Source organism: Bidens hawaiensis, unplaced genomic scaffold, assembly GCF_021521415.1.
Source record: "Bidens hawaiensis isolate Kalapana, Puna unplaced genomic scaffold, B.hawaiensis_p1.1 tig00003004_1, whole genome shotgun sequence".
NCBI lineage: Eukaryota > Viridiplantae > Streptophyta > Magnoliopsida > Asterales > Asteraceae > Bidens > Bidens hawaiensis.
Genome location: NW_027491161.1, coordinates 24,560 through 168,738, shown reverse-complemented (window position 1 = coordinate 168,738; position 144,179 = coordinate 24,560). Strand labels below are relative to the sequence as shown.

General features: G+C 37.0%; 4 protein-coding genes and 2 pseudogenes across 4 annotated transcripts; 3 read left to right on the top strand and 3 right to left on the bottom strand.

Moving 5' to 3' along the window:
- Nucleotides 1–28,900: 28,900 nt before the first annotated feature.
- Nucleotides 28,901–45,657, top strand: LOC143621951 (alpha-amylase-like; annotated as a pseudogene).
- A 4,841-nt stretch (nt 45,658–50,498) lies between these two features.
- On the bottom strand, nt 50,499–53,362 carry LOC143621950 (uncharacterized protein At2g39920-like; annotated as a pseudogene).
- A 1,274-nt stretch (nt 53,363–54,636) lies between these two features.
- Nucleotides 54,637–56,812, top strand: LOC143621949 (alpha-amylase-like). Its single transcript, XM_077093219.1, has 3 exons — nt 54,637–54,859; nt 55,655–56,463; nt 56,538–56,812. Exons 1-3 carry the CDS (start codon nt 54,637–54,639, stop codon nt 56,796–56,798), a joined length of 1,293 nt encoding a protein of 430 aa, XP_076949334.1. The 3' UTR covers nt 56,799–56,812.
- A 65-nt stretch (nt 56,813–56,877) lies between these two features.
- LOC143621948 (uncharacterized) lies at nt 56,878–64,620 on the bottom strand. Its single transcript, XM_077093218.1, has 11 exons — nt 64,584–64,620; nt 64,079–64,135; nt 63,943–63,999; nt 63,812–63,883; nt 63,695–63,733; nt 63,591–63,629; nt 63,358–63,512; nt 59,726–59,835; nt 59,587–59,612; nt 58,631–59,508; nt 56,878–58,539 (listed from the first exon to the last, which is right to left on the bottom strand). Exons 1-11 carry the CDS (start codon nt 64,618–64,620, stop codon nt 56,878–56,880), a joined length of 3,132 nt encoding a protein of 1,043 aa, XP_076949333.1.
- Nucleotides 64,621–78,679: 14,059 nt separating this feature from the next.
- Nucleotides 78,680–83,629, top strand: LOC143622033 (pre-mRNA-splicing factor SLU7-like). Its single transcript, XM_077093284.1, has 10 exons — nt 78,680–78,719; nt 79,524–79,687; nt 79,771–79,883; nt 79,969–80,367; nt 80,448–80,583; nt 80,685–80,984; nt 82,118–82,334; nt 82,960–83,063; nt 83,333–83,401; nt 83,489–83,629. The coding sequence occupies exons 1-10, from the start codon at nt 78,704–78,706 to the stop codon at nt 83,564–83,566; spliced, it is 1,596 nt and encodes a 531-aa protein (XP_076949399.1). The 5' UTR covers nt 78,680–78,703; the 3' UTR covers nt 83,567–83,629.
- A 32,570-nt stretch (nt 83,630–116,199) lies between these two features.
- LOC143622004 (UDP-glucuronate:xylan alpha-glucuronosyltransferase 2-like) lies at nt 116,200–118,950 on the bottom strand. Its single transcript, XM_077093263.1, has 3 exons — nt 118,716–118,950; nt 117,782–118,439; nt 116,200–117,147 (listed from the first exon to the last, which is right to left on the bottom strand). The coding sequence occupies exons 1-3, from the start codon at nt 118,881–118,883 to the stop codon at nt 116,204–116,206; spliced, it is 1,770 nt and encodes a 589-aa protein (XP_076949378.1). The 5' UTR covers nt 118,884–118,950; the 3' UTR covers nt 116,200–116,203.
- Nucleotides 118,951–144,179: the final 25,229 nt, after the last annotated feature.

Here is a 144,179-nt window from a genome sequence, read left to right as displayed (position 1 = left end):
CCAAAGGATTTGGATATTGGTTTTAAATTGTGTTTGTATCATAGTATAAAACATAGTAAATTTATCAAAAACCTCAGATTTATGCTTTAAAAAATAAATCCACGTTATACGAGTGCAATCGTTAACAAAGAGTACGAAAAAAATGAAATATTTGTCCTCCAACAACTTTTGCTGGTCCCCATACATCCGAATGGATGAGGGAAAAAGGAGATTTAACTTTCTTGTTATTAGGTTTAAAGGTATGTGTATGGATTTTGGCCAATACACACATTTCACAACTTATTGTTTCATTTAAAGGAAATAATTTTGGAAATAAAAGGTGCAAATAACCGATAGATGGGGGTCCTAATCTCCTATGCCATAACCAAGCCTCTCTATTGATAGTTCCATGAGCCAACATGACAGTACCATGTTGAGTCACTTCATCCACATAGTACAATCCGTGGCGTTCAGTGCCACGTCCTATAATTGTTCCCGTCCTGATATCTTGTAATATACAAAATGTCGGGTGCATTAAAACTGTGCAGTTTAATTCTTTTGTCACATGACTGGATAGATAAAAGTTTATAAAGACGGGACATAAAGACAGTTTGAATGTTTTAAGGTGGGAGATATTTCAATAGTTCCTTCTGCCTTTACAGGAACCATTCCACCATTAGCGGTTTTTATATAGTTAATTTTTAGGTTTAGAATTTGAAATTATGTCGGACAATTCAAAAGTCATGGTGTAGGTAGCACTGCAGTAAAAAATCTGATTTATTTAATTTTTCACATGTTTCGGCCATATTAACTTCTCCCACAATTTTGTTTAGGTTAGTTTTTAAAAAATCAGAATCTCGGGGTCCTTTATATTTAACCACCCTAAACCCCTAGCCTGTATCGAAATTACTATGTTCTCTTGAGTGCATTTCAAAATTTAAAGATTTTTCAAGGGGTTTATTTAATAGTTCTAAAACTAAAGGATTAATAAAATTAGGGTTGCAAATAAGTCCATTACCCCTGTATCCTGCCTGATGTTCAGTGAGTTCTCCTTCTCCTACTGATGTTATGCCGTCAAATCCGTCGCGGCCTCCTTTGATATTGCTCTAGTCACCAGCAGCCTCTGAGATGGGTCTCTTTGTGTTATCATTCACTGCTTTAAGATTCTTCACCTTAGAATCGGCTACCTTCTTTGTTTTTGCATTTTCAGATTCTTCCTCTTTAGGTTTAAAATTGATGGGTGTCTTTTTCATAGCAACAAGCTCGTCACCATCTTCTTCTTTCTTTGATTTTGGTGCTGGTTTATTGAGCTTTGCATCCATTAAAGAAAGCGATTTGGTCAAGGAAGTATGGGTGCCATTGGGTTTCTGGTTCTTGTTTTGAATGAGTGAACTGAGGGCTTTTTCGGCATTTTTATCGTCTCCTACTATCGTCAACCCATTTGGAGCTGAAGAGTTATAAGTGAGGTTTTGTTTTTGGGTTCCATTTTGGCTGTGTGGCTTGTTTTTAAGCAGGTTGGTGATTTGTAAAGCTAACTCATGATATTCCTTTTTATTTCTCATCAAACGAATGACATCTTATTATGGAAATCCTAGCTATTTTTAGCATGATATTGGGGAATCTCATTGCTATTACTCAAACCAACATGAAACGTATGCTCGCATATTCGTCCACAGGGCAAATCGGATATGTAATTATTGGAATAATTGTTGGAAACTCAAATGATGGATATGCAAGCATGATAACTTATATGTTGTTCTATATCTCCATGAATCTAGGAACTTTTGTGTAATGCTCGTTAATTTCGGTTCCAAGAGTTAAAGCTTGTAAAGTATGTATTATTCTCGGGATTTAACCGACGTTTCTCGGGAGTCTTTACGTCATCTTGGTACGTTAAATTATCCAACCTTTCCTTCCAAGTTACCATATCCCTTAAACTTTGAGGGCTAATGTGTAACATTTGTTTTATATCATAAAATAATGAAAAACCCTAACCCTAAACACCCTATGCGCAGCCGATTGGACTCAAGCCCCCCCTACTCAAAAATCTTCTGTCCAGCTAGGTTTCAACCGTGAAAACTTCAATTCAAGGTCGGTTTTATGATTCCCCATGTCTTTTACACCTTAATTGACCTTTATATTGCGCGTATTGTTCGTTAAACGACTTGTTTTAGGTTAACCGGGTGGTTGTCCAATTGAGCGTTTCCGTGTTTTGAGTGAGGTTTTTGCACCAAAATCCTCCTAGGTATGTGTGGTACATCATACTTAAAAACCATATTCAATGAAGGTGTTTAGGTCAGTCAATCGATTTTAGTTCGAAAACTAGGGTTTATCGGGTGTAGAATCGTCAATTGTTGAGTTTGATGCGTTAATCGATTGAATGACTAACGGAATCAGTTTGCTTAGACCTAGGGGGTTTAAGGGCTGTGGAAAAATTATTTTTTGGTATTCGGGGCTGATTAGGTTGGTGATTAGTTAATCGAGTCGGTTGTGCGCAAATTGTCGTTTAAACATTAAAGCGAGTGTTGTAAAAAGGAACCGTCGACCCTATCAACTCGGGTGACATAATTATGATGTATGAAAAGATTAAGATGGGAATTTGGTCCATTTGGGGCTGATTTGTTTGACAATTGGTTTTAAGATTTATTACGCGCGTATTCGACTCGATTTACATACCGACGGGTGAGTTGTGCATCATGGTTAGCCCCGACCATGATCGTATGGTGGATTTGGTTAATTGAAAGGTTTTAGGGGCTGAGGTAACGTAAAAGAGTATGGGTTGGGCCTCGGGCCAAGTTGTTGGGCCTGAGCGGCCCGTTAGGCAAGTGTGTTCTTAAGGTCTAGTTTAGTAACGCGTTGTCTACAATTTACAAGCCCTTACTTGTGAGTGTGCACTTAGAGATTTCCTAGCTTGTTGCTGGTGTTTGGTTGATCTTAGGTCAGTTCATGATGCCCCCTTTTAACTCCTTTTAAATTTTGGGCTAGCATGCACACCTAAGTGTTTTTCTTACTTGATGAAATGTTTTAAACGATTTTATATAGGCTTGCTAGTATATGTAGGCCTTGGGATGTTTAAAATATATATATATATATATACACACACACATATATACATTATTGTTTGGCCTATATTTGGCGGAGTTGTAGTCGTTTCGACTACGGATGTTGCGTATGCCTACTTTGTGTTTGCATGCGTTGATGTTACGTGTTTGCGTATGCCTACTTTGCGTATGCCTACTTTGTGTTTGCATGCGTTGTTTGGCCTACCTTGATGTTATACGTGGATGTTATATATATATTGTTATATATATAGGGATGTATTTGAGAGGATGTTTATATATATATTCTGTAGATATATAAGTATGAGAATGTTTAGTCTTCGGAATGATGACTTAATGGATGCACTCTTTTTATATTTAAACTTTTGGTATGACTATCATAATTGTTATTACTGATATTATTTACTTAAAACTTGAACTCAATCAGCTCAAGCTGACTTTGTGTGCATGTTGGTGTGAGTTTCAGGTTATGAAGAGGATGCCTTATCGCTTGGACGTGCACGAAGCTACTTGGACGGTGAATGGCATACGTGGATGGAAGAATGTATTTTGAACAATTTTATTTTAAATAGTTTTATGAATTAGATTTAAAATTGGTTTTGGGCAAAATTCCCGGGCTTTAGGGAACTTACTTTACTATTTATGTTTTTCGCTGAATTTACACTCTGAGATGTTTGTTTTAATGGAAGAAACCGTTTTCAAGTTTAAATATTTTCTTAAGTACTTTGTGTGAATACCAACTGTAGGGTTCCCGGGGATCGGGGCCTTACATTTTGCTTGCATTGTCTTATTTGGTCTACGTACCGGAACTGATAACATTCGAGATTATGCAGGATTATATACGAAAGATCCTTTTTTGGCTCTCTCTTTAGCCCTATGTCTCTTATCCCTAGGAGGTCTTCCTCCACTAGCAGGTTTTTTGGAAAACTCTATTTGTTCTGGTGTGGATGGCAGGTAGGCCTATATTTCTTGGTTTTATTAGGACTCCTTACAAGCGTTGTTTCTATCTGCTATTATCTAAAAATAATCAAGTTATTAATGACTGGACGAAACCAAGAAATAACCCATCACGTGCCCCTAGTGCTGTTATTATTTCCAGCCATGGTGTTAGTTCACGTGTTAAAGCGGGTCTGAAGCGATGGCGTGAAAGTTTTTGAATAACCAAAAAAACAGATTTGAGACTGGTAACCAAAAATTATTATTGATTGTATTTGTGTGTGTGTTACAAAAGAGAAAGGGGAAATTAAATAAATAGAAGAACACTAGCTAAATAACGGAAATACAATAAAAAAGGATTATGAGTTCCTTGATTCTTGGCTGCAACTGTTTTTGCTTGGCTGACAATGATTGGAATATCTCCTAAGTAAGGAAAAGTGATATTTATGTATTTTAAATAATCTTTTGTTTTTCTAACAAATTCTTTTATTCTTAAGCTAGTGTTTTCGATAAGAAATCAACCTCTAATCACAACACCTGTAGCATGCATATAAAACAAAAGTCAACTACAAGTAGTTTGTGAGAATCATCACAGTTTGTTAACACATAAAAGGCATACAATTATGAACCGTGTAATCAACGCAGTAAAGTCCTTTCCAATTGGTAACAACCAACGTACTCGGGATATCGCACAATGCACACAAGGTTCTTTCTAGTTGAGGTCGATCAATGTACTCGGATAGCACAACGCACATAAGGTCCTGTCCAGTTGGGGACAACCAACGTACTCGGATAGCACAACACACATAAGCAAGTAAACACAAGTCCATAATGAGAATTGTAGTTTGAATAAGTAAAGTAAGTAATCGTTTGTATAGGATATGCATACTACCCCCAAAATGTAAAAAACTTTAAAAAGGGGGTGTGAAAAACTCACCTCAAAATCGAAGACAAACTTGTAATAAAAGCCGAAAGTACAATAACGAAACCAAAGCAACCGAAAGTGCGTTAAAGAATCTGAAACGATTGAACTTCTCGAACTATAATTAAAACAAAAACGAAGCTTAACTAACGGGATTGAAAAAGTTAAAGAGTAATTTAAATAAGGGGTTTTGTATTATTTTAATATATTCTTATTAGCATTCTATGGTGTTTTATATTAAAATATTATATTTAGACTTTAACAGAATTCTAACGTTCTGAATGTTATTTTAATTAATAATTTGACACTATTATACGAATTATAATATTTGCGAAAAAAGGATTTTAAGTAAATTTAACGAATTAAAGTTTAAGCATTTTATGAATTAAAAGCTTAACCAATTAATTTAAAGTAACGAAATTATAAACTAATCCTAACGGTCTATATTATTTAATATTATAACTTCAACACTAATATGCGAGTTACGATATTACAATGTATGGATTTTAAATAGGAGTTTTATCTCGAACAATTATAACTAAGTTATTGAATATAAGTTTACGAATTAAAAACTAATTAATGAATTATATTAATGGATTAATGTAGGTTCACAGCCGGATCTACACGGAATATCTCGTTCTACGTAGGTGCGGAATCCCTACGTAAGACGTTACGAGCGTAGAAGACGATACGAGCTAACACGATTAAACACACGTTACAATAAACAAAGACACGTTGTATTGCAACTGGAAACACGTGATTCTCTGATCACCGATTACACACAAACTCGTAAACTGGAAAACTCTAACTCAAAATTTTTTGTTTCAGCCGTAACCTAACTGATTATATACACGACAACTTCGCCTGGCATGTTCAGGCGAAGTTGTCACTAACTTCGCTTGTCTAACAAGTTCGCCTATATCAGCGAACTTGTTAGCTAACTTCGCTTAATACAAAATACAAATTCAACTAACTCGATTACAGACACTAGACACTGAACTACTGACATCATGCACCAACAGACTCCCCCTTGGCAGTAGCTTCATATCTCTATCTTCAAGCACGTGTCTTGTAATCTTCAACAATCTTGTATCTTTCATCTTCAAGCATAAACTCCTTCTCGTACACAAACCGAAACAACTCTTTAATATTTCTTCGCTTCGTCCTTCCAAGCAGGAATATAAAATATCTTCTTCTCATTCAGCACCTGCAGATCAGCTTGAGACAAGTTCACTAGATGCATCGGATCATACACTCTCAGCAGCTCTTGTTCATCTTCGTCCTCCATTACTGCTTCAGCTGTTTCACAATCTACATACCACCACTTCAGATCTTTGAGCACATCTTTGGGCATTAGTTTCATCGGCACTTCTTTAAGACACCGGATCGGCTTATACTTCATAATCATCCAAGGCTTGCCATCTGCTCTCAATCCTCTATCTTTGTCTTCAATAAGTTTTCCCTTTTGTGGTTTCAACAGCTCGAACTTCTTTTCCTTTATACTTTCCTTCCAAACAATCTTCCCAATGACTCTAGCCATATTATCATCACTCCTGTTTATCAATCCCAATCTGGCTAAGTCTTTCACTTCACATTCTGGCAGTGTATTCAACGATCTCAACATCCTTTTGAAGTACTGAACACCATCATATCTCTTAATCACAAAGAGCCTCAACTGCTCATCATATATCCAGCATATAATCCCTTTTCTCGATTCAGCATAACCTCTAATGTTGTAACTCTTCTTAAACATAGTAGGGACCGCCGGTTTCTTCGTTTTTACAAACCACTGAGCATAGCCTTCTTTCCATTTTGGCTGCTCTTCCCATTCCTTCTCATCACTTCCCATATCTGTACTCATATCTGCCTTATCCACTTCCGGAATTTCATGCTCAATATTCTCTTCTACAATCTCTCCCTCTTCAATCTCATTATCAATAACAATCTCTGCACCAATCTTCTCTATCTCTTCAACTGGTAATACATCATCATCACCTACAAACTCATCATCCATCTCCTCAACGTCCACGACCACCACCTCATCACCTGTACCGCCCGCTGCACTTGTTGACTCCCCCTGAGATGTGGAAGTCCCAAGAGCTTGTTCAGTTCTTGGCAACTCTCCACCTGCACCTTTCGATGCATTGGGATCATCGTCTCGATCATTTCGCTTCTTCGTCCTCAGCTCATCGCCTTTACAGCTCATCTCCCCCTGATTTGCCAAGAACTGCTTCAAAGCATCAATGATTTTGCCATGTTCTATGAGCAGGGACGACTGTATCTGATTCTCTGCAACAAGGCGTTGAATAGCATGGGTCTGGATAAGATTCACCCTTGATTGTTCTGCCACGACCCGTTCAAGTGCTGCTATTCGTTCTGAGTCTGATAAGGTTGCATCGAAATCAAACCTCAGATGTGATATATCTTGAGTGTACTGAGGAGGGATTTCCAATGTAACCGGGACCTCAGAAGTAGGCATAAACGTAACCGCAGGTGGTATCATCACTGACAACCCTGCAGTCGCTACAACCGTCGACTCAATAAATCTTGCCACGACCTCCGTTGGAGTAAGAGTTGGAGGCGGGAACGATACAATCTCCGGAGCCGATAGTTGGAATGAAATAGGTGGGAGGCCAAATGAAGATGAGGTAGCCACCACGGGAACATCCGTGGCGCTTGGCCTTGTCACTGGCAATGATGAATGAACAATAGTCATACCGGACAGTGCGGGTGGAGTGAAACGAACCACCCTTGAGCTCTCACCAGCTCCCGAACCTGCACCTGTCCGTTCCCTTCTTGATCTGCGAACCAACTGATGTACTTCTTCCTCATAATCTGACTCGCTGTCATCATCGGTTCTCTTTCTTTTCCCATGAATTCTTTCTTGGGTTACCAAAATTCGTCTCGCTTCATCCACATCATCATCAGAATCAGAATCAGCCACCGTAGTAGCTGTCCTAGTAACATTCACACTCGAAACCCGGGCTACCGAGACCTGTACATTTTCTTCAGGATCAACCCGGTCCATATCAAAGAATCCTTGACCACCGAACAGTGCATCAAGGTCTACATTCTCCTCCGGTGACACAACAGGAGCAGCAGGTATAGCTTGAGGTGCTCCAGCCTGTTGTGGTTGAGGATCCCGAAACTCGTCCCCACGAGCAGGAACATACTCTGGGTTTATCAAGTACCCAAATAGTGGAGTATGTCGAGGACGGAGCTCAGGTTTGCTCCTCGCACTGGATGATCTGCATTGAGCGAAGATCCTTTTACTTACACTTTCCACGTATCGAATCGGGCGACGCTGAGGTAACGTGGGAGCAACATGATTCAAGATCATTTGTAGAAATCTTGGATACATGAGAAATCTCTCACGCGCCACCGCTCTTCTCTGACGGTCAATCTCGTAAAAAACCATCTGACTAAAGCTGTAACGCTTATTGTAAGTCAGAGCAGTCATCGCCGACTGCATGGTCGCGCACATACCATCAGTACCAGCCTTTCTCCCCGACATGCATACGATCATTACATGCATGAGAAAGCGCCACTGGTCTAGCAAGAACCCTTTGCGCCTCTGAGTATCCCCCAAGGGACCAGAGTATCCCATTCTCAGAAACGCTCCATCTCGGAATGGAGCCACAAAATCAGTAGGATCGTCTCTTGTCTCCTCTCCAAACTGTAAAGCCGCCCGGATCTGTTCAGATGAGAACTGAACTATCTGATTATTGACCGTTGCACGCATGACCGGGGGCTCGACTCGACAGTCATATTCCACCGTCTGCCAGAAATCTTCAATGTTTGGCAAAGATATCGGCAGTGTTGTGGTAATCGCGTGGAATATACGCGAGCGTAAGAGAAACATGATGATTTCGCGGAAATCATCAACACCGCTCGCATCCGGGTCCAACGTGATGTACATGTTGTGCCCCGGGAAAAACTGTCGTTGGTTGTCTCCACCGTCATCACCACCTGCACCACCTGCTCCAGCTACAGCAGCCATTTCTGCAACAAACAGGCTAAGTTAGATAAACGTCAAGGCAAATCACAAGTTCGCCTGTTACCATGAGCGAATTTATGATTTATTTTGTATAAGCGAAGTTAGAGGTGGGGCGAAGTTGGGAACAAGTTCGCTTCAACTTGAACTTCGTCTAATAAATGTCTAATAAAAGAGCCAGGCGAAGTTGAAGATAACTTCGCCTAACCACAACATCGCCTCATATACTGTTGAATAATTAATTATCAGGCGAAGTTTAGAATAACTTCGCCTAACCTGTAAGTTCGCCTGAATATGAATCGGCAACAGTTAGGTTTTCGAATCGACGTGTAGTTGGTGAATTTTGAGATTGAGGATCTCGTAAAACAAGCTTTTAAGACGATCTAGACGTTCAAGTTGATTACGACCACGTGAAATTAAGTTTGAAAATCGGGTATTTGAAGTTTCGAAAGACGAGGTCGAGAATCGGGTCAATACGACCTTTGATTTACACCCATGACAAAGATTATATGATATATCAACCCTACACACCTTTAATCGAATTAGAACTGAGAAAGATTAATCACAGATGAACGATATGTAACTTCGCTTAGGGTTTCAGTGAGTAAGTTCGCTGGTTTAAGAAAATAATAAGCCGTTTGACCTTAAAATTCCTTTATATAGGGTCAGAGTTATACAGGCGAAGTTATGGATAACTTCGCCTATGGCAGGCGAAGTTATGCACAAGTTCGCCGATATTAAACTTTACAAAACAAACCCCTATAATTTGAACAATTTGCAATTAAGTTTTAAAAACATCCTTTAAAGAATTAAATGATACGATCAAGACCAAGTAACCAGGTATAAAATAATACAACTACATAAGTAGAAAAAATTTTAAAATAAAGTACACGGGATCAAATTTCAGTCTCGACAGGGACTACCATGTTTTAGAAAAAATCCGAACAGGAATCATACTAATTACGTGACTGTCACACGGATCCATGTTCAGCTGTATTATGACATAAAGAAACAGGTTGTAAGCAGGTAAATAACTTAAAATGGTTTTCATCGTTTCTGTGATACGAGTTAGGTTCAATTAAGCTCAAAACTTAAATGGGCAACAACTCAGAGATTATGATGCCTCCTATCTATTCTCAAAGCGTATTTGGCTTTCCCCAAGTCACCCCGAGTTGACCTCGACCCATAGTGTCTGATTAAATAGTAAGCACTCTTCGATCTTTAGACTCTTCTTCCCGTCCTCTTTCGTACATCTTGATTGAGAAGTATTAACATTATGAACTCTAGATTGTTTCAATAACACACAATTTTATTTATTTATTTATTTTTTATTTTTTTAAGTATGTACACAACTTCAGAGTAGTAAACAACTGCAAGTCCCGAATCTGGATCACTGCAGTTTCTCGACACGCTATCTTCACTGGAATCAGAACACTCACGGGCTCGTGTATGACTGGGTAATCACTTTTCTGCCTATCATTCGGAAAGATATATATGGAGACATGCACAACTCTTAAGGAGTTTCCATGTAAATTGAGTAGATTTAGTTAGTATCACTTCTACTTTTACGCACCATAAAAAGCTACCATGACATACAATGACTGTTCTAAAGTCTTTTAGGCCTAATAACTTCACTAGTTAAGCACACAGAATCAGTATATCTATCACTTTCCAAAGTTAGATCAATTTTCTGTTAAACATAGTAACAGAATTTCTTACGAAGTAGTAGACTTGAAAAATAATTTCATCTCCCAAAAAAAAATTTTAACTTCTATCGCCCCGATCAAGTTGAAGTTTTCAGGTAAACGGCTATCCTGAAGATCCAATGGATCAGCTGGACCGACCACATACAAGTATGTGTCCTTCTAACTAAGTATGATCGACTAATTTTCAGCGAAAGAATAAAAACACATCATAAACCGCCCCGGTCACTTTCAGTCATCTGGTTAATGGCTATTCTCATATTCTACAAGTAGAAATGAGGACCAAACATATCCGAAGATATGTCCTTCAAACTGAGGCAACCGACATAATTCTAAGCGATAGTGACGTTTTTTTTTTTTAAACAAAAACAAAAAGCACGGTTACTCGGGATTGATCATCCCATTCAGCTCAACAAGGTTTTGAAATCGAGTTTTGTCAAACGCTTTAGTGAACAAGTCAGCGAAATTATCTAACGTATCAACCTTTTCGAGCACAATCAGTTTCTTCTCAGCACAATCCCGTATAAAATGATGACGGATGTCAATATGTTTAGTTTTACTGTGCTTTACGGGATTGTTAGTTACTGAGATAGCAGCAGTGTTATCAATGCAAATAGGAGTATGAGTGAAATTCAGACCATAATCGCGCAACTGTTGTTGAATCCAAAGAACCTGGGAGCAGCAGTTGGATGCTACCATGTATTCTGCTTCACAGGTTGAAATGGCGACTGAGGTCTGCTTCTTGCATTGCCATGACACTAATCTGCCTCCTAGAAACTGACATCCACCTGTTGTTGACTTCCGATTCTGATTGCACCCTCCATAATCAGAATCTGTGTAGGCGACCAACTCCAAGTCTCCTCCTTTCGTGTACCACAACCCCAGCTTAGGTTTGCCTTTGAGATAGCGCAATATCCTCTTCGCACCCTTCAAGTGAGATTCCTTTGGGTTTGCCTGAAAGCGAGCACAAAGACAAACTGCAAACATAATATCAGGCCTAGAAGCAGTTAAGTACATTAAAGAACCTATTATTGCCTGATACTGGGTTGGGTCCACGTCTGCATCGTTGTCTGAATCAGCACCCAATTTATGATTGACGCAGACTGGAGTATCAACTGGAGTGCTGTCCTCCATCTTGAGAACATCATGGACATACTTAGTCTGATGAATGAACATCCCATCTTTCTTCTGATCAACCTGCAGTCCTAAAAAGAAAGTTAGTTCACCCATAGCACTCATTTCAAACCTCTTTTTCATGACGGCCTACAATTCCTGACACATGGCGACTTTTGATGCAGCAAAGATGATGTCGTCCACGTAGACTTGCACTAGAAGAAAGTCGCTTCCTTTTCTCTTAAAGAACAATGTGCTATCAATCTTACCCCTTTCAAACTCATTCTCAAGCAAGTAATCTGATAGAGTTGAGTACCAGGCACGAGGTGCCTGATGTAGTCCATACAGCGCTTTACTTAGCTTGTACACGTGATCGGGAAAGTCTGGGTCAGGAAAACCCAGAGGTTGCTCAACGTACACAACCTCATCGACTTTACCGTTAAGGAACGCACTCTTCACATCTAACTGAAATACCTTCATCTCCTTGTGTGCAACAATGCCAAAAACAATCGAATGGCTTCCAATCTCGCCACAGGAGCAAACACCTCATTGTAATCAATCCCCTCTTGCTGATTAAAACCTTTTACAACCAGCCTCGCCTTGTTCATGATAATAATCCCTTTCTCATCTCTCTTGCATTTGAAAACCCATTTTGTGCCAATCGCATGCACATCCTTCGGTTTTGCAACCAAATTCCATACCTCCATTTTGTTGAACTGGGCTAACTCTTCTTGCATGGCTTCGACCCACGAGCTGTCCTTGAGAGCCATTTGATAGTTCTTTGGTTCAATCTGGCTGATGAAGCAGGTGTATAAGCATTCGTTGATTATGCCCGTTTCTTTAATGCTTGTGTAAACACAGGTGTGCTCATTCAAGCTTTGTCTTGTTTGTACACCGTCGGACAGATCACCTATCACGTTCTCCAAAGGGTGATTTTTGTGAACTCTCGTAGTCGGAACCGAACTGAGTTGCAGATTGTCTTCCAGGTTCGAAGATATCTCATCAATGGGTGATTGTTGTTGAGAGTGAAACGGATTGAAGAATTCCTCTTCTGTAGAGGCAGCAGGGGTATCGACAGCATTTGACGAGGAAGGCTGACATTCATCATACTGTGGTCGTTGCACCAAAGTGTCTTCCTCATCGTAAATCATCTTCGTAGCAATTCTCTCATCAACTTCTGCACAATCCAAGTAAGGCATGTTAAAAGATTTAAAAAGTTTATCATAGTCGAAAACCCCAGCGGGTCCCGTGCTTGGTTTTGGTGATTTGTAACTTGTGATATCAGTGTTACACACCACCTCAACCTTGCTGGTCGATGTATTAAAGACTCGTCTGTTGGGAGTCCCAACAACATATCCGACTAAAATACCTTCGTCGGCTATTTCACCAAATTTAGAATTTGTCTTTAATATCGAACACGGGGACCCGAATGGTTCGAGACCACTCAAGTTGGGCTTTCTCCCATGCATAAGTTCATAACATGTTTTATTCAATCTTTTAACAGTTAACACTCTATTAAGGATATAACAGGCTGTTGCAACAGCTTCAGCCCAAAACACCACAGGAAGTTTCGAATCAGCCAGCATGGTTCTGGCTCCTTCAATTAACGTTCTGTTCTTCCTCTCAGCCACTCCATTTTGTTGCGGAGTATACGGAGCGCTGTACTGGTGTTCTATCCCTTTCTGTAAGCAGAAGATCTCCATCTCATAGTTTTTGAACTCTGTCCCATTGTCACTCCTGATGTATTAAACCCTTTTCCCCATGATATTCTCAACCTTGGTAATCAAATTTTTTACCATCTGAACCGTTTCATCCTTTGACTTCAGGAAATATACCCAAGAATATCGAGAGAAATCATCAGTGATCACCAAGCAGTATGATGTTCCACCTAGGCTTTTTACATTCACGGGACCAAAGAGATCCATGTGAAGTAGGTCTAGGGTACTGACTATTGAATTAACCTTCTTGGTGTGATGGGATTTCTTGTGTTGCTTTCCCTTTTTGCATGATAAGCATTGGTCTTTAAAGTAGAAATTCTTCAAGGGAACACCCAGCACCAACCCATTCTTGACAATGTAGTTCATTTTCCGAAGATGAATATGCCCCATTCTTCGATGCCATAGCTCGGACTCCGATTCAGTTGCTTTTGACAGAAGACACGATTCTTCTGTGGCCATCTCAGTCCACCTCATATCCATAATATACGTATTCTTTTCTCTTGGAGCCTTCATTACAATCCAATCCTCTGGTATCTTGAAACCAGGATACAGCACGATCGCCTCATTCTTGGTAAAGTACACGGTGTATTCTTTGTCACAGATCTGCGATACACTCAGCAGATTATGCTTCAGTTCTTCAACAAAATTCACTTTCTCTAAAGTCATTTTTCCATTAGTCACCGTCCCAATTCCTGTAATCCTTCCACCGCTCTCTCCAGCAAAACTCACTCTTCCTCCCAGAACAGGTTTCCAGTCGTGTAACAAATTCTTGTTACCCGTCAAGTGCCGGGAACAGCCGCTATCCACAACCCATAGATTGTTTGCAGCCCTGTTCAACTGTTCCTGCACGATTAAAGCAGAGGATTAAAATCTGGGGACCCAAGACCTATTGGTCTTGGGTCGATACATCCCGTACTTTGGCTGTCCAAAGTTAGTATTAGTATGATATCTGTAAGTCCTGAAAGGATACCTTCTTGTAGATTGACTATGAGGCCATCCAAATCTTCGTGAATTAAATGAATTATTACATATGGTTTGGTTGTTAGCAGTGAAAAACTGAGATCGATTTCTTTGAAAACCTGGATTAGTCCAATTTCTGAACTTTGGTGAGTTTTCATTTTTACCATTATATTGATTACTGTTAGTTCTTTTCTCAGATTTTGAAGGCCTCACACCTCTGAATCTCTGCTTCAGAGGGCAATCAGCAATTAGGTGTCCTAATTGATTGCATCTGAAACAACTTCTGTGTTCAACTTTCTTCTCAATAGTTGTTTTAGATGTTGAGGCTGCATTACTGCCCGTTTGTCTCACATATGGTGGAACATACGGGTTTAGTGGAGAATTCTTGTCAGTTGTTTTATTTTTCTCTCCACTTTTTGGTAACACTGCCTCTTCTTTTGTCTCACTCGACTCGGATGTCTTGTCCGAATTTGATGAGACAGGACTAGGAACAGAAATCTTCACATTAGAAACAGGCTTACTCGTTTCGCCTTTACTAACTTCTGGATCTTTAATAGTTACCTTAACCGGAACTGTCTGACCAAAATCAACATCAACAGATTTCTGATTACTAGGATCATAAGTATAGTTATGATTGTAAGGTGGTGGAACTTCATGATATCCAATTCCTCCCCTTTTAACTGGGGAACCTTGATCACTAACAAGGTGATCAAGTATAGCGGAGGAATTTCTAAATTGCTCAAGTTTCCTGTTTAGTTCCACCACTTTCACCTGGTGATCAGCTATATGTTTATCCCTTTTAGCTATTAGTTTGGTTTTCTCTTCTAACACTTCATAGCTAAGATCAATTACTTGTATTTTCTCAGCTAGACTGGCTTTAAGACTTCTAATATCTTTCTCACTAGCTTTTATTTTTACCTTATAACTGTTTTCTCTAGCTTTAGTGAAATGATGATCTTCTTTTAATGTTTTAAATTGAGCATCCAAACTAACAAACTGATCAGTTATAGTTGTCAATTGTTCAGACAGATTTTCACATTTAGTACAAGGGAGTTTAGTACTTACCTCGGAGAGCTGGTCTGTCACTTCTGCCATGTAAGCTTCATTTTCTCCAGTCACTTTCTCACTTCCTGCAGTTTCGATGTTCGCCAAATTTGCCTGTTCGAACACTTCCTCAACATGCAGGTTCCAGTTGTACTCCCCGTTCTGTCTGGATATCATGGTTCTATTATCATTACCACCCCCACTCTGTTGTGTAGACCTGTTTTGACTGCGTTCTACACGTTCATTTGTGCACTCCTTCGCAAAATGGCCATTCTGTTGACAGTTGTAACACCTAACCTTCGACTTATCAAACCCTGGTCTTTCACCAACAAACTTCCTACCAGTCTTCTTCATAAACCGTTTAACCCTTCTCACAATCATCGCCATCTGCCACTGCAGATCCATCTCTTCCAGATCATCAGCATCGATCTGATCATAGTCTTCGTCCAAAGTTGCTGGATCAACAATCTTACCCTGAATGTAATTTTCATACGAGGCAATGAAAGATGCATAGAGAGCAAACTGCTGTTCAGCAGATTTAACACTCATGGGCATCTTCGAGTAGTTGTTGTTCGAAACACTTGGGGAAAAACTACCCTTGGTTGCTTGAGGTTTAGAAGCATTAGTTCCACCAGCTACAAAACACACATCACCATTCATGTTGAGAGATACATGACCTTCATGTGTTGAGTTAGCGCCCGACTCTCCCTTTGAGTAGTAAGCAGATGATTCAGACTTCGAACTTGAACTTGAGTTAACTTTTGCACCATACATTCCCGGATCTTGAACCTGATCAGTAGGTGTCTCTTTTCGAACCATGTTAAGTTCAAAAGTTCGTAGCTTGTTAACTGCTGTTTCCAAGTCATAGTCGGCAAACTCTTTGTCTTCTCTCATCAACACAGTGTACATCTCCCATTTCGGTGGGAGAGCATCAAGAAGCTTTTCAACGATCTCATCTTCTTTGTAAGCAATGGAATAATTGCTAAGTTCAGTCATCAGGTGATAATATCTAGTGATGATATCATCAAGTGATTCATTCTTCAAATACTTGAAGACCGAGAATTGGGTTTTAAGTAGTTTAATCTTTGATGAACGAATCCCCACATTACCCTCAAATCGGTTTTCAAGCGCTTCCCATAGCTCTCTGGCAGTTTTATACTTCCTGAAGGTGTGAAGAATCTCTTGTGGAAGAGCCATTGTAATCGCAGCATGAGCTTTGCTTTCAACCTCATACATTTTCTTTTCTTCTTCTTCCATCTTATTGTATTTCTTTATCTGTTCACGACCCTCATACAAAGCAGTTGGTGGAATGTAACCGTCTTGAATGCACACCCACATCTTAGCATCTTGGTATTTGACATATTGCTCAAACCGATCCATCAAAGCCACGAAATCGGTTCCTTTCAGCATCTTCGGTGCCTTAGTAGCTGAACCCGCTTCCACTTCCATCTTCACCAGTTCCGTAATGTTTATTGAAGTCATCTTTCACGAAACACAAAGAAACCCGAAAAACAAAAATTTTATTCTTAACAGTACTGTAGGCGAAGTTGTGGATAACTTCGCTTAAGTCTTAACTTCGCTGGAATTCTTAACTTCGCTTCCTTTTTAAATTCGCCTGATTTGGCGAAGTTGTAGATAACTTCGCTTGAGTTAAGCGAACTTGGGAGGTAGGCGAAGTTGTGGATAACTTCGCTTAACCTTATATCTTCGCCGAAACCCTACTAACAGTGACGGCAACTTCGCCTGATGAACACGATGATTTTGCAGGTTTGATTTCTGGATTTCGCGAGGTATGTGAAGGTGTAATGGGTTGTTTTTTATGGTGGGAGGTGAGTAGGACACAAAAACTCGGTAAACTTGTCCCGCGAATAGTCGAATAGAACGATTTCTACACCCGCGTGATAATCCCGAGCCACACAATCACGAGCAAATGCTCTGATACCAATTGTAGGTTCCCAGCCGGATCTACACGGAATATCTCGTTCTACGTAGGTGCGGAATCCCTACGTAAGACGTTACGAGCGTAGAAGACGATACGAGCTAACACGATTAAACACACGTTACAATAAACAAAGACACGTTGTATTGCAACTGGAAACACGTGATTCTCTGATCACCGATTACACACAAACTCGTAAACTGGAAAACTCTAACTCAAAATTTTTTGTTTCAGCCGTAACCTAGCTGATTATATACACGACAACTTCGCCTGGCATGTTCAGGCGAAGTTGTCACTAACTTCGCTTGTCTAACAAGTTTGCCTATATCAGCGAACTTGTTAGCTAACTTCGCTTAATACAAAATACAAATTCAACTAACTCGATTACAGACACTAGACACTGAACTACTGACATCATGCACCAACAATTAACGGTTACGAATGTTTGGTTTTTAGATGGGAAAAGATAATATATGATTTATATTTAATTTATAAAAACTTTATTTAGTTTAAAATATTTTTATTTAATTTATTATGATTTTTAAATAATTTATTATATATTAATTTGGTAAAAAAAACAATAAAATAAAAGATAAAAACTAAACAAAGAATTAGTAAAAATTTATAATCTGACCCTTGTTCGAACCAGGTCTCTCAACCCATACGCATACAACTTAACCAACTGAGCTAGCCTAGCAATTTGATTTAAAACAGAAACAAAAAAATATATATATAAATTTACAAGTCCTATATCATCTTCTTCCTAACCAAAACCCTAGGTTTCAATTGATTCAATCTGTTCCATGTTTGGTTAAATAAGTTTAGAGGTTTTACTTGTCGGCCAGAAACTCTAACAATGCATATAAAAGTTACCTTGTAATGTATCGTTTTAACGGTGAACGGAGTTTGGTTGGAAACAAACTTTGACGATTTAAATCGAGATATAGAGAGTGTATTAAGATGATTTAAAGGTGTGAGCAAGTTTAGTTGAATGCTTGAGTCCTACTTATAGGTCTAATTGCAGTGTTTGATGTTTAAATTTAGTCATTGCGTTTTACATTTTTTCTGGTAGGTTTCACGGCCGTTTTAGGATTTAATTACACTAAATTAGATCGGTATTATGCATTATTTTCGTTTATTAGAGATCGTTGGCTTGGTCTAAACGCGTTACGAAACATTAATTGTGTTAATTTGCATTTTTAATGGGTTAATGGGCTGCCGGAGTGTCATGGTGTCGCGGGCGGCGAGGTTCGGAGTGTCACGGTGTCGCGGGCGGCGACCTCGCCGGGAGAACGTACGAGAATAGGGGGATTGGGCTGGGTGAAATTTATTATATTAAAATTTAAATAATGTTACACTTAAGTCCCTCAAGATTCAAGATAAATTAAGAACATAAATTAAATTATAATTAAATATTGAACCTTGTACTTTAAAATGTATTTAAAAGTGAAATAAAAGTTATAAAACTTTGTATATTATATTATACTCGGATAATTTGTAACTCGCTTAACTTTAATAAACTTTAAACCTTAAAACGTTAAATCCCGGAGTTTTTAATAATCGATTAAAATGAGTAAGAAAACAAACGAACCACAACTTAAATCCTTGTGAATATAATGTTAACGATGCATAATGAACAAGAATCCGCGTAAACGATAAATCGGGTCGAGTTAACGAATTCAATAAATATCGACGAATATAAAATATATTAAACGAAACTTGAGATGTGTATAATATATATATATATATATATATATATATATATATATATCTTGAGGGAAATGCGAGAAATAGATCTTGACCATTCAATAAATTAATCAATGGTTTATAATACAAGTGACAAACTTGTAATAAATATGAAAGATAAATTCAAAGAATTTTAATAAAAAGGGTAATATGGTCATCAATGTTTAGGCATTTAATATGAAACGTTTATTTATTAATAACCCTATCATATTTTACTTCAAATCTCATCTAAATATTTCCTTAACTAGAAACTTCCAGTCATTAATTTTTGACTTCCATTTTCTTCATCATTTAAGAACTATTGATTTTTTCATATATTGGTTTAATACATACACATGGTACTTTAAAACATAAACCTAAGTCTTGAGTGATTACATAACATTAGTTTTGCCCACACAACACTAAATATGTCTACACTACATTTGTTATAACAACACATCATTTGAAAGTATGTCTACACTACATTAGTTTTGCCTATACTACATTAGCCATGTCTACACTATATTAGTTATGACTACATAACATTTGAAAGTGTTCCTACACTACATTAGTTATGACTACACAACATTTGAAAGTGTACCTACACTACATTAGCTTTGGCTATACAACATTTGAAAGTGTGCCTACACTACACTACATTAGTTATGACTACACAACATTTGAAAATATGCCTACACTACATTAGTTATAACTACACAACATTTAAAAGTATGTCTACACTACACAAAATTAGTTTTGCATACACTACATTAGATATGTCTGCACGTCATTAATTATGGCTACACAATGTTTTAAAGTGTACTTACACCACGTTACATAGCTATATTTGAATTACATAAAATAAGCTTGCACTATATTAATTGATTAAAATCAATGAAAAAGAACACTTTACATTTGAGATCAAATGATGATGATGATAATAATAAACCATGTTTTTTAATAAAATGATTTTAGATTAAACAGATTCTAATGGTCCAAATTTTAGATGAAATAAAAAATAATAATAGTTTTAACTTACCATTTGCTAGTAACTTATAATTAATCATTAAACCATTAATGAGCATGGGTTACAAAACAAAACAAAACATTTTATATTTCACTAATATACCTTTGCATATAAATAATCATAATATAAAAAAGAAATCATGTGATTGGTCAGAATCTCTTCTCGCACTTCTCACATTAAAAATACTTCTGAAATGAACCTAATCCTATATATATATATATGTATATATAGGTCAAGTATAAATTGAAAACCTACTTCATTTATGAAAACCCTTGAAAACTCTACTTGTGGTCCACAATCTTCCACATCCCCCATATTCTTCTTCTTCATTTTTCATCTAGAAGGGCATTTTTGTCATTGAATTAATTTGTATGTATATAATATAATTCGTTGATGGCTATTAATATACCTGAATAATTTTAAACATTAATTTTTAAATTTATAAATATATAAAAACAATATGTAAATATTTAAATATGTAAATTTGTAAAAAGAAAAAGAAACATGTAACTTTGTAAATTTTCATATACAAAATAAACATGTAAATCTATAAATAAAAATATGTATATATATAAAAATAATATGTGAATCTATAAAAAATATGTAAAAATATAAAAACTAATATGTAAATATGTAAATACAAAAATATAAATTTATAAAAACAACATGTAAAAATATAAATGTAAATATGTAAAAACAATATAATCTATAAATTTGTAAAAAAAATATGTAAATATGTAAATGTGTAAAAATAATATGTGAATAGAATTATCTAAATATATATGCAAATATGTAAATGTGTAAAAAAATATGTGAAAAAAAGAAAAATACGTAAATATGTAATTCCAAAACCGATTACATTAAAAGGCAAAAGCAAATTAGATTCAAATAAAAAAATTAGGGATTCAATCCCAAATTAGAATAAAACAGACAACTAGATTTATTGTTCACTTTTTGGTGTCTGTATGTACTAGGCAAGAGAAAAACAAAACAATGAAAATACCTACTTTGCCCTTAATTGTACTTCAACATAATATAATAACATTTAAAACGACTCTCCTCGACATCTTTTGAATTGGGTGAATCTATGCCATTCAATTAAACAATCAAGGGCTCACAAAGGGTTTTCAAGATTTTCTAAACTAAGAGCATTCTTAATCTGTTCCCTAAAATTATGTGAGGTGGATTTGTAAATTATATCGTATGGTTATTAGTGGTTATGAGTAGAAGAAAGAGAAAATTTATATGAGAAAGTTAAATTTGGGGTTTCACTGAAGATTCTGGATAATTTTTTAATATTTTCATAAAGTAGTTGTGAGTGAAAGAGAGAGAAAATATGATGATAAAGGTATAAAAGGTATTATTTAATTAAACAAGCTAGAGAAAATACAGTGTTTTTTAGTATGATTATATGATATATATAGATATAGGATAGGGAACGGGCTGGGAATGCTCTAAAGAGGGTTTTTAAAATAACCTAACCCTATATATATATATATATATATATATATATATATATATATATATAGGGGAAGTATAAAATGAAAACCCAGTTGAGTTGTGAAAACCCTATGTAACATTGTTTTTTTTACACACGTAATATATGTTGTAACATTTAATACAAAACATCGAAAACTAAAAAATATGTTTCGCTATTTTTTAACATTTGTTTACAAATTTTTATATATGTTTTCAAGAGAGAGAAAAAGTTATATTTATATTTACATTTTTTTATTAACTTTAATTGTGAACCACAAGTTTCAAACTTTAATTAAAAACACGTGGTTAAGATTGGGTTTTTAGAGTTTTTCACAACTCAAGTAGGTTTTTATTTTAACCTTACCCTATATATATATATATATATAGGGGTGGGATCAAGTGGGAAAACTCCTAAAAAATTATTTTTAACTTTTTTTTAAAGTTTCTTTCAGCTATTTATATATATCAAATACGATTACTTTGAGATCTTTTATGATTGCAGGTGTGTTGGTGCTTAATGGAGCTTAATGGAAACTATTGGGATGATACTTGAAAGTTAGAACGACGATGAATAAGGCCGATAGTCAAGATATGGAGAAAAAATGAAGAAGACCATACAGGCCGCAAATTATGCTGTCAGGGCCGCAATTTGTGGTCATGTCTGGTAAGAGAGGCCGCATGCAGGGGCGCAGATCAGGGAATTTTGGTAAAGGAGGCCGCAAGTTGCGGTCCTCTGAGCACAAATTGCGGCCTAGCTCGTAAAAGACGCGGATTTTAGGTTTTTGCCTCCATATATAAATATAACCTTAGGGTTACGAAAAGGGGACCTCTCCTAGCCGTTTTTGGGTATTAGGAAGCCATTTTCCACCATCCTAACACCTACCAATCACCACAATCATCCATGCTTTCATCCTTCCACACCATAATCAAGCTATTCAAGATGAAGATGCAAGGCTAAAGCTTTTGTGACCATCTCCGGGAGTAGGGTTGTGTTTGTAAGCAAGACCTTTTGTATTTTGAATCTTTGCATTGGAACTATAGTTGATTAATCATGCGTTTGTTTGTGCATTCAACAGTTTTTCGTAATTGAATGTGTTGATATTTTATCAGTTAATTGATTTGTGGTCATCAACTTTTAGGATTAGTTTCTTAGAGTCATTGACCCGTTTATCTCTAGCCATTAAATCACTTACATTTATCAAATCCTAAAACTGGTAATCAATTAGGTTATTATTCAACCAAACCAATTGTTCAGATCAAGTTCTGTCAATCAGTAAGGTCAAATATCTAGTCTTTTGATTATAGGTGTAAGCAAACGAGTTTTCCAAATAAGTTTAATCAATTGGTCTAGTTTCTTCACAACCTGAAACCTGGAGTTTGGTTACTTTTCTTTTAATTGTTTTACAACTAAATTAATATTTAATATGCTTGACATCGTCTGTCCGCCTAGCATAATTATTTATTAAACATTAAGCTCAATAAGCGCTTTCCACTGATTCCCTGTGGATTCGACACCTTACTTGCCCTTTCTAGTAAAGGTATTTTACAAATGTTTCTGATTGACCTTTCGACATCGATCAAAATGTCGCCGTTGCCGGGGAATCAATGCGCAAAGTGCTAGTTTAGTGTTTTGTTTTGTTTTTTGTTTTTTTTTTCTTTTATTTGTTTGATTTTACGCTTGGTATCTCTGTGTTTCATGTGTGTAGGTAACTCAGGATGACGTGGAGTTGGGTCTATGACCCACATGAAAAATATAAGGTAGTGGAGAAAACTTCTGAATCAAAAATCCCGAACTCATAGGAGAAAACTTCTTGCTCCACGACTGGATTTCGTTTTGAAGATCATTTTGGTCACACAAAAAACCGAACTGAATCAAATTCAGGGGCTTCATGTTGTTCAAAACCAAAAACCGAATTCAATTAGTTTTTAGTTTTGACCTTATAAATATATTCACTTTTATTTTATTTGTATTTGTATTTTTTTTAGAACGGCGACTTTCATATATTTAGGCTATTGTATTCTCCAAATTTTTGGAGAGCCTTGATGCCCCCACTCTGGCCAGACTATGTTGTCTTAATCGGGCCCACGCTGGCTTCAGAGTTTGGCTTTGTATCTATATATCTATTAAAAAAATATGTTTTGCCCCTTTTTTATTGGTCAATTTGATTAATTTCCATAAATACAAAGCATTCTTAGAATTTCTTGATAATTTAATAATTCAAAATTAAATTTAAAAATCACTAATATCATTTTGAAACTTAATTTGCATTTATGTATATTAACCATATGTTGCTTTGTAATTTTGAATTCATTTTGAAACCTAATTTGCATTTATGTCTATTAACCATATATTACTTTGTAATTTTGAATAAATGAAAAGAAAGTACAACATGGATTTCTATCTATTTAACTTTAATTTTTAAATGTCCTTCAATCAACAGAAAATTTTCAAATGGATTAATCCCAACAAATAGGTTATATATTTCTTTTTATGTGTATTTAATTTCATTAACTTAACTTATATAAATTATTTGCTGTCTTTTTCTTTTACCAGGTTCAAGGCATCTATATCTATATATCTATTAAAACAACATGTTTTGCTCATTTTCTATTGGTTCATTTGATTAATTTCCATAAACACAAAGCATTCTTAGAATTTCTTGATAATATAATAATTCAAAAATAAATTTGAAAATCACCAATGTCATTTTGAAACTTAATTTGCATTTATGTCTATTAACCATATGCTACTTTGTAATTTTGAATTCATTTTGAAACCTAATTTGCATTTATGTCTATTAACCATATATTACTTTCTAATTTTGAATAAATGAAAAGAAAGGACAACATGGATTTCTATCTATTTAACTTTAATTTTTAAATGTCCTTCAATCAACAGAAAATTTTCAAACGGATTAATCCCAAAAAGTAGGTTATATATTTCTTTTATGTGTGTCTAATTTCATTAACTTAACTATTAGAAATTATTTGTTGTCTTTTTCTTTTACCAGGTTCAAGACATTAAATAAAGCTACACGTCTTCTTTCCTCTCATACACAATATACACCATTGCAAACTTCTTTTATTTTATTTTGGCTTTGTTTTCATTTATATTTCTATCATGACTATTTGCTAAAAGTTCAACTTTGTATACATATATTTCTAAAAGAATAAAGATGTCTTACAACTATAATTAGTTAATATTCTTCAATCTAGATGGAATTTTATAGATAAACTTTATGTAAAATTCAACACTTTATTACATAGTATATTAATTTTTTAATTAGTGATATATGGTTAAATGTTTTCTAATATTCCAACAATCAAGCAACATCAGAGAAGATGAAAACAGAGTCAAAAATTAAAAATTTTGGTTTATTATTTTAAAAATTAAGGAACTAGACAAGGAGGTTGGATTATATACATCATGTATATTTATTTTGATCTTTTTTCTTTTTAAAATTATTCAACCACATTATAACTTACTATTTTCTTTTCTTATTTTTATAGTAAACTTTGCATTATAACACTAAATATTAGTTTCAAACTTTTCTTGAAACTTGATTTGTGAGTAGCGGCAATGTATATTGAATACCATTTAAAAGTTCTTTATAAGTATTCTACTATGTAATGTAATCTTTTATAAGTCTATATCTTTCAATTTTATATTTCTGTTTGAATGACTTGCATTTATAAATCATGTTTCCATCCCAACAAACAAATAAAAAATATATTGTCGTTTGAAATTATATATGTTTAATTGACGATTTTTATATTTCCACCCGTGTAATACACGGGTCAATCTACCTATACTATTAAATCAATAAGATTTTTGTACACTTGTCTTCTTTTCATTGGCCAACTCCTATAGTTTCCATATATACTATGCATTCTAAGAGCATTCTCATCCAACCCCTCATTTAATGTGAGGGGTGTTTTTATAATTTAGAGAGTGATTAAGAGTGTTATGAGTGAAAAGTTTTTATATTTTAGAAAAAGTAGTGATTTTCCTGTATATTTGAAAAGCTACTGTTCACCCCATATAATTTTTCAATATATTTTAAGAGTAGTTGTGAGTGAAGGAAAGAGAAAATGTAATGATAAAAGGTATAAAATGTATTATTAATTGATATGGATAGAGAAAATAAAGTGAGTTTTAGTGTAATTTTTGGTTTAGGGATAGGGGGTGGGATGAGAATGCTCTAAGGTTTTCTTGTAATTTAAATAATTCAAAATTAAAATGTTTTTAATGTTTTGGATGGACCCGTTTGTTTTTTATTTTAACCCTATACCCTATTCATGATAAATAACAACTAACCCACATTCTTTCACCGTCATCGCAGCCTCCATTTCTCTTTCAATCAAGCGTTTTCTTAATCCAATCGATCAATGACCATTAACAAATTTCAAATGCAGTCTCTAGCAAGAGTTGGAATATATTTGAGATGTCCAGTTTTTACTCATGTCTACTATATATATAGCTTTATCAAGAATGAATAGTAAATGTGATATTAAAATGCTTATTTTAGATAAGCAAGTAAAGTTACAAACAAAACAAAAAATATGATTTTACTAAAAAATATTTAATAGTTTACGAATTTGCAATTTTTAAAGTTTTAGATTATGTTTCCAAACAATGTACTATGACTTTTTTTTTCTGTAACTTTATATTTTTAAGTACTTTGGTTACATACAAGTTTGAATTGCAAGTATATTAAACAATCCTCTCAATAAACATATAACTAAAACTTTTGTCATCTTAAATAATATGTGTTTAGTTGTCGATTTCTATATTTTCACTCGTGTCATACATGGGTTAATAACCTAGTTATTTAATAAAAAAAATTATCTTTATTTTGTAACTGAATATGGGTATTAGGCAATATTAGTAATAGGATTGTGCTAAATGAGAAAAGTTAAATAATTATTGCTTGCCCTTGGGCTTATTTGGGTTTACAGTTTGAACCTAAATCAGAGTTCGTGAAACCTCAAACTGGATTTTTAAGTTGGGTTTTAATCATTTGCAATTCGATGTAGTTTTCGGTTTAATCAGGTTAAAATCTCTATCTATGTAATTGCCTACATAAAATCCTATGTGACATAATGTGGTTGCTCCTCACTTCCTCTCGGGCTATCAGATTGCTTCATTCATGAATGGTGGTTTCTTATGCGTTTGACCCGAATTCACGGGTATGGGTCTTACCAAACCCGGATAATTCTTAAACAGGTAATAACATCTAATTTATTTATAAAACCTTTCATCATCAAACAATAATTTTCGTGGGTCATGGACCTCGCCAAACCCGGACGACCTCTAAACGGGTTATAAGATATCATTTATTTGTGAAACCCTTTTAACATCAAACTTTAATATAATTTCTCTCATCTGCATATTCCTTGTCGCCGGTTTATCCTCTCAATCACCGGTTTACTTATGATTACTACCCATCATCATCAACCTCCCCTCTCATGTATCACCCACCATCGTAACCTACATTAACCGCCCCTTTTTCATAAAACAAATACTTATGTTCATGTTTGTTCATTTTTAAAAAAATCAGCATATTCGTATTCATTGTTGGTTCGCTAAAAATCTAAGAAACCTACACATCTCAATTGAAATATCCCTAACGTTAAATAAATATAATTAACGTAACAAACTACCATATGCGTATTAAATTAAAACAAAGCTACACTAAAAAATAAAACAAATCATTACAAAATATACAAATAGGAAAACGATTAAAAACAAAAACTTAAATAAAACCCCCGTAACACGGGTCCCAAAACCTAGTTAAGTAATGAAAAACTATGAAGAGAATGAGAGTCGGCTTTGATAACTGATATCTTTTATTAAAGACGAAATAGTCACTTTTAATAAAGTAACACTAAAATTAGTCGATACCTATCCTAAGAACGAAAAGTGTGATAGTTTGGTGAAAAATGTGGACGGCATGCACGTGACTATTCTATATTTTTTTAGTTATTGAAAGATGGACTAAAATCACTGATCAAATATTTCAAGAACAAGAGAATTAAAGAACAAGGGAACCAATTTTAACAAACTAGCTAACACCTTATTATACATCGCATTTGCCATATTTAAGTTCTGAAACTATCATTTCCAGCAAAGACTACTATTTGGAGAGTAGTATTGAGAATACATATTAGAAGGTTCGTACATCTGAAAACGATGGAATGCATATACTAAATATCTCAGTGGGATTACTGCTTGACTACTTTCTAAAATCATTCCCACCAACGCCGCCTAAAAAGTCCTAAGCGAGAATGTTATCTGGAATCGTATCACCGCCGTTACGGCAGATAATCTGACGAAAATATTTATGCCCACCCTCATCGACGCAGGAGAAAATTTTGTCTGAAATCTTATCTTCCCCTTTAACGACACAGGATCTCTCGAAATCAGGGGCGGATCCAGCATACAAACGGGTGGTTCCCCGGAACCACCCGAGTTTCGAAATAATAGTGCACGGATATATAGAAGACGCGTAGGAACCACCTTATAAATTAAGAGGGAACCACCTAAAAAAAATTCCTGGATCCGCCACTGCTCGAAATATCCATCTTTAATTATTTCAGGACAATTCTGTCAATGAAAGTCTAATCTTTTTATTTTTTGTATTATTTTTTTTATTTAGACTGTTTATCGTAATTTGTCGGGAATCGAAGAGTTTTTTTGTTCTTATTGATTTTATATGTACTTTTTTTTTCGTCTTGTACTAAAAGAGTCTAAAGCTCTATGAGCATTTCCAATGGGATCTTCATATTTATGTGAGTGTATTCTTCATTTTTTAGAGTATGGTTGTGAGCAGAGCATAAAAAAAATTTACTGTTTATGGTTAAATTTGGAGAAACACTGTTTACGCTTTGAAATTTTTTAATATTTTTTTAAAGTGGTTGTAAATGGAGTGAAGAGAAAAGGTAATGATAAAGGTATAAAAAATATTATTTAATTAAAAATAAGAGAGAAAATATAGTGGCTTTTAGTATAATTTTAGAGACGGAGATAAAGAATCCATTAAAAATGCCCTAAATGGATTAACAAATACAAATTAACGTAGTCAGGAAGCTAGAGGAGTGTGTCTTACATAAAAGAAATCATGATGGGGAAAATTAATGATGCATCAACTAAAGATGGCTAAAAGGGCCCACAAATTAAAATTAATTAATTGACGTTGTCTACTGTCAAAAATCTACCTAGACTTCCCAACTTGGAGTGTTGTTTACATAATGTAGTTACAAATTGAATATTCGAATCAATCACCAAACCAACAACAAAACATGAGTCGAAGTGATTTTGTCCTTGGTGCGATCTTTATCGCATGTTTTCTTGTAGCCTTGGCTGCAGCAGCTCCTACATTCTTATTTCAGGGTTTTAACTGGGAATCATGGAAAAAGGAAGGCGGATTGTACAACTCCCTCGTTGGTTCCATTGATGACCTTGTGTTGATGCATATTTTGTCCGTCTCGATCTTTATCAGGACTTTAATGTAATAGGTTAAAAGTATAGGGGTTATAATGTAAATATGGTAAAAATGCCATTCGCTCAATTGTGAGTTACATTCGTTACCCCGTAACGAATGTAACACATTCGTCTAAATGTAAGCTCATTCGTTAACCTTGAGGGCCATTCTCTATCATTTAAAGTATTAACAATTAAGCGTGTTTATTCGTTAAGTTGTTATAACGAATGACTTATTCGTTAAGCTTATCTTAACGAATAAGGGTCAACGTCTATATAAACCCCTGTAATGTATTTCATTATAACGGTTTTGATTTATCCTTGAATCCTCTCGTTACTCTGTCTAACTGCCATCTCAACACACACACTACACCTACTAACGTATATCTAGCCAAATTGTATAACGAATCAACATGAACATCGATGTAATCACAAGATCTAGATCCTTATATGCTCTCTCAAGTGGTATCAGAGCCTGATATCTGATCTTCGATGATTCTCGTGTTGTTAATCGTATAATTCATCTCATGGTGAATTGATAGGATTTGAAGCTTAATTGAGTTGAATTGAAACAGAGGATCGTATTTCATTGAAATTGGAACTGTAATTAACGTAATTAGGAGTATTGATCAGTTAATTGGATAATCATGAAGGTTAGAGTTCGTTTGAATGAGGTTAGAGTTTAAGTTGATAACGAATTAAGCTCCGATTGAGTTGTGGTTTGGATGTTACAAACTAGTTAAGAACGAGGTGGTTAATTGATCGTATTAGTTGTTGTTTGCGAATCCGGACAAGTGAGATCAGGTTCGGAATTCATCTGCGAGTTGATTGATAACTATTTCATGGATTTCGGACTAGTTTAGACTGTGATCTGAGAGTTTGAAAAGTTTGAATATATGAGTTCTTATTCGCTATTGATGAAGACTGATTCGTTAAATCTTAACTACTCATTCGTTAAGACTTAACCGCTCATTCGCTAATACTCAACGACTCATTCGTTAATCCCTCACTTTCGTTAAAAACCACATTCGCTACTCAAACTTCTTTCGCTTAAACCTTATTCGCTAAAAGCTCATTCGTTCACCCATTCGCTATTCATTCTCTATTCGTGATACTCATTCGTTATATTGCTCATTCGGTTCATTCATCTTAATGAATATCATTCATTCGTTAAGCAATTCACATTCGTTACTGTTTTCCCATTTGTGTGAACAGTAACCTGAAGGTTTTAAGTATTGACAATTTTAGTCCTTGAAGTTTCAACAAGTGTGATCATGGCTTCTCAAAACGCCTCGTTCTATGCTTTAGCGTCTCAAAATGCCCTAATGCAGCAAATGCTTACCATGGACAATGAAATTGGGAGCCACAACAAGTGTCCAAAACTGTTGAAATTATCCGACTTTGCTCGGTGGGAACCGAGATTTCGTGCTCACTTGGGATCCGTTCATCCGAGTAGTGTTCGTTATCTAGATGTTGTGTATGCTGCACCGTTGGTTGGAAGTGATAATCTCGGCTGGACTCCTAAGGAATTCAAGAATTATGAAACTCAAGAATTAAAAGACTTTGAAAGTGAGACTAAGGCTTATTCAACTCTCACTATGGCTTTACCTGAACAAATCTTTCATCAATACAGCACCATAAAAATTTGTGCATCCTTATTCGATACCTTGAAAAGAAGAAGCCTAGGGAATACATTAGAAAGCAAGAAAACGCTTGTAAAGTTTCAATTCATAAACTTTATTTTGATGAAGAATGAAATGGTTAAAGAGATGATAAATTGTTTTAATCATCTAGTGGTTGAAATGGTCAGTGTTAATCTGGAACCAACTGAGACTGACAAGATAGATACATTGAAAAATGCATTGCCTTCGTCATATTCGACTTTTCTCTTTGTGTTGAAAGAAAATGGTTTCTTTCGTAATACTGAACTTACTGCAGTCCAGTTTATCAACAAAATTGAGGAAAGGGAATTTGAATTAAAGTGTCAAACATCATTGAAGGACAATCAGAATCAGAATCCTTCAATTTATGGTGGAGCAATGCCGGCAAACTCTTCAAGTCAAAGTTCAGTCCCAATTACTGCTTTCTTCACTCAAACTGAAGAGGAGAATTCTAATGTAAACAATTCAGCTAATGTATGCTTTATGGCATCAGGGTCGAAATCCAAGTCTACCACCAATGCTTCAAGTACATTACCTAAAGTAAACCTTCAAGAAGCTGAACATTAGTTTGCTTTTCTATGTGCTTTCATGACATCATAGGAACAATTGGTGGGTAGCAAAATTGCCACTAATGATCTAACCGATGAAGATTATGATCGAATTGATCCTGATGATCTTGATTTGATGGATCTAAAATGGAATATGGCTATGGTTGTGCGAAAGGTCAAGAAGTTCATGCAAAGAACAGGGAAAGATCTTCCAACGTTGAATAAACGAGTTGGTTTTGATAAGTTGAAAGTTAAATGCTACAATTGCGGGGACTTTGGTCATTTTGCCAAAGAATGTGACAAGGCAAGAAAAGAATATTCCGGTCCACGCAATGCTGAGAGATCACAAGGAAAGAATTCATCGGGTAATGATCAAGGCAAAAGGAGTTCCTCTGAAAGAGATAAGAACAAGTTAAACAACAATCAAGCTCTTGTTGCTAATGAAGGGGTTGATTGGTCGCAGAGGTTATTGGGGAATCAGGCCAATCTTGCGGTATTTCAATCAGTTGAACAATTTGAAGATGCAAGTAGTGATAAAGTATCTGAAGAGAGTGACACATCAAACTCTGAAACTGATTCATATCAGAGTTCATCTGATAACTCAACTGTGCAAGCCAAATATGACAATTCAAATTCTGATCACATTGAATCTTATGCTTGCATGGCTAAGTTTGACGAGGTATGTCCTGAACCTCAACTTAACATAACTGAACTTTTAAATGTTGTGTTAAAATGTTCTAAATGTGCTAAAATCATATCTAAACTAGAAATCGCTTTAACTCAGAACAGTTCTCTCACAAAAGAGCTTTTTATGATCAATGAATGCTACAAACAGAAATCAAAATTACTAGAACAATCAACTTTAAAAATCCAAAAACTGTCTGAAAGCAATCATGATCTAAAGCTGAGATTCAATGTAAGATTATAGTGGTTGAACAACATTTTCAGAAGATTCTCAGACTCGAACCTGCATTTCTAAACTAGAAAATGAAATTTTGGAATTGAAAAATAAACTTGGAAAATTTCGAGATTCCTCGTTTTTACTAAATGAAATAATTGAAGTAAACACTTCCCACAAGAAAAATGGGAAAGCAGGTTTAGGGTTTGTTGAGATTCATTCTCCTTTTAAAGAAGATTACTGTAGCATTCCAGACATTAAACAATGTCCTAAAGTGATTACAGTTAAACCTGAAAGTGTTGATCAAACCCAATCAAATCAAGAACCGATTCACATTAAAGGTAATTCCGTTTTTACCAAAAGTGAATTAGATGGTTCTGTTGAGGAGTTAGTCGAACAAAATGAGATTGTCAAAAATAAGAATATTCCTGCTGACAATCACATTTTATGTGAACCCGAAGAATTTGAACAGGCAGTCTATGGTTCATAATCTTTGGGTGAAACTTCGAAAACTCCTAAGATACTACCTAATGTTTCTCAATCAGACAAACCTTCGGTGTCTGATGAGGAATTGATGAGATTCATAAATCCTCAACCAAAATCTTCAAGCGGGAAGATATTTAAATTAAAAGGTCTTTCAAAGGTGTTTTCGGATAAGGAAGTTCCTTTGAATTTTATTAATCCAGAACTAATTGAAAGTGTCTTTCAAGATGACATTTCAGAAGTCACTAAAGTTGAACAACAATTTTCCAAATCCAAAATTAAAAATGTTCAAGAAAAGTCAACGAAAACCACATTTATACCCATAAAATTTATCAAATCGTCTGGAATGGAGAATTCATCTAATTCTACCAATCTTGAATTTTTCCAAAATAAAAAGGGACTTAAATTTGTTGGTACAAAGAAAGTGACTTTTGAAGCATCAAAAAACTGAGATTCAACCCCTGAAGGAAAATCAACCTAGTGGTTCACTACATAAGTCTTTAGATTCACGCTTATGTTTTAAATGTGGTGAACCTGGACATGTTTCTAAAAATTGTAAAACAAAGGTTGATGAGATCAAACTGTCATCAAAGTGTAAGTCTGACTTGAAAGAAAAACCAAAAGAAAACCAAGTTGATGAAAGTTTAATAATGTATTCTGATGTTAATCCAAGAAAAGTTGTTACGATTGAGTCTTTTAATGTAAAAAACAAATGTGTTGAACGTGCTCAACCAATTTGTTTAGACACTGATTCGGGAATTATTCTTGACGGGTACCTAAAGAAGGAAAACAAGAAACCAGTCACATATTCTCAAATCCCGATTAAAAGTGTTAAGTTAATTTTTTCTCCGAAAGTATCAAAGAGAGAGCCCAAGACTGAGGCTTGGGCTGCCTTTTTGAACTAATCATTTACTTGTTTGTGCAGAGTTCATCCAGGTCCATGTCTACTCATAAATGGATTTTGGACAGTGGATGTTCTGGGCATATTACTGGTAACCTCGATCTTCTGAATAATGTTAAGGATATTCAAGGAGGTTATATTGCGTTTGCTGTTAACAATGGGGGAATGATTACGAAAGAAGGAGAAGTTTCAAACGGGAAAGTAACGTTTGAAAAAGTAAATTATTGTGAAAAGGTGGATCACAATTTACTGGGTGTTTCTCAGATATGTGATAAAAAGTTTACCACTGTCTTCACAGACAAGGAATGTGTTATCCTTCAACCGGGATACACTATTCCTGAAGATATGGTTGTCATGCGATCACCACGATCGAATGATATTTATGTACTGGATATGAGTTACGATGTCAATGTTTCACCCTCAACTACATGCTTTATGTCTAAAGCTACCGAAAAGGACTCTATCCTTTGGCATCGACGCATGGGACACATTCACATACGCAAGATGAATTTTCTTATTTCAAATGAGTTGGTGGATGGTGTATCCCTTAAAAATTTCAAGATCAATGATCATTGCGTTGCGTGCAAGAAGGGGAAACAAAAGAAGAAATCACATCCAAGAAAGTCACCCAACACGATTGTTACTCCATTAGAAAAACTTCATATGGATCTCTTTGGTCCAGTGAATCGTGCTAGTATTGCTGGAGATTTGTACTGCTTGCTAGTGACTGATGATTTATCACGTTACTCATGGGTGCTATTTCTGGGATCGAAAGATCAGGCAACTATCTTAATTCAGAATCTGATTACTAAGATCGAATCACTTTAAAAATCAAAAGTGAAACGAATTCGTAGTGACAATGGAACTGAATTTAAGAATAATGTATTGGATTTCTTCTGTATACAGAAAGGTATTCAGCGAGAATTCAGTGCACCTTATGTTCCTCAACAAAATGGTGTGTCTGAAAGAAAGAATCGTACGTTGATTGAAGCGGCAAGAACAATGCTCGCTGGTTCAAAGCTACCCGTTCAATTCTGGAACGAATTGGTAAATACATCATGTTATACTCTGAATCGCGTACTAACAGTAAAGAAGTTCAAGAAGACTAGTTACGAGCTTCTGAACAATCGTAAACCGAACTTAAAGTATTCGGAACCATTCGGGTGTCCGTGTACTGTGTTAAAAAGAGATGCTGGAAAGTTTGATGAAAAAGCGTTTGAAGGTTACTTTTTGGGATACAATTCTCCTAAGAAACGAATCTTCAATATCTCTTCGGGGTGTGTGGAAGAATGGTATCACGTTGATTGCCAAAGTTATACTACTCCGCCAACTGGTACAGGTCCCGACTGGATGTTCGATTATGACGGCTTATTTAATTCGTTTACGTTAGTGGTTGAAGAAGTACATGAAGATCTTATTAGATCTTATCTGGAAGAACAATGTCTTCCGATGTCAAGGTCTTCTTCGGTTGATGTGAATGACTCTCCTAATGTATCAGAAACGTCGAATGAAGTTTCTGAATCTTCTGATGGTGCTGATTTCGTGGATTCATCGTCAGTACCCTTGGATGAAGCTCCAAAAACAAACGAGCCAATTCAAATTGTTAATGAATCACCGACTGTCTTTTTAGACACAGTAGAGGAAAATATCACCAATTTGGGTGATAACATATCTGTCCCTGTCAATCCTTCCTTAAGGATTCATTCGAGTCATCCACAGGAACAGATAATTGGTGATGTGAACGATGGGGTTCGAACAAGACACCAATAGATAATGTATGTGATGATCAAGTTGATTGTAACGTATCTCCTACCGAGGATTTAATAGTTTATGCTTATGCGGATTTGCACTCTTCTAGTATCCTTAGTATTGCACAATACACCTACTTCCTATCACAGATAGAACCAACAAGTGTCGCAATGGCACTCAAGGAACCGTCTTGGGTTGAAGCTATGCAGGAGGAGCTGCAACAGTTCATACAACTGGGTGTATGGGACTTAATTGATAAACCCGATCGCGTGAAAAAGGCAATTCCAACTAAATGGGTCTTTAAGTGCAAAAAGGACGACCGCGGGGTAATCGTGAGAAACAAGGCACGATTGGTCGTACTTGGTTATAATCAACAAGAAGGCATAGATTACACCAAAGTATATGCTCCGGTTGCACGAATGGAGGCTATACTTATCTTTCTTGCCTATGCAGCCTATAAAAATTTTAAGGTTTATCAAATGGACGTGAAATCGGCGTTCTTGAACGGAGCTATTCATGAGGAAGTGTATGTGAAGCAGCCTCCAGGTTTCGAGGATCCAGACTTTCCAGAGCGTGTTTACCGATTAAACAAAGCTCTTTATGGTTTACACCAGGCCCCGAGAGTCTGGTACAACACGTTGGCTGACCATCTGCTAGAGAGTGGATTCACGAGAGGGACTGTGGATTGTACATTATTTTATAGGAACGTGGGTGATGATTTGCTCCTCGTCCAAATCTATGTGTACGACATAATTTTTGGTTCGACGAACGACAGCTTGTGTAAAGATTTTGAAAAGACGATGCAAATCAAATTCGAGATAAGCTCGATGGGAGAGATGAACTTTTTCTTAGGATTGCAAGTTCACCAGTCTGTTCCGGGATCTTTATCCATCAGACAAAATATGTGAACGATGTCTTGAGCCGATTCAAGATATTTGACGGCAAAATTCCTTCGACACCTCTTCCAGTAGGTCACAATCTATCACCGGATGGATTGGAGGATACCGTAGATCCAACCCTGTATCGTGCTATGATCGGATCTCTCATGTATTTGACTGCATCGCGACCTGATATTATGTTTGCTGTTTGTTTGTGTGCTAGGTACCAATCGAGTCCCCGAGTGACTCACCTGGAGGCAGTAATGCGAATCATACATTATCTGATGGGACATCTAGACATCGGGTTACGGTACCCCAAGGACGATAAGTTCGATCTCACCGCTTTCACTGATTCGGACTACGGAGGATGCAAAATCAATTTCAAGTCTACAACAGCAGGATGTCAATTTTTAGGAAACCGGCTTGTTTCCTGGAAGTGTAAGAAGCAGACGACGGTCTCAACTTCTACAGCCGAAGCGGAGTATGTGGCGGCCTCGAGTTGCTGCTCACAGGTTCTCTGGATCCAGCAACACTTGCGGGATTACGGTTTGATGTTTCTTACTACTCCCATTTATATTGATAATTCTGCTGCAATTTCAATCACCAAAAATCCGGTTCACCATTCAAAAACCAAACACATTGAAATCCGTTATCACTTCGTACGTGATTGTTTTGAAAAGAAACTAATATCAATTGATAAAATTCACACGGATTTTCAAAAGGCTGATCTTTATACCAAAGCATTTGACAAAACACGTTTTCAATATCTACTGGGTATAAATGGTTTAAAAACTTTAAAAGATATTCAAAAGCTTGGTTAAATCATTTTATTTCTTGTTTTGTTTCGATTTTTGTCGTTTTTAGGGGGAGAAAATATAAAAACCAAAAATATTGTGTTTTCAGTTTGTACAGAGAAATTAAAAACTCCAAAAACATTCAAATATTGAAAAATTTTAAAAATAATGAAAAATGCTCCTCAAAATGAGTTTTGAAGCAAAAAGGGAAAATGATAGTACATTGACGAGATTAATCTAGTACATGAATAAAATAGATTAAAAATTACCGTAAGGCCAGCAATATGATATGCTAAGATAGGCTTGACAGACTATATAGGAACTGATAAGATATAAAGATAATGAATGCCGAACCTAGTGGAATTACATCTTGAAAGATTAATACTATATCTGATTTAAAGAAAAATCAAAAATCAAAATGATTACTCTGTGTGCATGCTTTCATTTTTGAAGAAAATTCTGCTTTGTTTTTATTTTATTTTGCAAAGAAATTCAACTTTATTTTTTCTTTATTTTTATTCAAATATTGGATCCTCTCTTGCGCGATAAGATTATCCGACCTGAGGGTTAATATTTGAGTATTCTGCTTTATTTTCTTGGTGTTTCGTATAAAATCTTGGACTTTCTCCGCGCGATAATACGGGATTATCCGAATTGAGAGTTAAGATTTTATGCAACTTCAACTTATTTTTATGTTTTTATTTTGTTGAAATGGAACCTTATCTGCGTGTAGTAATACCGATCTTAAGGGAAAATTTTGACGTTCTGCTTTATTTTCCTTTTATTATTTTTGCATGAGTCACAGTTAATCAAAATTTGGAAAATCAAAGAAAAACGTACATATGATATTCATTGTATAAGAGATAGAAATGTTATATCTGATTAATGGGGTCCACATATGGTTTTGTGCCTAATTGAACCAAATTAAAGCATATCGTAAAGTTTCCGGCAAGTCTGTGAAAAGTTTAAGAGGACAATTATATCTGCAATCATCGTTGGGTTACGTGTATAATAATCATCGAAATTGAAGTGTTACTTAGTGACATTTTTGTCAATATGATTCCCTGCTCAACTCACAAAAATATGTACTGCTTTATTAGTATAGTTTTATATTCTTATTTGTCATTTGTTTCGATTTACCAAGCGAGCGAATAATTCAAAAGAAAAAGATTGATCCCCATTATTTTAAGTTAATCGTGCTTAACGTAACTTACAACTGGTATCGGTTGTGATTTTAACGTAAAAATTCGTTTAAGTTTAATATTACCGATCCGTGAATGATCGGGTATCTTTAATGTATGCAATTAAACCCTAAATTGGATTTAATTGAATATTTAAATCATTGATTAAAACCCTAATTGGTTTTAATAATTATTTAATTGCTTAATGAGAATTTATTTCTCATTCGTTAAGGATGTTTTGGTGATTCGTTAAGTGTTAACGAATGTAAAGCCTTTCGTTATTAAAACATAACGAATGAGTTTCTCATTCGTTATCCAGACATTCGCTTCCGTTGTGCATAACGAATGGATGACATTCGTCTAAACATTTAACGAATGGAATGTTTTAATATATCATTCGTTAAGAGTTAACGAATGACTTCTTTTGTTCGTTAAAAGGATAACGAGTAAGAGGAATTAATGTAAAATTCGTTAAAGTCTTAACGAATTAGAATCCTATTCGTTTAAAATCTTTAACGAATCAGGTTCGTAATTTAACGTATAAGGTCGTTCGTTAGTTCAAATTTTAAACGAATGTCCTTGGAAAGTGTGAAATTATTGGGGTTTATAATCCCAAGGTTAAACGAATGGCTGTTCAGTCACCATTTCCTATTTCATTGTCTCTCTAACAGAGCTCTTGCAAAATTTTATAAAAATCCTATACCTGATCATAATCGCAATTGATTAACCAATTTGTATTCTACAGGTAGGAGCTATTACAATGATATAATTTGATTGGAGGTTCATTGGATGTCTACGGGATAACTGATAAAAGTTTTATTGCATATTCACCAAACTAATTAACATCTTACAAACCTAATAGTTGAATCAATGTTAGGATAGATGAGCAGTGTTGGGTGTATTAAAACGATTTTCGATCATCTTTGTTATGGTTAATTAGTGAACAATTTAGAAGATCAAACGGTTTTCCAATGTTCATCGTCGTCTTTGACTGAGATTAGTCAAAATTAAGTGTAAACTTGACTATTGTTAGTCAAAGTGATTAATGAATTCAAATTCGTTATTGTTTTAACGAATGATGGTCTGATTCGTTAATTCTGGTAACGAATGACTATTTGATTCGTTAGAAGTAACGAATAAGGTATTCTTCTGATAGCGAATAGGATAACGAATCAGAAGTGATTCGTTAATATAATAATATCAGATTCGTTGTCTTTAACGTATGAGTGTGATTCGTTATGTGTAACGAATGAAAGATAGATCATGTTTAACGAATGTCTTATTCGTTTAAATCATCTTAACGAATAAGATAGATATTTGTTAATCAATATTATATTTTTGGATATTATACTAATGATTGTTTGATTAAACAGATATGGCTGACGAGAATATTCAAAATCCTGTTCCCGAGCCACAACCCGCAGATAATCCAGTACCTGAACAAGCTCCGGTGATGCTTTCGTGGAACAAAAGTCACAACATCTGTGCTTATCTTGAGCCGAATTTTGAAGATTCTTCGTTATTCGGGGGTATGATTAGCTTTCTGATACGCTCAAGAATTTACAAGGCTATTACGACTCGTACGGTGGTTTATCAGAACGATAATCAGAGAATTCTGGAATACTGCGAGATTCAATGAGAAAGAAAATCAAATTGAGGCAGTGATTCAGAATAAACGAGTAGTGATTGATGTTGGGGTAATCCGAGATTCGTTGGGATTTCGTGATACGATCGATGACAGGTGCGAGTTTGATAGGGAGTTGATACGTGGTTTATTTGGACGTGTAAAGTATAATGGGGATTTGGGAAGATCTATGTATAATAAAGCAAACTTGTGTGAACAATACAAGTATTTGCTTCATCTATTGATTCACTGTCTCGGTGGACGCAAGGGTGGATTTGACGAGTGCCGAGTAATGCTTCAGTCCGCTTTTGTTACCCTTGTTTTGAATAAACCATTCAACTTCTCAGAATTGGTTTATTATCATCTGAAAGAGAACATTTCGAGCCATCATAAATTTCTAATGTATCCTCGTTTTCTACAAATGATGATCAATGATTTGGTGCTGGATTTGGAGAAAGATCAAGCTGATGTTATGAAGCTTGAACACATGAACGAAGAAACTATGAGACGGTTGAGATCTTATAGAGGGCAGAGTCTGGAAGATCGACCAAAGTTTAAACGATTGATTGGTCATTTAGCAAATATTGATTATGTTGCACCGCCTAATGATCGTTGGATTCATGATGATTCGGACTCTGAACGTGAAGGTGGTGATGGTGGAAATGATGATGATGGTGGTGATGGTGGTCCAGGACCACAGGCTACTTTAAGTTATGATCAGAAACGTAAACATAAAGGAAAATAACCGATGGTAGAGAAGAGTGATAAGGTAAAGAAGCAACGGGTTCGACGTGGATAAGGAATTGAGATTCCTAGTCAACCGTTTGTTAGTTCTACTCCTCTGGTATCTATTTCAGATCCTATTCCTACTTCTCCTGCACCTCAACAGATTCCAAGGTCACCGACACCGATTCATATGCCAGTGTCTCCGGTACCTCCGTCTATGACCTTGATGACAACTACACGAATAGATCCTATGTTTGGTGATATTCCTCAGACGGTTTTAGCACGTATGCCTACACCGCAGCCTACTACTCTTACTTCTCCTGCTACTCCTACACAGTTGCCGAGACCTGAGCATTCGTTTATGACATTTACTCGTCCTCAGGGTCCGTTGCAACCAGTTCATCTAAATTTCCTTGGCTTGAATCTTCAGACTCAATGGTTTCATATGATGAATCTGTTGCACCTTCAACAGACTCAAATGCAAGCTGATAGAGCGGCCCATGAGTTAGCACAACGAAATTTGTTGCGTCATATTCAATTCACTCAACGTGAAAACAGGGAACGTCGAGCCCTTATTGCTGCTCAGGGGGAGAGATTGGAAAAACAGGATGAGATCATTCTTCAGTTGACATGTAAAGAAGATGAGTTAAAGAAGTTAAATAATAATGAAGATGATCAAGATGGTACAGGTGGTGGGGTAGATCAGCAACCAGGCGGAAGTTCCACACCGTCGGCAGGAAATAAGACTGATGCGAGTGTTGGTGGTGGATCTGGAGATAGTCAGTTGCAGATTGTGCCATACAAGGATTACACGAGAGCTAAACCGATTGATGTCATTCCAGCAAACATGATTTTATTTGTGGGAATGGATGGAGTTGTGTATAGTATGGTGAATGTGGATGAGATCGAAGAAGGTGAATTTGTTGATCATTCGTTAACAAAAGAACAAATTGCCTTGCTTTTGGATCTAAATGAAGAAGAGATAGATGTGTTGGGAAAGAGTGTGGATATGGATATTGAAATAGAGGAAAGTACTAATACAGGCATTGCACGCGGGAATGTGCCTGATTTTGAGGAGGTAGAGGTTGAAGACGTAACTGCTGAGGAGTATCCTGAGTTCTACACCGACAACAACAACGACTCAGGTATTCCGTTTTTCACTACTCGGCATTTTGATGCAGCAGAACGTCGTTTGCAAGAAGAGAAAGATAAATTTAAAGCTGCTGGAACAAGTCACGTCTCTGCTACTGAGAAAAAGCGTAAACGTGCTTTGGAGGGTATGTTTGAACATAATTTTGCAAAGATGAACAAGATGATCGAGACTTTTCGTTATCATGAACGAGAAGAAGTCAAAGTGGAAAAAGCTCGAGCATCAGCATACCAAATGAAGAAGTACAAGTCAGCTAAAGATGTAAGAGGTGATTTGGTGGCATGGCAGTATGATTCAGATCTTAAGGTATATATCGGGAAATGGGAACACGGTATTTATTACTTCAAGCGCCTACACGATATCTTATCTATGCCCAGATGGGATGTGAGAACACTAGCAAACAGACCGTTCGTGAATCGTGGGAACGATCAGTGGGCTGGTTGGTTCTATATGCAGTTATTACATGAAACCCGTTTCGGTTTCAAGTTCTTCAAGCCACAGGTGCCAACTCATAAGTATATAGATGATTGATACTCGCACAGGCTGGAGAAAGACGATATTACAAGTAAAACCGCCAAAGACGATGAAGAGTGTTCCAATGAAGATCTTTCCTCAGATTCGGTTCACCTCGTTTAATTATTGGTACTACGACAATCATACAGGTGAAGCGGTTATTGTATTCGGTCATGGTTCAAACACGAAGACGATATGTGTTATTGATCCGATGTGGCTGGTTAACTTATCTGAGTCTGACAATGATGCGTTATTTATAAGTCAGATCAGGTTTGCTAACGTACGCGACTACGAACTTGCTATGCAGTTTCAGAAGGTTGTTAGAATCTGTTACGCATACAAGATTCACAGTTTTGTTGACTGGAAGACCAAGATGTTCCAAAGATGAAAGATAAAGAGCTCGAGACGAGGGGGAGTTTGTTGATGCATATTTTTTCCGTCTCGATCTTTATCAGGACTTTAATGTAATAGGTTAAAAGTATAGGGGTTATAATGTAAATATGGTAAAAATGCCATTCGCTCAATTGTAAGTTACATTCGTTACCCCGTAACGAATGTAACACATTCGTCTAAATGTAAGCTCATTCGTTAACCTTGTTTAACGAATGAGATAACGAATGAGGGCCATTCGCTATCATTTAAAGTATTAACGAATAAGCGTGTTTATTCGTTAAGTTGTTATAACGAATGACTTATTCGTTAAGCTTATCTTAACGAATAAGGGTCAACGTCTATATAAACCCCTGTAATGTATTTCATTATAACAGTTCTGATTTATCCTTGAATCCTCTCGTTACTTTGTCCAACTGCCATCTCAACACACACATTACACCTACTAACGTATATCTAGCCAAATTGTATAACGAATCAACATGAACATCAATGTAATCACAAGATCTAGATCCTTATATGCTCTCTCACCTTGCGGCTGCCGGAGTTACTCATGTTTGGCTCCCACCTCCCTCCCAATCTGCTGAACCTAAAGGTCTCTCTTCCTTAAACATGTCATTGCATATTATGGATTTTTTCCCCCTCAATAAAAAGAAAATAAGAGGGCAAATGATTTCTATTAGAGCTAATCTTTATTTTTTTTGTTTCTAGATAATCAGCCATTTCGAATACCGAATTCTAAAAATTGTACAGATGTTAGCTATTGTCTGGTAACATGGAAGTTTCGAATGTGTTCTGCCATCAAAGGATGAGACTAAATTGAAATTTCTAGGATTCGGCATTTGAAATGACATATCCTCTATTACATCAAATCAAAGATGTACTTGTCTAAGTGAACTATGCATAATTTGCCATTTCACATCATAGAAAAAAAAATTCAAACTAGTTATGTCCATGTCAAAGAAAATAGCCGACAACATCTTCAAGATTCGTCATTTCAAATAGCGGATCGTCCAAAAACCAAACTAAAAACTTCTCTCTCTTAGAGCATCTCCACCAGGATAAAATCGTGTTGACGTGGACCGGAGCAAACGGACGAGCGGCAGTTTTTACCGGTGGAGGAAAACGGAGGGATGGGTGTTTGTTTGAGAATAAAAACGTTTGTGATGGAGTTTGAAATGGGCCCACCATCAAATAAAATACAATAAATTGATGACATGGAGGGCGGGCGGTGTCGGCGGCAATCACCACCCCGGCGTTGTTGGGGTCGCCCAGCCGGCGGCAATCAAAACCTCGCTCCACAGAGGAAGACGGAGGCGGTGGGGAAGATGGAGGCGGAGGGTAGGTGGGTTTTTGTGGAAGACGGAGGAGCGGCGGTTTTTCGGAGGAAAACGGAGGAAGACGAGGCGGTGGGGAACGGAGGCAGACGAGTCGGTGGGGATACTTTGGGGGAACCGTTGATTTTTCTTGGCTGCAAAAAAAAAAACAATTAACTCATTTCATAACAATTGTTAAATGATATGTTTATATTTTAGTATGTTTATATTTTACTATAACAATTGTTAAATATATAAATTTTTTAAACATTAATTTTATTATTTTTTTCTGGTAATATTAAATATTTTTGAAGTAATTTTAAATAATAATATTATAAAATTAATGTATTGTAAAAGTAATTTATTAAATATTAAATAATAGTAAAAGTATGTAATGATGTGGAAGATTATATGGAGGTTTTTATTGGTTTATGGGTAGAGTAAAAAGTAAGGGTTTTTTTAAAAAAATGATTAGAGTATGATGTGACGATGATGTGGAGGTTTGAATTGGTTTATGAGTGTGGATGCTTTTAGAGACCATTGCTCTATTCTTTTCTTCCTATCTTTGAAAAAGGTTCGTATATTTTATCTAAGTTAGTTGAACGACGACTTATGTATTATTAGTTAAATTCTGTTGCAGGATACATGCCAGGAAGGCTATATGATTTGAATGCATCCAACTATGGAACCGAAGAAGAACTGAAGTCGTTGATCAAATCCTTCAAGAACAAGGGAATCAAGGCGGTCGCCAACATTGTTATAAACCATCGGACAGCTGAAAAACTAGACGAAAGAAATATATTGTGTATATTTGAAGGCGGGACGCCAGACGACCGCCTTGATTGGGGGCCATCTCTTATCTGCAAAGACGACATTGAATACTCTGATGGAAACGGAAATCTGGACACAGGAGGAAACTTCTAAAAAGCGCCTGATATTGATCACCTTAACCCTAGAGTCCAAAAGGAGTTATCCGATTGGATGAATTGACTAAAAACCGATATAGGTTTTGATGGATGGCGGTTTGATTACGTAAGAGGGTATTCTCCGAGTATCACCAAGGTGTATATGACGGATACGTCTCTAGAGTTTGCGGTTGGAGAGTATTGGCCAGAGGGGCAACCAGTATACAACCAAGATAGCCATCGAAATGGAATCATGAAGTGGGTGCAAGAAAGTGGCGGCGGTTCACTTACAGCTTTTGATTTTACTACAAAATATATACTTCAAGAAGCTGTGAAGGGTGAGTTATGGAGGTTGAATGACCAGAACGGTAAGCCGTCCGGGCTCATTGGTGCTATGCCTGAAAATGCGGTAACATTTATTGATAATCATGACACAGGTTCGACTCAAAAGATTTCGCCATTTCCTTTTGATAAAGTAATGCAAGGATATGCATATATTCTCACCCATCCAGGAATCCCATCATTGGTAGGATTGTAGCACACTTACTATATATATAATTGAAAATTTTAACGTTAATTGTTTGTTTTTCCTATGTTTTGAAGTTCTACAAACCACTTTTTTGAATGGGGCCTAAAGGACGAGCTCACAAAGTTATCAGCTGTGAGAGCAAGAAACGGGATCACCGCAATGAGCCAAATGAAGATACTTGCATATGAACCCGAGCTCTATGTCGCATCTATTGATGACAAAATCATCGTTAAAATCGGACCAAAGATGGATCTTGGAAGCCTTATTCCGGATAACTTTCAGGTTGCTACTTCAGGGGAGCAGTATGCAGTATGGGATCAGAAACCTTAAATAAAATCTAACAAAATGTGTTACATCCACAATAAAGAATCATACCACTTATGTTAATGTATTACATGTTATAAATACAAACAGTAATCGGTAATGAACAAGTGAGTGTATGTGTGTTTATGGTTTACACGAAAAGAGAATGTCGAATAAAGTTGGTACAAATTACATTGAAAATTACGGTTTATATACAATAGATATAAAGCCATCTTATAACCGTTATTAACGGTGGTGAAGATAACGATTAAGGTTAGGTCGGTATACTCTAACCCCAACATAAATTAAGATTAGATGGTATTTTAAAGATGGATTAAACCACTCCCCACTTGTGTTGTATTTATTAAAAAGGGGCCAAGGATTATGATTTTCACGGGTTAAAAGGTAAAGAATATATTAAATTAACAATTAATATGGGTGAAATGGAGTTAAAAGGATTAAACATTTCCTTTGAGGAAAAGAGAGAAAAATGAGTGATGTGATGTTTATGTGGAATTAAAACGGGTTATAGCATATCCTATGGCCTTAACGACTGACATAATTGTACCAACCATCTAACAACCACCACCTAATTATTACCCTAATAATAAAGTAACTAATAAAGGTTTGAAGATCCTTTTGGTCGAAACCGAATTTAAGGGTTTAGGTAGTTTATAACCAAATTATATACCGAATTTAATTCATTTTCAATTTTGACCGAATATACATAATAACTTTTTTTATTTTTATTTTTGTTATAACTTATTATTTGTAATTGGGTTGAGTTACATAAGATCAGCCAATATTTGTAATATGATTGTGCTAAATGACAAACCTTTAATAATTATTATTTGGGTATTTTGGTTCGAACCAAACTCAGATTTTGTAAAACCTTAAACAGGATTTGTAATTTTGTTCGGTTTTAATCATTTTCAATTCGATTTGGTTGTTGGTTTAATAGGCTTCAATATCAAGTAATGAACACCCTCGGATTGGATAATTAATATCTTTTATAAAGATGAAATTCTCATTTTTAATAAACTAACACTAAATTTAAATGATACCAATCCCAAAAACGTAAAAATGTGATAGTTTAGGGAAAACTGCGGACATAGGTGTTGAAAGCAATGTTTTCAGGCCCGACCAGGACATCGATCCGGACGGATTACCGGGTTAAATATCGGACCGACCCGGAAGAACGAACCGGTGTTTGACCCGGATCATGTCATAAATTATATATATATATATATATATATATATATATATATATATATATATATATATATATATATATAATAAATTAAAACATATAAACCAAACTAATGCAGTTAAAGGATTTAAAAAAAACTAATACAATTAGTATTAATTATAATAAATAAATAATAAATTAAAAATAGTCAAATAGGACGTCAGGTTTGAAACGTGGCCCATGATATTAAAACTTTAATTTATTTAAACTATAAATAAAAAAATAAAAGATTGAGATACCGAAGGATAAACCTAACAATGTAATCTCATTTTAACCTAAATCTAAAAAAGGCCATTATCATCTTCCTCTCATGAGTCCCACCATAACTTCATTTAATCTCACAGATTAGGTAGGCTCTATGACTGAATCATCTCACCATCTTTATCTCCATCTTCTTCACACCCTATGCCTTTTTCTCACAATCCAGCTTGTTTTTAGAGTCGCCGGATGAAAAGAGCCTGAATTGCGGTCGGAATATGTTAGATTTTGCAATGTTAGGTTAAAATCTTGGATATAATTACATTTACCGGTTCACCCGACGGTTCACCGGGTCCAGGCAGACTGCAAACCGCAAGAATCGGCCGGTTGTTGGAAAACGGGCTAAATACCATGAACCGGCCCGGTGTTTGTAGCAGGTTCCGGTCAGACCGCCGGTTCGGGTTTCAAAACACTAGTTGAAAGTCAAAACCAGAGATCGGATAATTAACTATTATATATTTTGTTAATTAGTGTAATTTTGTGTAAGTATTTGAACATAATTGTCGTATTTACAAACCTTGGGTTTTTTGAGTTAGTTTTTCTTCTATTATTGTCTAACAAAGAATTATATGGTTACAAACAGCGGTTATTTGTAATCAAGTAATTTAAAATCAATAATACAATCGATGTTTAAACTTGAAATATGATTGTCTTCTATATTTTTTAGTTATTGAAATGGAACAACGGCATATGTGTTACTACTGTTGCAGAATATCCGCTTGGAAGGTCATATTATATGAATGCATCCAATTATGGAAACGAAGAATTAAACCACAATTGAGTCTTTTTCAATTTCTCTAGAAACCACTGTCACCTCCAATGGCTTCGTCTAATCTAAAATCAGATGGGATCGACTTGCTAAGAGTTCAGATCGAGCCAAGCTTAAATTAGACGAAGCTTGAGCGCGTGCCTCCATTGGTGTCCATTTAATATACAAGCTCAAACCCAAGTTTCGATTATCATGCATGCTAATTATGATGGTTTTGTATAATTCAAATTTAATGCGTTAAATGTAAATTTGCATGATAATAATTATTATATATATAAAAAATTACACAGAAATAACTAGGTTTATATATATATATATATATATATATATATATATATATATATATATATGGATACTAGATTTTATCCCCCGTATTACGGAGGTTGTTTTACATTATTCGTTTTTAATATATATATATATATATATATATATATATATATATATATATTTGGATTTTAATTTTATTTATTGTAAGAAAGTTAATAATTAATATACTTGAGGTTTGATGATAAAATGGTTTCACAAATAAATGATATGTTATATAATCCGGTTTAAAAGCTATCTGGGTTTGGTGATATCCATTTCCCGTTTATTTTCTTTATTATAAAATTGTTTCTTAATTATAAATAATATCTTTTTTTTAAATAAAATAGGATTTAATTTTTAGTATATCCTATTTTATAGGATTTTTATATCAAATATTTGATGAGATTAATTTTTATTTAATGAGATGTTATAACCCGTTTAAGAGCTATCTGAGTTTGGTGAGACCTTTACCTGTGGATTCGGCTCAAATGCGTGAGAAGCCTTCATTTACAAATAAAACAACCTGATGGTTTGAGAGAATGGTTGTTTTACATTTTTTGTTTTTTAATATTTATTTTTTTGATTTTAATTTTCTTTATTGTAAGAAAGTTAATAATATACTTAGGGTTTGATGATGAAAGGGTTTCATAAATAAATGATATGTTATAACCCATTTAAAATCTATTTGGATTTGGTGACCCATGACCCGCTTTCATCATGGGTTTGGTGATATCCATTTCCCGTTTATTTTCTTTATTATAAAATTGTTTCTTAATTATAAATAATATCTTTTTTTAAATAAAATAGGATTTAATTTTTAGTATATCCTACTTTATAGGATTTTTATATCAAATATTTGATGAGATTAATTTTTATTTAATTAGATGTTAAAACCCGTTTAAGAGCTATCTGAGTTTGGTGAGACCTTTACCTGTGGATTCGGCTCAAATGCGTGAGAAGCCTTCATTTACAAATAAAACAACCTGATGGTTTGAGAGAATGGTTGTTTTACATTTTTTGTTTTTTAATATTTATTTTTTTGATTTTAATTTTCTTTATTGTAAGAAAGTTAATAATATACTTAGGGTTTGATGATGAAAGGGTTTCATAAATAAATGATATGTTATAACCCATTTAAAATCTATTTGGATTTGGTGACCCATGACCCGCTTATGTTTTTTACTGTAAAATTGTTTATTAATTATAAATGATATATTTTTCTTTTTAAATTGGATATTAAATTTTAGTATATCTTTATTTTATAGGATTTTCATATCAAATAATTGGTTAGATTAAATTTTAATTTAATGAGATGTTATAACCCGTTTAAGAGCTATCTGGTTTTGGTAAGACCCATACCCATGAATTTGGGTTAAATCAATGAGAGACCTCTATTTAAAAATCAAGCAATCTGGTGGCTTCCATAAAAGGGGGAGCGAACACATCGCGACACGTAGTATTTTAGGTGTTTCATTTATATTATATATATATACTAGTAAGAGTGCCCGCGCGTTGCGGCGGGGACACAATTGTGCTTCAGTTAGTAGCGGCTCGTTTTGTTATCGACATTTAAACCCGTTTTGATCCGATGCTTATAGATGTGCAGTTTAGTCAAATATAGTGTGGTCATTGCATCTATTTTTAGGTTCATATCTTGGCCTTTTTTTTAAGTTATAACATTAAAGGTAAAAAAAAAAAGAGTAAATTGTACTCTTCTTTAGAGTTATCTTAAAGCGGACCCACCTATGCCAGCCCAAAATCTGATAACTTTGTAGCATAATCGTCGCCCAACAAAATAATTGGTGGTTTCAAATCTTGATATATAATCAAGTTGCTTCATTTTGTAATGTAAATACTCCAACCCTCTTTGCTATTTCCAATCGGGCCGTTTGCTATTGACCTGGTAACCTGGCCAAAGACCGAATCCAAACCAAAACAACCGAATAAACCGAAATGAGACTAAAAAAGAAAACCGAAGCGAAACCAAAAACCGAATAATTTGAAACTAAACCGAAACAAAACTAAACACAACCAAAAAAACTAAAATGAAACCAACAATGGTAAAAAAAACTTACCAATACGAAACCAAAAACCAAAAAACTTGAATCGAAGAAACAAAAGACGGAAAAATCGAAACCGAAATGATACCAAAAACAATAAAAGAAAGCTAAAGCCAAACCAATACAAAGCTGGTGAAAGTAAACCGAACTAATTCAAAACAGAACAAAAGATAAACACGAAAAATTTGTGAAGTATTTATCTTCATACCTGGCAGGGGATGTTATATTAATTATTTGAACAAACATGTAGGAAGTCATCTATGTCTGTTAACACCACATCATGATCATCATCATTTGGTGTAACTCCAATGAAATAATTATTATCAGTTAATGTCCAATGACACTGAATTATTCAATCCTTTAATGGCTTTCTTCTATGTTGTTAACTGCAGCATTCTTGCAAAACTGAGGCATAGTATAGCCTTCAAAGTTAATAATCTTCAAGTTTAAAGCAGCAGCCACCGTACAAAAATCATGATGATGATTATGAATATGATTATGATAATGATGATGATCAGAATTAATAGATTCAACGACTCAAGTTTCTCGACTTTGACATGACTGTAACATTATTGTCAATGTTGTAAGTGAAGTCATTCCTGCATATCCAGACTATCCCGAACACAGTTGCAGTGCACGATGACATATAGATCACGGATTTCATTCTAAATTGACTTCCCATATCTACACTAAAACACAAATAACACCATTTAATCAATTAGTAATAGAATCTAATCATTTTTGCCATAAATAACTTACCAGATCGTCTTCGCTTAGAGACCATGTACAAAATATTCATGCTCCATCCGGTGGCCATATATGCAGTGGCGGAGCCAGAAATTTTTTCTTATGGGTTCGGAAATTTTTTGGCGCTTGATTTTTTTCCATCATTAAAGTTTTCGGACCTGAATGGGTCGGGTCGATCATTGGGTCTCATAAATAAAATACAATATCACTATCATAACAAAAATATATCTTTAACAATCAATAAAATACAAAGTCATATTAAATTAAAAGATATTAAATATCATAATTGTTCTCTACGCGCTTATATGTTTTAAAAACGATATCTTCAATCATGACTTTAAAAAAGAACTCATTTTTAATATAACAAATACAAGCATCATTCATATAATTGTCACCCAAATAATTACGCAGATTCGTCTTCACATACTTCATTGAAAAAAAACATTTTAGAAATGATAGACCAATGGATATTGGTTGTTGGCGATCGTTGAAACCTTGAGGCGAACCGGCAAAGGTGATGAGGCAATGAACGTTTGGTCGACAGAAAGAAGCTGATTGGTTGCTGAAGCAATGACCGATGTTTTTGTTTGTTTGTTTATTTATTATTTAGGTAATATGTTTAAAAATGCTAATTGGATTAGGCTTATTGACCCATTTTATGAGTAATTTTGGGTTTTTAATAATCTATATATGGATTATTATTAGCCCATGTATGATGTTTGTTAATAAAATTTATAGTTTTTCTAAAAGCTCTTTGTATTTTATAAAAAGAATATTTATTACTAAAAGAATATAACTAAATTTTTCACAAACAATTGGTTCGACTATATTCTTTTAGAATGGTACTGGGTTCGTTCGCCGAAAAAGAATGGGTTCGCTTGTTAATTCGACACTATAGGTTATATATAAAACCGAAAAAAGGCCGAACCCGGTGGAAAGAATGTGGCTCCGCCACTGCATATATGGAAATCTTGAAAGGAAAGTAGTTCTAAATATTATGTTAGCATACCAGATGTTCAAATTAGTCTCATATATAGGAGCGTGCATGAAACCGAAAAAAAAAAACTTAACAAACCAAAACAGCCGAACCAAAACAAAAACCTACGGTTTTGTTTTATGTTACTGTAAAAACCGAGCAAGGCCACTACCACTTCCAAATCTTCCTCCTGACTGCTCCTTTTCTTGCTGTTGTGGAACTCGAACCGAAGAAACAAAAGACGGAAAAATTGAAACCGAAATGATACCAAAAATAAAAAATAAAAAAACACTAAAACCAAACCAAAACAAAAAACTAATAAAACTTAACCAAACCAATTGGGTAATCTTTTTTCCGTCCATCCAAATCTCCCAACCCAGTCGCCAAGTATCGAGTACCTAAATGTTAACATAAGAAAATACCATTAACAACTAAGTTGCTGAATATAAAAACTACAAGTAAAAACAGTTAAGTTTACCGGGCTATCGTCATGTGTGTTGACATCTATACCTGTGTCACAACACAAATTATTGTGAATATTAATTGTTTATTGGATTACATCGAAACAGAAGACAAGCGGGCAACACAAATTATCAATTGTTAAACTGGAAATCATTAAACCATAGAAATTCGCCTTCATACCCGGAAGTTGCCATAAATAACTTACCAGATCCGTCTACACTTGGAGACCATGTACAGAATATTCATGCTCCATCCGGTGGCCATATATGGACCCCTCAAAGAAAAGTAGTTCTAAATATTCTGTTAGCATACGAGATTTACAAATTAGTCTCATATATAGGAGCGTGCAAGAAACCGGAAAAAAAAAAGAATAACAAACCAAACAGTTGAACCAAAATAAAAACCTACGGTTTTGTTTTATGTTATTGTAAAAACCGAGCAAACCCACCACCACTTCCAAATCTTCCTCCTGACTGCTCTTTTTCGTGCAGTTGAGGAACTCGAACCGAAGAAACAAAAGACGGAAAAATCGAAGCCGAAATGACACCAAAAACAATAAAAAAAACTAAAACCAAACCAAAACCAAAAACTAATAAAACTATAAACCGAACCAATTGGGCAATCATCGTTCTGTCCCTCCAAATATCCCAAGCCAATCCCCAAGTACCGAGTACCTAAACCGCTAAACGTCAAAAAAAATCCATAAAATTCGGGAAAAACTAACTCATTTACCAGATAAGTTATCAGTTTCCTCAACCAATTGTTCAATATATAACAGGATCTTGAACATGTAATTATAATTAACAATGATATGATATGATGCCATCAATTGATATAAAGTATAAAAAAATACAAAAGCATAATCTTACATCCTTCAACTCAGCATGATTTTCTTCCTCTGTCATGGTTATCAACAAGAATATCCTGACAACAAATTATGTGTTAAATATAATCACTAATATAGAAATGAGATATTATTATTATGATCTTATCGTGCCCTATACTTAAATCAAAGAAATCAATTCCCATAATCAATTTAAATCATACGCAAAATGGAAACAATTTCAATAACTTCAACAAATAACTAACGATGAATTTGATTCAAATACAATCAATATCATAATAACCCTATAGAAATAAAAAACCGAGAACATATTAGAGATACCTGTAGAAACAACACATTGGATCAATTGAAACCCTAGAGAGACAGAGAGCACGAAGGAAGGGAGACGGTGAAGGTGTTGTATGGTGAGAGGCGGCGCAAACATAGTGGAGGCGTTGAAGTAAATATCAATTGAAAGTTTATAATCGTTTTATAGTAAATTATATAAAACTTCGATTATTTATATATTTAAAAAAAAAAATTCATGATGGAACGATTGGAATTAATAAATAATAAAAGCATTGACTTGAAAAACTCTAACATGCTAAGCTTGCATTTATTTTACAAGTAGAGCTCGAAACTAGTCAAGCTTGAATTCATACTCTTCTACGTTTAACTAGTCAAACTTGAGTTTGAAATGTCTTAAGTTAAACCTAAGTAAAACCAGACAAGCGTAGGGTGGTTTAATCTCAGCTTGACTTCTTTGCACCTCGAGCTATTACTTAAAATGAAAAATTACACCTCTGTCTTTCAATTGTTCAGTCTGGATCTTGAGATTTTCATATCGGTTTTGACAAATAAGTAGCACCATACCCCCCCCCTCACCCCACCCCCAAGCGTCCATAGTACCCAGGGCGGGTTCCCAACACTATGAGGCGCCTTGAGGATGGGAAGTGCCCCACTACAGCAGGTCTTGTAAAAGAGTGTAAAGCTCTAAAAGGGGTCCACAAATAATAGCAAATGAATAATTATTTTAAGGGGTCAACAAATAGCGTTGTCAACAAGCCAGATGACCGTGTCTTGCACGACATAAATCATGTAATGGGAATCCTAGAAAGAAAGAAAAAAAAAGAACTTAATGATGGACCAACCCAAGATGGTGGTGTAAACACAATCAATAATTCTACATAGGACAATTTAAAAGGCCCCACAAATACATATTGACGCTCTCTATTTTCAACAAATTATATTACGTACGAGCTAAGACATGGGAACTTGCCGTGTTCAACTCTCATTCTAGCTTTATATTTATTGAATAGTTGGATGTATCATCAAATCATGTTTTAGCAGCAAAACATGAGTCGAAGTGATTTTGTCCATGGTGCGATCTTTATCGCATGTTTTCTTGTAACCTTGGCCGCAGCAGCTCCTACACTGTTGTTTCAGGGATTTAATTGGGAATCATGGAAAAAGGAAGGCGGATTGTACAACTCCCTGGTTGGTTCCATTGATGACCTTGCGGCTGCCGGAGTTACTCATGTTTGGCTCCCACCTCCCTCCCAATCTGCTGCACCCGAAGGTCTCTCTCTTCCTTACACGAATCACATTTATATTGAGTAAATTACACAAATCATCTTAATTTATGTTATCTCGAAATTTCACCTTTCGTGTTTAATTTCGAGAAACTATACACATTTGCATGCCCATTTTAAAAAAAAATTGGAAGGGCATTTTAATCAAAATTTATAAAATTAAGAAATTTAGAAGAATTCAACATAAGAACTCTAATCCAGAAAGTTTTATGAAATATATAGAATTTATTACGTCGGCATTTCACCTTTTGTTTTCTACTAAACTTAACACATTAATTACTGCCAAAGTTAACGCTGGCCAATCATGCCTCAAACTCCGCTTAACGCCAACCAGTTTGCAAAAGTGTTGCCACGATGTATGTTAAAGCGAGTGCCCAATGGGGTGAAACAACAAGCGGCCTTATTATCATATTGCCCACTCGACAATCACGCTTTTAGTCCCCACAAAGACCATGACAGGATATCACCACTCTCGGTTTGGTCAAGGGTAAAATTGCCATTTTGAATAAACTAACGTTAAAAAAGGTTAAGGGTAACATTGCCATTTTCAATAAACTAACGTTAAGAAAGAAATTCGGTGAGATGGTGGAGTGAAGACTATAAAACTATAAACATAAATGTAGATGTCACGTACTTCCCAAAGGTTAGGAATGTGAAATTTTGGCATAGTATATAGCAACAAGATCCTTGTAATTTACTATTCTACAATTATTTTTATTTATTGAACTGAAACAACAACATACAACATACAACATATTACATATGTGTTACTACTATTGCAGGATATATGCCAGGCAGACTATATGATCTGAATGCATCCAGCTACGGAAATGAAGACCAACTAAAATCACTAATCAAATCATTCAACAACAAAGGAATCAAAGCGATCGCGGACATAGTTATAAACCACCGGACAGCCGAAAGGCAAGACGCAAGAGGAAAATGGGCTATATTCGAAGGCGGGACCCCAGACGACCGCCTCGACTGGGAGCCATCTTTTATCTGCAAAGACGACACCGAGTACTCCGATGGAAATGGGAATCTGGACACCGGAGAGCCATTTCCACCGGCCCCGGATATCGACCACCTTAACCCAAGAGTCCAACGCGAGTTATCCGATTGGATGGATTGGTTGAAAACCGATATAGGTTTCAATGGGTGGCGGTTTGATTACGCAAGAGGCTACTCTTCGAGTATTAGTAAAGTGTATATGACGAGCACGTCTCCTGAGTTTGCGGTCGGGGAGTATTGGAACTCGGTGGCTATGGGACCCGACGGTAAGCTGGCATACAACCAAGATGCGCATCGAAACGAAATCATGAAGTGGGTGCAAGAAAGTGGTAGTGGCTTGTTAACTGCTTTTGATTTTACCACAAAGTTTATACTTCAAGCAGCTGTGGAGGGTGAGTTGTGGAGGTTGGTTGACCCGAACGGTAAGCCGCCTGGGCTGATTGGGGTCTTGCCTGAAAATGCGGTGACGTTTATTGATAATCATGACACGGGGTCAACCCAAAGGATTTCGCCATTTCCTTCTGATAAAGTTATGCCAGGATATGCATATATTCTCACCCATCCAGGCACCCCTTCACTGGTAAGATTTGTAGCGCATTTACCGTATAGTTGAACATTCTAATGTTAACTGTTTGTTTTGCCTATGTTTTGTAGTTCTATGACCACTTCTTTGATTGGGGACTGAAAGACGAGCTCACGAAGTTATCTGCGGTGAGATCAAGAAACGGGATCACTGCAATGAGCCAAGTGAAGATACTCGCGTATGAAGCCGAGCTCTATGTTGCAAGTATTGATGAGAAAATCATGGTCAAAATGGGGCCAAAGATGGATCTTGGAAACCTTATTCCTGATAACTTTCAACTTGCTACTTCAGGAGAACAATATGCAGTATGGGAAAAAAGAAACCTTAAATAAAATGTAATATGTAACTATTATGACAATAAAATCTAACAAAATATGTTACATCCACAACAAAGAATCACGTTCAGACCACTTATGTTGAGGTACTGTTCTTGCTTGAATGCCCTTTCTTCCTGGTGAAAAACATAAAAAACCTTGGGAAAAACGAGCGACGCTTTTTCTTTCGCTTTACTTCACGAGACGATCCAATCCCGCTACTATTCGCTTTCATGTTTTCGGATTTCCATGTTTTAAGCTCCTTCTCGAACTCCGTCTTTCCTTCGTTGGCCATTTTGGCTCGTTGCATAGCGGTCGAGAGTTGTTCTTTTTTTGAAGCAATGCCCGAGTTCACTTGTTCAAGCTTATTTTGAGCTTTTAACTCGTCTTCTTTTGCTGTATCGACTTGTGAAATGGCTTCTGACACACGTGTGTTAGCTTCATCTTCGGCTTCCTTAACCTTTCGACTTAGATCATAATATTCCTCGACGGAAAGAGTAACCCCGGACTCAGGTTCACTGTTGTTGTTTCTAGCCTCCTCGCTCTCGTGAAGTGCACTAATTGTGCCGAATGCCAATCTTTCTGATGCACGGACCGCCTCAATCTCCTTCAAAGCAGCATTTAGTTTACTAATCATATTGTTTTCACTTTCTTTTGCTTGATCTGCAGCTTCTTTCGCTTTTTGCATCTCTTCTTGTGCTTTTTCAACACACGATTTGGCTTGATCCGCTTCTTCAGCCGCCTGCTCAAGTTGGCCCGGAAGCTGCAAAGCCTTTTCCCGCGCTTCCTTTTCTTTCATTTGAATGTTTTGAACTTCCGACATTGTTCGTTTTATATCAGCTTCAAGTGACTCAACCGAACTGTGCGCAAGTCCTTTCTTTTTCCTAGCCGCAATAAGCGTTTCCTTGTCATTTTCTAGCTCTGTGTTCAACGTATTTGTGTTTTGTTTTAATCGGTTAACATCTTCGGTTACTTTTTCAATATTATTCTTCAACTCTTCGAGGTTGATTTTCGCTGAGTCGACCTCTGATTGCATATCTTTATGGTTTTCCTCCATGTAAGTTGCTAACTCGACTTTTAATCTTTGAAGAAAAACCGCAGCAGTATCAATTTTAGACTTTAGATCTCCGATTTCATCGATCTGTTCGTTGACTTTCTCTAGTTCTTCTTCCGACCGCTTAAATTCTTCTTCCTGGTTCAAAACTTCTTGTTCTTGATCCATAGCTATACCGGCTCGGTTTTCTTCCGCCTCCAAGTGAGCAGCTTGAGCCGACTCAACCGCCTCTTTTATCGTCATCAATTTAATTGTCAACTGTTCGACATTTTTCTCAATTTCTTTTGCATTAAACTCGGCCTCCCCCGCATTCTTTATTGCCAAATCGCGCTCAGACAGAAGTACAATGTAATCTTCCCGAAAGTTTTCAAGGTCAGTTTTGACCGTTTTGAGCTCAGAAACTGCGGCTTGGTGTCGAGCCTGTGCAACTTCTAATTGCGTCTTTGCAGCAATGCTAGATTCGTCTTCAATCCCTTGCTCTAATTCTTCAACTCTAAGTTTTGCAAGCGCAGCGTCTTGTTTTGCTTGTTGTTCTTCGGTTTCTGCTCTTTCTAGATTCAGTTTCAGTTCTTCTAAAAGCCTCTTTGCGTTGTCTAGCTCTTTTAACGCCTGTTGTTTCGATTCCTCTGCTTCCTCGGATTGTTCCGTCAAAATTGGCATCTGTTCTTTGGCTTTTTTGAGTTCTTGTAATACATACTTTCGCCTCTGCAAATATGTGTATGCAAAATTTGTATTAGTTGGAATACATTAGTTAAGGTTTATTATAATAAGATGAATGAGTAAACTCAAATCATACCTCGGCGACCTGGATTTTATGGGCTTTCCAATCAACGATTCCACCGAACATGGACACAGCTGCTTTTACAGATTCGAAAGGCGCTGTGGTATCAATTTCTGCATTGAAACTTTTGGATTTCTCAATCGGTTGTTCAGAATTAACCAACTTCTTCTCTTCATAATTTTCAATTTCATCATTTGCAAGTCCAGAAGGACGTTCTTGACCTTCGGGACCATCTTCATGAACATGATCTTGACCTGTTTGACCATCTCCGTGTGCATCGTCTTGATGTGTAGGACTGCTTTCCTTAACATGATCTTGATCTGTAGGACCATCTTCGTGGACATTATCTTGACGTGTATGGCCATTTTCTTGAGCATGGTCATGACCCGTAGAACCATCTTTATAAACATTGTCTTGGCCCGGAAGACCACTTTCCTTAACATGATTTTGACTCGTGGAACCATCTTCGCGAGCATGGTCTTGACCAACGGGACCATCTTCATGAGCATTGTCTTGTTGGGCATGGTCATGGCCAATGGCTCTATCTTCATGATCATGATCTTGACCCATTAGACCATCTTCTTGAACATGATCTTGGCCCATAGAATCAAATTTTACATCAAATGATTTGTTATTCGATTGTTTTTCTTCTGTTTGCTGGATAGCAGGTTCCGGGGAAGGCTTTACCCAATCATCTATTGAAGAATCTGGTGGTTTTGTATCGGTTAATGTTTGTTGTTCAATTGCAGACCCCTCTGATGCATTTTGTCCGGGTGAAGAACCATGAAACTCGCCTTTACCATTATCCGCTTCGGTTTGAGATTCTACCTCTCCATTCTTGACCGGATTATTAGCCGATCTTCCACCAGCTTCATCCATTCCAGAATGGTTATCTACATTATCAACTTTAGGTGATTAGCAACTTTCTAATTAAAATTAGGAACAAATCAATCCATACAAATAACAAATACATCCAATCTGGGCCGGTGATTCAAAACTGTAAATTGTTTTAATTTACAAATGATCATGCAATGTATTTAATTTAATAATAAATATGTGAACATTTTATAAAATAGGAAATACAAAATGATTGAAGGATTGAACGCGTACTGGGAGATCCTCGGAATCAAATCCAGAGGATTATGATTAGCCCACAAAAACTTATAGCTTTGATGAAGAGCACAAATCAAAATGAAGATCTGAAAAGCCAAAGGGAAATCCTAAAACTAAAAAAAGAAAGAAAAATAAAATAAAATAGTAACAGAAAGAATACCAATTTCACCACAATTTTGATATGAAAAGCGCGCTGTTTTTAGGATTTTGTTTGGGGTTTGTGTATTTTAGCTTAAATTATTATTTGGCTTCTAATTTTAGTTAAAAGGAGCTTTTTGATTTTTCTTTCTCCTCTCATAATATTTTGGGCTTAACTGTAGAATTTTATGAGCCAGTGCGCCCCAAACACGTTGGGTATATATATGAGGCAGAACATTCTTTACGAACCAAGAATATATCGCCTAGGATGTTATATATGGTAAACCAAGAAAATTATACAAGAAACGGGTCAAACGGGTGGAATAAGAACCAAGGGTTTCATATCCTGTAATAAGTACTAGAATGGGATAAAGCAAATCCCAACACTTTAGTAGACATAATTGGAGTATGTTTATGTTAAAGTAGTAAACTTTTACATATGGTTATATGTTATGCAGCTGTGTACAAGTTACACGCTAATGACAAATTAGACTTTACGGTGTCAAGTGTCAACAAAGAAGTAGCAAAGATCAAGAGGTGGAGACACATGCAAATCTAAGTGAGTGCTAGACGTAATTTCCGTTGGGCTGACTCATTGGGCCTATGATGAGTTGGTTTCTTGTTTATCAAGTTGAGCGCATGACTTGGTTTACATGGAATAAATTACTTGGTGAACAAGTCAAGCAAATGACTTGGACAATAATGAATTTATTTATTAATTATTATTTAGATATGTTTTTACTAATTAGCATTTGAGTATGATTATGGTTTTTGTATTCTAGTCTAGTTGGATTTTCAAATCTAAATTAGTATATATACCCGAGCTTGTGGGTTATATCATGAAGAATTAGAGATTGTGTATTGTAATTTTCGAGCTAATGAGAATTACAAAGATCGAGCTTATGATCTAAATATCGTTTTCATGTTTATCGATCCTAGTTATCAAACTTCAATTGGTATCAGAGCTCGGTGTAAAGAAACACGAGTTCATTGTTTTCTCTCAAGATCAACGGCAAGTTAAGTTCCGGCGGCGGCGAGTTTACGATACTGCAGCAGTTCAGTCTTACATCTACCGGTGGCGGAAGGTTAGTAAGGTTCCTACAACTGTAATCAGCGGAAGCAAACTGGTTATATAAGAAGTTTAAATTACGTTGACTACGTGATTTGGTACGTAGTTCTCAAAAGAAATGCAATACTTTTTATGTGAATACTTTTTTGAAGGTGATATGTGATATGACTAAATTCTCATTTTTGATGTCAAAAGGGCATCACCAAATTGAGGGGAAATGATCTTTTCAAAGGTTTAATTAATCAATTTATAGGTCTGAAATATGCGTAGTGTTGGGAGTAATCGTCAATCTCGCGTAGTTGTAATTTCAAGGGCTTGAAATTAAAGGCGTAAGTTATCTTGTACGTAATGTATGATAAGACATTATTGTATTGAATATTTTTCCAATACGTTTAAGATATGTAATTGTAGAAGTGATGTTTCTATTATGTTACTTAATACATTAATGTGATGATGATAGGCTTATAACTTAGAATGTGGGTGTACAGTGTACAATGTACACAGATAATTATGTGCTATGAACATGTTCATACTTGGTTTCAAGAACACCACTAGATACGTAAATATATGATTGCTTGACTGAGACTATGAGTCTTTACTATATGTGAGCCACTATATAGACTAATAGACATACTAAGATTAGAATCTATAAATAAATGAAGTTTGGTTATCAACGTATTTTGTTTTGAAACTGAATAAATAGGAATCAAACTTAAACGAGCAAGATAATATCACTCGTATATTATTGAACTGAACTATCAGCCTCTCTATCCCCATGGGGTAGAGGTAAGGCTGTCTACATCTTACCCTCCTCAGACCCTACCATAGCTTTGCTATTGGTGGGATATACTGAGTACGATGATGATGATGATGTATATTATTGAATTGAACTATCAGAGATTAAAAGAATGAAATCACAATGAATTGAAAGAAATTGAATCTAACCCTCAAACGAGTGTTCTTCTCCCTTTTGTACAAGTTAACGGCTACTAACAGATATAAAATCTAATTTAAATTTTGTACATTTTTTTATATTCTACCAATTAGAATCCATGTGTGGGATGAAAAAATATCAATACATAAAATTATTAAATTTTTATGTAAATCTTAAATATGAAAATGTTGTTTTGTAATATCATTGTTACGTGTGGAATCGAACCGAATACATATATAGTCACATTACGACTTTATTCTTTATGCTTTCTTTTCAGTCGCTACAATGTATGCAGGTGCTATATCTAGGGGCGGACCCATATAGTGTGGATTGGGGTCCCGGCTCTCGGGACACCAATATTTTTTAAAAATTTCTTAGGAGCGGTATATTAAATTTTATGAGAATCCTATAAAAATTAATACTTGAAACCCATACTATTAATACTGGTGTGGTTAGGTGAAAAGCCACTTGTTTTATCTTTGAAATGTCACGAGTTCAAGCGTTAAAGACTCATTTTTTGTTTTCTTGGTGTGAATCATTTGATTATTAATGATGCCGTGTTAATTTTTTAGTGTTAATCAATCATTTTGATTGTTAATGTTGCAATAATAACTTTGGAAACATCCAAACACCTCTAAAATACTAGTGTAACATCCAACTTTTAAAACAATAATAAATAAAAGAATTTTATTTACTTAATTAAGTATTATTATTTAACAATGTTAAGCAGGTAAAGGATATAATACACTAATTTGTTATCGTACATTACGTACGCGATGATATTGAACGTAGATAGTAACTTTTTACAATCTGATATCGTAACTTAACAAAAGGGCATGATTGTCTTTTTACATCATTTAAAAATTCAACAAATTCAACGCCAACGCCGCTACTAATTTTAGAAACGGTTTCTATTATACTCTGTTTCCAAAAACCGTTTTGCGTTATTAATTGAGATTACGATTTTGGCGATTTTGATGATTTGCTGGTTTTTGTTTCTTTTTCTATCGGACGCTATGTATTCCGAACATCAAAGTAAGTATATTTAGATTTTGATTAGAGCTTATTAGCTTAATTGATAGTCGATTTTTTGTTATGGTAATTTTAATCTGTTTTCTTATATAGTATGAATTGGAATTGAACGAATTAATTACGAATTACTTATGAATTGGTTTGTATAGAGTGTACTGGAAGTTATGTTAAAAATGTATTAGAACGTATTACTTCCGAATTACTTATGAATTGGTTTATGTGTACTGATTAGGAAAACGTAAAACAATTGAACGAGTTACTTAACACCGTATTAAAACGTATTAAAATCGTAATATAAGAACGTATTAACGGAACGTGTTAATAGAACGTATTGACTAGAAGTGTTAATTTTTAATAGGTATGTTTAGGATCGTATATATATAGTAATAGGAACGTATTAAAAGAACGTATTAACTTTAAATAGCTTTTAACTTCTTTTTGTTTAAGTGTATTTACTATCTCATCATCATCTGTTTCACCATTATCTCTGTCACCTTCGAATGAGACCCCTGGATTTTGAAATGCACCTTTGGCATTGTCATCTCCTTCGGTTGAGACCTCTTTGTTACCAACATTTGTTTCACCAACTAGATTATCCTTAACAGTGTTTTCTGGAAAACGTATTAGGAAAATGTATAAGTATAGGCATTTTCAAAAACGTATTAATAAAACGTATAATCATTTCATACCTCCTTGAGACACTTGGTTTTCAACTGCATCCTCCCTTTCTGTAAAACGTATTAGGAAAAAGTATAAGTATAGGCATTTCCAAAAACGTATAAGCATTTCATACCTCCTTGAAACACTTGGTTGTAAACTGCATCCTCCTTTTCTGTAAAACGTATTAGGAAAACGTATAAGAATAGGCATTTCCAAAAACGTATTAATAAAACGTATAAGCATTTCATACCTCCTTGAAACACTTGGTTGTCAACTGCATCCTCCTTTTCTGTAAAACGTATTACAAAAAACGTATTAGCATCTGTCTCAACAAAAACGGATTAACAAAACGTATTAAAAAAACGTTTAAGGATATCATACCTGGTTCTGCGTTACAAACATTTTCCCCAACTCCTTGATTGTCAACATTCTCCCTTTCTGTAAAACGTATTAGAAAAAACGTATTAGCATGTGTCTTAAAAAAAACACTTTCACAAAACGTATTAGCATATAACACCTGGCTCTACGTTACAAACATTTTCCACTACTCCTTGATTGTCAACATCCTCCCTTTCTATAAAACGTATTAGGAAAAACGTATTACAATGTGTCTTAACAAAAAAGTCTTAGCAAAACGTATAAACAAAACGTATTAGGATATAGACAAACTACTTAAACAAAACGTATTAGCATATAACACCTGGCTCTGAGTTACAAACATTTTCCCCTACTCCTTGATTGTCAACATCCTCCCTTTCTACAAAACGTATTAGAAAAAACGTATTACCATGTGCCCTAACAAAAACGGATTAACAAAACATATTAGCATATCATACCTGGTTCTATGTTACTCACATGTGTGTCGCCTCCTTAATTGTCTGCAGCAGCCTTTACTATGTCACACACATCTTTTCCAACTCCTTGATTCTCAACAACATAATTTTCTTGAAAACATATTAAGTAAACGTATAAAAATTTGTATTTAGACAAACTAAACAGGAAAACGTATTAGCATATTATACCTTTCTCAGCATATGTACGAATATCTTCTTCGTTCATTGACAGATCAACTGCTGCAACTATATAACAAAAGTGTTAGTCTATTGGATTTAATTCGTGTTACGAAAACGTATTACGTTACCTAATTCGTTTAGACCTCCTTCTGTTTGACTTTGACTTTCATATGATTTTTTCGTGAACTTGGCTTCCCAAGCACAACACTTATCAAATAGCCATACATTTTATCCATATTTTGTCTTCCCTTTCATCACAAACTCGTTTATTTCAGAGACGATTTTATCAAATTCTTCTAACTTCTTGTCCATTTCTTCATTCCATTTCTACAATAAAAATTAATGTAACGAATTATAATTTTTGAGTCAATATATAAAAAATTTTTATGGTTAGAAGTTTTACCTTCTCCTCATCGGTAAACGGTTTTCTAGGAAAATATGCTGACAAACCATACAACTGTACAGGGGTAGTATAGTAGTCTATTATTTCTTGCGTTGATGTCCCTATAGGCATCTGGAAATCCAATGGTGAATTGTTGTCATAAGAATTATAATCTTCAAAACTGTTATCATTCTGTTCATCAATTGTCAACTCTAATATATCTCTTTTGTTCTGTTTCTCCAAAGCATTAGCTGCTTGTTTCTTCTCTTTCTCCAACTCATCAGCTACTTGTTTCTTTTGTTTCTCCAAATCATCATCTGCTTGATTCTTCCTTTTCTCCAACTCATCAGCTGCCTGTTTCTTCTGGTTATTCAATTCACTAGCTACATGTTTATTCTTTTTCTCCAACACATCACCTGCATGTTTTTTCTTTTTCTTCGACTCATCAGCTGATTGTTTCTTTATTTTCTCCAAGACATCACCTGCTTGTTTCTTCTCTTTCTCAACCTCATCAGTTGCTTGTATTTGCTGTTTCTCAACTTCATTAGCTGCTTGTTTCACCTTTTTTTTTCAATATTTTATGCTTTGTCTTTTCTTTTCCCGCTCTTTCATTGTTAGTTGCTTCAGCATTTTCACCTGTTTTTTCAGTATCAATAACATACCGTTATTATAGAATAAATATTTTGTTAAGCATATTATAGTACTTACTAGATTCTTCTTCGTCATCCTCGTTATCAATTAACGGACCGTTATTGTACAAGTGGCTATCCATGGTAAAAAGAGTTTTTGTTGTTATGTAGCTAATTGTTGGTGTTTATTGGGTCCCCAAACGCCCCATGACGTCTCTGATACTCGTGTGTGTATAGTACTGCAAGCAAGGTTACAGGGCCATTGAATTGTTCTTGTTTTCCATTTTCTTTTATACCTCTCCACTCCATTTTTTATTTCTTCAAATTATGAATCATGTACGCGCACCAATTCAAATTTGATATGTTTGAAAAGTCATCAATTAAGGACGTAAACATTAGATTGACTGTTGTTGATTTTGTTATTAGTCCAATGCATGTGTTGAATAACACAAGAAAATTCAACTTAAACTCTTCACATTTCCTATTATGCGTTTTCATTCTGTCCCACACATTTGGAATGGTTATCCTTGAATGGTCAAATTGCTTTCTGAAGTTATCTGTAGACATGCTCGACCCTACTCTTGGTCTGTTCTTTTCTAAAACTGCTTCCCCACCAACTGGTATCCCGAAAACCTCATGAACTAATTGGGGTGTTATCTTAATAGTATGGTTACCTATGTTTAACTCGTCATTCTCATAATTATAGTTCATAACCAACCAATATCCTAGACGAGTGGGAATGGTGGTAATGTTCATTGTTAACAATGATCCAAATCCCATTTCTTCAACCCATTTCTTTTCTTGTTCATTCATTACTTTTATTGCTTCGAAAAGATTTCCCAGCGAACACCTCATCCAAATTTTTGTATCTCTGTATTCTTGAAATGGTTTTCTAGTATATGATTTAATAGAGGTTGATTTTTTACCTTTCTTTGCTGGTGCTTCAAAGTCTGAAACTGTTTTTTACAAATCAACTTGAAATCTCATTTTTTATTTTCACTTTGATGTTTTCGTATCTTCATTGGTGTTTCAAAGTCTGAATCTGAGTCCCTTTCTTCACCTTCATTTCTTTTACATTTATTTGTTGTTGTTGCAACTTTTTTTCAGATTGCTTTCATTTTGCATCCATTTTTTGTTTATTAGCAACTAGTCAAACATATTACAACAACGTATAAGCATTAAACTAACATAAACAACTATATAAGCTAATATGTTCTGTAAAACGTTTGGGATCATCTAATACTCGTTGCTTATACGTTTTGTTAAAACGTTTTCCTAATACGTTTCTGTTTGAATAGCAACTAGTCAAACATATTACAACAACGTATAAGCAGTAAACTAACATAAGCAACTACATAAGCTAATATGTTATGTAAAACGTTTGGGATCATCTAATACTCGTTGCTTATACGTTTTGTTAAAACGTTTTCGTAATACTTTTCTGTTTGAAACCCACACAAAAGTTGGTTTTCACATCATCTCAGTTAAACTAATATGCTCACCTACACACAGCGATAATCAAATCGGTGTATGCAACTAAAGAATTTCATATTACGTTCCTTTAAACATAAACCTCTACACACAGAAACGTATTGGAATTACCTGATTTTGCAGTTTTTTGTGGTCGGTCGTTGTTAATTTTTGACCTACGTTCCTTGTTCATCTTAATAATCCAACGTTTAACGTAGGGTTTGCTTTCGACTGTCCATTGTCCTCCATTTGTATGTAATAGGGTTTTTGCTCGCCGTTCGAAACGGGAGTTTAGGTTTTTATTGCCGGATTTGGGGGAATTTTCAGAACAGAGATTTGGGGAATTGAAGACTAGATTTACGGGGAGTATAATTGGACGTTCTGGATGGAATTACCCTTTTGATAACCGGCATATAGTATCGTATTATTGTCTATAATAATTTAGTCGTGTTTAATTGTACGTTCAGGATTATCACGTACCAATGTATGATAGCCTATTAGCGTACGTTAAGCGCCCCCATGTTAAGCAATAATAAGTGGAGTTGTGGGCTTGAAAATAAAGATGGATTAGGAGATGGTTATGGGCCTAAAGTCCATAGACTTGCACTATATAAGCACCATAAACCACCCTAAAAACCCTAAACCGCTCATTTGTATCTTTGCCTCCACACACGTGCAAACACTCCCTCTTTGAAGATTCAAAATCCAAGATATTTCATTAACACCTTGTGCAAGATACAACAATCAAGAAGCCATTAATTTTGTACAAGAAATCCATCAAAGGAACAAGGTCTAACCTTGGTTCTTACATTCGATTCAAGATCCAAGTTAGAAAAGGTAAGATCTCACTTAAAGGTTGTGTTTAACATTAGATATAAGTTGTTTAGAATAGTAGATCAGGCCAAAGGGGTTCATAAATTATGATCCGTTGCCTCAGATCAACCAAAGGATCTAGAGCTCGCATTAGTCGGCTTAGAAAACGGTTAAAAAGGTGGTTCAAACGAACCCGGGTTGGTCTAAAATTTGGTAGAACCTTAGATCGGGTTACAATGATGGATTCAGTTCCAAACGTGGCTCTAGATCTAAGCTAGAAATAGAAATTTTGAAAATGAGATGAGATTCGTTTGAAAATGGGACGACACTTGTTTGAAAATAAGATGAGACTCGTTTGAAAATTAATTCATTTGGAAATTAGATTCATTTTATATCATGCGATGCAATTCGTTCCTAGCCATGCGATGTGATTCATTCATGACCATGCAATGCGATTCTTCCATGATCATGCGATGTGATTCGTTCCTGGTCATGCGATGCGATTCTTTCATGACCATGGAATGCGATTCGTGGGCCTGTGAATGCGACCTGATTCTAAACAGTAAATGTCACACCCCAACCTAACAGCGGAATATGCCGGGGTGTGACAATATTTGTATCATAACTCAAAGACACTAAAATAAATATAAAGCGTCAATATCTAATTTATTTATTACAATCATCGTACACAAGAGTTTCACAAATCAAAATCATCCCAAAACTATTACATTAACTAATACATGTAAATTGTTCTTTATTTTATTAAACCTAATGTATAACTAATGTCTTGCATCTTCAATCATCCCATGTAGCTAGCTACCTACGGTATGTGTAAAAATAGATATATTTTTATCAACAATAATGGTGAGCAAGTAATCACAAGTATGAGTTATATATAATGATAAAAATGATAATTCCTTGCGATAATATGCATACATCAACTAACAAAACATAAAAATAAATGTGTATTTTCAACATGCCACTATATTCGGACATGTTTACTCGTACGACGTATGATCATACTATGAGGATGAGGATGAGGATGAGATACCAACCAACCATAAAAATTGTAAACGTATAGTCATATAACATTTAGCAACTAATCAAGCAATATCACAATATGCAAATAATGGAATTGTGGTTGCGTATACACTTGAATAATAAATAAATAATAAAGTTTTGTACGCATAAAGTCCCCAAAACAAAAAAGAAACGGGGGAGTGTGATTGCTCACCTTTAAGTGGTAGGCGACTTAAATAAGATGAGGATGCGAAAATAAGCGAGCTGAGCCAACTCAGAAACTAAACCTAAAACTTTTACATATGATAATATAATTAAAAATGAGCATTTAGCAACTGGAATCACGTGAAAACTTCATACGGTTCTCAAGTTATGATAAAAAAGAGATTTAAGCGAGCTGAGACGGGTCAGAATCCGGACAGTGAATTCAGGTTCGGGTTCTAGTCCGTCAAATGTAAAATATGAAAACAAAGTTAAAACTCTTCTGGAGCGAAAGCTAATTTTAATCAGAAAGCGGTGGAATAAAAAATTCTTAATTTTAGTTACTTTATTAACTCTAATGGGTCAAAACCAAATTGAGTTATTAAATTGCCTCAAAATAGATCAAGGGTTTTTTCTTAAAATATTAAAATAAACATCTTTTATGTTTAACACTTACCCGAAAAGTGCATAGAATGGTTAGAACCGGAGAAGTCAAACTTTGAGAACTTGTGAAAAGTCAAACCGTCTAGAACTTGAGCAATTGAGCACCAAAAACATGAATTGGAGGTAAAATGAGTTGGGGTAATCATTTAGCAGAAGCCAATGGTCGTTTATATAGGTTTGACTAAGCTTGAAGGTGAAGAATCGTCATAAATGTGTATTAACTGCATAATAACTAAAATGGTCAAAGAAATCAATTTTTAACAAAATTAAATCATTTCTTGTTCCTTACTCCAAGGAATCAAGGGGATATGCTTTGGCATGATACCAAGGCATATTCAAATCGTGCTAGGAAGAAGAACCCGAAATCGGGTTGCCAAAATCAACGAAACCGACACGAAATGAACCAAAAATACGTTTGCTGATCCGACGCCCAGTCGCGTAATGCGACCAGATTGAGGAATCCCCGTTGCGTAGCGCAAGAGAATTCAAAACTTTGATTTCTTTTCATAAAAAGCTCCTGGACTTTATTTAATTGCAATTATGGCATAAAATACAAGAAATTGAGTTTGTAAAATATTTCAAAAATATAGATAAACTTAATTTGATAAAATTTAACGCAAACGAACATAAATGAAAATCTGAAAGTTTAAACGGGTTGGATTTTCGGGTTTGGAAAATAGCAAATGTTGCAGTAAACCCGTTAGCTAAGTTAAACTAGTTCACAAACTAGGGTAGTATTTTTTAAATAGAAGTGTGACATTCGTGACAAAACCAGGTACACTGAGGTGTTTACATATTGAATAAACAATTAACCGTTTAATGCGTAACAAACAAACGAATAACCAAACGAGACTGGTTATGAGCCGGATAGCTCGGGGAGCCATCTATAAGTGATATGCGTATATTAGAAGCTAACACATTGTTATTATGGCCATAATGCATAGCAAGCTGGTTAAACGAAATGATTCTCGTTTAACAATACGCTATCTCTTTAAACGTGAAAGCTAGTTCCAAAACAAGCATTTTATCATCTGTCAAGCCGAAAAAGACTTACAAAACGCTTATCCGAGATGTTTTTAGCGACTCGAGAAAATATTTGGATTTTTACAACCAAATGTTATGTTTTTCTTAATTTACAAAAATTTGGCCGAAAAACACTTGTTTTCGAGCTGTTTAGGTTCCCCGGACGGATCACACGAGATATCCCGATATACACAGGTGCGGAATCCCTGTGTAGATCGTTACGGACGTAGAACACAAGCTTACGAACACACGAACACGATACGAACAAAACCACGTTATATTAATAACTCGAACCGTGTTACTTACAGACTCTCGACCTCACGTCTATAGACTTACTGAATTACACGTAAATAACCAACTCGATCAACACTAAACAGTAGACCCGAAGCCTATATAAATACACGACAACTTCGCCTCAGGCGAAGTTGTCTATAACTTCGCTCGTTCAACAAGTTCGCCTAAGCGAACTTGTCTATAACTTCGCTCGTTCAACAAGTTCGCCTAAGCGAACTTGTCAACAACTTCGCTTCTAAACAAACAAATACATAAACAATATTACGGACTCGATTACAGACTTTAGACATATGAACTACTGACATCTATGCACCAACATGTTTGTCGCACCCAATCTAGTTTTCTTGCTAAATACCAAACCAAAAAGAACTTTGGACTCGGGATTTCATGTTGGCACGCAAAACAAGGCGAAATAGACCAAAGTGGGGCCCAAGGGGACCCCTACTACTTGCGACCGCCATATAGAGGGGCCCCCCTGTGATGTCTTGTTTTACAAGCCTCTTTAACATTATATTTTCACACTTAATCTTATTAGACGTCTGCTCCATCTTCCAAATTCTTTCTTCTACCAAAATGCTAAGGTGAATGTCTCATTTTTGATGATTTTAAGATTGTTTTAATACATAAGATTATGATCTGATTAGTAAAAACCACGATTAATCATGTAAAACCTTTAAAATGATCCCAAAAACATAAATTGATGTTGAACATGGTTAGAAATCAGAATCAAATACTTTTTTGGCCAGAAACACAGATTATGAAATTTAAATCGTGTTTTTACTGTTCAAAAACTTGGTTTGAAACCCTAATCGAAATCCTTTGTTTCTAGATTGGATGATTGATGTTACATGCTTGTTTTTGTGATATATGACCTCTAGATACACTAGCTAGAAGGCCAAGAACCCGGAAAAGCTAGAAAATGGTCTAAACAATCGAAAACCAGAAAGGTATCACCCGAAACACTCGATTAGGGGCTGTTTAAAATTAGATTGTGACGTACTTGTTGTTAGCCTATGAAATTTTCAGGGATATCAAGGACCATATGAATGAGTCCCTGTCCAAATTTGAAAATTTTTCGATAATCCGAGAATATTTGGCTATTTTATTACCGTTTGTTAGGGTTTATTTGGGAAAAATAGTTAAGCTGCTTGACAAATTATGAAATTTTAGAAGAACTCAGGTAATGCATCAGAAGATCAAATGTAAAATTTGGGGTCAATTGGAGAACCCTAGCTATGATTTCTAGATTCGGGTTTTAACGATCGTTTATGGCTCAAAAAGGTATTTGAGTTCTAAAAATCTTACAGGGGATTTTGGAAGTCATCTGGATCACTTAGAAAATTTATTGGATTTTTTGGAAATCGTTTTGTATAAACGAACGATTTACCTGTTAATAATAACATATAAAATGAATTTTTATAAATTAATGAATAAGTAAATATTTTCAAAAATATTTTTATAAAAATCTACATATATTAATTAACGAGTGTATAAATTTTCATAATTTAACGATAAACAGATAGTTAGTTGTGCTAATTTGAAAGTTAAACAAATACAATTCTAATAAAAACTGGTAGATTTGTTGTTAACGAACCCACTGGAATATCAGAACATCAAGCGTGGCCAAAAATCATATTTTTAGGTTAATTTAGTAAAACCGAACATTTTCTGAGAAATTCGGATGAATTGTGCGTGTTTTTCTCCAAACCAAACTGTATAAAACGGAAATGAGCCCTATAGCGAATCCAGACATCTAAACTCTGTTTTTTCTTTATAAATTGAATCATTTTGTCAACCGACACGTTTACCCAAGTTTACGTGATCTTACCTATTTTCAAAACACGTAAACGACCAACTTGGTCCAGCACGTGAAACGGTGAAACTGAGCCAAGCTCGATTTTAAACATTAGACATTGAACAACGTCACAATCTAAGACTACTGACATGTTCTAGGCATGACAGCTATACCCAGACTAGATATACAACATGGTTTAGTTTGGAGACTATAATAATATTAAAATATTAATTATATAATACCGATTTTAGAAACCGAGTTGTAACGAGTTGAACAGATAGTGAACCAATACTGTGCTGAGGACACTACTATAAAGTGAGTTTCATGGCCCCTCTTTTAAACTGTTTTACGAACTTTTATGGTGAAAAGCATATTTATATACATCTATCTAGTTGAAAACGATTCATAATGTGCATTATCTAAGTGGCCATACACGAAAAGTCCCCACAAACACAATGATTGACTGCGAGTTGCTAGAATGTGAATAGTATTATTGATTGATAAGTTCGTTGAGCCGACACGAATGCCGAGACATTAGATCGTTTGCACATGACCATATTTATACAAATACGCTATGTAGTGCTAGACATAGCAAATTGGGGGAATAACGTGGTCTTTGAAGGCCTTGGGAATAACGTGGTCAGTGATGGCCATGAGAATAACGTGGTATGTAAAGGCCATGGGAATAACGTGGTCAGCGATAGCCATAGGAATAACGTGTTCAGTGATGACCATGGGAATAACGTGGTCAGTGATAGCCCTGGGAATAACGTGGTCTGTAATGGCCATGAGAATAACGTGGGCAGTGGAGACCAAGAGATTGACATGGGCAGTGGAGTCCACGTGGTACGAACGAACAGTCAAGGTTTCACCCGTGACTTAGCATTATTACATCACAAACATACAAATAAACACATGTACAAACGTATATACATACATGTGTACATATAAAAGATGATTGTTGTGGTTACACATAACTGATTTCGTTGAAACTTATGAAACTCACCAACTATTCGTAGTTGACCCTTTTTAACATGCTTTTCAGGTATACCGAAATTGGAGTAAAATGCTTATGTGTTACGTGTTTGGATTGTGATCGATGCTGTTTGAATAGATGCAACGGTATTAGTAAGGAGTAAAGCAGTTTTACGGACTAGTTTTGATCTGTATCACTTAGTTTGTAAACGAAGTTAGAAGGACGTAATATATTGTAAATTAGTTTGTAACGTTTCTTTATAAACAATGTGGTTTATACCAGAGGTGTCTGTTACATTCTCGTTTTATGCCTTCCGTAATTGCTAGTCGGGGTGTGAAGGATAGTTAATTGATGTGGTCTAAAATATACATATTATTATATAAATATTTTCTACACTTTTAAACACATTTGAGCCAGGTTTCTATTGAAAGTTATTATTAATTGGTTCATATGTGGGTTTTTCAACGTTTTATGAGACAATGAGCTAAAATTGGCTACTTTTACTAAATTTGAGACAACGAGTAATAATAATAATAATAATAATAATATAAACTCACATTCGCATAAAGTGAATGATTCTTGCTTTCAAATATTTAGAATAATGTTTAAAAGAAGTTGATAAACGATGAAAATAAAGAAGCATAAATTAAATCAATTTGAATTAACATGGATTATTTATTTGTTCTCTATTTGGAGAGTTTTAGTGGTAACATGGACTAACGAGTCCTTTAAAGAAATTCGTGGGCTGGGCTCTAATTAATTAAGTAAGTCGGCTTATCTATCTAATTATATAAAGAAAGTCTATTCAGGTTTTGGAAGGGGAGGCCACGGACGAACAAGTCAGGAGGAAGAAGTTCACGGTTGGGTTTTGGGGCAGCCCTGTTGTGTCGAGAAGGCAAAGAGAAAAAGGAGAGAGCTAGCACTTTGGTCCGAGCAGAGAGCGTTAGGGCTCAACACCTTCTCATCCAAACATTATTATTATTCGGTTTGAATCTATTGTTTTCGTCATGAATTTATTGTTTGAACCTATTTCTTATCTTTTGGTCTTGAGTATGGTTATTGGCTAAACCATTAGACTGCCTAGGCTTATGATGAACATTTGATTGACGTTTTATTTTATTTGGGATTTGCTTTTTCGTTATTGGTTTATGAATAAGTAAAAAGTTTAATATTATTTATTCGATGCATATGTGTGCTTGGTTTTATCTGGTGAATTTTATTGTTTCACAGAGTCTTTGGTGATTGATTCATATAATAGGATTCTGTTAGGTCATTTAATGTGTGTTCTTGACTAGTTTGTGATTGATTTATAATAAGATCATAGAAACAATATTATTAATCTTATTTATTAGTCAAATAAATAAGATCATAGAAACAATATTATAATAAGATCATAGAAACAATATTATTAATCAAATAAACAATTCTGTTAGGTTATTTGATAGGTCTTGGTTGATTAAGATTTCTAGATTTAGTTCTTCGTAAGGAGTCCGTCTATGTTTGATTTTTCAGCTTTGTCTATTAATGTCGAATGAATTTATTAAACTGCCTTTGATTTCCCCACTGTAAGGTAGGATTTCGTATAAAGGTACTAGTTCATAATTAATTAGATAACCGTAAGGAAGTTTAATATTAAAGCTGGTGTTTTTAAGAACTTAATAGAAATCCATAGGTGTCTTCTTGAGAAGGGTCAGGGGTCCTGTTTGGGTTTTCTTTTAAGTGAATATTTTATGATCCCGGTTCCATAACAAGCATTTTCCGATTAAGTGATAACTAAAACTTTGGGGATTCTAGCCTAGGTGGTTTTCCATCATTATCTGAATTAAGTCCAAGTTCTAAGTTTAGCCGTCTTTAGTTTTATTAATTAGTTTAAATTAGTATTTTAGTAAAACCCCCCTTCAAAATAATAATAAATAAATAGTCGTGTTTGTAGTTAAGTCTAATTTAGTTAGTTAACGTAATTAAAAGAGTCTCGTGGGTTCGATATCCGGACTTACTTAGCTGTATTAGAATCAACCGGTTCACTTGTCAGTTGGTAGTTTTAGTTAATTTAAGAGTCTAGAATTATTACTTAGTGTCTAGATTAGCGTTTATTTAGTTAATAAATTAATAACAACTTTTAGCACATCATTAATCTATACTTATACTTGATATACAATTAGTTGTGCCCAGCTAAGGAAAGGTGTTACGATTAATTCAGAAAGAAACAGGCTCCATGTGAGTTTCTAGCCCCTTTCTCTTTTTATGTTTATGGTTTTGTGTGCATACTCCATGTGGTAGTTTGATATTATATATTGCTTGATTAGTAATGTAGTTGCATGTAGAGCGTAGAATGTGTCTACATATCAAATTATTTATGTTGGTACATTATATATATTTATTATTATATATGTGGTACATGTAAGCAGGCGTATGTATGGCATGTGGATTCTACGTTTGACATAGTACCTTAGGACAACAAACCCCTCTAACTTCTGTTGTACATGGACGTGGCATGTGATAACGTAGTTAAGGACTGTGGACCTACGTGCTGTAGATATAGGCGTCAACATAGGAAATGACTGCTGACCTTATACGTGCTTTAAATGTAATGTGATAGCTTAGGAGAGAACTTATACGTGCTATGATATAGGTGAAAGCATAGAGAAAGACGATGGACCTTGTACGTGCTGTTAACTTGGTTTTAAAAAGCGAGAGGCGAAGAAAAGCGATGGGGTATAAAACAGAAGCGTTAAGCGTTAAGCGCCAGGCGCAAAAGCGAGAGCTTTTTGTACATTAGGCGAGCATACTTATATAATTTTTATATATGTATATATCATGGGTTTTTAGCATCCCGACCCATAATGTAGCTATATTTAACCATTAAATATGACTTAATATATAAACTACCTATACATATAACCTAAAAAGCATATTGTACAACATTTAGAAGCTTAAAAACCACTTGTGTACAAAAGGCGAGCGCCTCAACTTCGCCTTATGTCGCTTTTTGCCTAAAAAGCTCACCTCGGGCTCGCCTTTAAATATTGCTCGCCTTGACTAGCCTAAAGCGAAGAGGCCCTCGCCTTAGGTCGCCTCTCGCATCGGCTCGCCTCAGGCGCGCTTTTTTAAACCAAGGCTGTTAATGTATGATGGTATCGGGAAGGACCGCATACCTTGTACATACCATGAATGGTGAACATAGGTAAGGACTGCGGACCTTGTACACGTTCATGACCTTGAGTATAGGTATAGACGGTGGACTATGTACATATTCTTGGTAGGTTAAGGTAAGTGTTGAACGTGAATGTGCTAATATATATAATGTATGGTCGAATTTAATAAAGTTTGCATGAATATATTATTACAAATTTGTTTATGTATGCATGCCCCTCGAGACTCGCATTTACAGTTTATGAAACGAGTCCTTCGTTACCTTAAAGGCACTCTCGATTATGGCTTGACCATTTCTCCATCCAAATCGACCCAATTAATTGCCTACTTCGATGCCGATTGGGGAGGATGTCCTGATTCACGAAGATCAACATCGGGATATTGCGTTTTCCTAGGGGACAACTTGATTCCGTGGTCATATAAACGCAAACCGACAGTATCAAGATCAAGTGCCGAAGCTGAGTATCGCGGTGTGGCTAACGCGATTGCCAAAACAAGTTGGCTACGAAACTTCTTGAATTGCTTGTTCCAACCCGCAAGGTAACTATTGTATACCGTGACAATGTTTTGGCATGCTACCTTTCTGAAAATCCAGTACAAAACACGTAGAACTTGACATCCATTTTGTTCGAGAAAAAGTTCGTATAGGGGCAGTTCGAGTTCTACATGTTCCCTCCGAATTTCAATATGCCGATATCTTTACACAGGGTCTCTCAAGACAACTTTTCACGTGTTTTCGATCCAGTCTATGCCTCCGATCATCTACGGCACCGACTGAGGGGGGGTGTATTAATTGTAAATATTCTAGTCAATATTCTTGGTCAAATATTTATTGTATATAGTTATTTGTTTCCTTTTCTATAAGCTTAAATTGCTCCTTGATAGTCATTCTTTGTATACATACGATTGGGATTGGGATTGGGATTGGGATTGGGATTGGAATGAGAAAGACACTTTGGAATTCACTTTATTACATATATGAATGTGGACAGGTTAAGAATTGTATGTATATCTTCGGATACGAACGTATGAATGCGTAAGTATGACTTGTTGCCTGTTAAAACAAGAACTCACTAAGCGTAGCTGACTTTTAGTATGCATGCAAATAGTTGATTACGGAAAGAAATGGAGCTTGGAGTGCAAGCAGAGCTATCCACACTGTGTTGGTATCCAAAGAGTCGTTTTAGAAAGAAAGTATTATGTAAATGTAAAAACATTTCGCGAAAGTTTTTGTATATCTGATAATTAAGATGTGTTCAAGTGTAAATCCGACTATTAGTAAGGTTCCTGGGTTCGGGGCCTTACAACCAGTTTTATTTTTCACTAGTTTAAGTTAACGATTTTCGACACATGCTTATAAATGGGTGGATCTAGATTCTATCTCAAGCGGGTTAATCGGAATATAGTTAAACAAAGTGATTGGTCGAAAGGAGCATAAAGTTGATATATAATTTGAAAGAAAGGAAAAAAAAGGGTTTATGTGTCAGCCCGACCTATTTTGACCCGTTCAGGTGGTGATGATTGAAAAGAAAATTTTATTATGACATTGGTTATTTTGTTATATTCCTCGCCTCTTATTGACCAAACCTAAACAACGACCGACCCGAAAAATCTAAACATCGAAAATATGGGACCCATTGGCAAAAAAATGCTAGATCCATGCCACAACGAACCTAATCTCAACGCAAATACCACTTGCTAACGTAAATAAAAGGCATATAAAAAAACAATTGATACGGGGTCAACAATCCGTCCCAGCCCTCGTGAAGGCGGTTCTCACTTGTCATATAACCAACCGGCTCAACACTCCAATCCAGCCCCTTTGTTTTCGTTTACATTACAAATATCCTCATTCCTTCAAATTAAATCTCTATTTCATCCATCAATCAAATCACTTCGGGACTTCACACACAGTTTTGCTCTTCAATTATGGCGACCGCATCAGGTTCGTTCAGATTTATTTTTACAGTTTTAATTAATTCTTTGATTGATTTGATTTTACGCTGATTATTGCTCCTTATGCTTGATGATTTCGTTATTCATATACTTTATATATATACCCTCGCGATGAATTCTGTTTATTAGGGTTTCCTTAGATATCAAATCCTGTGGCTTGCATTTGTATATTACAGAGTACGAGCTTTAGCTAATTGAATTGAGTAAATTCCATGCTTATTCCAATACTCAATCTAAGATTTTGATCTTCGCCCCTAATTCTTAATCACAAATTAGGGTTTCTGTAAAGTTATATATGCCTGTTTTTCTTGTTTTAATTTCTATATGCTAAATAGAGGTGCAAATCGTAAACGGTATTAGGAGAATTTTTTACATAGAAATCGCTTAACCGAACATAGGTTAATATGGTTAGTGTTAATTAGGTTAATTTTAATAGGTTATATTTTGGTTAATCGGCTAATAATTGAACTGATTCAGTTAACCGGTTATTGGCAACAACCAGTTTTGGCCATTTGACATATAACCGGTTACGGTTAGTAACTGATATTCCAAAACCGGTTAACTGGTATTTGCTCATCTAATGCCAACTGCCAATTTGCAATTCTCTTCATTTGATGGGCTGGGAAGAATTGTGATTCACAGCTTTTTTATCTTATTAATGGACTGCAAGTCTGCTATTGAGTAATGTTGGATTTTCCATGAAGATGTTGATGATATGAGCTTTTTAATCACCTGCTGTACCCTTTGATGATGCTACCTCGTAAATTATATCTGTTTTTTTTTTTAATATCAGTGGCTTTCAAATCCCGAGAGGATCACCGGAAGCAGATGGAGCTAGAAGAAGCACGAAAAGCTGGACTTGCACCTGCGGAGGTGGATGAAGATGGAAAGGAAATTAATCCTCATATTCCGCAGTATATGTCTTCTGCTCCTTGGTATCTTAATGCAGAGAGACCGGTATGTTATTGTTATTTTAATTTTATATTTTTTGTAGCACACGTCGTTGAAGGTTGGATTATTGAAACCTTTGTTTCCTACAGAGTTTGAAACATCAAAGGAAATGGAAATCAGATCCAAATTATACAAAGTCATGGTATGACAGAGGTGCAAAGATATTTCAAGCGGATAAGTACCGAAAGGGTGCATGTGAAAAGTAAGAAACTAATGTTTTAAATGTTTGATGTAAAGTTTTAAATCACAAGTTCGTAATGTTTGTAAATTTTATATGATTATCGCAGCTGTGGAGCTATGTCACACACGACAAAGACGTGCATGGAGAGGCCACGAAAGCTAGGGGCAAAATGGACCAGCAAAAATATTGCACCGGATGAGAAAGTGGAGACTTTTGAGCTTGATTATGATGGGAAGCGGGATAGGTGGAACGGTTATGATGCTGCATCATATGCTCATGTTATTGAAAGATATGAAGCTAGAGATGAAGCTAGAAAGAAGTATTTGAAAGAACAACAACTTAAAAAGCTAGAAGAGAAGGATAATAATGAAAATGAAGATAGTGATGATGATGAAGATGGCTTAAAGGTTGATGAAGCCAAAGTTGATGAAAGTAAGCAGATGGATTTTGCAAAAGTTGAGAAGCGTGTGCGTACTACTGGTGGTGGTAGCACCGGGACTGTTAGGTGGGTCCCATTTCTCCTCTGCGTTTAAATCTTTATTACATTTTTAATAGTTTTTTATAATAAGTTTTGTCTATGTTTAGGAATCTGCGTATTCGAGAAGATACTGCGAAATATCTACTTAATCTTGATGTCAATTCTGCGCATTACGATCCTAAAACTCGATCTATGCGTGAGGATCCACTTCCAGATATGGACCCAAATGAAAAGTTCTATGCTGTGAGTTGATTTAATAGTATTATGTTACATGATTTATTTGTATTGTATTAATATATTAATTCAATCTATCTTACAAATGATGTTATCAATTGTTATTACAGGGTGATAATCAAAATAGAGTAAGTGGTCAAGCATTGGAGTTCAAGCAGTTAAATATACACGCATGGGAAGCATATGATAAAGGGAATGATGTGCACATGCAAGCGGCTCCATCCCAAGCTGAATTATTATTCAAAAACTACAAAATCAATAAAGAAAAACTCAAGTCTAAAGTGAAAGAAACTGTTCTTGAAAAGTATGGAAATGCAGCAGATGAAGAAGTTCTTCCAAGAGAACTTTTATTGGGACAAAGTGAAAGAGAGGTTGAATATGATCGTGCTGGTAGGATCATAAAAGGCCAGGTAAATATGAAAAGTTTGTTTTTTTTTTCTGTTATATAGGGCTGCAAACGAACTAAACCAAACCGAATGGAACGAGAGCTTGTTCGTGTTTGTTCATTAAGCATTTATCGGACAAACACATGATTTATGAACACATAAAAGAACTTAGAAAATGATTTGTTTATTTGCGTTCGTTTATGACCGTATGGAACGAGAGCTTGTTCTTGTTTGTTCATTAAGCATTTATCGGACAAACACATGATTTATGAAGACATAAAAGAACTTAGAAAATGATTTTGTTTATTTGCGTTCGTTCATTTCATAAACGAACGGAAGCGAATTAAAAGGCAGATATATTTGGTTAAAAAAATTAAAATCAACGTTCTTAAAACTCAATTAGAGACAATCACCCAAAATAAATATAAATTGAAGTACTTGACATAATTTTTTGAAATAGTTTTGACATAATAATAAAAATTAATACCCAATACATTAAAATGTATGAATAAAACTAAAGTAGTAAACTGAAAATTATAAAATATAAAAACCCTTTAATGCCGAACATAAACAAACATGAAGATTAACAAACGTAAACGAAGTTTAATGGACGAACAAAAACAAACTCATTATCAAACATTCACAAACATAATTGAATGAGCACGAGTGTACGACCTCTGTTTCTGTTTGTTTATTTGATTAATCGAACGGGATTCCTTGTTCATGTTCATTTATTAAATGAACGAACATAAACGGACACACTTGAATGAACATGACCTCTGTTGATGTTGGTTCATTTAATTAATCAAATAGGATGTCAGGATTCCTTGTTAATGTTCGTTCATATATTAAAAGAATGAACATAAATGAACACCTTATCGTACATTCACGCACACAACGGTTTTTTGTGTTTATTCAATTAATCGAATGGGATTCGTTCATGTTCTCCGTTATTAAACGAACGAACATAATGAACTTGCCGCTGAACGGTTCACGAACTGTTCGCTTAACGTTTGGTTTGTTTACAGCTCTATACATGAACTTGCCGCTGAACGGTTCACGAACTGTTCGCTTAACGTTTGGTTTGTTTACAGCTCTATATATTTATATTGTTTAGGATTGTTTGAAACATGGATTTGAGTCTTGTGTGTTTGCAGGAAATGGCTCTACCAAAAAGTAAATATGAAGAGGACGTTTTCATTAATAATCACACGGCGGTTTGGGGTTCTTGGTGGAAGGATCATCAGTGGGGATACAAATGCTGCAAACAGTTCGTTAGAAACAGCTATTGTACTGGTGCTGCTGGAATAGAAGCTGCTGAAGCTGCAGCAGATTTAATGAAGGCCAACATTGCTCGTAAAGAGGCGTCTGAAGGTAATTTAATTCTTTTCTACATGGTTAGAGGTGGTAAATCTGACCATTTACTAGCTTGGTTTTAAAATGCACTCATCACATGATTCACATGCATGATGCGGAGCCTTATGCAGTTAACCAGTATTTGAACAAGTTAGATGAATGGTGTATAGATTTGATGTTTTTAATTTGTAATCTATTTTAACATACAAGTTAGATGTAGAAAAATTTGTTTGGCCAGAGTTTCAGGTTCAACCCAAGCTGACTTTTTTATACGGGTACAAAGAGTTGCCTATTTTGATCCATCACCTGACTCATTCATTTTGTCATACATATCATCATAATAAAACTAGTACCTCCAAAGGCCTTTTAAATTTGTGAACCAAAATTGTATTTTGGTATTTTAACAATGAGTTTTGCTAATTATAGACCCAAGTGCTATGCTTAAGAGGAAAAGGCTTGCATAAATTGTTGTGCTTTAACTTTAATTCATCAACCACCTTGAGGTATTGTGCTTAAAGTTCAATTCTGAATGCATTCCCTTACCTAGCAACACTCTCAAAAAATGACTGGAAAATACTTTTTTGTTATAGTCTTGCTTTTAAAAATTTTCTTGACCTAATATATACTAATTTTGGTTTGGCAGATGTTATTGCCCCAACCGAGGAAAAACAGCTTGCTACCTGGGGAACTGAAATACCCGATGACTTAGTTTTGGACCAAACAAAACTTGCGGAAGCCCTTAAAAAGGTGAGACTTATAATTCTTTTTCTCCTTATTGTATACAAGGAAATGACCAACATAACACTGGGTTTATTTTTACATCCGAGTTGAACCAAACTTTATGAAAATAAACCTTTCTGGATATGACCATTGGTTTTGTATTCAACATAACACAGTTTCTAGCAACATAAGTTGTTGCATTTTCTAGACATGTAAAGCTAGTTTATTATGATTAGATCTTTAGCAAGTTTCTATAACCGACATCACTCGATTGCTAATGTTATTGATCTGGACAGGAGGACAAGAGGAGGAGGGAAGAGAAAGATGAAAGGAAGCGCAAATACAATGTCAAGTGGAATGATGAGGTTTGTGTAACATAAGACACACATAATATTGTTTTTGTGTTTATACAATGCCCTGTGCTTTATGGTTTATACATTTTGCCATTTCAGGTGACAGCTGAAGACATGGAAGCATATAGGATGAAGAAAGTTCATCATGATGACCCAATGAAAGACTTCCTAAATTAAGCTTGTGTCCAATATGTTTGTTTTGTTTTGTTTATGGTAAGCACAAAACGAATTCTAGCTTCTAACAATCGACGTGACATAATAAGCACGTCTCCAGTGGATTGTATGCCTAGACTCGATGCCATGATGATAAGTGACTCTTGTATGTTTGATATGTGGTGTTTCAGTTTGTTTTCTATCCTTGTTTATATGTCATGATTTAGTTTGGATACACCATTTGTGGGCTTTTCTTCTCAGTTAACACGTTCATTCAACTGTGATTATGGTTCCTCTTTTGATAGTCGAAAGACTTGATGAAAGCTTGTGTTCAAATAGCTAAAGCTTGTTCGGTTTGTAGACGAGCTGAGTTTGAGCTGACCCTGACTACCTGATTCGGCTTGTAAGCATCCCTATGCACTTTCTTTCACATTCTATCCATACATATAGGTGATCAAATCGGGTTGGTCAAAGGAACCGGAACCGGTTCAGAACCGGTTCCATTAGTCAACATCACTGTTTAAACCGGTTCCATGGTCGAACCGGTTAGGGAGCCGAACCGGTTCCCCAACCCTCGGACCCGGAACCGGTGGAACCGGTTCTGACCGGTTCCTAAACCGGTTCTTACACTGTAACCGGTTCCAACCGGTTACAGTGTAAAATATTATTTTTTTTTTCGTTTTTCGTTTCCGCTGCTTGTGTAGGTGATGATTTGTGTTCTTCTGATTTCTGAAGAGGCTCATGCTACTTTTGTTGTTCACCCACAGAGCAATGGTAAACAACATATTGAACTTAATGCTATGAGTGTCAGCGTGTTTGAATTGATTAGTCTGTATCGTGTATCGTGTAATGGTGAACTTAAATCTGTATCGTGTTACATTTGTTGAGTTTGCTATGTATTATAGTCTTTTGGCTTACGCAAGTCAAATGCTGAATTATAATCAAGAGCGGTGTTATACGATTCGTATTTGTTTAACATGTTAAATAAAAAAAACAATTAACATAAAATTCATTTTATTTACTTTAAGAAGTTCAAAAAAAAAGGTTACATGTTTTAAAATATTCAAAAACAAACTAACAAAACATTAAACTTATAAATATAAAGTTGTGACATATTATTTCTATAAAAGCCTTCTTGTTCGTCGTAATTATTGAGTGGCGACTTATTCATCAGAATTACTTGTAGAAACGCCTTCTTGTTCGTCGTGCACTCGAACATCAAGTGGTGTTTCGTCTTCCAGAGTGGTCACGTGTTGAACACGATCGATTGAATCCAAGTGATCCTTCAAGCAAATGCACATCTCCACCGACTCCGAATTCAGTCTTGTTCTTCTCACCGATATTACCCTGCCACTAAGAGAAAAAGCAGATTCCGAAGCTACCGTAGAAGCTTGGGCGGTTAGTAAATCACGGGCCATGGTGGCAAGAATCGGAATTTCGTAGTTGATGTTTTAAAAACTTCAAGAAAAGTCGATAAGTCATTGATAATTTCCCATTTCTCATTTGAAAAGGGGATTGCCAAATCATTCTCGGCAAGACTAGAATGAAACATTTGTAAAGTGTCTCTTTGTTTCAAAGCACTTTGAAACATTATGCAAGTGGAATTCCATCGATGAGGTACATCCCAATTAGCTCCCAAAGCTTTTCTTCCCGTATCTTTACAAAATTTTCTATAATCCATTTGTCTTTTTTTACTTTTCTTAAAAACTTCATGTAGCATTACTCTAAAATCGTTTATAACCGATGTAACCTCATCCGAAGCAAGTCCGTCTTGCACGATTAAATTAATGATATGTGCAACACACCTTGAGTGAAAAAATACACCATTGCAAATCGGCGTATATTTTAATTTTAATTTATCAACCGCCGATGTATTATTCGACGCGTTATCAAATGCAATTGAAAATATTTTATTTTCTAGTTTATAAGTTTTTATAACATAATCTAAAATTTCAAACAAATTATCTCCCGTATGTGGATACTCAAAGAGTTCGAAAGCAATGGTGCGTTTCATCATTTCCCACGATGACGGGTCTACCCAATGAGCGGTGACACAAAGATAAGATTCGGGTAGACCATGTGGAGCCGACCAAACATCAGTAGTTAAGTTTATTCCCGTATTTATATTTTCAAAATATGCAATTAGTACCTCTTTGGCCTTCTTCCACAATTTTAAACAATAACGTTTAAGAGTATGACGACTTACGTGAGTGTATTGTGGTTGAAGCGTATCTCGAATCATGGCGGTTAAGCGAGGGTTGTCGAAGTGGCTAAACGACAAAGCTTCTTGAATCACAAACTTCGCCATACGATCTTGAACTCGATCAATTTGGTATGTAAATATTCCGCCTTCACTATCCATTTGCGTTTGTTGCGACTCGACGTTCTGTTTCAACGCCCTGCAATACGGTCTTTCGATGTGTTTCTTCAAATTTGAATTCGAAAGTGGGTTTAAATAAATCCCACAAAACTTGCACCGAGCCTTCAATGAATGGTCACTCAATTCAACCAAATCCCAATTGCACCAAATCTCTTGATTACGATTATGAGGTACAATACGAACGAAACTTGGTCCGGCGGTGGAACCTTGACCAACCGATGATTGTGAGGCAGCCATAACAACAAATATGAATATAGAAGAAGAGAAAACAAGAGATTAGAGAACTCAGAACGTTGTAATAGCGTTTTTTTGTATTTTTTTGCGTTCGGGTTTGCGTTTTGAGTGTTGTGATGAACCCATTACACTAAATACCTATTTATACTAGTAGTGGGGTGTTTGGGGAGCCAAAAAACGGCCATTTTTGACCCCAACGGTCAAAAAACGGCCATAAAACCGTTTCCCAACGGCTAGAACCACTCCAACGGCTATAACCGGTTCGGAACCGGTTCCAGTCGAACCGGTTCCAGAACCGGTTCCGGTTCGGTTCCGGTTCCTACCCGGTCCACCTCCAAACATGTCAAACCGGTCCCGGATCGTCGGGTTGAAACGGAACCGAACCTGTTCCTACGAAAAACGGGTAGGAACCGGTTCGGTTCCGGTTCGGTTCCGCCGAACCGGTTCCAGGAACCGGTTTTGTTGTCCACCTCTATCCATACATCCTCTATATGCTAAAACTAAAATTGAGTTAAGAATATAGGACACTTTTGAGTAGGGATGAGATCGGTCTGATGACCGGTATTGAAAATCCCGAATCCTGAAAAATGCAAATTCTTGGTACCGGTACTGGTACTGAAATTTTCGGTTCGGTATTGGTACCGGTAGGGGATGGTACTGATGTTTAAGGATATTTAAGGTAAAATTCGGGAAATACCGGTACTGTATCGATACCGAAATTCAAAATTTTGGTACTGAATCGGTACCAAATCGGTACCGATTTTGGTATCGGTAACTGTTCGGTACCGGTACCAATCGGTACTGATACCGAATTTGCTCATCCGTACTTTTGAGTTTTGACCTCTCAACCTTAAACCTTTCCTTTATGGACTGTTCCAAGCGTCTTTTTTTTTTTTATTATTATTTTTTTATTTTTATTTTAGACATCGTTTATGTTAGTAGTTTTAAAATTATAGTTACAATATGAAATACTGCAATCAACGATACATGGCGTTACTATTTTATTATTTCTTAATAGAGTATTACCAAGTGTGACGATGGGATCACCATATTTCGATGTATATGCTCTTGAGTTTGCACCGAGAACATACACAACCTTTAACTTAGAGTGCCTTTGTCATCCTCATGATATCAATTCACTCAAAAGTTCTTTGGTATTTTTGAGTCTCTTATAGCTCATACAAATCCGACAACAATGACTTTCACATCTTTCTTATTCTGATAATGTTTTTAGATGGTTGATAGCCTTGGATAGAACTTAGATCACACGTATAATGGTTTCCAAAAGTAGCATTTCAATCCACTCGCTACCTAATTTATATGAAATTTATCCAGGGATATTTCAGAAAATGAACTCTATAATTTAACGTATGAGTTATACGAGTTAAAAATCTTTATTGACATCTAACAATATTATACAATCAACTATTAGATGCTCATGCAATTTACTAAGATTATACTTTGATCGACATATGGCCATAATAGACAACTACTTTTAAATAATACAAACGACTTTCATTTGCAAATCAATCTATATACAAGTTTATGCTATTAAAAAGGGGGAAACACCATTATTCTAAAATTAAACTTAGGTAAGAAGAAGTTGGTCAGTGTTATGACTATTTAGGAAGAACACCATTCTCATCAAGCTAACACGGTTCAATAAAATTCTATACAAGAAAATTTTACCCTGCAAATATGCTAATCTTTACTATAGTTGTTAAAACATGATGTATATATGCTCAACTAACATGTCTATTAACGAGCAAACACAACCAAAGGTGAAACAATAATTGGTTATAACTTTGAGGGTGTTGTCATATGATAGATGTCACCAAATAGTAAATAAAAAGATTTATTTCACTTCTGAATCCCAAACTATTTCATTTGATGTTCGTTGTTAGTAACAAAAGATTTAAAGTCGTTTCTTCAAATTACTCTCCATGCATGTCTAAGTTCATAGCCTTCGTTGTAGCTTCATTGATGTTGCCTATCAAATAAAAGGACTGCTTAGGAAGATCATCTAATTCTCCATAAAAGATTATGTATTACAAATATCATATTTCAACCAAAAATAAGATTTTTTCAGAACAACTTTTCATAAAAGTTATATGAACGGAAAGAATAGATACGAAAAATATTTCCGAGGGTAACTATTAGGAATAAATCACACATAACCAATACTGTAGCAATAATAGAAAGAAATAAACAAGAAATAGACACAAGACATTTAACGTGGTCTGGCATACACCGACTTAAATCCACCTGAGGCAACTAGGGTTTTTGTTATTGAGAGATATAAGATTACAAGTACATGATAAGATATAAATAGGAAACTAAATTATGGTTAGGCCCTTGATTAACTTCAGCAAAAAGTAAATCATACTGGCTCCGTTAGGACTAGGGTCAGCCACCCAATCCCACGTCTCATCCTAAAGCGACCAAAACCCTAATCGAGTTGACTACATATCCCAATAATATCCCACTTAGTGGCTTAAATGGGCCTCTTTAATCTTTTTAGGTTTATGCTCTACTCCGGGTAAAGATCCGCCCGATTTTGATTTGCACATATAGTACAAATGTTCCCATTACCACTTCTTTTCTTTTTCTGGTTTATTGGTTTTGTAATGAAAGGTATAAGGTTTTGTCACCTCTCCAACAATCTCGCCATTAGGCAGGATTTTTTTGGACCAAGCACTTATTTGTTGGGTAATAATATCAGCAAAAGAACGTTCTCTCGTGCTTCCAGACATGCTGAGCTCCACATATTCTTGTACAGTCAAAAGGGGATCGATTCCGTAAAAGATTGGATCAGTAAATGTAAATTCAGTAGATCCTTTAGATTCAACGTCAACTATGCTACAACCCCGGATCGTCAGTGAAGAACATTATGAAACTGCACAACAGGTTAAGCAAACTTTACAACGTTACAAAGAACTTCAAGATATTATAGCTATTCTTGGATTAGACGAATTATCCGAAGAAGATCGTTTAACCGTAGCAAGAGCGCGAAAAATTGTGGTTGAAGTAGAGCCAAGCAGCTATGGACTAAGTGAGTCAAATAACGCTGGTGCGAACCATGTTGGATGACGGGTGAGGGTGAATGTCATTCAGCTCGACTGAAAGAAAGGAAAGGGATTCGTTTATCAACTCATTTAGTTGAACATAGTGAAACTAAGGAGAGGGATGGATTATTCGCCTTACCTACATGCAGGTAAGTTCCTCCTAGTTGCCACCACATTCTCATCAATTAACTTGGAGGCCCATTGAAGCTCCCCCGAGCTTCAATCCATCAATGAATAACTCGTTCTCTGTTCCTACTAGCTCTCACTTAAACGAACTACTTGATCATAAGGATTCTTTAAAACAAACAATCTAGAATAAAGCAAGTAATTCTCTTGAGAGACTTTGACAGATGAAATACTAGTTTACTTAACTCACTGCCTGGTAACTATGACTGAAGCTTTGATTGATTGACTGCATGTGCTTCGATTGTCATAAAGTCCATGACTCGTTTTTCATGAACTTTTCTTAGCACGTTCAATTTGAGTTTAACTCGTGGCTCTGTATTTATCATTTGCAAAACAAACCTGCTTCTGCACATTAGACTTTATGAACCAGACTTTGACTTTCTTCTAAACTGAGACTGTTATTCTCATAGATGGTAAACTGACCTTATACAGTGAACCCCTCTTTCTACCTCGAGCCATGATAAGATTACTTTTAAAAGCCTCCCGAACATAGCCTCATTCCCATGATCATCCAACTGTTCGACATAAATCAACGACTTTTTCAGACCTGAAATAACCCTCATGACACCCCTCAAAGTCCATGAATCGGCTGAAGTATTCAAATTAATGTCACAACATTTATGTCACCCATGCCCGTAACATCAAGGTTTTTATTATTGAGTGATACAAGATTACAGTTACAAGTACATAATAAGATTAAATAGGAAACTAAATTAGGTTTAGGCCCTTGATTAACTTAAGCAACACATAAATCAAACTGGGTATGCTAGGACTAGGACCGACAAACCTATCTTGCGCCCCATCCTAAACCTTGAACAGGGACGTCTGCGCGGTTGGACCCGCAAGACTCACCTTAAACAGGGACGTCTGCGCAGTTGGACCCGCAAGACTCACCTCGAAGAGAGACGTCTGCGCAGTTGAACTCGCAAGACTCACCTTAGAGGGACGTCTGCGCAAAGACCAACTGGATCCGCAGGACCAACCATGCTCAGAGACGCGACGTCCTTACGCGCAGTACGCAAGCTGTTCCCGCAGGAAAAGCCTCCCAATGGTGACGTACTCCGCCTGTTCCCGCAGCTACGGATACTAGCCATCCGGGAAGGCTACCCGTGCAGCAAGGCTACAAGCACAAGGCACTAACTCTCAAATAATTCAGTAATGTCACCTGAAAAGGGAATGAGCAAGCTGGGAACACTCCCGCCCAAAGCCGGGAATACTCCCGCCCAAATGAGCCAGTCCGTACGATACTGGAGGATCTTTTGTACTGTACCTGCCAAGGTATGGACAAAAGATCTGACCAAAGCTGCGACAGCTCACTGACAACAGTACGACGGGCAGCACGCTCTAGTACTTAAAGTCACTATCAGCCGCTGCCTACTCACCAACCCCTGTCGGGGCACGTCCATAGCCTGCAGTTGGTGGAAAAGGAATAGTACACAGCCGGCCTGGTCACTATCAGCCGCTACCTACCCACCAACCATCAGCATGGCACGTGCGTAGCCCACAGTTGGTAGAACAGGAATACTATTCAACCGGCTGTACCTGCTTGGAAACCTACCTTCGGCTATAAATACTCCAATACCTTGGAACGGTATCATTATCTTATATCTTATGATCTTATATCTTCATATATTATCTGATATCTGCTCTAGTCATTTCTCTTAATATACACTTATATTCAAGAGCAATCTAGTCTGATTCTCACGCCGGAGGGTGGTCACAAGGAGGTACCCCCACTTCTCAGTGACGAGCTCACGGTGTCTGTTTTGCAAGTCATCAGAAGAATAACCATCTTGCCGGACCTAACCCTCGTGGGAAACATCTATTTAACCCCCAGATTATCCGTAATCTGCCCGGGGTCGATTAGTGTTTCTTCATTGGCGCCATCCGTGCATAAAAGCTAGAACTAATTTTTCAGTTTTTTCAAAACTTCTGGAAAGATGGTTAAGGTTACTCCGTTGCCAAGGCCAACGAGCGACCAAGAAACCCCGGTAACCACAACCCCAGCTACTGGGGGGAACACCGGCGAGTACACAAATTTTACGAACACTACCCCGGTTACCCAAGCCGGGGCAAGTGCAGTAAATTTTACGAACACTACCCCGGTTACCCAAGCCGGGGCAAGTGCAGTAAACAATCATCCCCTGGGATTCATTGATACCCAGGTGGAAGGACAACAGACGAGGCTCCCCCGCCAAACACTTGGAACAAGTTAAAGCGTGGGCAGAAGCACGTTAGAAGGAATTCCAAGCTGAGTTAGGCGAACGCTTACGTTCCATCCAACAGGCTGACGAATTTGGAAGCACTCGACAACAGCTCAACATGAGCAGTGGGTGCGAGTACTCGGACGATGATCGGGAGGAATCCGGCACCGACGCAAACCCTCGCCATAGGGCGAAAGGGAAGCGTAAGGAAACGGACTTCCAACCGAGGAATTTCGAAGAAACCTTCAAACCAAGGAACGCGGGGGGAAACTCACACACCTCGTGGCTTAATGAATGCTGAGCAGGCTAATGCGTGTTGAACCCCAGGTGGGGAAAACACGAATGAAACTGCAGCTTCAATGTTGGAGACTACATACTGCGTAAACAACGAGATTCCGAACCAGGTGAATATCGGCTCGAAAGGCTCGATGACACCCCCATCCCAAGAACATGGAAGGGAGTTCAATTACACAGGTTGCATGTAGATCAATTCCAAACTTGTAAAGAAAAGGCCCAGAGCCACATCTAATGGAAATGATTCTCCTTACCACATTGACGCTGATGGTCTTACATTTATACTTATGAACTTTCCACACTGATATGCCGGTTTTCACCGCATAAATAAGTGGAGACGTCGTTGCGTGTGGACGGAAACCCGCATAAACACAAAAAACGGCAAACCTTCACGCAGGTCAGTTATAGGTAAAGTTTGGTCATCCCACTAAATGAAAGTGACGGTCCTATCCGCACAATCATGATAGAGGAAACTGAAATTTAACCTATTGACAACCGCGCGTCGAACGGTTAACTTATTCAAAACACTGATATGCCGGTATTCACCGCATAAATAAGTGGGGAAGTAATTCGTTGCGTGTGGACGGCGGCAAAACCCGCATAAACACAAAAAACGGCAAAAATATCTAACAGATGAGGACAACCTTCACGCAGGTCAGTTATAGGTAAAGTTTGGTCATCCCACTAAATGAAAGTGCCGGTCCTATCCGCACAATCATGATAGAGGAAACTGAACTTTAACCTATTGACAACCGCGCGTCGAACGGTTAACTTATTCAAAACACTGATATGCCGGTATTCACCGCATAAATAAGTGGGGAAGTCGTTGCGTGTGGACTGCGGCAAAACCCGCATAAACACAAAAAACGGCAAACCTTCACGCATGTCAGTTATAGGTGAAGATTGGTCATCCCACTAAATGAAAGTGACGGTCCTACCCGTACAATCATGATAGAGGAAACTGAACACTAACCTATTAACAACCACGCGTCGAACGGTTAACCTATTCAAAACACTGAAAATTGCTAAGTTAAACTAAAGTATGCACGAGCGAATCATATATTGTTTATACGGCAAAACAAGTGCCAAATTAAGCTATAATATGCATGAGCAAGTCATATAACGTTTATAAAGCAAGTCATCCAGTGAAATTGGCGGTCCTACCCGCACAAACATTTATATTTCATAAAAAATTAAAGCATTACAAGAATGGCCGGGTACCTACCTGCCTACAGAAATATAAATCTATCCTAACGGTGGGAAGGGATCTCAAGGTTCAAACTTCAGGACCACTCCCTCCAAACCCACTTGTACCCGCACCATCAGTTGGCTGTGGCGGTTCAAGGAAAGTCTTGAGAATGGTTAGCCCATCATCAGCAGCAACAATCTCGTTCACCTTCTCCACCACCGGATGCGGGAAGGCAGCATACTGGTTCGCTGCTTGGTCATAAGCAGCTTCAGTATCCACATCATATAGAGGGAAGTTGGAAGGCGGGATGCCCTTCTCAACAAACCCTAGACCAAGCAGGAAGCCAGCCTTTTCCCCATCCTCATGAGAAGCGTTGTGGGCTGCGCTCATGGCATCGTCATAAGATGTATTCGTGAAGACTCGATGCACAACCTACAAGAAAAAATACAAGTATCAAAACCTTTTCTAAGCACAAAGAAAAGCGTAAAGATATTATGAAGCTACGCATATATGCGACAACGCTTCTCGTAGAAGCCATTCCTTGGTAATCAGAGCTTCTTGGAGGGCAGCCTGAGCTACGTCACGGGCGCGTTCGGCTTCGTTCTTGTTAAGGTTGGCAAGCAACACTTCCTTAGCAGCAGCCTCTTCAAACCCCTTCAGCTTACGCTCAGTATGGTCAAGCATACCCCTCTGATCCAAGATCTCTTGAAGCTTCTTGGCGTCTTCCATAGCCAAAGCATCATGAGCCTGCTGAAGCCTCTATAGTTTGGCTTTAAGCTCCTCATTTATCGGCGCGCAGAGGTTCAGCAACGGCTTCAGCCTTGGTGGCCCTCTCGGTCGCGTTCCGCGCAGTTTCCTTAGCCAACCGAAGCTGTTCGTTAACAGCCTGGGTAGCCTTAGAACGGGCCTCGAGCCGGGCCTGCACTTCAACCTCGAGGGCCTTGAAGGCCTTTTCCTTCTCCGCAGCAATTGCGGAAAGTCTCCTGTTCTCTTCCCGGATAGCCCGCGCCTGAGCCACTTCTTGGATACGCGCAGCCTTTAACTTGTCGTTTTTACGACAAAGCAACTCGACGCGCGGCTGCATTCGGGCAAGGAGAATCCGAAGCTCATTTGTCAGCCTACCCTCCTGGTAGCTAGACATGGCTTCCCCCAACGCGCCACTTGGGGCCGCGTGACGCGCCCACTCGACGCACTCCACAGCCGTCCGAAGGGTTGTTCCCCGGCGGATGTTCTACCGTGGAACATACACCTCATTCGAATCCGACACTGCAAAAACAAAAAGCAGTTAGGAAAAGATGATAAAAATATAAAAAGGCCAAAATAACCCTACGCACCTGTAGGGTCGAAAACAGGCCGGTAGCCGCCAAACCCATCACCCGAACCTAACGGATAACCATCCACGAGGTCAGGCAGATGGGAAGGAGGCAGAGATTGGCTAGAAGCCCCGAACATACCTGCTGAACCGGCCGGGGACGACGTAGTCGCCGGTGCCGGAGGCACGGTTGAAGCCGCCGCGGTAGAGACCATCGGAGGTGAACTTACTGGAGGTGAACTCACAACCGTGGCCACCGCTGCGGAGGAGCCCGCGGAAACAATCACCGCCGGCTCAGTGAAGGATTCCGTGAAGATCGCACTGACAGCAAGCGGGGATGATGTTACAGTTGGAACAGTTGCCTCAACAGGATGAGCAACTGAACCAATATTGCAAACAGGCGTAGCCGCCTGGGTCATCGCCTCGGGTAGGTTGACCAAACCTACCGTCATGGGTCCAGAACTGCTCCTCCCCGCATCACTTTGGAATGCAGTAGCATCCACGCCTGCATGAAGACGATATTAAAAACAATGGCGGAAAGAATTGCGGGTAAGATTAATTTACACTTACGAGTTTTCTTGAGCTTGAAGGTTCTGACAGGCGGGGACGAACCCGATGGAGCCGGCCTCTTCACACCGGTCACCGTCATACTGGGCGGATCGGAGGTGACAGCTGTCTCAACCTCCGGGACAGTTGTCTCACCACCATCAGGGTTCCCCGCCGCATCCTCACCGCATCCTCACTTTCGGTCTCCGACTCAGACCGGTTCCCCTGATCGGCAGTGGAGGCAACCTTCGCCTTGCCCTTCACGCCGGCAGCTTTCTTCTTCTTCACGAAGAAAGGACCGTCAGCGGATTCCTCATCAGAAGATGACAAAATTAGAGAAACTCCAGCAGAGGTTTGAGCATGAAGAGGGCGAGGGTTAATGAAACCCTTACCTGGCCGCGTGGCGCTCAGAATCTCGTGGCCCGGCGGGTAGACCTCCACGAACCTATCCGCCGTTTGCTCCAAGATGGGCAACTCGTTCTCGTCGAGAGCACGAGTACCCAGCCGAGCGGGACCACCGCTCTCACGCGGTTGCAGAAGCGACTGCAAATTGATCCCCTCTGAAAATAAACAAAAAAGCAGTTAGAAGAAAAACCCTAAATCAGCAAAAAGATATGAAGCATACCGTAAGGGATAGAGTTCAAACCGTATTCGAGGACGATGGGAATCTGTGGCGCCTCTGCCCCAGCATCCTTCCATACCCGGCTCATCCCAAGCATCACCATCCCAGACTCCACAAAGCGGTAAACCGGAGTCTGGATCTGAGAAATCTTGGCGAACCATTCCGCCTCTTGGTAATTGGAGGCGTGAAGGCTAGGGAGCGCCCTCCCGTTCTTGAATGTCATCGAAATAGGGACGACACGGGCAGAGATATAGAAGAACTCCCGCTTCCAAGACCGAAGACTGCGCTCGGTAGCACAGATCTTCAAACCCTTGATCCGGGTGACCAAGGTGTACCAGCCTTGGATGCACCTCCAGGAGTAGAAGGTCATCAGGCGGTCGACATGGGGCTCCACACCCAGAATGAGGCACACCCATTCAAAATGGCGGATCTTGGTGATCGCCATTGGGTGTACCTCCGTCAGGTGCACACCGTGTCTCTTCAGAACACGGTATACAAACTTCGTCAATGGGAACCTGAGATTCCCATAGATGAAAAATGCAACATACACCCCTATTTTGCCCTTGGGGGCATCATACACCGTCTGGTGAGACTCAGGAAACTCAGGCTCGAAAGGCTCGAACATGAACTTCTTGACGATGTACTGGTACAGGTCGACGGAAAGAGCACACTGGCACTCGCAAGCAGTACTCTTATCATCCTTATCAGACGCGGACATCGGATTCTCGGTGTATACTTCGGACTCCTCGGCAATAGCTTCAGGATCACGAATGGAAGACATGTTTTGGAAGATGGAAGGAAGAACGATTTCAGGAGAATGCTGGACAAAAGTTAGAGTATTCGCCGGAAATCGCTTAGAAGAAGAAGTGAAACTGTGAGTTGAGATGCATTCTCTCCTCCCTTTATATACTCATCGCAATGAATGCGATGAATTTAATGCGGGAGAGACGAAAAAGCGCAGGTGCAATGAAACTATGACACGTGGAATATGCAAGCTGGCAACAACTGTCGACAGGACACGCGCCGTAAACTTCGCGGCCACGCGCCCGAAAACTCGCACCCACGCGCCTGAAAAAGCGTCTGGAATGACCATATACTGTCACGTCGCCATAACTTCATGCACGTCCTGAAACTGTCAGAAGAAACCGTCAGACCACGCTGACGTCCCTTCAACAGTTGGACTGTTCTTATCCTTTCACCAACTATTCGAATTTCAAAAAGATTCAAAAAGATTCAAAAGTAAGCGGGACTTTACCCCCTTACCTTGGCAACCAAGTAACTATAAGACAGGTGCGGGTACAGTGTCAAGGCAAAACCCTTCACATACTTAGCACCTGCAGGGAATTGAAGCCAAGAATACCTCGGCAACCAAGTAACTATAAGACGGGTGCGGGTACAGTGTCAAGGCAAAACCCTTCACATAGCACCTGCAGGGAATTGACGCCAGGAATACCTTGGAAGTAAAGTAACTATAAGACGAGTGCGGGTACAGTGTCAAGGCAAAACTCTTCACATACTTAGCACTCCGCAGGGAATTGAAACCAAGAACGATCTTCTGGGCCATGCTTGCGGAAACGGAAATAACATCCCCGCATAGCGGGAACGTTGAGAATTAGATTGTTTGAAGCTCCAAGATGGAATTGGTTGTTTAACATAATTGATCACTATGTTTAAAACTACCAAAACCTCATGGAGAATCTACAAAAGTGGAACTCAACGCTCCTGACTTGCGAGGAGGTTACAGACCTACCCGCATCATACCCGAAGATCAAGCAGAAAAGTCGGGAATTTCTGCACGTGACATTAGGACTTCCGCGGGAAGAATCCCCATGGAAAACCTTAAAACTAAACCCTTTTCAAAACCCCTTGCTTAAGTCCAAAAGTTCACCTCACTTATTAACAATTCATGAGAAGAACATTGGACTGGGGGGACTTGAAGAGGTAGGTCCCAGCAGAGCCCAGTTGGACCCGCAAGACTCACCTTGAACAGGGACGTCTGCGCGGTTGGACCCGCAAGACTCACCTTAAACAGGGACGTCTGCGCAGTTGGACCCGCAAGACTCACCTCGAAGAGAGACGTCTGCGCAGTTGAACTCGCAAGACTCACCTTAGAGGGACGTCTGCGCAAAGACCAACTGGATCCGCAGGACCAACCATGCTCAGAGACGCGACGTCCTTACGCGCAGTACGCAAGCTGTTCCCGCAGGAAAAGCCTCCCAATGGTGACGTACTCCGCCTGTTCCCGCAGCTACGGATACTAGCCATCAGGGAAGGCTACCCGCGCAGCAAGGCTACACGCACAAGACACTAACTCTCAAATAATTCAGTAATGTCACCTGAAGAGGGAATGAGCAAGCCGGGAACACTCCCGCCCAAAGCCGGGAATACTCCCGCCCAAATGAGCGAGTCCGTACGATACTGGAGGATCTTTTGTACTGTACCTGCCAAGGTATGGACAAAAGATCTGACCAAAGCTGCGACAGCTCACTGACAACAGTATGACGGGCAGCACGCTCTAGTACTTAAAGTCACTATCAGCCGCTGCCTACTCACCAACCCCTGTCGGGGCACGTCCATAGCCTGCAGTTGGTGGAAAAGGAATAGTACACAGCCGGCCTGGTCACTATCAGCCGCTGCCTACCCACCAACCATCAGCATGGCACGTGCGTAGCCCACAGTTGGTAGAACAGGAATACTATTCAGCCGGCTGTACCTGCTTTGAAACCTACCTTCGGCTATAAATACTCCAATACCTTGGAACGGTATCATTATCTTATATCTTATGATCTTATATCTTCATATATTATCTGATATCTGCTCTAGTCATTTCTCTTAATATACACTTATATTCAAGAGCAATCTAGCCTGATTCTCACGCCGGAGGGTGGTCACAAGGAGGTACCCCCACTTCTCAGTGACGAGCTCACGGTGTCTGTTTTGCAGGTAATCAGAAGAATAACCATCTTGCCGGACCTAACCCTCGTGGGAAACATCTATTTAACCCCCTGATTATCCGTAATCTGCCCGGGGTCGATTAGTGTTTCTTCATAAACCGGTCGAATCCTATCCGGGTTGAAACCTACATTTCCTAACATAACAACTTAAGTACTTAGTCCCTTCAAAGAATGCCATGAACCAATTATCTTAAGTGCATTGCCAATTTAAATGTGTTAATCTGCAGACCAATTCTATAAAACCTTAACATATTATTACTATGTTAGGTATGTCGAGTCAACCTTAATTTATTTATTAAAGTAGCTAGACTGAACAACTCAATGATTATTTGATATATCTTTTTTGTAATATTTAAATGTAGATAGTAGCACGCGGACGACACACTTTGATTGGAGAGTTCACAAACTTCTTCAATAAGTTCGAAGCAAGTAATATGTCCCTTTTAGTTTAATTATTCGACTTACTTTGATGTTAACTTTTCAACTTATATATGTCCTGACAATTGATTTTATTATACAAGAAATCTTTAAAAAAAAATTGTTAAACCTTTTAAGCAAGAAAAAGAATTAATAATTTTTAGGGAAGTAATAATCAAATAATGTATTCGTTATGTCGTTAAATACTATTTTCAAACCTTTTGAATAACTCCTTATTTAAATTTTAGATGTTAGCTTCTTAAAAATATAAGGTAAAACTTTTTAATATATAAACAAATACACATATTCGGATATTTATATCATTTTGTTTAAAAAAAATTTTATTGCATCACATTATCGTTTTATCATTTAAATTAGGTTTTTCACGCCATTTAAATTAGGTTTTTCATGGCATTGATCTTTTTGTCTAATGATATGCGGGTGATGGTTAAGAATTGGGATCATAAGGTCTCAAGTTCGAAACCTGACTCAAAGAAGGTTTTCCTATAGTGGTGGTTTCCACTAGAGGTGCACAAATCGGTTTTTTAAAAAAAACCGGTTTGGTTATTAACCGGACCGGTTTTTTTCGTCCAGGAAAAAAATCGGTTCGGTTAATAACCGGACCGGTTATTAACCGGTTTTTGTGTATGAAAACCATAACCGGTCAAACCGGTTAGGACCGGTTTAGGAACCGGTTTGAACCGGTTAATAAACCGGTTTTTTTATTAACCGGTTTTTTAATAACCGGTCTAACCGGTTAACCGTTTTTTTTTTTTTTTTTTTTTTTAAATAACCATTATTTTTTCACAGTATAAACAAACCGGTATCTACATGGCAAACCGGTAACTACAAGGCAAAACGGACTGATTCCATTCTTTGCTTTCGTTGTTAGGGTTCTTTGCTTGGAAGATTAAAAACACATAACTTTCATTTATAGCTTTTACATTAAAAATACAAACATTAAATCGTTATCGCATATTCGTAACTCAAAAATACAAACATTAAAGAATGCTTAGACACGATTACATTAACAACTTGCTGTTTCTTACTCATTATTTTCCTCGCTACCCGATCCCGAGCTATTCCTTAGGTAATCGTCGTACGCGGCTTCTTCATCGGTCATTGGTTGAGTGTGTCCTTGATTGACCTCGTCTTCATACAAGCCCGCCTCATAGTCCATTTCCCCCTCGAGTGAGCGTTGATGTTGTGCCCTATCTAAAGAGTCCAAGTAATCCTTGTAGCAAATAGACATCTCTACAGCTGGTGGAGTGAGTCGAGTCCTCCTAATCGATATAACCCTGCCAGAAACAGAAAAAGCAGACTCCGAAGCTACCGTGGAAGCTTGGACCGTTAGTAAATCTTTGGCCATGGCGGCGAGGATCGGAAACTCATCCTCCTTACCTCTCCACCAAGCCAGCAAATCAAGACTTCTAAATTCATCTGGAGTCATGTGTTTCACAAAGTTGGTACCACCATACCTTCCAAGTTCACTGCTTGGGGTGTTTACCTTTTGACGTTTACCGGCGTCTTCCCAAATCATGTAGTACATCCCAATTTCAAGGTCGGTTTGGGATTGGGATTGGGCAACAGCTCTTAACGAGTCATGAATTTGGGAAGACGACCCGTATTTTGTAAGGTAAACATCATACATGTTAGACAAGGTGGTGTTGAAAGCATTCTTTAAAGTTTGGTTATAATAGGGGTTTTGATCGTCGTTTAACTCTAGCTCATCACAAATTTTTTCTATTAAAGCTTCAACACCACCAACATTTATGCAAGGGTTTAACGCAGCAGCACATGTCAAAAAATAGCGGGTAGTTGTTGAAAATATTTTCTAAATTTTTCTTTCATTTTTACACCCATATCAAAATAAGGTGCACCCCTACAATGAAGTTCACTCAACTTTGTGCACATGACAGCAATTTTTGGTAAAGCAATGGGGCTTTTTGGATAGTAAACCCCGGATAAACTAGTTGTGCAAGATTTAAAAATTTGAAGGACCTCCGTAACGATCTCAATCAATAACCAGTTTCTAGGATCGTACGGTGCACATTTACCCCTACTTGACATTATTTGATGAAACGCAATTAGTGATTCTTTTTGTTGGATGGCTTTCTCAAACATATCACAAGTCGAGTTCCATCTTGTTGGACAATCCCAATTGGGCCCCAACCATTGACAATTAGCTTCATCACAAAATTTTTTGTATCTTGAAAATGTTTTATTGTTGCTAAAAACATCTCGTAACATTCTTTTAAAATTGTTTCTTTGCGTTTCGATCACGTTTAACCCATCTTGCACGGCCAAGTTGATAATATGTGCAATGCATCGGCTATGAAAAAACGCTCCATCACAAATAGGTTTATACTTTAATTTTAAATGGCCAACCGCGGCCGTATTGTTGGACGCTTTATCAAACGAAATTGAAAAGATTTTATCTTCAATCTTGTATTGTCGAATGACTTTATCCAAGAGTTTAAAAATATTTCTACCCGTGTGCGGGTAATCAAACAATTGAAACGCAACGGTTCGTTTCATCATTTGCCACGACCCGGGGTCAACCCAATGAGCCGTCACACAAATGTATGAGTCGGGCGAACCATTAGGTACCGACCACACATCCGTTGTTAAGTTTACACCAGTTTGTAAGTTTGAAAAGTATGAAATTAGTTCGGATTTAGCGTTTTTCCAAGCTTTAAGACAATCTCTTCTAAGGGTCGAACGACTTACGTGTTGGTAGCGTGGTTGAACATACTTTTGCATCATCTCCGTGAATTGAGGGTTGTCGAAGTGGTTGAAAGGAAGTGCATTTTGAATCACAAAGTTTGAAAACTGTTGACGTCCGCTTCAAGGTCGTACGTAAACACCGTTCCTTGATTCGTCATCTCCGGCTGCGAACTACTTCCCGATTCGTCCTTCAAGGCCTTGCAAAAGGGCCTTTGTACATGCGCTTTTAAAGTGGAGTTTGCATCTTTGCCATAAAACTTCAAACAATGTTTGCATCGAGCTTTTTGGGTACTGTTAGACATTTCGCATAGGTCGAAATGTTGCCAAACATCTTGGTTTCGTTTCGTGGGGATGACCCGAACGACCGTTTCTCCCGTGTTCGAGGCACCCATGTTGACGGATGAAGCAGCACTTTGGGAGGCCATGATAATCGACTACGAAATAAGAGCGTATGGAGTGGTAATGTGGTATAATTGAGCGTGAGATAACAAAATAACTCGCGTATGTAATAAACGTTTAGAGCGTTTGGAGTTGTATAATCGAGTGTGATCTAACCAATACCCAACCTAAGCTATATATAGATGTTTGTGGGGGTAAAATGGGGAAAAAAAAAACGGTCAAAAATTATAAAAAACGGCTATATGGCCGTTACTCAACGGGAAAAAACCGGTTTTTAACCGGTTAACCGGTTTTTTTATAACGGTCAAAAACCGGTTTATAAAAAAACCGGTTAACCGGTTTTTTTAATAACCGGTTTTTTAATAACCGGTTATTAAAAAAAACCGGTTTTTTTTATAACCGGTTATAAAACCGGTTTTGGCTCCAAATTGTGTAACCGATATATAAACCGCCGGTTTGTAAACCGGTCAAACCGGTTTACAAAAAACCGGTTTTCTTAAAAACCGGTTTCCGGTTTAAACCGGCAAACCGGTTCGAGGACCGGTTTTTTTGACCACCTCTAGTTTCCACCTTGATGAAATTCCTTGGTGAATCAGGCATGCGGCAACAAAATCAGTATAAATGGTTGACATCATAATTTAGAAAGTCTCACTCGAATATTTGAAGTAATTTTAGTTGTTAAAAGAAAGGGTTTTCTAGAAACCAAATCTAAGTTTAGATGACATATGAACAACTAATGATTCGCAATTTGACACAAGTTTTCAATGAACAGTTTTGAGTATGCCAAGCTTTCGAATTTGATGATAGGAGTGGCAAAATGAAAACTTATTGATTAGGGTTATCATAAATTGATGTTTTTACTGTAAGGTCATGCTTGGTATGCAGGAATGAGAATAAAATGAGTAACTGTGATGAAATGAAATAATGGGTGTTTGGTTGGTTAATAGAATAGAATGAATCATTACACAGAGGAATTTCATTCCATCAAAACCATTTATTCTCACTCTCAAACTTTTTTCATTTCATTCCTCCTTCACAATAATCTCTAGACAACATCATTAGACAACCACCACCACAATCTAACCACTACCGCCACCATCTCACAGTCGCCACTGCCACCACCTTTGTCACAATCGTCACAACCGCCTGACCACCACCACCACCACCACCACCACAACTTGACTTCCACGACTGTCGCCGCCACCACTACTACCAGACCACCTGCCATCACAAACGCCACCACCTGAATGCCACTACCACCATCACCACCACCTCCTAACAATCCGCCACCACAACTACTGCCACCGCCACTGCCACCACCACCGCCGCCACCGCCTGACACAACCACCACCACCTGACTATCGCCACTACCATTTGACGTCTGCCACCACCACCATTACCACTAACACCGTGCCACTACCACTACTTGACCACTATCGTCATTCCCTTATTTTTTTTATTTTGAGGTATATATCTTTGTTATTTGCGTTAGCATTTCATTCCTGTGTTTTTTTCTACCAAACTAATGAAAGTAGTAATTCATTCTAGAGTTAAATGTCATTTTAGTACCTGTGGTTTGTCAAACTACGCAACTTTAGTACCGTTTTTGAATTTATTGCAAATGACTACCTCAGTTTTCTAAAACTTGCAATTTTAGTACTTTTTTCTAACTCCGTCTATTTTTTTCCGTTAAATAAGGGGTAATCTGGTAACTTTGTAATTTTCTTTATTTTTTTTTCTTTCTTTAAAAGCCTTCTTCCTTTATATCCTGTACAACCATAAATCCCCAAATCATACATCAATCTAAACCCTAAATCCCCAAATCAAGTCTTTCTCCTCCATTGATTCATCGATCAAAAGACTTTCTCCTTCATCAATCGTGGTGCTTTCTAATTTGGTTCGCCAACATTTGATATGGGGGAGCCGGTCAATCACCGGCGGTCTGCCACCGGCCAGAACATGTTTCAGCAAATCGTGGTGTGTATGTTTATGACCAGTTGTATTTTATACGGGATGTTGTATGAACATGAATAACTGAATATGGTTGTGTAATTATCAATGTTGTAAAAGTAGGTTTACAAGGCTGAGTACTCCCCGAGTACTCGCTACAAGGTACGTTGCCGAGGGGAGTTTCTTTAATTCTGCCTAGTTACTAATAATCGATCAAAGATTGTCAAACTCAGCCAGAATCACATTTAGTCGGTGGACTTGAGCCGATTTTGACTTAAAAAATACAACATAATTCTTATATCTATAATATTAAAAAACAAATATTATTTTTTAATTAATGATTAGTAATTATTTAAATAATTTATTGTGTATTTCTTTTATTTATATTGATATTTACATATTTTTGTTATAAATATTAGTAAAATAATGATATTTGACATATATATTATATCCAAAAATTAATTTTCTTTATATTTACCATGTTCGAGTACTCTCCGAGTACTCCGAGTACACCCAACTCCCCAATCGACCGCCTAGGATCCGCCTAGCGACTTTTGCAACCTTGGTAATTATTGGAAAGGAAGTCAATTTTTCTATTGATGAATTGTCTGCAAAGGTACCTACCGACTTTTTAGGATATAATCAAACAGATCCATTTGTTAATTAATTATTCCCCGTAGTTGATGTAAACACTTTGATAATTAGAAAGCTCATTGTTTTGTAGTTGGAAAGAGGATTGATTTGAGTACCCACTATAATAATATTAGCTACTTGCTCATTTTGTTACCGGTAATTTCTTTCATTATTGATGGAGGATCTGTTTAATATACAACCAGGAAGCCCAGGTTCGGGATTATGGGTGGCAACCATAATATACAGTTGCTTAAATTTGTGTTAGCATGTTGATTTGGGGATTAGGTTATTACAGGATATAAAGTAGGAGGGAAGGTCTTTAAAAGAAAAGAAAAAAGATAAAGAAAATAACGAATTTACCAAATTACCCCTGATTTAACGGACAAAAATAGACGGAGTTATAGAAAAGTACTAAAATTGCAAGTTTCAGAAAACTGAAGTAGTCATTTGCAATAAAATAAAAAAAGGTACTAAAGTTATGTAATTGAACCACAAGTACTAAAATGACACTTAACTCTTCATTTTATTCTTATAGGTTAACCAAACAAGACAAGTTATTGGTAATGATTCATTTCATTCCATTGTCCATTCCATTTCTCTTTCATTCCATTACCTTCTACCAAACAAAACCTAAGTGTCCAACTCGTATTTTCTTATAGAGTTTTTTAAAATATAAAAAAAAGGTTGGCGAATTCCGATGATTGAGGTGATCGGACCCTTCACTCTGGCTCCGGATGCCGAGTTGAATGTTTAGAACATTAAACAAACCATTTGTTTGTTAAAACAAACCACTATTTCCATTTTTTATGTTAAAAAATATCAAACATGCGACAAAATATTACCAAAAGGATATCTTAGTGATACTTATAAATAGTTAAATCCACGGTAGGCGCACCTAAAATTGGGGGTTGAACCAATTATTATTGATATTAATATAATGAAGCTTATATGATGCTAAACTCTGTCAACCAATTATGCCTTCTTGAAAGTATGTAATCCCAATTGCTAAGCTTTTTAAATGACTGAACATTTTCTAATCGGTCTTTGCATCAATTGTGATCCAAACCAAACACTAGTGATTGTATGAGTTACTTTTGCTTAAAACTGATTTAATTCTTTTTTAGTCTATGGTTATTGATGTATATGATGATTCGAGAAACCAAATTAGACCCAATATTAAAACCCCGAAAACATTTGTATTTGGGGTTATATATGGTGGCAAACCAAAATTTTTATTTTCACTAAACAGTTTTTCAGTTCTTGGTTATCTCATAACTCTACGTTTGTATTATTGGTTATGATATGGTTGTGTCACATATCCAAATTACTTATATTACCACCCATAAAGTTTAACACTGTATTCTTAAGTTTTTTATTTAAGGGTTTGAAAAAAAAAAGATAATTTTTTTTTTCATTTTTGAGTTTTTTTTAAAGAAAAAAGAAAGAGAATGAAAAGAAAAGTTGAGGGTCTTTTTTCTTTCAAAACTTTCTTGCCAAATATGGTATAATTATGAATGAAAGTTTACAGCTCATTACAATATTACTAATTTACCTTATTGTTGGGTTTTAATAAGATTATCAAAGTGATAAAACCTTACTTTTATCAAAAACGCAGCGGATACATGTTTTAAATCTTGTTAGTTTATAGTGTATAAAACCAATTTTATACATGCAAAACCCAAACCCGGATCCATATACGAAATTCATACTATCAAACACATGCATGTCACTATAAGTTCATGCATGTTAAACTACCTTTCAAGTAAACCAAAAACCGGGTGAAGAAAGAGTGATTGAAAGACAAGAACTTGAATATGGAAGCTCCTCAAGCTAGCATACCCCAAGCCTCCGACAATACACCTTTGTTTAGCTAGGATTCACTTGAAAAACCAACTCCTCCTTGATGTTCTTCCTTGTGGCCGAAAATGGGAGAGAAAAGGAAGAGAGGAATGTTTTGTTACTTGCAAAAAATTGTAAGAATGAATGAAAGAGAGTTAGGGAGTTAATGGAAGCACCACCCATGACACCCACTCACATCCAATGCATGTCTCCACTAAAGAAAACATAATAATATAAAATAAAGGTGTAAGAGAGTAGGGGGGGGCACCCTCTCACCCATTTCAAATTTTATATATATTTTTGTCTTTATAAGTTTTATATCATAAAACTCACATTGTGTTATTTCCCAAAATAAATATAACACAATATAGGTAACATGCTTGGTAACCATTATTCACATATTATTATTTAACCATCTTAAATAACACTATGGAATGCTCTCTCTCAAAGTATAAATCATCCATATGATTTATTTATTTCACAAGTACAATGTATTTAGAAACCCCTTTCCAAATAACTCAAGTGTTAATATTTGTTTGTTATGATAATATCATATATAAACAAATATTATTGGTGTTTGTTATTGGGTATGACCCGACTTGGATCATACGTACTAGCCACATCAATAATGATATGTGTCTTGGGCAGACCGAGTCCAACAATCTCCCACTTGCACAAGATACATAGAAGATTGATGCAAGTAGCAAATACCGCCTAACTACGGTTTACTACCCCTAATACGCATGACGAAGTGCCATTCAATAACATCATCCCCTTCAAGTCCCTTACTTGAAATGATTTAGGTGAATCTATCATTTATCCTTTTGCCACGGATGTCATGTCAAATCCAGAGACACAGAGTGATCATTCTCTGTTGATTTAAATTAGTAGGCCTTAGACATCTTACTCTCAACGAATAAGAGGGACAAATCCCCTCTTGACTACATACGTCTCTCACAATCACCTTGTACTATACCTGATCTTAGACTTATGGACTGTCATGTTTCAGAGCAGCGAAGAACTAAGTCAAAGTATAATAGTTGGTGAATATCAAGACCCAATATGTATCTCAGGTCGGAGGATACTATGATATTCGCCTTTTACTCAAATTTACTTATGATCAATCAGAAAGATTCCATGTAGTAACATTTGAGAGCGGGTCAGTCCAATATTTATATCCCATAAATATCTATAAACCTTGGCAGCAACCTTTTGCTCTATATTCATACCTTATGAATATCTACCAATCCAAGTTCATAATAGTCTTACCTTCATAATTGTTCCCACAATTATGAGCGACTACGGACATTTAGAATAATTAACTTATTTATGGATTTAAAAATACTAAAATGGAACGCAACTCAAAATGTCATAATGATAAACCATAATCATATGAATGAGTGAAAATAACAATTGTTCCGATATCTAAATACAAAATTAGATCATATCCAATCACTAGAATATCAAAGTCCTAAGGCACAAGTGTGACCTTCATGCTTTGGCTTTTCAAGGAGCTTCGTGAGTGGATCCGCAATGTTTTGATCGGTGTGAACTTTGCGAAAACATATCTTTCCTTTCTCAACTTCATCCCTTATGTAGTTGAACCTCCGCTCAATGTGCCTCGTCTTTTGATGAGCACGAGGTTTCTTGATTTGAGCAATCGCACCCTCGTTGTCACAAAAGATTTCTAGAGGGTCCTGAATGGTACGGACCACCCCTAGGTCGGCAATGAATTTCCTAATCCACGCAGCTTCTTGAGCTGCCAATGAGGTGGCGATTTATTCCGATTCTGTGGTGGACAAAGCTACCACATCTTGTTTCGAGCTCTTCCAAGAGACTGCTCCACCGTTCATAACGAAAACATATCCCGATTGTGATCGAGAATCATCTCGATCGGTTTGGAAACTCGCATCCGTGTAACCCTTTACGACGAGTTCCTCCTCACCCGAACCGTATATTAGAAACATATCCTTAGTCCTTCTAAGGTATTTCAATATACTCTTGACCGTCATCCAATGGCTACTTCCCGGATTATGTTGGAATCTACCTGTTATGCTTAAAGCGCATGACACATCCGGTCTAGTGCATACCATTGCATACATGATGGATCCAATAGCCGATGTGTATGGGATCCCATTCATTTTATCTTGCTCTTCCTTTGAGCTTGGACATTGAGACGCACTCAATATCGTTCCTCTTTGAATAGGTACCAAACCTCTCTTAGAGTTCTCCATCTTGAACCTTTTCAGGATTTTGTCAATGTATGCACTTTGGTTTAAACTTATCAACTGCCTTGATCTATCCCTATAGATCTTTATTCCCAAAATATAGGCGGCTTCACCAAGATCTTTGATGGAAAAACAACTTCCAAGCCATGCTTTTACACCTTCCATGGTTGGAATGTCATTCCCAAATAGTAGTATGTCATCAACATACAATACTAAGAAGGTAATGATGCTCCCACTAGCTTTCTTATACACACAAGCTTCATCGCTATTTTTGATGAATCCAAATTTCTTAACTTCTTCATCAAAACGGTGATTCCAACTTCTAGATGCTTGTTTCAGTCCATAGATTGATTTCTTTAACTTCCATACTTTGTTAGGATGTTGTGGATCGACAAAAACTTCGGGTTGAACCATATAGACATCTTCCTCAAGATGCCCATTTAGAAAAGCGGTTTTGACATCCATTTGCCATATCTCATAGTCATAATGTGCGGCTATGGCAAACAATATCCTAATAGACTTTAGCATTGCTACGGGAGAAAAAGTTTCATCATAGTCAACCCCTTGAGTTTGAGTGAAACCTTTTGTTACGAGTCTTGCTTTATAAGTATCCAAGTTTCCATGCATATCGGTTTTCTTTTTGAAAACCCACTTACTTCCAACCGGTTTGGAATTAAGAGGTGGTACAACCAAATCCCATACTTGGTTGTCATGCATGGATTGCATCTCTACATTCATGGCTTCAAGCCATTTGTCACAATCAGATTGTGACATTGCATCACGGTATGTGGTGGGTTCATCCGAATCTACCACATAGCATCCATCCATGAAAAATTCATATCTTTCGGGTGGATGTATAATTCTACCGGATTTGTGAACGTTTAGTGTGTTTTGATCAACCATTTCATCATTCTCAGCAACCTCTTGTTGATTGCTAGTGTCAACCAAACGTGTATCGGCTTGTGGTTCTCGATCCTCCTCGAGTTCCACTGTTCTACTAGTACCTTCCATAAGGAACTTAGTTTCCAAGAACTCGGCCTTTCGAGCAACGAACACTTTTTGCTCGGTTGGGTTGTAGAAATAATATCCCATGGAGTCCTTGGGATATCCTACAAAGATACACTTAGTGGACCGACTTTCAAGTTTGTTTTGGGTGTTGTTCTTGACATAAGCCTCACAACCCCATACCTTTAAATATGTTAATGATGGATCCCTTCCATTCCATATTTCAAAAGGTGTCTTGTCCACTTTCTTGGTTGAGACCATATTTAGAATACGGGCCGCGGAGAGCAAAGCGAAACCCCAAAATGATAGAGGCAATGTGCTTCTAGCCATCATAGATCGAACCATATCTAATAGAGTTTGATTTCTCCTCTCGGAAACACCATTATGTTGTGGTGTTCCCGGTGGAGTAAGTTGTGAGATGATCCCACAACTTCTAAGATGATCTTGGAAAGCATCACTTAGGTATTCTCCTCCTCTATCCGAACGAAGTACTTTGACGGTTTTATCGAGTTGATTTTGTACTTCATTTTGGAAGATTTTGAACATTTCAAAAGCTTCATCTTTGTGTCTTAACAAGTACACATACCCATAATGACTATAGTCGTCAATAAAGGTAATGAAGTATCTTTCACCATTCTTTGTCATTGCCTTAAAAGGACCACATAAATCCGAATGTATGATACCTAATAAGTCTTTTGCCCCTTCGTTTGTCCCACTAAAGGGGTCCTCGGTCATCTTTCCTAACATACAAGACTCGCATTTATCAAATGAATCATCTTCACTTGATTCCAAAAGACCATTCTTTTGAAGTGTATGTATGCGATCTTTGTTTATATGACCAAGGCGACAATGCCAAAGATATGTTTTACTCAAATCCATTTTGAGTCTTTTGGTGCTTGATTGGTATAACATGTTATCATAAGATGTGTTATTTTGAACCAATTCATAAATGCCATTAGATGGCATTGCTTTAAAATAAAATACATCATCATGAAAACATAAATACAATCATCCATAAACTTAAAATCATAACCATATTGTCTTAACAAGGAAACGGAGATAATATTCCTAGTCAAACTAGGAGCATACAAAACATTATTTAAAATAACTTCCAAACCATTTGGAAGCTTCAAAATGTAGTCCCCTCGGGCTTCAACAACAACCTTTGCTCCGTTGTCCATGAAGAGACTAATAGCTTCTTTCTTAAATCCATCACTTCCTTTGAACCCCTGCAACAAATTGCAAATATGAGTTCCACATCCGGTAACCAATACCCATGTGTTAGAGGAAATAATATTAAGATCAACATGAATCATGAAAGTTGTACCCGAGGTTTGCCCCGCATCCCTCTTAGCTTTCAACTCTTTTAGATAGGTTGGACAATTCCTCATCCAATGCCCTATCTCCCCACATCCAAAGCACGGATCCTCCACGCAAACCTTTGGCTTCTTTTCTTTCGGTTTGGGTGGTCCCGCTTTAGCCTTTCCCTTGAACTTAGCCATGACTTGTCCCTTACCTTTGGCAACCTTTGCCTTAGGTTCCGGGTGATGCCTCTTCCTATTACCGCCTTCATTGATTGTTAGAACGGGTAAAACCTTTTTACCCATTCCCGTCTCGGCCGTCTTGAGCATTGCGTGAAGCTCACCAATGCTCTTGTCCCACCCATTCATGTTATAATTCATAACAAAAGTCTCAAATTTCTTGGTTAGCCCATTTAGGATCAAATCCGTGGCTAACTCTTTTGAGACGCGACAAATAAGGCGCTCGAGATGATTAATGTGGCTTTTCATCTTAAGCACATAGGAGGAAACGGATTGGGTTTCTTCCATACGACATGCATGAAGCGCTCGAACCGTTTCGAAGCGCTCCACCCTAGCTTGTGTAAGGAACATTTCCTTAAGTTGGGTGATCATGTCGTATGCCCCATGAAGTTCAAAATCCTTTTGAATTTCGGGAATCATAGTTCCCAACATGAGGCAAGAAACTTGCACTGAATCCTCATTGTGCATTACCCAATTGTTATAGTTATCGGCATCGTCAATGCTAGGTTCTTCGGGAATAGGCTCGTCTATCACGTAATATTTCTTTTCTTGCTTGAGAACGATTCTCAAGTTTCGATTCCAATCCATAAAGTTGGTATAGTTTAGACGATCCTTATTGAGAATAGATCTTAGTGATAGGTTGTTAACAGGTGGAATAATAACGTTAGGTGGATTGTTGATTGCGGCCATCTACAAATATAACAAAGCTCAATTTTAGTATTTTCGATATCAATAATTAATTTTAATCGTTAATACCCTTTATGTCTCCTAGACAATTAATGATTAAAATCTAGAACCCAACGTTACATTCAAATAGTAGTTAGGTGATCTTTATCCTACTATTTAAATTAACAAGGTAGTCAACGTTTGACAATTGCAACCCTTTGCAACTTCTAGTTTTATGGGATCGGTTAAACATCTTATGTTTAGTTGGCATGTTTAATCCCATCAACACCATTGTATACCATGCTTCGGTGACCCTATTCACATGGTTTCCAATTTAAGTCGTCCTACTTATACACACGTGTGAGTTTACATATACAAGTGGTTAGGTGACCTTTATCCCACTTATATGGTAAACCCACCTCAAACTCCCAAGTTTCCTCCAACATGGTTAGGTGACCTTTATCCCATATCGAGTTCCCAAGTGATTCGAGTGTTGTATAAAAGGAGGGTGTTCGACTTATTTTATAAAAGGGATTTTAGTTTTCTAAATTCTAGATTGGAAAAACTTTTATGTACCTTTCATTTGCATGCATTCAAATGTATGGTATTAAGTTGAAAAACCCATTTTCAAAATTCCTATTAATAAAACCCATTTTATTATGAAATCATTATACTTTAATAAAACCAATTTTTATTACCTAACGATTTCTAAGGAACCAATTTTATGCTAGTTGTTAATTTTAAGTAGTTAGCAAACCATATTGCAATAACAAAAACAAAAGAAAATCAACCATGCAAGCATAAAACATACAACCACAAGTTCATAACCATAGCCTCCTAATGTTGACTACACTTGTTGACCGAAGACAAGTGTGTCAAAAAGATCTTTCTTAAGGAACCCGAAAGGACATAATCTTGTGTCGGTGAACTCCCACTTGATCCCGCATCCAAATGCTCCAAGTGTTCACCCCATGTTGTGGTCTCCACTTTATTTGGGCTTCTATCCTTGCATCTTCTTTTACAAAATATGTCCTAATACATTTTTCTAGTAAAAAAAATGCATCTAATCTACTTATTATTACAAACCAAATGAATGAATAAATAGATTACAAACCCAAATAAATATTACAACCATATCGAATGAACAAACAACCACTTGAATAAACAAACACATCAACACAATCATTCAACCAAACACAAGGCCATGGCTAGGTTATGAACATCCAATACACATCCAAATGTGCAATAATACAAGACCAATATGGTTCCCCTTTTTCCCTCAAACTTTCGGCCCAAAAAACAACCAAACCGAAAGTTTCGGGTTTTTGTCCAAACAACACAATCAATCATCCAAATGACTTAGTTTTTCAAGATTACCACATGCATGTAAAGCATAACCTTGAAAAACCATGGGGTAACTAAAACCCCTAAAATTTTCGCCAAATGGTAAAACCCCACCATAAACCCAAAAATTTTCGGGTTTAATGAAGCATGCATCCGTATAAGCGGCTCTTGATGCCATTGTTGGGTTTTAACAAGATTATCAAAGTGATAAAACCTTACTTTTACCAAAAACGCAGCGGATAAATGTTTTAAATCTTGTTAGTTTATAGTGTATAAAACCAATTTTATACATGCAAAACCCAAACCCGGATCCATATACGAAATACATACTATCAAACACATGCATGTCACTATAAGTTCATTCATGTTAAACTACCTTTCAAGTAAACCAAAAACCGGGTGAAGAAAGAGTGATTGAAAGACAAGAACTTGAATATGGAAGCTCCTCAAGCTAGCATACCCCAAGCCTCCGACAATACACCTTTGTTTAGCTAGGATTCACTTGAAAAACCAACTCCTCCTTGATGTTCTTCCTTGTGGCCGAAAATGGGAGAGAACAGGAAGAGAGGAATGTTTTGTTACCTGCAAAAAATTATAAGAATGAATGAAAGAGAGTTAGGGAGTTAATGGAAGCACCACCCATGGCACCCACTCACATCCAATGCATGTCTCCACTAAAGAAAACATAATAATATAAAATAAAAGGTGTAAGAGAGTAAGGGGGGCACCCTCTCACCCATTTCAAATTTTATATATATTTTTGTCTTTAAATAAGTTTTATATCATAAAACTCACATTGTGTTATTTCCCAAAATAAATATAACACAATATAGGTAACATGCTTGGTAACCATTATTCACATATTGTTATTTAACCATCTTAAATAACACTATAGAATGCTCTCTCTCAAAGTATAAATCACCCATATGATTTATTTATTTCACAAGTACAATGTATTTAGAAACCCCTTTCCAAATAACTCAAGTGTTAATATTTGTTTGTTATGATCATATCATATATAAACAAATATTATTGGTGTTTGTTATTGGGTATGACCCGACTTGGATCATAACGTACTAGCCACATCAATAATGATATGTGTCTTGGGCAGACCGAGTCCAACACTTATGTCAATTCTCTTTTCCATTTGGTTAAGGACATAACTGTAAAGTTACAATTTTTTTTCTATCTTTTCCTTCCGATTTAACTCAAGAATGTAATTAACACTTTCTTTTCTTTTATTTTAACTCGAGAATGCCTTTTACCTTTTAAGTATATAATTTTTTTTCCTTTCTTCCACTGTCCAATCTTATTATTTTTTTTCCTTGTATTTTGAACCCGAAAATGCAGTGTAAGAGAAACAGTAAGGAGGTTTTAGGTCATTGTGATTACGAAAAGGTAACGCACATCGAACTAGATACTAATTTTCTTTGTTTTTGGGTTTTTGTAAAAGAAACACATGATATAGATTGTACTCTTTTCTAAATAATGAGCATTTACATATTTTCAAGGAAATCATTATATACATATTTACTTAAGTAAAAAAATCAATTACTTATTTCTCTTTCTAAGATTATTAATTATATGTTTTTCCAAAATAAAAAACTAATTACATATTTTCCATTCCTACAACGTATATGTTAGATATTCATCGACTCATTAAAATTAAGTTATTTAATAACTATTTTATTGATGATTTTATTATAGGATTTTTACCAATGTCAAATGCAACCAGCGCCAGATAGTAATCAATGATATACGTTAGACGCGTAACATGTGCCAAAGACGTAATAGACGCACACACATTATAGGCGCCAAACGCGTCACCTAGGTTGGACACGCATTTAGTGTTGGACACTGTATGTGTAGTCGGTTACTAGTGTCAGACGTGTGACGGGAACCTAATTAACTTACAAAGGTGTGCTACCAGCATAACCAACATCAAACACGTATTCAGAATAGGACATGTTACCAGCGTAACCGACTTCACGCGCTACAGCCTCTGACGCGCTGCCAGAGTAACTTGCGTCGCATGCATAACCATCATCTGAATCAAAATCGGCACCTAGCACGAGACAATCGTCGGATGCCTTTCGAGTACCTACCGCAAACTGGTGTCTGATGTGTAAAAATCCTTTCATAAATTAAGTAGTTATTGAAAATAGGGATGAGCAAATGGTACCGGGTGCCGGTAACGTACGGTATCAAATCGGGTACCGTCGGTACCAGTTGGTACCGACCTTTTAAGGTTTCGGATCGATATGGTACTTAAGGTCTGTTTGGTATGGAGTAATGGAATGACCGGGAGAATGGAATGAACGAGAGATTGAAATAAACAACGGAATAAAATGGGTCATTACCATTCCATTATTTTGTTTGGTTACTCAATTGAAATAGAATGCAAATAATTAAAATGACAAAAACACCCTTGCCTCAAAATTTAGTAATTTACCAATTTTACTCGAGCTCGGATCATATTAAGACCTGACTAACAAACAGAGAGTGCTAGTGATGAATTAACCAATAACAACAAATATACTATTAGTTGAAGGTGGTAATACAACTTTAATTCCGGTCGATGTGAAACAACTATCATCGACCCAAATCAAGGCTAGAACTGCAAAACAACAAAATACATGTTCATCGAAAAACTGAGATTAAAAGACCAAAATATAATGTGAAGGTCCAAATAGGACTAAAAGTAAACATCCACCGTCTCAAACGATATGAAGAAGTTCTAACATGAACAAATCAATCATTGTAATTGAATCATAAGTATATTGCAACAATAACTAAATGCACATATTTTATCTCCATACAAGTATAACTCATGCACTATGTACATCAAGAATCCACTACGTACATCCAAATAATAACTCCAAGCCATTCCCCAAAATCAAAACCCATAACCATCATTAAAAACCATTCAACCACGGCGTCTTGGATCCGTAACATTAATCTTCCAATGCTCATCAGCAAACCCTATTTTCCCAGCCTGCATCCGATCCCACTTCAACTCTATCTTCCTTTGCTTCGTTAACTTACAATGATCTTGCAATCTCGCATCAATCGTGTCATGAATCTTCCACCACGTCCGATGCGCAACATCACTCGCGTAAACCCTTTGATCCCCAATATCCCAATTACAATCATAATCCCTATAACAAGCCCACGGCTTTAGCCCCAAGTAATGTATAGCGTAAAGCTTAGGCGGATCAGCCCCAAACAGCTGGTTCTTCATACTCGTTTCGACCGTTGTGTTCGACCAGAAATTCTTTAAAAAATTAACTCGTCTAGGCAACCTATGCCAATACACAAATATCTCGTTTAAAAACCCTTGGTCACCTCCATTGTACGATATTATTTCCTCAGTTTGTTGCATGAAATGCATGAACGTACAATTTGAAGGCTCAATGACCATGATGCCCGAATTGAATATCGAGTTGTCGTTCCCGACTGCCGACATTTGTGGGAACGAGAATACTATGTCGAGGTTACGAAGTACAATGATGTCCGAGTCGATGAATATTAATTTGTCGTAGTCAGTGAGTTGCCATAACCGGAACTTGCTATAGTTGTACTCGTTGTAGGAGGCTTTCTCGGCTCGTGGGTTGCGAATGCGCTCGATGATTCGGATGGTCCAGCCAGCCGCGGCTAAGGCCTCGCACTTGGGGATGGAGATGGAGGTGTCGATGAGGAGGATGAGGTCGCGGTTGGTGCCGGTTTTCAAGAGGGTTTGGGCTAACATGATGGCACCGCAAACGTATAATTCGGATGAATGGAGGACTGTAGCATAGGCTTCTCGTTTTCTTGATTTGGTTCTTGGGTTGGTTTTCTTAAGCTTCTCAACATCGTACACTTCATCGTTTCCTGTTATAAAAAAATTAAGAAAGATTAATAATTTTATCCAAGAATTAAATTTTTTTCTCTGTTTTCTTTACAAAGATTTCAACTAGTTATTATCGGACGTTAAAAAAAGGTAAAGTTACCAATGGTCTTAAGATGAAATCATTGGTTGAAAAAGATCACAGTTACCTTTTGAGTGCTTATATCTTTTTTAAATTTACAAATATGCCTCAAAACATAACTAAAATTGCTTAATCTATACCGATATTGTAAATATTTTATTAAATTATTTATGTGGCGTCGGTTTTCAAAAGAACTGGAAAAATAAATATGGGGGTTGTTCAAATCTACAAAGCTAAAGATTTAATAAATCTTTTACAGAAAGAAATTATACCCAAAAAAAAAACAAAGAAAGTATTTTGAATTCTTCAAAACTAAGTTATGCATAATATTAGCATTGACTTGGAACCAAACCATGTCAAATCATATATCTTTGCATAAACTCTCAACTACTCTAAACAAACTGATGTGCACCCACCACCAACTCCCTACCATATCTTTATATTTCATTCTTTTCTTTTTTCTTAATTAACCTCATAACATTATTAATTTAACAAAATGATATTGTGACAAATGGTTAAAAAATTAAAATGTTTACCTTTTCCCCATAGTGGTAGAGCCAAACTACAAGTGCCAACAGGCAAATAAACCTTTTGTTCCAACCTCTTAATATCCGGTTCATAATACCACCAATCGCCATCATGCACTAACATATCATCACACCGGAATAGCTCCACCATTGGCTGGCACTTGCTCAAAACCACCACCTTTGGCTTCTCACTCCAACTCCTCCTCCCTCTTCTCACCACCATATTCGCCGCGATAAGGTGCAATTGCAACCGGTAAACATCTCTTGCCCACCCTTCTGCCGGATACTTGCATGGTATCTTAACTACTATCATATCCATGTAACCGTATTTCTCGTATTCGGGCATTGGAATCTCGGGACACAATGTTTGATGCATTTCTTCTTCTTCATCTATCCATTCTGGAAACAAATCTTTCCATTCGAAGTACTCGGATACCTTTTCAAATGTAACAGGAATTGTCTTTCCGATTGCGGTCCAATCGCTTAAGTCTTCTCCTTCCATGTTCACCATCCCTATTCTCATCCCCCTTCCAATGAAACTTGCATTCAAGAAACTTGGCCTTTCTCTCTTCACCATTTTTCGGTCACTACTTTTGTTTGATCGATTTCGGCTTAACTCTACTGGATCTTCTAACAACACGGCCTTCATCTTGGAGCCGGTTTCGACCTGATAACAAAAATAATATGTTAATCTTAAAACATTGATGTAGTGGTAAACACATGATTTGATTCGTCTATGTTAGGGGTATTTGGTTTGAATATTGTTTCTACTGGTTTCCTATCATAACCATCTGAAGGACACCTATACAATATAAGCCGTGTAATTTACCTGATCATATTAGTTAGCTGGGCATTTTCTATTTTAGTTTATGCATGTTGGTAAACTACATAAACATACGAAATATTGAAAATGGGTGTTGGCAAGAAAACATGCACACCTTACCTTGTGATGGCAGTCATGGAGGGAGCAATGAATGTAAGAAGCCGCGTTTTCATGGTATATTGTGGTCGATGGTCGAAGAAGAAGGATGGCATAAATAATTAGAAAGCATGAAAGGAAAACAAGATTGATCCTAATGACCAAAGATTTAGAAGGGGTGACCTTCCACATTGTTGTTGGAGTTTCAAAGGAAAAAATGGGACCAAAATTGTGAATTTGATGTTATTTGATATATGATGAATTGATTGACGATATAAAGGGAATGAAAATTGAATTTTAATCAAAGGTATAAGTAGTCGTTGGAGGGCTCCAAGTGTCAATCTATTATTGTTTAGGGTTTTCTTCTCTTATAGACAACTAGGATGAGACCAAATGAACCATATCCTTGTTCTGCCGATTTGCAATTTATAAATTAGTTTTAAAATCATGGTTTGAAGACGTGTGAAATTACCAAAGTACCCTTCTGCGTGGAAGCTTCTTTTTGAAGATCGACCGTGTTCTTTTCATGAAATGATTAGCTTTATTATTTTATAATTTAGAATACTTGTTTAAAACATGCATAATATCTGAAGAAACACTAAGTGACCCCGGCAGATTACGGATAATCTGGGGGTTAAGTAGATGTTTCCCACGAGGGTTAGGTCCAGCAAAGATGGTTATTCTTCTGATGACCTGCAAAACAGACACCGTGAGCTCGTCACTGAGAAGGGAGGGGGTACCTCCTTGTGACCACCCTCCGGCGTAAGAATCAGACTAGATTGCTCTGAATATGTGTATATTAAGAGAAATAGCTAGAGCAGATATATGATGGTATAAGATATGATATAAGATATAAGATGATCATACCGTTCCAAGGTGTTGGAGTATTTATAGCCGAAGGTAGGTTTCCAAGCAGGTACAGCCAGCTGTATAATATTCCTTTTCTACCAACTGTGGGCTACGTACATGCCATGCTGGTGGTTGGTGGGTAGGCAGCGGCTGATAGTGACATGGCCGGCCGTGTACTATTTCTTTTCCACCAACTGCAGGCTATGTACGTGCCACGACAAGGGTTGGTGAGTAGGCAGCGGCTGATAGTGACATTAAGTACTAGAGCGTGCTCCTCGTCGTACTGTTGTCAGTGAGCTGTCGCTGCTTTGGTCAGATCTTGTCTATTTTGTCCATACCTTGGCAGGTATAGTACAAAAGATCCTCCAGAAGCGTACGGACTGGCTCATTTGGGCGGGAGTATTCCCGGCTTGCTCATTCCTTCTTCAGGTGACATTACTGAATTATTGAGAGTTAGTGCCTTGTGCGTGTAGCCTTGCTATTAGTGCGGGTAGCCTCCGCTGATGGCTTGTATCCGCAGCTGCGGGAACAGGCGGGGTACTTCACCATTGGGAGGCTTTTCCTGCGGGAACAGCTGGCGTATGCGCGTAAGGTCTTCATCTCTCTGAGCATGGTGGATCCTGCGGAACCAGTTGGTCTTTGCGCAGGCGTCCCTCTTCAAGGTGAGTCTTGCGGGTCCAACTGGGCTCTGCTGGGACCTACCTCTTCAAGTCCCCCCAGTCCAATGTTTTTCTCATGAATTGTTAATAAGTGAGGTGAACTTTTGGACTTAAGCAAGGGGTTTTTAAAAGGGTTTTTAGTTTTAAGGTTGTCCGTGGGGATTCTTCCCGCGGTTTCCCTAATGTCACGTGCAGAAATTCCCGACTTTTCTGCTTGATCTTTGGGTATGATGCGGGTAGGTGTGTAACCTCCTCGCAAGTCAGGAGCGTTGAGTTTCACTTGTGTAGATTCTCCACGAGGTTTTGGTAGTTTTAGACATAGTGATCAATTATGTTAAACAACTAATTCCATCTTGGAGCTTCAAACAATCTAGTTCTCAACGTTCCCGCTATGCGGGGATGTTATTTCCCTTTCCACAAGCATGGCCCAGAAGATCCTTCTTGGTTTTAATTCCCTGCGAGTGCTAAGTATGTGAGGGTTTCGCCTTGACACTGTACCCGCACTCGTCTTATAGCTACTTGACTCCCAAGGTATTCTTGGTTTCAATTCCCTGCAGGTGCTAAGTATGTGAAGGGTTTCGCCTTGACACTGTACCCGCACTTGTCTTACGGTTTCTTGGTTACCAAGGTAAGGGGGTGTAGTCCCTCTTATTTTTGAATCTTTTTGAATCTTTTTGAATGTTTTTGAAATTCGAAGAGTTGGTGAAAGGATAAGAACAGTCCAAACTGTTGAAGGGACGTTAGCGTCGTCCGACGGTTTCTTCTGACAGTTTCAGGACGTGCAGGCAGTTATGGCGACGTGACAGTATATGGTAATTCCAGACGTTTTGTCAGGCGTGTGGGCGCGAGTTTTCGGGCGCGTGGGCGCGAATTTTACGGCACGCGTCCTGTCGACAGCTGTTGCCAGCTTGCTTTCCACGTGTCGTTGTCTCATTGTGCCTGCGCTTTTCCCTCTCCTCCGCATTAAATTCATCGCATTCATTGCGATGGGTATATAAAGGGGGAAGAGGATGCATCTCAACTTACACCTTCACCTCCTTCTTCTTCTTCTAAGCGATTTCCGGCGAATACTCTAACTTTTCCGTCGAGCATTCTCCTGAAATCGTTCTCTTTCATACCTCCAAAATGTCTTCTACTCATGATCCTGAGGTTACTGCCGAAGAGTCCGACGTATACCCTGAGAATCCGATGTCCGCGTCTGACAAGGACGATAAGAGTACTGCTGGCGAGTGCCAGTGTGCTCTTTCCGTCGACCTTTATCAGTACATCGTCAAGAAGTTCATGCTCGAGCTTTTCGAGCCTGAGTTTCCTGAGCCTCACCAGACGGTGTACGATGCCCCCAAGGGCAAGATAGGGGTGTATGATGCATTCTTCATCTATGGGAATCTCAGGTTCCCATTGACGAAGTTTGTGTACCGTGTTTTGGAGAAACACGATGTACACTTAACGGAGGTGCACCCGATGGCGATCGCAAAGGTTCGCCACTTTGAATGGGTGTGCCACATTCTGGGCGTTGAGCCCCGCGTCGACCGCCTGATGACCTTCTATTCCTGGAGGTGCATCCAGGGCTGGTATACCTTGGTCACTCGGATCAAGGGTTTGAAGATCTGTGCTACCGAACGCAGTCTTCGGTCTTGGAAGCGGGAGTTTTTCTATATCTCCGCTCGTGTCGTCCCCATAGCGATGACGTTCAAGAACGGGAGGGCACTCCCCAACCTTCACGCCTCCAACTACCAGGAGACTGAATGGTTTACCAAGATCTCCCGGATCCAGACTCCGGTTTACCGCTTTGCGGAGTCTGGGATGGTGATGCTCGGGATGAGCCGGGTATGGAAGGATGCCGGTTCTGGGACACCGTAAGTACCTATCATCCTTGAATACGGTTCGAATTCTATTCCCTACGGTATGCTCCATCTCTTTTTGCTGATTTAGGGTTTTTCTAACTGTTTCTGTTTATTTTCAGAGGGAAACAACTTGCAATCTCTTCTGCAACCGCGTGAGAGGGTGGTCCCGCTCGGCTGGGTACTCGTGCTCTTGATGAGAACGAGTTGCCCATCCTGGAGCAAACGGCGGATAGGTTCGTGGAGGTCTACCCGCCGGGCCACGAGATTTTGAGCGCCACGCGGCCAGGTAAGGGATTCTTTAACCCTCGCCCTCTTCATGCTCAAACTCTGCTGGAGTTTCCCTAATTTTATCATCTTCTGATGAGGGATCCGCAGATGGGGCTTTCTTCGTGAGGAAGAAGAAAGCTGCCGGCGTGAAGGGCAAGGCGAAGGTCGCCACCACCGCCGATCACGGAAATCGGTCCGACTCGGAGACCGAAAGCGAGGAGGCAGTGGGGAACCCTGGTGATGGTGAGACCACTGTTCCGGAGGTTGAGACAGCTGTCACCTCCGGGCAACCCAGTACGACGACGGTGACCGGCGTGAAGAGGCCGGCTCCATCGGGTTCGTCCCCGCCTGTCAGAACCTTCAAGCTCAAGAAAACTCGTAAGTATAAATTAATCTTACCCGCAATTCTTTCCGCCATTAATATTTTGTCTTCGTGCAGGCGTGGATGCAACCGCATTCCAGAGTGGAGCGGGAAGGAGCATCTCTGGACCCATGACGGTAGGTTTGGTCAATCTACCAGAGGTGATGACCCAGGCGGCTGCGCCTGTGTGCAGTGTTGGTTCAGTTGCTCATCTCGTTGAGGCAACTGTTCCAATTGTGACGTCATCTCCGCCGGCTGTCAGTGCCATCTTTACTGCATCCTTCACTGAGCCGGCGGTGATTTTTTCTGCGATCTCCTCCGCAGCGGTGGCCTCGGTTATGAGTTCACCTCCAGTGAGTTCACCTCCGATGGTCTCTACCGCGGCGGCTTCAACCGTGCCTCCGGCACCGGCGACTACCTCGTCCCCGGCCGGTTCATCAGGTATGTTCAGGGTTGGGGCTTCTAGCCAATCTCTGCCTCCTTCCCATCTGCCTGACCTCTTGGATGGATATCCCTTAGGTTCGGGTGATGGGTTTGGCGGCTACCGGCCTGTTGTCGACCCTACAGGTGCGTAGGGTTATTTTGGCCTATTATCTTTTTTTTTATATCATCTTTTCCTAACCGCTTTTTGTTTTTGCAGTTTCGGATTCCAATGAGGTGTATGTTCCACGGTGGAACATCCGCCGGGGAACAACCCTTCGAACGGCTGTGGACTGCGTCGAGTGGGCGCGTCACGCAGCCCCAAGTGGTGCGTTGGGGGAAGCCATGTCTAGCTACCAGGAGGGTAGGCTGACGAATGAGCTTCGAATTCTCCTTGCCCGGATGCAGCCGCGCGTCGAGTTGCTTTGTCGTGAAAACGACAAGTTAAAGGCGGCGCGTAGCCAGGAAGTGTCTCAGGCGCGGGCTATCCGGGAGGAGAACAGGAGACTTGCCGCCATTGCTGCGGAGAAGGAAAAGGCCTTCAAGGCCCTCGAGGTTGAAGTTCAGGCCCGGCTCGAGGCCCGTTCCAAGGCTACCTAAGCTGTTAACGAACAGCTTAGGTTGGCTAAGGAAACTGCGCGGAACGCGACCGAGAGGGCCACCAGAGCTGAAGCCATTGCTGAGCCTTTGCGCGCTGAGAATGAGGAGCTTAAAGCCAAACTAGAGAGGCTTCAGCAGGCTCATGATGCTTTGGCTTTAGAAGATGCCAAAAAGCTCCAAGAGATCTTGGACCAGAGGGGTATGCTTGACCACACTGAGCGTAAGCTGAAGGGCGTTAAAGAGGCTGCTGCTAAGGAAGTGTTGCTTGCCAACCTTAACAAAAATGAAGCCGAACGCGTTCGTGACCAAGCTCAAGCTGCCCTCCAGGAAGCTCAGATCACCAAGGAATGGCTTCTACGAGAAGCGTTGTCGCAGGTATGCGTAGCTTCATAATATCTTTACGCTTTTCTTTATACTTAGAAAAGTTTTTGATACATATATTTTTTTTTGTAGGTTGTGCATCGGATCTTCACGAACACATGTTATGACGATGCCATGAGCGCAGCTCTCAACGCTTCCCATGAGGATGGGGAAAAAGCTGGTTTCTTGCTTGGTCTGGGGTTTGTTGAGAAGGGCATCCCGCCTTCCAACTTCCCTCTTTATGATGTGGACACTGAAGCTACTTACGACCAAGCAGTGAACCAGTATGCTGCCTTCCCGCATCCAGTGGTGGAGAAGGTGAACGAAATTGCTGCTGCTGATGATGGGTTAACTATTCTCAAGGCTTTCCTTGAACCGCCACAGCCAACTGATGGTGCGGGTTCGAGTGGGTTTGGAGGGAGTGGTCCTGAAGTTTGAACCTTGAGATCCCTTCCCACCGTTAGGATAGATTTACATTTCTGTAGGCGGGTAGATACCTGGCCATTCTTGTAATGTTTGAAATGTTTGTGCGGGTATGATCGTCACTTTCACTTTATGACTTGCTTTATAAACGTTATATGACTTGCTCATGCATATTATAGTTTAATTTGGCACTTGTTTTGCCTCAAACAATATATGATTCGCTCGTGCCTACTTTAGTTTAACTTAGCAATTTTCCAAGTGTTTTGAATAAGTTAACCTTTCAACACGTGGTTGTCAGTAGGTTAGTGTTCAGTTTCCTCTATCATGATTGTGCGGGTAGGACCGTCACTTTCATTTAGTGGGATGACCAAACTTCACCTATAACTGACCTGCGTGAAGGTTTTTCTCATGTTTTCCTTAGAAATTTTTGCCGTTTCTTGTGTTTATGCGGGTTTTGCCGCCGTCCACACGCAACGACTTCCCCACTTATTTATGCGGTGAATACCGGCATCAGTGTTTTGAATAACCTTTCGACGCGCGGTTGTCAATAGGTTAATGTTCAGTTTCCTCTCATGATTGTGCGGGTAGGACCGTCACTTTCATTTAGTGGGATGACCAAACTTTACCTATAACTGACCTGCGTGAAGGTTTTCCTCATCTTTTCCTTAGAAATTTCTGCCGTTTTTTGTGTTTATGCGGGTTTTGCCGCCGTCCACACGCAACGACTTCCCCACTTATTTATGCGGTGAATACCGGCATCAGTGTTTTGAATAAGTTAACCTTTCGACGCGCGGTTGTCAATAGGTTAATGTTCGGTTTCCTCTTATCATGATTGTGCGGGTAGGACCGTCACTTTCATTTAGTGGGATGACCAAACTTTACCTATAACTGACCTGCGTGAAGGTTTTCCTCATCTTTTCCTTAGAAATTTCTGCCGTTTTTTGTCTTTATGCGGGTTTTGCCGCCGTCCCCACGCAACGACTTACTTCCCTACTTATTTATGCGGTGAATACCGGCATATCAGTGTGGTTAGATCATAAGTATAAATGTAAGACCATCAGCGTCAATGTGATAAGGAGAATCATTTCCATTAGAAGTGGCTCTAGGCCTTTTCTTTACAAGTTTGGAATTGATCTACATGCAGCCTGTGTAATTGAGCTCCCTTCCATGTTCTTGGGATGGGGGTGTCATCGAGCCTTTAGAGCAGATATGCACCTGGTTCGGAATCTCGTTGTTTACGCAGTATGTAGTCTCCAACATTGAAGCTGCAGTTTCATTCGTGCTTTCCCCAACTGGGGTTCTACACGCATTAGCCTTCTTAGCGTTCATTACGCCACGAGGTGTGTGAGTTTCCCATCTCTGACAAATGCTTCGACGACGTCCTTCAAGGCTACGCATTCCTCCGTGGTGTGGCCTTTTGTCCTGTGGAAGTCACAGGATTTGCTTTGATCAGCGTTTGGACGCTGTCGGATTATTGGAGCCTCTGGCCATGGGAGCCTCTCGGTGGCGAATATCTCGGTGAAGCTTTTGGTGAGTGGCGTCCATCTGGAGTTCCGGTTCGACAACTGCTTGTTATCCTTTCCGCCTAACCGCTGGTGCGAGCCGGATGAGGTGCCAAAGTTTACCCTTGACTGCCAAATACCAAGCTTCCTCTTTTTGTTTTGTCGGGCGGTAAGGACGTTGTTTTCTCTTGTTTTTTGTGTAGAGGTTTGTGCTCTGGGGAAGATCTCTACCCAGTTGCTTTTCCGTTTCCGCGAAGCGTTTAGCTGCTGTCATGATGGCATCCCATGTGGATGGCATGCCGTTTTTACCCGTCAATGTGCGAATAAGCTCTGGGTATTCGGCGCCTTGGATGAAAGCTGCGCGAACAAGATCCTCGCTTATGGTACCCAGACTCGGCTTCTTTGAGTTGAAGCGAGTGATGAAGTCTAGTAAAGACTCATCTTCCTCTCGGATGCAGTTGAGGATCGTCCATTGCTCTTCGGTATACTTTCTTTGTTGACTGAAGTGTTGGCTGAACTTCTGTTGGAAGTCTGCCCAATCGTAGATGTGGTGGACCGGTAGACGGTCAAACCGCGCTCTGGCTGCCCCAACAAGCGTCATTTGGAACATGTAACACCACGTGGGTTCCGTCCAATTGCTAACGGTTGCCCCCGCTATGAATCTGTTCAAATGATCGTCTGGGTCAGATATACCATCATATGTGCCTATGTTGGACATTTGTTTGGCACTTTTCGGGGCAATTGCTTCCGCAATGTCCCTTGCAAATTTGGACGTTCCCGCATTTGCAACAGTTGGTCTAAAGGTTTTGGAGAAGTCCCGTGGGTTTCCCCCCGCGTTCCTTGGTTTGAAGGTTTCTCCAAAATTCCTTCTTGGTTGGAAGTCTGCTTGTTTACGCTTCCCTTTCGCCCTATGGCGCGGGTTTGCATCACTGTCAGATTCTTCCCAATCTTTATCATACTCGCACTCATTACTCATGTTGAGCTATTGAGTGCTTCCGAATTCGTCAGCCTGTTGGAGTGAACGTAAGCGTTCATCCAACTCAGCTTGGAATTCCTTCTGACGTGCTTCCGTCCACGCTTTAACTTGATCAAGTGTTTGGCGGGGGAGCCTCGTCTGTTGTCTCTCCAACTGGGTATCGGTGAATCCCAGGGGAGGATTATTTACTGCACTTGCCCCGGCTTGGGTAACCGGGGTTGTGTTCGTAAATATTGTGTACTCGCCGGTGTTCCCCCAGTAGCTGGGGTTGTGGTTACCGGAGTTTCTTGGTCACTCGCTGGCCTTGGCACCGGAGTAACCTTAAACATGCATAATATCATATATAACAAAAGAAAAAAAAAGATAGAATATCAAATGTAAATGTTAATTTGCCATATCTATAGTCATTAAAAACTTGTATTAAAATATGAGTGTTTTGTGAGTAAGAACATAAGAAAAGAGTACAAGTGGTATGCTATGGAGTGTATATTGTATGATAATATATGTGTGCTTTAGAGTTCTCAATGTTTTTTCTTCTTAATAACATATTTTGTAGGATAAATGGGAAACTTATATCTTCAATTCTTACCCTATTTAGACTCTATCATAGCTTTGTTATTGGTGGGATATACTGAGTACGATGATGATGCATTTAAACAATTGAACTCTTAATTGGTGTTCTCAAAGAAATCTTTGAAAATTATTCTGCGAATTAGAACTCGATCGACATCAACCGCGCGCTGCTACGAAGAAAGTGACAAAATATATTGATCAAGCACATAAAGATTTGATCGAGTGCTGGGATCTATGATTAGAATCGTGAAAAGAAAGATTTGTCGTGATTACTCGCAAATGCATAAAGACTTTGATAACATGATTAACATCTTTACACCATTTTGATTGTGAACACCGAACACATAATTTAAATATCCATTTCAATATAAATGCAGGTAATTATCCTTAACTAGTAAACTTAAACAATAATACTAGAAGCTGACAGGTTAATGGAATTAGCTTCCACATCTTATTCTCATAAGCGACTTAAGTAAGTTGACAAGTGTCTAAAATGCAATATTGATGAGTTAATAATAATAATAATTGAAGTGTTTCTTATTCAAATGCACAGGGGCATAATGGTAATGTGACATTCAATAATAATGGGTGGTATGCAAGGCATGGCCAACAACTTATTAGTTGGGTTGTCAACTTTCCAGGTTTCTAAATGAGCGATAAAATGTCACTATTAGCCGTTACGAAATAGCTAAGCTACCATCTACATACTCGTATTTTATATACTTTAGACAAATATATCCTAATCAAATTAATATTAACGCCTAGTTAAAGGAGGAACATTACGTTCACATAACGAAAATTGACACAAATTTAGTCTAGTTAAATCAGGCGCGCTAAATGATAATTAACATGTTAAACTTGTGCCACGTCGACTAATTATCTGAACAAGTATACATACACTTCATATTATTAATGCCAAACTTAAGTTTAATTTGATTCATGGATATATATACATCGAGTGTTGACTAAAGTTTTGCACCTTTATATTATTGCTATTAGCAATACCTACTTTTTTCTTTTTTATATTTCATATATTATTTATAGTATACTTTTAAAAAAAAATAGGGTTGAATATGCTTTCTCCTTTGTTATAATTACAGCTCATAATTCATTGATACCATCAGTTATTTTATGTTATTCTTTAATTTGTAACTAGTTTTTTCACATGCCGGCAGTGCAGCGACGTGAGAACCTCTTGTGCCGTGGAGACGCAACCACACGTATTCAATCAGAATCGGTTAGTTTTGTTACAATGCCAACACTAAACCAAAAATTTAAATTAATAACCGCCCATAATATATGATACTCGTATAACGTATCTTACAAAAAATAATATATCCCCTTGTATAGCTTATGATAATTTGTTCCAACATATTAAGCTGGTTACGGTATCAACACTAAATCCAAAAATAAATCTAAAACTCGTATGAGTACAGGGTAAATCTTGACGCCTATTTTAAGAATATTACAAATCTCAATGCATAACCATGGGTAAAAGAGTTAAAATGGTCTTTTAAACACAATTTACCCATCATATTCATTTGATTTCAACAAATATAATTATAACCAATGTAGTCGATATCGCAAATATATCACCGATATATCAGTGATATATCGGTTATCGGTCCCTTGGCGATATATAAGTCAGAATATCGGTACCGATAATATCAACGATATTGACCGATATTGGACTAATATTTGACCGATATATCACCGATGTTAGTGTTTTAAGTCTTAATTATAAACTTTTAGTGTTCAATGTTATTGTTTTAAGTCTTAATCAATTCCTACTTCCTACGATTGTTAGTGTTTTGCAATTTGTAAAAGGTTAATTTATTAATGGTAGAAGACTATACTGATTTATTAGTGTTAAATTGCTATATATATGAAATTTTACAAGATACTAAAATTACTGATATCTCATTGTGATAACCAATATCTCAGATATCGGTCCATGGCCGATATCCGATATTTTTCCGCATTAACTGCTTAGATTATAAGTATGGTACCTCAACTTTACTCAAATTTTGTTAATTTAAGAATTACTTACAACGTTGAACCTCATGTTTACCCACTTTTTACTCATCTTTTTCCTTTTTTTTATTTTTATTTTAATCTTATATTCATATATGGTTACAAAAAAATTCGAGCATACCCATTTAAACGGGCTTATTTTTGTCGACGTTTCAATATAATTTTTTTTTCATAACAAATGGACGATTTAAAATGTACTAGTCATTTCAACATGAATGAATGCACAATTTTTTTAACAGGTGAATATTTACAGCCACATGTTCTCATAATTGCATATCTAGCCCTTTATGTATTTGAAAAAGAACATAAACAAACTTTTTATAATTGAAAGTCCAAGTTCTCATATAATTATATATGAGTTTGGATCAAATACAAATGAAATTAACGTGCTAATTGTGACAATAAAGTAAAATAATTATATATACAAGTAGAGTAATTATGTAATTACATCATATAATAATTATGTAATTACTCTATGATGTAATTACATAATTACTCTACTGATAATTATTCTATGATATAATTACATAATTACTCTACTTGTATATATAATTACTCCCTTGATTTTAACAATTAGCACGTTAATTTCATTTGTACATTAACTTTGTCCATTACATATTCAACCCTTTATTTATATATACTACTATGCAATGCACAACTTTGGCCCCTCATTCTTATTCAAATATTACTCATCTTTTTTCTTTTTTTTGTGCTTTTTTTTTTGTTTTATTCTTGCATGTTTTACAAAAATATGATTAAAAACACTCAAATTATATGAATATCAAAATAATCAAGACATTCTCGATTTTAAGATTTCAACTTTAATTTTGAGCTGAGTTGAGTCAACTCGGTGTGAAGTTCTGCTCAAGCTTGAGCTCGCTTTGGCTCGTTTGCAATCTTCAAGTATTGTTCCATCCTGCATCGCGCGGGCACTTTACTGGTTTATATATATTAATGATAATAAAAACAAACAATGGAATAGTAAACATCCAAAACAATATAGGCACTCATATATCTAATTATAATACAAAAAGATAACATATTTAAAATAACTAGGTCGGTGTCGGTGACATTTACTACGGTACCGAAACTAAATCTAATATATAAAGTCGTCAAATTAACATATATAAAAAAATAATACAAAAAAAAAAATTTGTCGTCGATAAAATCCAGGCTTTATGGCGTCGAGTTAGCGGGGTAACCATTCTCTACACTTATAAATTTAAAAGAAAAATAAAATGCAGAAAATAACCATAAACCAGAATGAAAAAAAAGACTTAATATAATATACTAAAAAACTTATGTGGCACCGACCGTTCGTATTTTTTAACTTATATAGTAAACTAGTTTTTAAACCTGCCGCGCTGCGGCTGAGGTTAATATCTGTGAACAAGGCGGAGGTTAAGATGTGTATCATACGGTTTTAACAGCTTTTACATTAGAATAAGCCCCGCAAATACATTCACTTCGAATAGCAATTAATTAATCAAAACCGATCTGATGCTGAAATCTGAATCAAATGTGGTATTGACAGAGAAGGACAATCACACTTTTATGCAAACTAGTAATTTTTTTACTTTAGCTTCATCCCTGGTTGAAGCTTCGTACCGATCCACCTATTCACTCCTAACAATATCAACAAAAAATTACACATAATTCTTTCTTTCAGTTGCATGTTACATACGCGTAAACAAATTAAATGCAAAAACTTAAAAAGCAAAAATGTCACAAATCAAGAGTTTTGTCAGCCTTGATTTCTTTCAAAAAAAAATAAAGTGCAAAGGGTTTTGAAATTTCATTTTGATTGTATATAATCAGAAACCATTGTTATAATCACTTAATTATATGAACCTCGTCCTAATTATACGTGCCACCACCAATTTACCCACAAATAGCTGAAAAATCAGACAAATGAGAATATGGGTCCTCTAAGGCCATCCTTTGAAAATGTGGCACAATATTAATGTAAGACAAGCGCGAGCTGAACATCCGTTGTCCAGGTACACGCACTTGCGGGACTATTGGAGAGGCCCTGTCTGAGGTAGCCGGTCTAAACCAACTATTTACACCTTGAGCCGGGGCTTCAACATCCACCCCCTATTAACCAAACCTCCTCTTTAAACCTTAATTCCCTGACTTCGTTCAACACAGTTTCTCCCAATACCGTGTCTGCCCCTATTTCTGTTCACAAACCCTGTACCCCTTTGATTTATCGGTTCTTCATCCTCTTCATCCCAACCATCAATTAAATTCTCATTAAACGGTTCGAACACGTGATTATGTCTACTCCTCCAATCTGGCACATTACTACCATCTTGCCCCTAATCTAGATCATTTCATTCCTCTTCATCCTCGTCCTCCTCGGTGTGAACACTTATATAATCTTCATCTGGGTTCGCTGGAATTCTACGCCTAGGGGTAGCGTGTGGGGCTGATGGTCCAGGTTGGGAATTATTTTGAGTTCTGGATTGACGTGCTGAGTTGTTCGAGTTTGGTTGTTGGTTGGAATTTACTGGTGGGTTTGGGTTGTTTTCGGGCTGATCTTGGTTGTTATTGTAATTTGGGTGGAATATGTTGTCTTCGGGTAGCGGATTAGGGTTTTGATTCATGTTCAGGTTCAAAATCTGGTTTTGATTCTGGTTCAGGTTTTGGTTTTGGTTTTGGCCTTCCACTGCTGACCCTCGGTGCTGAGCTCGGTTATGCCGAGCTATTCTCTCGATTTATGGTTCAAAAATGAGAGGAGACTGTCTTCCGGAATGTCAGGTGTGCATAAACCTGTTATCTGCATAGATAACACACCCTGCTTAAAATGGGAAAAAATAAAACTAACAACTAAAAATAAACAAAGAAATCAAATTACACTAAAATACTAAACGCATCAACTCCCTGGCAACGGCGTCATTTTGATGCTAGACTATCGCTATCTAGTCAAATACAATATTAAACAATGTTCCTAATCACCTTAAGCAAGCTAGGGTAAGTAGGGTGTCGAATCACAAAGAGTATGCGGTCAATGTAATGTATAATCAATTTCTCAAATTAAAATTATAAAGTGAACAGTTATGAGTGCTGATCACACTAGCAAAAGATTGGCTTAATGTTAAGCAAGTAAACTGAGCAAAAGTCAAGCAATTAACAAAGACAAAACACACCCTGGGTTTAAGCAAGTAAATAAACAGTAATCTCATGTTCAGTTAACATATTAATGTCAATGATCAAATCATGTTAACTAACAAGATGACCTTATGCGTCAAAATATCATATTATATCAAACCCTAATTTTCCCGTCTTGGGATGCGGTCTTCCCAGGTCCATCGCGTAGCGCGATGGACCAAAAAGTCAGCATTCATTAATTAAAGTCCATCGTGTATCGCGATGGACTGTCTTCCATCTCGTCGCGTAGCGCGACCGGTTTTCTCACCGGCAAACTTCATTTCTTGTCTCGTTTCGCTTGATGGTCATCCTGGGTCTTCAATCCGTGCTCGTGCGGGTCCAAAATAGTTGCATTACTCACCTGTGACACGAAACAATACACATGTGTATGAAGTACCAAAGTTCATGCAATAAACAACTACATATATGCAACTAACAAATTAAAATATGTAAAAATTAACCTTGTTGGTGCATGTTTTGTGACCGTCGCTATGCAATTCTGTTCAGCGTTGTGGAAGTACGAAGTTAGAGCAACTTCGCCATAGGCGAAGTTAGAGCAACTTCGCCATAGGCGAAGTTGTAACAACTTCTGCCATAGGCGAAGTTAGAACAACTTCGCCATAGGCGAAGTTTCCCAAGCCCACGAAGTTTATATATATATGTGTGTCGTGTTTAGGGTTTGGAATCCAGAAATTGAGAGTTTAGTGATTAGTTTTATTTGTCTAGAGAGAAACCAAGAGTGAGAGTCGTGTGGGACGACCCGAGGTAGAGCTCACATCGGGTCGGCCGTGTTATTTGTTTTCATGTTTGGTAAGTAAGTGTTTTGGTTATTATATAAAAAATCTGCAGATGTGTTTATTCCACTCGTGTGTTTGTTCGTGTATTTGTTTGTGTGTAATCGTGTTCTTCGTCTTCTATACCATAAACGAGTCTAGGAGGATTCCGCACTCTTAGACGTCGTGCGGATCTCGTATCGATCGGCGACGCCCCGGGGCGGGGGACCTACAAGTGGTATCAGAGCCTTAGGCTCTTTTGCTATGGTTCGAGATCTGTGTTTTGGTGTTTCTGGCACATTTATGATCGTTTCTGGCCGATCAGCGCCGCAGGCGAAGTTATGGAGTTCAGGCGAAGTTGTCGCTTAAATTTTAGGGTTTAGGCGAAGATATAAGGTTAAGCGAAGTTATTCACAACTTCGCTTACCTCACAAGTTCGCTTATCTCAGGCGAAGTTATTGCCAGGCGAAGTTATGGACAGGCGAAGTTAACGAGAAAAAAAAAAAAAAGACTGTTTTGGAGTTTTCGTCTGTATGGCCAGGTGTACACGATTATTGTGAGACCGGAGATGTTGTTCCGTCAACGAGTGAAACTTGTTATCTCTGGGTCTTACGTGTGAACAAATACGTGTCAACTCTGGATATGGAGTTGAGTTTGTGAATGGGATATTGATTGAAACTGGATATTGACACATATTTGGGTGTTTGTGGGCAATGAAATATTTGTTGTTCGAGGTTGACCAACTGAAGAAAGTCAAATTGAACTGAAGGTTTTCGTCATTACTGGATTGCGGTCAGAGCATATTATTTATGTTATTTTCAAGGCGTTCGAGAATTGGATCCTGAAACGTGATGCTTATTTATTAGAGTGAAAATTCTGGAACAAGTTGGATTTAATCGGGAATTAAAGTGTTTATGTTCTTGATCGTTATACCTGGTGATTGAAGATGCTTCGGATTAATGAATGGTCATGTGTGTTAGATTCTGTCAAGATGGTTTTGTGATGAAATTGATCACTTGATGTTGAGTAGTTGAAGATTAAACCTTATCGTATGCCGACTTGTTGGTGAAGTTGTGGAGGGAGCCCAACTTCACGTGTTGGTGAAGTTAGAAGAACTTCACGTGTTGTGAAGTCAGAAGGACTCACGTGATTGGTTGAGATGATCAATTAGGCACGGGGATGCATGCATTTCAAAGACCTCAATCTATTTAGTCGGAGAAGCTTACACTGAAGGGGAGATCTGATATGGAAGACGCTGGGTGATTTGTAGATTTGTGAAGCTACATGACAGTTTCAGACACGGCTGGTTGAAGGGCAAGCAGAAGATCATCAGTTAAGAGGGAGTCTGTTGGTGCATGTTTTGTAACAGATGATCTTTTGTGTTTGATAGAATTGAGAGCAACGGTCAAAGGGGAGTCTGTTGGTGCATGTTTTGTGACCGTCGCTATGCAATTCTGTTCAGCGTTGTGGAAGTACGAAGTTAGAGCAACTTCGCCATAGGCGAAGTTAGAGCAACTTCGCCATAGGCGAAGTTGTAACAACTTCGCCTACAGGCCCAAGCCCACGAAGTTTATATATATATGTGTGTCGTGTTTAGGGTTTGGAATCCAGAAATTGAGAGTTTAGTGATTAGTTTTATTTGTCTAGAAAGAAACCAAGAGTGAGAGTCGTGTGGGACGACCCGAGGTAGAGCTCACCTCGGGTCGGCCGTGTTATTTGTTTTCATGTTTGGTATGTAAGTGTTTTGGTTATTATATAAAAGATCTGCAGATGTGTTTATTCCACTCGTGTGTTTGTTCGTGTATGTGTTTGTGTGTAATCGTGTTCTTCGTCTTCTACACCATAAACGAGTCTAGGAGGATTCCGCACTCCTAGACGTCGTGCGGATCTCGTATCGATCGGCGACGCCCCGGGGCGGGGGACCTACAAACCTACCATCAAAGGACCGTCGCGTTACGTGACGGGTGGAAGGGTGTTCCTTCGCGCTACACGAAAGAACCAAAGTTAAGAGCCCGACTAATTTGTCCTTCGCGCTACACGAAGGACTAGTGTGGAAGAAGTTCCCGCTATGCGAATAAGCATAAACACGGGAAAAATTAACCTAACTGATATTAAATCACTTTTCAACCTCTATTCGAGGTATCTTCTTTACTAGCAGCCATAGACAACCTAGAAGGCGATTTTGCATCACCTCGGAGCTCCCGGTTCGTCAAATTAATCCATGTTCTCATCCATTCTACAAATAAATCGTCATATAGAGGCAAGGCTATATTGTGGTCACTGATGTAGTCTGTTTTTATTGAATATTAGTATTAACTGGTTCATATGTGAGTTAAATGGTTTCAAGAGACTATGAGCTAAAATAAAGCATTTTTACTAAATTTGAAGCCGACGAGCGAAAAGTTAAACAAACTTGACATATATTAATATTCTTTTATAGAGAAAAATATTTTTTCTAAATGACTCGTGCATAAATTACAAAAAAAGAAAAGGAAAAAAGGAAACATAAAGTTATGTAATGTATGTATATGAATTCTAATGTTTTAATATTTTTCCTTTGATACTCAGGTCACGAAAAATATGCAGATTCCACCAAGGGAAATACAAGTCCATGTGACTAATTATTTATTTGAATAACGTGTTCACGGTTCCAAAGGGATTAACAACTTAGAGTGGGCTCGCTTAATACTCTTGCACGTGGGCTAAGTTTACTAATCAATTTAGTAGGCTTGGAATAAATTAAGTTAAGTTAGACTTGGCCTATAAGGTTTGCAACATGAAGCCCTACAAAATTATGTCGGGAGAAGTTGACATCAGCATCACATTTATTTTCTCTGTGGGCAGCCATAAAAAAAACGAACAGAAGAGTTATATATATATATATATATATATATATATATATATATATATATATATATATATATATAATTGAGTTCATTTCAGAAGTGTTTTAGTGCGAGAAGTGCGAGACTCTGGCCAATCATAAGTTTTCTTTTTAATTTCAGATTATTTTATTATAGAAGTATATTAGTAAAAAGTTTAGCAGTTTCTTTTAGTAATTAATACTAATTAACGTTAAGTTACAAATGATTATACATTTATTTTTATTTTTAATTTGATTTAATCTTTAAACAATTCATAAAACAAAATCATCATACTCATATTATAAAAAATATAAATATATTAACTATCATAAAAACAAATACCTAAACAAATCATAACATTAACCTACATATACAAATACTAGTTTATGTTATCACTCACTCAGATCACAATATTTATATATGTGCACATAACTAGTTCATGTTAACCTACACAAATCACAATAATAACCTACATATACAAATTTACTTCATGTTATAGCCTACTCATTTGTATTTACCTACACATATCAAAATATTAATCTACACAAACAAACCTTGTTCATGATATCACATACAATTAATAATAAACTTGTAAATATTCACAATGTAGGAACACATCGTATTTTTTTTATAATTTTAATTATTTTATAATCATCTTTTATATGTAGGCAAATACGAGTTATGTGTAGATAAATACTATTTATATGTAGGTGAAAACAAAATGAACTAGCAAGCTGTGAAGGTGAATACGATTTATATGTGGGTAAATATTAGTTATGTGTTGGCGAAAAATAAAAGAAACAAAATTGGTGTAGGATAAAATAAGTTGTGTTGGTAAATACGAGTTATATTTTGATAAAAATAAAAATAACTAACAATTTGTATAATTGAATATGAGCTATGTGTAAATTATTATGTTACTTGTGTAGGTGATCAATTTAATAAAATTCACCTACATATATATTTTTTTATATGTAGGTAATAGATAATTCAAATTTGTAACTTTCTATTATAATTAATGTGGAGAATATTTTAGGAGTAATTAAAGGAATTAATGCATTGAACAAATCAGAGATAATCAATGGTTGAGATCGACTTCTCGCTATAATATTACTTCTTGCATGATCCATCCCCTACATATATATATATATATATATATATATATATATATATTAAATAGAAGATTTTTGTCCCCTCACAAAAATACTATTCCTTTTACTATTGAATATTTCATTATTTTTTAAATTATTAGTCTCAATCCACCGACTTTACTCCAAGCTTTACTAACTTCTTCTGTTTTCATTTTCACTTTGTTTTACCACCATAACTCATCATCATCATACATCTTGCCTTTTAATTCTACCTGGTAAGTGGGTAGTGGCAGAGCTACTCATACGGCACCGGGTTCGCCCGAACCCATTCTATTTTCGGTTTTATTTAGAACGTATAGTAGTGTATTAACGAACGAACCCATTCATTTTTGGTGACCGAACCCATTAATTAAGAAAAGAAAAGGTGAAGAAAGCATATCAGAAATATTTCCTATTAGCAGAAGGAACATCAATGGAGGAATTGCTAGCTACATCTATTTGCTGAAGAAGAAATAAAGTAGGTAATTTAATATTTTAGGTTAAGTAGGCTTTAAAGGTACTCAATAGTCGATACATATATTCACTATGCATTACTAAAGCACTGACAAAATATAGAAAATGTTTTTAATTTTGTATTATTTTACTTTGAGAGATAATAATAGGTTGACTTTTAGGATTTTATTTTTCACATATTGGTATGGTAATTTTTATTTTATTTTATGTAACCTTTACTATATTTAATTAGAATATTTATTAGGTTATGTGATTTTCGCTGCATTTTTTTTTTCTATTTTTTCTCACAAATAATTGAGGACTACCTTTTGCTTTTCATAGTTAGATTTGTTAAAACTTATTTAACCTTTTTTTTTATCATTTTAATAAGATACATAATCAAAGAGTATTTTTTACTATTTACATACTTATTATTGGAAAATTACTTAGCTAAAAATAAACAAACCAAGTTATTGATAAAATGTTTGGGTTAAGGTTATTAACTAATAATTGTTTTTGTGTTTCTAGAGTTTTAGTTAGGGTATAATAATTCTAGAGTTAAAAGGTAATATATGGTTTCGCTAGCAAATGTATGTTATGTGACCCGACCGGACCCAAAAATTTTGACACTGGATAGTAATAAATCAATTCCGTAAATAACAGCGAACCCGTAAGAAAATATTACTAGCTTCACCACTCTAAGTGAGTTCCTTGATTCATCTTTAAAAATAGTCGTGGGACGGCGGGAGGAGTTTTTTTAGCAAAATCATCGGGTTTTGTTTTTCTATGCACAAAACTACAAAAGCAAGAAAAACCTGTGTGCAATGAATCACTTACATATAGTGATTACAAAATGTTGCTATGAAAAAATGGTGGTGGGACAAAACAAGTTTTCCATGAGATATCTTTCAAACAAAGACAAAGAACCTTCTTATTATTATTGCCCAACAAGAAAAGTTAAAAGAACCGCAAATATTATTTGAGTTGACGCACTCGGATTCATATCTCAACTCATCCAAACATCATAATCTTTGTTTTGAATTTTTTTATTTTTTTATAAACTTCATTGTTAAACTTATTTATTTTAATTTTTTGAGCATGATTATTGACTAAAACCTTTTTAGTTGCCTAGACTTTGGATGAATATTTATTGAGTTTTGGTTTGCTTTTTGGTATTGGGTGATAGGTGTTGGACTAATATTATTGTAATAAACGTTTTTGATGTTTAATAAGATGAATACGCATGCTTATTTTTAATTTACTTTTATTCAATAGTTCCATATGTGTCTTTGTGAATGTCTTTCATGTGTAGATGCATATCAGGTTACCTACTGTGTGTTTGTTACTAGTTTATGGGTTTATAGTCAACATATTTCATAGGAACTATTGTTTAAGGTTTTAGAGAAATTAAGTGTTCTACTTATCTTGAGACCGAGAGGTAATATATAGTTGGGGTTGTCTTGGTCATTAGATGGTTTGGGTATAGATTGCACGAGAGTGGATTTTCCCCTTAATGTCTTTTGATTTTTGCTTTCCTAAGTCTTTTTGAGCATCTTTAAGTTACTCCTTACGTCCCTTACACTCCTGGATGTATTGTGATTAGTGATAGTGAGAGGTGATCTAATCATTAGAGTACTTTAATATTGTTGGAGAGACTGAGAGATAATCCAACCAACCGGTTTGTGTCATACGTCCCTTAAGTAATCCTTTTAGGTCACACCCAGAGAATGATCAGGGATCCACTAGGATATTTAGGGCGTCATATCTTTAGATCCCGGTTCCATCACAGTCTCTAGAGCCGATAAGCATCCAAGATTCACAAATAGGATTTCAAGCCTATGTAACGCTTTTCTCATTATTGTTTTCATCTAAGTCTTAGAGCTTTATTTTTTCTAGTTTAATTTAGTTAAATTAATTATTATTTTTAAAATAAATAAATAAAAATTCAAAAATAATTAGTGTCCGTGTCAGTTTTAGTTTAGGTATTATTTAGTTCATAGTTAATAAATAAAAAACACAAAAAACAATTAAATATATTTATTTAAGTTTTTGGTCAGAGTCTAGTTTAGGTGTCGCTAGTGTCCTTTGGGTTCGATATCCCGGACTTCATTAGGCTTTACTACAGTCGATAGGTACACTTGTCTGTCTAGTGGTCTAGCATTATGAGAGTCTAGGTTTATAAAATTAAAACTAGAGTGTCTAGGTTATGTTAAGTTTTATTGACCGCTTTCAGCACATCAGTCACTTTAGGTATAGGGTTTCGTATGAAACCGAAAATAAACTGTATTTTCTATTGCTTATATTGAACTGAAGTTTGAATAATGATAATTGATTTTTCTTTATGTTAGTTGTGATTGTTTAAACGGTTGTTTATCTGGGACTAGGGTTTATCATCAATCGATAGGTTGTGTTCATCAACTGCTAGGATTAAGTTCTATAGTCATTGAGTTGTTACCATCGATCATTAATTTACCTAAAATCTTATTAATAAATCGGTATTTAGCAGACCACGTTCAATTGTGCCAATTAATTGGATTAGGTTTTGTGTATTAGCACAATCAAACTATTGTGTCTAGTAATTGCATACCAGTATTGACTAACAAAACATGTCTATGTGTTTATTCAATTGATAGGGTTCATGGTGTTCAGTGGATTGCATAACCCAAAACCTGAAGTGTGTCGCCATTTCTCTTAATTGTTTACAAATTATAAAAGTAATCGTGCCGCATTAAAATCATCTTTCAAGTTTGCTTGACATCGTTTGTCCCCTTAGTTAATTAGTTTTGAGTCATGTGTCAAACTTGCACTTTCCACTAATTCTCTGTGAATACGAACTTACTTACCCGTACTAGTTATAGGCATTTAAAAACTAAAATACTTGTTTTTTATTAGAGCACAACATCTACATCAACATATAGCTGCCCATTATAATATACTTATATATAAAGGGTTTTTTTTTTATAAATTTGGAGGCTTTAATTAAGTGTGGGCCTGAAGCTCTTGCCTGGTTTCCTGGCCCACGGGCCGACTCTGCATAGATTGCATGATAGGATAGACCACTTTGGCTAACGCATGTAATGTAATGGAGGTTGTGGTCGTGTGAAAAAAAAAACAGATTTTTTTATGGGTTGTGACCTCACAAATAAGGTGTTTAATCCCAAAGAAAGATTAGACCCAAAACATTATAAGGGTTAAATTTATGTGGAAGATGGATAGCATTTGGATATTAAGAAAAGTCATTTTGAAAAATATTCCTCTCCATATCTCTTTTCACTAGCGTAATTATCTTTATCAATATGGTATAAAGAACCTAGATGCTTGAATAAGTGGCGAAACTTAAATGAAAACGTAAGAAAGCTTATGAAGTTTTTTATATTAAAGTTTCATCTTTTATTTATTTGTTTATTATTTTTTATTTGTATTCATTATAGTATATGTAATTTCATTATTTTGTAACTTTATGTATTTCAACATTATATTTTAATTGTTTATTTCAAAAAATAATTTAGTCCTAACGACTATGTGATACTCTAACATTATAAACCTAATTATTAACAAACAATTCATTAAATTGTTAAATCGTAAACCTATAATTCTCATAATTTCTATTCATCCAATTTATTCTTGTACAAAAAACATAATAATTATAATATTATATGTATATATATATATATAAATTGTCAAGGTCGGTGCTACTCACAAACTGCTACTGTACAACATATACATTTTCTACTGCACCTGGTACAAGTCTTATTAGCAGTAGATTTTGTCCACGTATTCGTCCGTTTCATCGCACGTGTAGAGAGAGAGAAGGGAACTGAACGCCTGAACATTTCTTCTCTTATTGCAATCGCATTCTCACGTGAAATCGACGGTGAATCCGGTGGATAGTTCAAGAGGAGAGAGCGGTTGACAGAATCTTCGTCGCAGCGACGGCGACAGGGTTCTTCATGGTAACTTACTCTGTCAAGTCTGTGATGATCAACCAACTTTCTTTCAACTTTGCTTTGATTAATTAACATTTTGGTCTGATGTGCTTTTTCCAGGTACCCCTTACCTTTCATTTCTATAGAATTCAATTGCTAGGTTTGGGCTTTTTTTTGATGAATCATTTTGTTTTCATCTATTGCAAATCTCGGGTATTCGTACCTGAATTTCGGTTATGTTCTGTTCCAACCTTAGCTTAATTTTGTTAATTTCTTGGTTGAGTTAAAATTATTGTTTGGTGACTCTTGATTGGTTCTCTGATGGATGAACTATTTGGAGATGAACCATCTGCCCTTCTAAAAGTATATTCAAGCGCCAATATCGTGCCCAAAGGAGTTGTTGTTTGCATCATACTATTGGTTCTTCAAATTGATAATTGCCAATGCTTTAAAACAAATCAAATGCATAGATGAAGCTCTTTTAGAAATCATTTTTATTTATTTGTTTATTATTTTAAACGAAAACGTAAGGAAGCTTATGAAGTTTTTTATATTAAAGTTTCATCTTTTATTTATTTGTTTATTATTTATTTATATAGTATATGTAATTTCATTATTTTGTAACTTTATGTATTTCAACATTATATTTTAATTGTTTATTTCAAAAAATAATTTAGTCCTAACGACTATGTGATACTCTAACATTATAAACCTAATTATTAACAAACAATTCATTAAATTGTTAAATCGTAAACCTATAATTCTCATAATTTCTATTCATCCAATTTATTCTTGTACAAAAAACATAATAATTATAATATTATATGTATATATATATATATAAATTGTCAAGGTCGGTGCTACTCACAAACTGCTACTGTACTACCTATACATTTTCTACTGCACCTGGTACAAGTCTTATTAGCAGTAGATTTTGTCCACGTATTCGTCCGTTTCATCACACGTGTAGAGAGAGAGAAGGGAACCGAACGCTTGAACGTTTCTTCTCTTATTGCAATCGCATTCTCACGTGAAATCGACGGTGAATCCGGTGGATAGTTCAAGAGGAGAGAGCGGCTGACAGAATCTTCGTCGTAGCGACGGCGACAGGGTTCTTCATGGTAACTTACTCTGTCAAGTCTATGATGATCAACCAACTTTCTTTCAACTTTGCTTTGATTAATTAACATTTTGGTCTGATGTGCTTTTTCCAGGTACCCCTTACCTTTCAGTTCTATAGAATTCAATTGCTAGGTTTGGGCTTCTTTTTGATGAATCATTTGGTTTTCATCTATTGCGTATCTCGGGTATTCGTACCTGAATTTCAGTTATGTTCTGTTCCAACCCTAGCTTAATTTTGTTAATTTCTTGGTTGAGTTAAAATTATTGTTTGGTGACTCTTGATTGGTTCTCTGATGGATGAACTATTTGGAGATGAACCATCTGCCCTTCTAAAAGTATATTCAAGCGCCAATATCGTGCCCAAAGGAATTGTTGTTTGCATCATACTATTGGTTCTTCAAATTGATAATTGCCAATGCTTTAAAACAAATCAAATGCATAGATGAAGCTCTTTTAGAAATCATTTTTATTTATTTGTTTATTATTTTAAACGAAAACGTAAGGAAGCTTATGAAGTTTTTTATATTAAAGTTTCATCTTTTATTTATTTGTTTATTATTTTTTATTTATATTCATTATAGTATATGTAATTTCATTATTTTGTAACTTTATGTATTTCAACATTATATTTTAATTGTTTATTTCAAAAAATAATTTAGTCCTAACGACTATGTGATACTCTAACATTATAAACCTAATTATTAACAAACAATTCATTAAATTGTTAAATCGTAAACCTATAATTCTCATAATTTCTATTCATCCAATTTATTCTTGTACAAAAAACATAATAATTATAATATATATATATATATATATATATATATATATATATATATATATATATATATAAATTGTCAAGGTCGGTGCTACTCACAAACTGCTACTGTACAACATATACATTTTCTACTGCACCTGGTACAAGTCTTATTAGCAGTAGATTTTGTCCACGTATTCGTCCGTTTCATCGCACGTGTAGAGAGAGAGAAGGGAACTGAACGCTTGAACATTTCTTCTCTTATTGCAATCGCATTCTCACGTGAAATCGACGGTGAATCCGGTGGATAGTTCAAGAGGAGAGAGCGGCTGACAGAATCTTCGTCGCAGCGACGGCGACAGGGTTCTTCATGGTAACTTACTCTGTCAAGTCTGTGATGATCAACCAACTTTCTTTCAACTTTGCTTTGATTAATTAACAT

Coding starts and splice junctions, on each gene's coding strand:
- LOC143621948 (XM_077093218.1), bottom strand. CDS start 64,620: ATGAACGAAGAAGATATTCGTACATATGCTGAGAAAG. Junction 63,513..63,590: donor AAACCAAGTGTCTCAAGGAG/GTATGAAATGAT, acceptor TACGTTTTCCAG/AAAACACTGTTAAGGATAAT. Junction 58,540..58,630: donor ATAAAATCCAGGTCGCCGAG/GTATGATTTGAG, acceptor ACATATTTGCAG/AGGCGAAAGTATGTATTACA.
- LOC143622033 (XM_077093284.1), top strand. Junction 80,584..80,684: donor CAAATGAAAAGTTCTATGCT/GTGAGTTGATTT, acceptor TTGTTATTACAG/GGTGATAATCAAAATAGAGT. Junction 83,402..83,488: donor ATGTCAAGTGGAATGATGAG/GTTTGTGTAACA, acceptor TTGCCATTTCAG/GTGACAGCTGAAGACATGGA.
- LOC143622004 (XM_077093263.1), bottom strand. CDS start 118,883: ATGTGGAAGGTCACCCCTTCTAAATCTTTGGTCATTAGGATCAATCTT. Junction 118,440..118,715: donor TCCATGACTGCCATCACAAG/GTAAGGTGTGCA, acceptor TTTTGTTATCAG/GTCGAAACCGGCTCCAAGAT. Junction 117,148..117,781: donor TCTACCACTATGGGGAAAAG/GTAAACATTTTA, acceptor TTTTTATAACAG/GAAACGATGAAGTGTACGAT.
- LOC143621949 (XM_077093219.1), top strand. CDS start 54,637: ATGAGTCGAAGTGATTTTGTCCATGGTGCGATCTTTATCGCATGTTTT. Junction 54,860..55,654: donor CCAATCTGCTGCACCCGAAG/GTCTCTCTCTTC, acceptor CTACTATTGCAG/GATATATGCCAGGCAGACTA. Junction 56,464..56,537: donor ATCCAGGCACCCCTTCACTG/GTAAGATTTGTA, acceptor TATGTTTTGTAG/TTCTATGACCACTTCTTTGA.